General features: G+C 35.7%; 4 protein-coding genes across 16 annotated transcripts in view; 3 read left to right on the top strand and 1 right to left on the bottom strand.

Annotated features, from left to right (window-relative positions):
• The first annotated feature begins 2,669 nt into the window (after positions 1 to 2,669).
• Positions 2,670 to 10,411, top strand: ppp2cab (protein phosphatase 2 catalytic subunit alpha b). Its single transcript, XM_073871038.1, has 7 exons — positions 2,670 to 3,005; positions 7,589 to 7,798; positions 8,699 to 8,875; positions 9,003 to 9,089; positions 9,186 to 9,347; positions 9,517 to 9,635; positions 9,732 to 10,411. Exons 1-7 carry the CDS (start codon positions 2,904 to 2,906, stop codon positions 9,802 to 9,804), a joined length of 930 nt encoding a protein of 309 aa, XP_073727139.1. The 5' UTR covers positions 2,670 to 2,903; the 3' UTR covers positions 9,805 to 10,411.
• A 1,570-nt stretch (positions 10,412 to 11,981) lies between these two features.
• Positions 11,982 to 21,029, top strand: skp1 (S-phase kinase-associated protein 1). Its single transcript, XM_055180194.2, has 6 exons — positions 11,982 to 12,143; positions 12,590 to 12,686; positions 12,776 to 12,849; positions 19,645 to 19,788; positions 20,247 to 20,387; positions 20,473 to 21,029. The coding sequence occupies exons 2-6, from the start codon at positions 12,590 to 12,592 to the stop codon at positions 20,506 to 20,508; spliced, it is 492 nt and encodes a 163-aa protein (XP_055036169.2). The 5' UTR covers positions 11,982 to 12,143; the 3' UTR covers positions 20,509 to 21,029.
• Positions 21,030 to 34,689: 13,660 nt separating this feature from the next.
• On the bottom strand, positions 34,690 to 83,453 carry tcf7 (transcription factor 7). 13 transcript variants are annotated; one of them, XM_055180165.2, is made up of 13 exons: positions 83,050 to 83,453; positions 82,851 to 82,917; positions 82,060 to 82,163; positions 53,736 to 53,850; positions 46,231 to 46,309; positions 43,900 to 43,986; positions 42,888 to 43,004; positions 41,470 to 41,632; positions 41,216 to 41,323; positions 40,994 to 41,053; positions 39,256 to 39,301; positions 38,895 to 38,967; positions 34,690 to 35,828 (listed from the first exon to the last, which is right to left on the bottom strand). In XM_055180165.2, the coding sequence occupies exons 1-13, from the start codon at positions 83,224 to 83,226 to the stop codon at positions 35,564 to 35,566; spliced, it is 1,461 nt and encodes a 486-aa protein (XP_055036140.1). In that variant the 5' UTR covers positions 83,227 to 83,453; the 3' UTR covers positions 34,690 to 35,563. The 13 variants fall into 13 exon arrangements, with proteins under 13 accessions (XP_055036140.1, XP_055036142.1, XP_055036141.1 ...); XM_055180169.2 differs by having other exon boundaries at positions 35,712 to 35,851; positions 83,050 to 83,452; XM_055180167.2 differs by lacking the exon at positions 43,900 to 43,986 and having other exon boundaries at positions 83,050 to 83,452.
• Positions 83,454 to 99,913: 16,460 nt separating this feature from the next.
• Positions 99,914 to 106,990, top strand: part of vdac1 (voltage-dependent anion channel 1) — an 8,163-nt gene continuing 1,086 nt past the window's right edge. Inside the window, exons 1-8 of the mRNA XM_073871036.1 lie at positions 99,914 to 100,062; positions 100,939 to 101,008; positions 103,393 to 103,442; positions 103,577 to 103,729; positions 104,042 to 104,094; positions 104,662 to 104,894; positions 105,308 to 105,453; positions 106,308 to 106,365. Coding sequence (XP_073727137.1) covers positions 100,942 to 101,008; positions 103,393 to 103,442; positions 103,577 to 103,729; positions 104,042 to 104,094; positions 104,662 to 104,894; positions 105,308 to 105,453; positions 106,308 to 106,365 — 760 coding nt within the window. The 5' untranslated portion in view covers positions 99,914 to 100,062; positions 100,939 to 100,941. The remainder of the gene's footprint in view (positions 100,063 to 100,938; positions 101,009 to 103,392; positions 103,443 to 103,576; positions 103,730 to 104,041; positions 104,095 to 104,661; positions 104,895 to 105,307; positions 105,454 to 106,307; positions 106,366 to 106,990) is intronic.

The following is a 106,990-nucleotide window of genomic DNA, read 5'->3' as shown; positions in this document are numbered from 1 at the left end:
ACTTACGAAAATTAACCATGGTTTTACTACAGTTAAAACCATGGTTACTGTAGTAAAACCATGGTAACCACAAAATAATCATTTTCAAAAACCATAGTGACACCGTGTTGTAAAACCATGGTTTTGCTGATATTAATCAATACACCAAAAAACATACTACACTTTTACCACAATAAAACCATTGAGCTGCATAGATATTTAGTTTATGGTTTTCATAATTCACAAGTGTTTTAATATCCTGCTTGAACTTTAATAAACTTTTTTCTTCATTTGTTTTTTATTATCGATACATATAATGTATTTATATTTGCACAATTACCTGGGTAAAGTGGACAAAAAAAGTTTTCTTCAGCACATTCCCCAAATACTTTCAATGGTGTTCAGAACTCTCAGGTAAAAATAATCAATATCCTTATTCTGTGCTCGATGCAATCATTTACCCTTTTGAAGGCATTATGTAAAGGCAGATATTTAAAAAGTACGATCATTTGTATATATTAAGTTAAAACTCAAATGAAGCAGATTTTTATACTTTCTCAATACTAATCTCTTAAATCATTTTGCTTCTCAGAGAAATATTTCTCAATGTAAGAATTATTAGATATTTATAGTGAACAACAACAAAAATACTCCACAATATAGACAAAAGTGTGGCACATGACCTTTACAAAGCAGGGCCTTTAAGGACATTGCATTTAGACTCTCAACATTAAAGGGACCATGGCATGAAAATCTGACTTTTTCCATGTTTAAGTGCTATGATTGGCTCCCCGGTGCTTCTATCAACCTAAAAAATGTGAAAAAGATCAACCCAGTAACTTAGTTTTGGTAAACCATTCTCTGCAAGCACATGAAAAAATAGGTTGTTAAAATTTGGCTCTCCTTATGATGTCATAAGGAGCTCTTATTATAATAATACCACCCCTTAATCTGCATTATCCAACCACAGCACTGCTATTTAGTGCAGAGAAAAGCACAATTGAGTTTTAATTGCAACAAACCACTATTATTGTGATCAGTGTTTGAATTTCATCAGCTCATTTGCATTTAAAGGACACACCCAAAACGGCACATTTTTGAACACACCCACAAAGTGGCAATTTTAACATGCTTGTTGTTTATATGGTATTTTGAGCTAAAACTTCACATATGTGCTCTGGGGACACCAAAGATTTATTTGACTTCTTTAAAAAGTCTTTTGCCATGGCCCCTTTAATGAAATTAGATCTTAAAACTAACATGAAAAATGCTTAAAACTATCTTTAGCTAAGTGAAAGTATGAATAAATTTAGAATATTTGATCTTAAATCTAGACAGCAAAAATACTCTCAGTGTAAGGTCTTAAAAACTGATACAATTATATTAAAACACCATGATGAGAAGTAATTTTAGTGAAGATTGCAATAAAACATTTAATTAATTTCACTTAATTTCCTGATGAAAACTCTCAAAACGGCCAATAAATAAATGTGGGAGAAAGTTATGAGTGTATGCAACAAGCCTCAGTCTGCATCAGTTCAGTAAAAGGGAGCATGTGAAGTGACACAGATCAGTCCTAGTGTAATAGATTGACAGTTAGCAAGAAACAACTTTGCCCTGATAAGACTAAAAATAAGAAAATAAAAAGTTTAAAAAACAATATTGAATTGTTATGGAAAGTCTTAAAATTGTTAATGGAAAATTAAACAATCATTTTTCATTGTTCTTTATTAAATCTTTATTTTGCAGTGTGTTTTTTCAGGTAAATGTATATTCAGTCTAATGAATTATTAATGTTAGATGCTATTAGACGCTTTGCTTAGTGAAGTTGATGGACTAAATGAATTTATGCACACAAAATGTTATTAAGTCAGGATCATCACCATTGTCCCTATAATGTAAAATTATGTTGACTTTTAAGCACAGATTTGTGTTATGCTTGGAGGGGTAGCTAGTTTTATTAATAGGTCTACTGGTTTAGCAGCCAAAACTGTTTTTCAAGAAAAATGAGGTGAGCAATTATGAGCTACTGACTGTATGTAACTTACATAATGTAACACCCAAATGAAGAGTTTCGTTGCAAAATGAGATAAATCCATTTTTTTTACATTTTTGTCAAAACATGTTTATTATTATGTTTTCATGTTATTATTTTGTTTTATGGTGCTACTTAGCTGAATTTTTTAAGTTATGAAGGTTTAAATCAAAACAAACCAACTGCAGTTGAATTGAAATTAATTGGAACGCACAACCAAAAAACGAGATTTCTGAACAATTAAAAAAACGGTGGTTATCTCGTTTTGCAACGAAACTCTTCAAATGTTGTTTCCCACCGAAATATGATATAATTATGGAATTGCATTTGTAAAATAGGTCACTAATTTTTCTATGGTAAAAAAATAAAATAATTAGTTTTGTTGCATTTTTACCAATTGTAATTGTACGTTATCAACAATAATAAGTAACTAGTAATAGATTATTAATGATGTGCCCCTATAACTTTAAACAATAACCATTGACTTGGGCTCGTTTTGGACCGTACTGCAGTAGTCGCGCTCATCCTACAAAGAACTGGTCCATCGATGGATACAGAAGCCAATCAAAACAAAATAACCGATACTGATAACCAATCAGAGTGGAGTATCGAGATTGAACAACTGTAAACGTCCAATCACCGACGAGCCGGTTTTTCGTTCTTTTCTGTGAGGAAGGCTGAAGTGAAAACAACCGTGGCTCAGGGTGGGACTCTGCAGGCCAGCAGGTTTACATTTCCTCATAAGATTTCCCATTTAATTACTTAAAGATTCCTGGCCACATGTACGTCGCAGAGTAATTAGTCGACAAAGGGTGGATATTTGCGGAGAGCTGGGTGAGATTAGTACAGAAATCCGTGTGAACATCGAGTAAAAAGTGCGGACACAGCAATGGACGAAAAGCCGTTTACGAAGGAGCTGGATCAGTGGATTGAACAGCTGAATGAGTGCAAACAGCTGTCAGAAAGTCAAGTGAAAACCCTCTGTGAAAAGGTATTTATCTATATAAACCACAGTATAAATACAGTGTTTAACGACATAGCGCGCGTTTCATTTCTCCGTTAACTGTTAGCCGCGTTAGCTAAGTTACAAGATGGCGCAGTATTGAACCGACACCGCACTCAAAAACACCCACCGATGTCCTTCATTTCAACTGAAAACACAATTCTAAATATACTTTATTTGTTCGTAAATCACATTAAATCGCGTTTGAATGTTTATTTTATCTGCTGTGTCAATAGCGTTCGTACAGGAACTCCATAATAATTAAGGTTATGAACACAATATGGTTATGGGAGTAACTCGTGCTATTAAAATCCATATCATTGATTTTAGGTTTTTAACAAATCTGTTCGTAAATCAATAACGAATTGTTTCAATATATTTGGTGGTTCCTCATCGCACGTACAAAGTCTTAAAATGGCGCCGGTGTATCAGGCAGGCCATCATGTAATCACACAGCAGAGTACCGTATAATACAACAACACAACACAGAGTACAGAATATACAGCGACACAATACACACTACACTCTAATTACACACAAGGATGGTGCTAAATGGCACTGGGGGTGGTTCACTTGCTTGTAATCATAGGGGGACCACTTTAAATGCTACATAACCTATGTAGAGCCATAAGCACCATATGGCTCTGCATGGTTGCTAAGTAGCATTTAAAGTGGTTCCCTATGATTACAAGCCTGTGAACCACTTTTGGTGCTATTAGCACCATATTTGTTAAAAAGAGTACATGATGTGCTGTTCTGTCGTGCTGGTGAAAGATCTCAGTACAGACAGTGAGGAGCTTCCTGATCTCTGCTTCATTCCAGATTGCAGACATTTCTCATTGTGAATGCATTTAAAACCAGTCAAAGAGCTGAACCATAACTTATTGTTGCGATGGATGGCACTTTTAGGATTGTTTCTGCCTTTTGTTTAAACAGTACTCGTTCCGTAAATGTTATGACAATGTTACTAGATTCGCTTGATCAATTATCCATAATCAATTACAGGACGTGTTTACATCGACACAGAAAGCACACTGGCAATTTTATGGAAATGGTCTGGGATCAACGTGAAAGTGGTTTTAGATTGTGGTTCATTTTTATTTTTAACGAAAACATGACGATGTTTAAACCATAAGTGCTTTTTAAAACAATCCCACTCATATTAGTATGTCATTTTTGTTTATTTCTAATTCATAACGGTTTACCATCGCCCAGCACTAATTTTTTGTCTTTAGCAAAAAGGGGTGTAAATTAGTTCATTGCGATTCGATACAGTATCGATTATCTCTGCCAGCGATGCAATGCCTTCTGATACATCAAATATTTTCTTCAATGCAATTACGATTTGATCAGATCATTTTATCGATACTTTACAGGGCTCCAGATTAACTTTTTTCACTAAGAGCACAGTGGCCCCCAACTGAAAATTTTAGGGGCGCAACCAGAAAATTTAGGAGCACACACTGTAAATCAACATGCTAACCAAATATTCACATTTCTACTAATTTCCACTGTACTACTAATAAATACTTTCATGATAGATGCAGAAAGTACAATGTGCTGTTTCAAATTCAGTGTCACATCACAAAATAAAAGGTCAAATTTACTGGTCGCATATGTGCGACTGGATATAAAATTCAGTGGCGCACTCTCAAATTTTGGTGGCACAATGCCACCATTTGGGGGCAGTCTGGAGCCCTGCTTTAATATTACGAGCCTTGTTAAGCAGTTACATTTTTAATAACTCAAGAATGCAACCAAAATACATAACATGAACGTTTACCGGTAATTAAACTCTACAAAAAAGGCACAATCTCTGTCCCAATTGGGACATTTACAACAAACAACTAAAAAAACACTTTTTTTAAATAAAGAAAAATAAATAATGAGGGAAAAAATGTCAGCTTAATCAAGCTTGTGATGGCAACAATCAAATGTTTCAGCTGGTGCTGGCAAAGGTTTTCTGCCAATCTTTTTCTCCAAACTATTTTCTATATACAAAATATTTCCAAAACCTAAGGTTGTTTAACTCTTTCACTGTTTCGCTGCTACAATTACTTTGTTTTGTTTTTATTTATTTATAATGGGACCAAGCGCAATTTTTAAAACAAAAATTTCCATTTCATGTATTGTACCGGAATTAGCCAAATGCTAATTTTCATTCGTAGGCCCCCCCGGCAGGTCAACGCTAAAATCACATTACACAGACAATACCCATGTTCACATACAATAAATACATACATACATACATACACAAATACTGTCAGGGCCATAAAAACATAAATGAATAGATCAATTTAACTACAACAATTTCAATAGTTACATAATTGGTTCAATTAAAAAAAAGATTTTAACTTCAATCTCTGGTATGGCATTCCACTGTTTAGTGGCTTTCACTGCGAAAGGTGATAGTCCAAATGCGGAACGACGAAAGGGAACCAGACAATCACTCATAAGTGATAATCAGGTGGATCTCACAGAGGTTTCACAGCGAAGAAGAATAAAATCACGTAATACAGAAAGAGCCAGACTAGGATTGTTGCTGCATTGCTGAGACTAGCAACACAAAATATATAAAAAATGCACACTTTGGTGGAAATGCGTAGATAAACGTTACATCAAGGAATGAGAACGCAGAGATTTGCCAAGATAAAGGTACCGCATATCGTTTTTTTTTATGTGTGGCATCGTATCGTTAGAAATTTAATCGATGCGTCAATCCATATTAGTGTATGGTTACACCCCAATTAGCAACTTAATTTCAGGTGCAGCGATGGATCATATTGGGAAAGCAAAACTTGTTGGGAAATAGGAGCAGCTTTGCCCTGATAAGCCAAAAATAATAAGAAAATAGTTTAATGAACAATATTGAATTGTTATTGAAAATCTTAAAATTGTAAATGGAAAATTAAATAATCAAAAAAAACAATTCTTTTGGATCTAATTGGGAAAGCAAAACTTGTTGGGGAATGAGAGAATTTTCAGAGTTAACACGCTATTTTCAAGTGGAATTGATACCAGCCATGTACCAGCCATCTGATTTAGATCTAATATGAAAATGTTATTACAAAATAAACAATGATAATATTGATGTGTAATACATGTTTGTGTGTATATGCAGTAGTGTTTGTCTTCTCTTCTACTCATCAGTACTGTTTATAATGTTGTGTCTGTTTAACAGCGCTTTATCATACTATGTAGAATCTAAACAGGTCGGATACGCTTTATTTTCGGCACAGATTCGGGCTCTGTGCTCCTGTGCTGGACTGGAGCACACTGTGTACTTGTGCTGTAGCGGCTCGCATGACACTGACGCGATATCAGACTTCATTTACCTCAATGGAAAACACATTTACACTGTCTGAATCATTTTTTTATCCCCTATATAGTGCACAATATAATGCGAACTAGTAAATGTAATAACAAGTGTTCATTTCAGGCAGATGTTCTGTGTAATGTATGGTGTGGGACACTTCAGCATCTAAAGAGCCTTTGATTGGACAGGAGATTGGATGAGAAGCTGAAGTGTAGGATGATGTGATGTCATTGTACACTTTTAAAAGCGTCTAGTTTGTTAAAAAACATCATGTCCTTTCTTTTCTTTTACCCAATTAATAAGGACACTTAGGACTGTATTAGCAATAACACTTAGTTAACCACATTCTTGTTTGCATGATGAATTAGATCTGCAGCATTGCCGCTCATCTTGTTGTGTCTGTGAAAAGTTCCTACTTTTCAGACAGTAGACTGATATCAATCTTCTCTTATTTTAGTACTGGCATGATACTGAAGTACTGATTCTTTTGACATCACTGCTTTTTACTATCAACTGGTTATATGTTTGTAATATATTATAATAATTAACTTGCACAGTTGTTTCAATTTACATGCATTTGGCAGATGCTTTTTTTATCCAAAGCTATACAAATCCTTTGAATTGAATAAAGTACTGGTAGCTTTCTCCTAAAGATGCAGAGATCATTTTTATGTGTTTTACTCCTTCTTGAATTTTATAAATCCCCCCTTACAAAGTCACCAATGTGGGAATTATTTTCTTGTTTTCATTTGGTTGTGGCAGAGCACAACATACCTTATCTATTTCTTTTAGTATTTGGTCATTATGCATTTAAATATATATATATCTTTAAAAAAATGTTTTTGTTATAATTGAAATACTTAATTTTTTAAGGAAATCAACTTTTAGAAACTCATATATTTAAAAAATTTTACATTTCCCATATTCAAGCAGCAGTAATATACCTTGAATAGTTTTTGTCTAGAACAAATATTAAGAAGAGTCATTGACCATTTGTGTGTTAACATGTTAATGGATGTTTATCCAGGCTTTATAATGCGTTTCGTCTGCACACGTAAGATTGCTCTTACCAGTGCTGTTTGTGTCCCATGCATTGCCCCATATTACTGTTGTCATTCTCATAAATACAAACTTTTAGTTTGGGGTAATTGGATTAAGTCCATGATGCTACCATCTTTTTTTAGCATTGCTTTTTAAGGTGATGTTAATATACCTGTTGAAGGGACTTAACTTTGTATTTTGTTTTTCTTTTCAGGCTAAAGAAATCCTGACCAAGGAGTCAAATGTGCAGGAAGTGAGATGTCCGGTCACTGTCTGTGGAGATGTTCACGGCCAGTTTCATGACCTCATGGAGCTCTTCAGAATCGGAGGAAAGTCACCTGACACAAACTATTTGTTTATGGGAGATTATGTAGACCGAGGTTATTATTCTGTGGAGACGGTTACTCTGCTTGTTGCTCTTAAGGTATGTCTCAAATTCATAACACCTGATTTTAGGGCTGGGTGATGTAGTCATATCTCCACTCCTAAATATAACCTACTTTTAAAATCGGACGACCCCAAAAAACATTAATGCTCGAGTCACCAATGGCCAGTATTTGTTTTGTTTTACTTGCTAAATGTTTTACATGGAATGCAACTGAGAAGAAATGTATTAAACAAAATGTACTGTGTCTGAATTATTGTTTATGTAAAGTTGTAAATTTGAGATCATTTGAAACATTATGGAGGATGTTATGGAGGATCATAAATGCCATGAAATTGTTACTGATCGTTTCATTTACACCCGATCACATGTGTCTCCATCCATAAGCTTACTGATAACATAACATAAGTGCTGGTTAGCATTAGATGGAGATAGAGCTTTTAAAATGGCTGTCTTAGGGCAGACTCACATTATACTTTACCGACCAGAGAATTGCCCCCTCCCCATTCCTCGCTGGTCTGCACTAACACAAACACTTTATGGTAGAGTACAGAGCCATCACACTAGCCAAACAAACGTTCTTTTGGGGTCAAATGTACTCTGGTACGCTATGGTACGCATAGTCTGAGTACATTTTTAATGGAAACTCAAGAAGGAATCAATATTATCAAAATACATTTAAAATAGTATCCAGATATGCATAATTGTAGGATTAATATAACATTTTATGGGATTTTTATTTGTTAGATTTTGTTGACACACCGGATCTTTTAGGGCCAATCACTTTTCTCAAACAGTCATCAGTCATTTACATAATACTGATTGTGTCTCTTTGTCTTCTGCATTTTTAGATTTCATATCTAATTTCCAACTTTTTTTTAATAATGCACACATACACAAGATGGATTCTTCAGCATTGTTTTTGTGTTGGGATTATAGGTAAGGTACCGTGAGCGCATTACTATTCTTCGAGGGAACCACGAGAGCAGACAGATCACGCAAGTCTACGGCTTTTATGACGAGTGCCTACGAAAATACGGCAATGCAAATGTTTGGAAATACTTCACCGACCTCTTCGATTATCTTCCCTTAACTGCCTTGGTAGATGGTCAGATAGGTTCATGTTCCCTTTGCTAGTTTAAAGTTTTACATAACCATTAAATTAAAATATAGTATCGAGCCTAAAACGACCCCATGAATAAGAGCTGTATGTTTTAGTCTTGTGATGTTTCTACTGCAGATATTCTGTCTTCATGGTGGATTGTCACCGTCCATAGACACTCTTGATCACATCAGAGCACTGGACCGTTTACAGGAGGTTCCTCATGAGGTATTTTAACATCTCTTTCATCTTAAAAGTGGTGCCATCATCAGTCATTTGACACAAAATTGTAAATAAACACTGATGTGTCTCTGTTTTCTTCAGGGGCCCATGTGTGATTTATTGTGGTCAGATCCAGATGACCGTGGAGGTTGGGGTATTTCTCCTCGAGGTGCCGGCTACACCTTTGGACAGGACATATCTGAGACGTTTAACCATGCAAACGGACTTACTCTGGTCTCTAGAGCTCATCAGCTAGTGATGGAGGTGTGGTGTTCAGAAACACGTCTTTAACTTATGCTATGCTCAAACGTGTTAAATGGATTTAAGATGAATCGTTTCATTGGCTGTCATTATAAAGTGCATTATCTGTGCCACTAAGCATGTTGGTTGCGGTGTGAACAATAATCCCCATATTTTTTTTCTTTCTTTTCAGGGTTACAACTGGTGCCATGATCGCAATGTGGTAACAATTTTCAGCGCGCCCAATTACTGTTACCGCTGTGGTAATCAGGCCGCTATTATGGAGCTGGATGACACTCTGAAGTACTCATTGTAAGTTTGTTACATTCAGCTTAAGAGTTAAGGATGCTCACATGTTAATGTTCACAATAAATAAACGTGACTTGATGTGTGTTTGTGCGATTACAGCCTGCAGTTTGACCCCGCTCCTCGCAGAGGAGAACCGCACGTCACCCGCCGTACTCCCGACTACTTCCTGTGAACCTTTCTCCTCTGTGCAGTATTGTCATGAGATCATAATCTTCATTCAGTTTAAAATAAGATGAGAGGAATGGGCAACATATAAAAAGAAAACTGATCAAGTGAAAATTGTCTGTGGACCAAAGTTGTGTGCCATAAACAAACAGATTCAGAAGTCTTTATCTGAATGACAGCACGACTATAAGATATCCTGTCCCATCTCGATGCTTTCCTCCAGTCCTTATATGAATGCATTGAATAGGGCTGTTAAATCCTCTGTTCTTCAACAGCCCCATTTGTGTTCTTTCCTTTTTCTATACGTGTCTGTTTGCACTTTTTTCCAACAGAACAAATACTAATACAGTCAGATTTACACAATGTTTTTTTTCTGTTGTTTTATTTTCCATGTGGTATGGGAGGGAGAAGATTAGATGATGATTTTATAATAACCAGTATCTAAGAGGATAATCTTTCCTACAGTGAAATCATGTTTAAAACAAATGCCAACCGAGTCATGTGTGACAGACGGAAATGACGTGCCGTCATAGGAATGCTGGCATAACTTCTTATGATGGTTCAGTGTCTGTTTAAAGGGTACCAGTTTAAAAATAAAGATGAAAGTTGCTCAATTCTTGTTGTGATGTCTCTTGTGGTGTTTGGCAATACTTATAATATAGAGTCATATTTCTTTTAACTTTATGATTTGATTTGCTGCATGTTATAAAGCAAATCTAAACCGTGTTTCTTTTTTAATAACCGACTTTTTATTGTCTGTAAGTCTTTTACATAATAATAATACATATTAGAAAAATAGAAATGTGTTTCTGATAAATTGTAATTCAGAGATACGTGTAGATCTGATTAGAAAACGTGGATGGGGTCGGGCTGTGGTTTTAGAAGCAAAAGTCTGTGTGCCCCAAAAGAGACGGATGTAAGTTATGTGCGTGCATTTCACTTTCCGACTTCATGGCGGAAGGATACATAAGTGGTTCCCGTAAATTCTCTCAGTTTATCAGATTTAAGAACCAGAATAAATCTTGTAAAAAATGTAATATCTAATAACGATTATAATAATTATATTAAACATTATTACAACAATTAAATTATTTTAAATAATAAAAGCAATTACAAATTAAAAGCCTCGTGGTGAGTGACAACCACTGATCTATATAAATGACTGGATTGCGCATGACGTCACACTTGTGAAGCCACCGCGCCGCCATGTTGGTATACCCAAACGTTCTATTAAATCAATGGACGTTGTCAGATTTTAATGATAAAACATCACTTTACTCGTCTTCGTTTTTATATGTGAAGTTACCCTGTACATTATTACAACACAAACGTCCAAATCATGTAAATAGTTATTTACTGAAAGTTGTACATTTTGCGTTTTAAACAGTTATTATACATTCATCTTCATTACAGTATCAGATCAGCGGACAGACCGCAGCATATTAGGTATTAATGACAGTAAACGTGCTCATTCTGAAATCTAAATAAATAATCATGCTTTGTACCGTATGTGCATGCAATCATTTGCTAGTTTTGTAATTATGTTATCTAAACTTACAAGTTACCTCAACATATTTAGAGAAATAACACTGACCGTCACCGTGTAGCTGAATTTCAAAAAAAACTTTATTTATACCCGTGTCATTAACAGTATGCAGCAGACACACTCACCTAACGGTTTTTTGTAAATCCATTATCCTGCCCGATTAAAACATAAACATTGCAAATAACACCAGAATTAACAAATAATTAACGTACACATATCCTAAAAATTAACATTGTGTAACTGATACGCTGTAAAGGGGGTAAATTTTGATCATGATTTTGAATGGAAGTCAATGACGCTCTCTGCCGGTTGGGTATACCAAGATGGCGGCTCGAACTCTGCGCTGGCTTCACCTCACGCAGTTACGTCAAGCGTTCTATGCGCAATCCAGTCATTTATATAGATCAGTGGTGACAACCAGAACAACGCAAACATGTTCAGGCAGATCTAAATAAACTTAAAAATAAGTAGAAATAAACACGTAAAATAAATATCATTTTAAAATGATAAACACTCCAGTGTTGTTTTTTTTACCATTTCATCTACTACTAATGTTTTTTATGTTTATTGTTCTTTAATGAACCATGACTAGTACTGACTGTTAGAAAGTCCTAGTAGCTTTACAATATTTTACACTTTATGTTGTTTATACAATATAACGCGCTACTTACACCCTGTGTGCGTGCGCGCGCGTGCGTGTTTTTACTGACGCACGCGCACGCACTGATCACGGTCTAGTCTGGCGCAGGCCTGTTGACGTTCCGGTATATCACCGCGTTGGGTTTACGGTTAGAGTCACGGTAAGCCGGTGGTCAGAGGTGTGATATAAATGTGTGTGTTATATTGTTGTGTGTTTTATAATATATTTGATGTTTTGTAACTTAATTTACGTGAAGAGCTGAATATACAGCGGTTGCTATGAGAGGCCTTTAGCCGCGCTGCTAACATTAGCCTAGCATCACAAACCGTTTCAGTTTATTATGATCTTAGATCAGTTTATAAGTGTTTTAATTCAACTGTAAAATGATTAGGAATAGTACAGCAGATATTGCATCGGTCCTCGTGTTTGTTACGGGTTAATTTGATCCTGTTTTAGCGTGTTTGATATAGATTTCAGTTTAATAATACAGGGATGATATGTGATTGTGTTATTGAGCAGATGAACACGCAGTCTGTGATAAATATTATTGATGACTGTGAGGATTTGTATTTTTTTTATCTCTCTCTCTCTCTATGATTCCTGTAGATGCCCACCATTAAACTGCAGAGCTCGGATGGAGAGATGTTTGAGGTGGATGTTGAAATTGCTAAGCAGTCTGTCACTATAAAAACCATGCTTGAAGGTGAAATGACATGTTTGCTATATAAAGGTGTGCTTTTATGAAACTCTTTTATGTTTTTGGTGTGTTTAACACAAGTCTCTTCTCATTAGATTTGGGGATGGATGATGAAGGAGATGATGATCCAGTTCCTCTGCCCAATGTCAATGCAGCTATCCTCAAAAAGGTAAAACATCAACCTTCATCACATCAGAAATTACTGTGTTCGGTTTATTGTCATAGTGAAGAGAAGTGTTGATGTCTTTTTAAAGATAATAAAGGTGATTGTCAGCTTTGGCGAGTGGATTAGTAATTAGTAAGAGAAATGTGGACAAACATCCCAAAATCAAGAGTAAACAAAAATAATAATAACAAGAAATTTTTGATGCAATTTTATTTAAAACATTAGTACAAATGATTTTACTTTGTCTCAATAATATTTATAGCGGTGTTATTAATATTTAAACAATAAAGACACTCAATGTCTCTTACATGAGATTGAGTTCACCAGAACAAGACAAGATTTTTACATCTTTTAAAGAGCTGGTAAGATGCCAATTTTAAGCATCCTATCACTTTATAAGTCCCGGACAACAGGTTTAAATGGATGCAAGGTCAAAAAACACTGTAATTTTCTCAAAATATAAATATAAAATTACCCCATTTCAAAGAGATCCCCAAACGATTCGTGTGAAGCCGTTCAACGACTCAGTCTGCCCAAACCCCACCTTTCGGTAGCCTACTCTGCTCTGATTGGTCAACTGACAGAGTCTCTGCACAGACCACAGATCAGTTAGCCTGACGTTGTCATACTCAATTCTAGTCAGAATTTGAGTCTGATACCGCTTCATTGGGCTATAATTATGAGGCGTGTCTCAACCGAAAAATGCCTCTGCACTCAATTGGATAGACCTATGACCAATCAGAGCAACGGAGTGTGTGACGTATGTTGAAATGACGTCTTTGCAGCCTGACCGAACTGCTAGTTATTTCGCTACAATGACACTAACATTGTGATTATACTAAGTCTGAGTTAGCGAATGTACATCAACACCTATTATGTTTACAACATTTCGTTTATATCACAACATGAAGTATTTACTAAGTCATAGAGTAAGACTATCTCTTACCATTTGTACGTTAGGTAAACTTCAACCACGACGATACTCATTACATTGGCTTGAAAATATTGGAGCCTAGCATGTCCCTCCACTTATTCAGCAACCATGATTCCGGGCTTCCGAAAAGAAGCTGGCAACGACCGCTTATTATATCCATCTCGTCGTGCACGCCGAGTTGCATCGCCGTGATAACGTTAGCCATTTCAGTTGCGACCAACTTTTGGCGAATCCCGTGGGAAGGACAGCAAAAACATCAACAAATGCCCTGCTCGCGTTTCTCTGTTCCTCTTTTAAAATCAATGCTCTGTCGATATCTTTTAGAACAGACTCAATGTCAGAATCCACACATCTGAACTCTACAGGGCAGCCATTCAACACACGCGCTCTTTGGTGACGTGGTTCATTACGTTACTGTTGATTATCTGTCCATCATCGTATAAAGCCCGCCCTGACAATTTCATTGGTTCGACCAGCTCTAGTCCTAGCATAGCAGCTCCTCAACGGAAAAACGCCAGACCGATCTTCCCGTTTTCAAACTCTTGTGGGCGGGGCTAAGATCGGCTGGCACCCAGGCTACAGATCAGTAGCACAGACCAACAATAGTGCAACATGTATTGATCTAGTGCTAACATGATTTACTAAGAAGACATTATCGACATCAATACGCATCATTCATCATTAATCCACACAATAAAAACGACGATAGAAACATTTTACACTCATTTAAGCATTTATGTAAGCTAACCAGGTCATGCGTTAGCAGCTTGCTACCGTGACTCTCTGACAGTATATTAAGAGTTTAAACAACGTCATCATTCATCATTAATCGAAGCAATAAAAACGATGATAGAAACTAACATTTTACATTCATTTAAAGGTCACATATTTTTAAGCTTTCTAGAGTTTTATTTTAGGTTATGATATCCTTAAGAGCAGTGTTGGGGGTAACGCATTACAAGTAACTTGAGTTACGTAATAATATTACTTTTCTGAAGTAACGAGTAAAGTAACGCATTACTTTTTAAATGTACACATTAATATTTGAGTTACTTTTTCAAAAAAGTAACTCAAGTTACTTTTTTAGTTTAATTAATTTGATTAAAAAATATGTACTGAAATAAACTAAACGTATGCACTCTCTGCGTCTGTGTGGAAACGGCTTGAGTCAGAAACTGAGATGGCAGGCCAGAGCTAAACATTTTTGTGATGAAATATGCAATTTCTGAATGCAGAACTTTTCAGTCATAAAAACACCTGCTAGGCCTGAAAGAGATCAAGCTTTAGCCAAGAAAAAGTAACGCAAAAGTAACTAAAAGTAACGTAACCATTACTTTCCATGAAAAGTAACTAAGTAATGCAATTAGTTACTTTTTTGGGGAGTAACTTAATATTGTAATGCATTACTTTTAAAAGTAACTTTCCCCAACACTGCTTAAGAGTATATATTCTCTATATATTTTCTACAGCTCCTCTTTCAGGACCTCTGCTAAAAACAGGTCATTTTGGCCTGTAATATTCATGAGCCTATCTTCTGATAGGCCTGTTGTTTTATGAGTGAAATACGCAGTTGAAATAAAGTTACCCATGGAATTACACTAAGTGTTCGTTTCTGGACACTAAGAGCCCTATTTTAATGATCTAAGCGCATTGTCTAAAGCGCACAGCGCAACGTCTAAATGGGCGTGTCCGAATCCACTTTTGCTAATTTAACGACGGAAAATGGTTTGTGCGATTTTGGATCTGTGTGGCTATTTAAAATGAAAACTAATAGTCAACCATTATATAAAACCATTATTTTCCGTTACAAACTTTTACATGGCATCTTTAAGTTTTAATAACATTAAAAATTCAAATCCATAATTTGATTTTCAAAGATTTATTATAAAAACAGCAAAATGCAATAAAAAGACATGCTATAAATCTATTAAATCAATATCTAAATGTGCATTGATCTTTGCCATGTTATATTCAATTTAATTGAATAGTGGGGTATCCACTGATTAAAAAAATAAACATTAATGGCATTAATCAAAACACTTTGTCATATTAAGAACTCTCTTATTGCTGCTGTCATCCTCGGGACGTTGTCGCTGAACTTTTTTGACAGCGATCAGCTGTGAAATGTTTTGGTCCTGCTTGATTTTCGTTGAAAATTTATCATAATATCCACTGGGGGTCAATGTGTTAGCATGACAGAAGCTTGATGCTGTCAGGAGAACAAGAAACAGCCAGCATTTTTCCGTCTCCCGAGTACCTCTCACGTAAATTATTTAATTTTGATGGCTTACGTTTCTTCCCCGCCACAGGTTTCTCAATGCCATCAGAAGTATTATTTTGTTTTTGTTTGTTTGTTGATGATGAAGTACATAGTAGATGAGGGAAACTAAGATTCTGTGTGTACTCAACGCGCCGCCATTCTGAAGAGAAGGATGACTGGCATTTATCGCGTTTTGGGAAAAAAGGGAGAAAAGATGACAGAATAACACGGCGGATATTGGATTTTGTGTAAAATTAAGAATTTACTTTTTAATACTGACCTGATACAATACTGATTTGGTGGTAACAATTTTTTATGGTGTTTATCATGTTTTGGAACCAAACTCTTCATATATTCCCAAAAAAATTTTAATGTAAATCCAAAAAAGCACATGATGTGAAATATAATGCATTCACTGTAAAAGGTTTTTCAACAATCTGAGATCTCATTGCACCCCTAGTAATAATGCTGCACAATTAATTGCATCGCAATCGCGATGTCAGCCTGTGCGATTATATGACAGCAAAATGTTGCAATTATATTAAATAAATAAATGTGTGGACTTCTTAACACAAACTTTCTGATAACAGTTTGATGATTTTCCTTGCTGTTTAAAAAAGAAAGAGTAAATGAACAAAAAAGGCAGTGCACGTGTGGCATGCACGTGTGTTGTGTGCGCCGTCACTTGTAACAGAGCGAAGATGGATGCAGAGGAGGTTGACAGTGATCTGGGGCCTCATTTATAAAACTTTGCGTAGGATTTGCGTCAGAAGTGGCGTACGGATGAAACATAGGACGGGCGTACGCACAGAAATATTCGGATTTATAAAACCGTGCGCACGCACATCCTACGCATTTTTCCCTTAATAAATCACAATCAATTCTAAATGTAGCGCAGCTTTTGCGGCTTCATGACACGCCCATAGTTGCCCATAAATAGTCCGTGAAACGCCCACAAGTTAATATGCATTGATTGCGAAATCATGGCAAACACATAGAGGAAATAAAAAAACCGTAAATTCACTCAATGTGAAGTAGAAGTTATCGTTGGCGAGGGGGAAAAGAGGAGAAAAACGTTGTTTGGAGGGCACAGTGTGGGCATTACGCATTGTGATGGGGCATTTTATTTCCATTCATTTAATTGCATCTGACAAGCTACAGATGTCGGTAATAATCGACGTGGAAATGGGACATTGTTCAGCGCAAATGTAATTTCTTGTTGCTTCCTGAATGGTTGAGACATACGCTATACATTGTTTTATCAAAAATAAAACACACTAAAGGCATATGCATGAACACCATAATTCCGTAGATTATGAAGATATGGTTTACTATGAAAACAACTTTCCCCAGTGGACAATTAATACATCTATCTATTTATTTATCTATCTATCTAACTATATATCTCCTTAATTATCTATCTATCTATCTGTCTATGTAATTGCATCTATATATGCTCCGCCAGACGGACACATTGACGAGAATATCAGTTTTGTACATTATTTCGTTCTGTTAACTATATTCTTTATGAGGATGAATTGCACAACATGCCAATATTATTGCAGAACATATTTCACTTTTCTTTTAGCAAATATGTGTTCATTTGAATTTCTGTTGTAATTTTCGATTTCTTTATTATTTTGTTTCACTGCTGATCGATCAAACGGGTGTTCGTGTAGGCTGTTAATTGTAAGACTTGCTTTGTGAAGTGTTGTGTCGAACTCCGTTCCCCCTGTGTTTCCCTTTAGTGTGGTGCTTTTGTGGCGTTTTCATCACGTTACATTTAGAAAGATTAAAGATTTGAATTGGTTATACTAAAAAGGCATAATATCATGTATTTTATAATACAATTTATTAAATATTTCATACATTTGACAGTTTTCTATTAGGGTATTTCTTTTAAAATATAGCCTGTCTTTTTCTTTTTTTTTCCTTTACTGGTCGTTTTAAAAATGTAAAGTTTGCATAAAAAAGTAAATAAAAATTATAAAAAAAATATTATTCATAATGTAAAAATAATTTAATTAACATTAAGAACAATACAGATACATTACAGAAATGCACACATATACATCTCAGTAGCCATTAAAACTTTAAATATATAAATAATAAAACCTATAACGTGATAAAAACGCCATAAAAACACTACACTGAAGGGAAAAATAGGGGGAACATAGTGGCAACAGACTTCGACACAACAGAAGTCTTCATGTTATTTATGAGAGGTAGTGTTGTCATTTTTACTTTCACTTTCACGTGTTTCTTCCATCTGCCGTCGGTGTCGCCATTTCTCATTTCACCCGTTTTTGTGCGTACGCCTGGGTCAGAGCTTGCGTGACGGACAGCACATTTTCCCGTCAAGTTTGCTTTTTATAAATAACAACTATTGCGTAGAGAGTGGCGTACGCCTTCTTTTGTGCGTACGCAACGTTTATAAATGAGGCCCCTGGTAGCTAAAAAAAAACTACGTCTGTTGTATGGCGGTATTTTGGATTTAGGATTACTGACACTGAGCAGTTGCTACATCACGTGGCAATACGAAAACATTTATAGTTTTACAAATACACATTTTAGCATTATCACTAAACTGTGTGTGGATTTTCCTTAAAAACCATCAAGTTGACTCATGATACCATTTAGTATAATCGTAATCGCACATCGCAATATTAGGATCAATAACCGCAATGGGAAAAATTACCCAAATCGTGCAGCCCTACCTAGTAAACTATAGCCCTATTCACACACGATTAGTATTACCTTGTGAGCTGTAGTTAAGTTATTTGTAATAATTGCAGAGGTTGTGTGTGATCTTAATCCTGTGCGATTCAGCCATGTCTGTACTTTGTAAAGGTAAAATCCCCCGCAAATGACCTAACGTCCTGTGATAATATTAGTCCCGTGCGAATCAGCATTTTTGTGTCCCTTTTTAATTTTAACTTTTTTGTTTCTGCGCCTCTCGCACTGCAGCTGAGGAGCGCACATACAAAGACACATCCATCTGCTTCTTATAGCTTTCCTTGTGAAACTTGATGGATATGTTAGATATTTCTGTAATAGTCCACGCTTGATGATTAATTTTCAGAATGTGCAGAACTGTCATTATTAGAGATCTCTTGAGGTTCGGTGGAGCTGTCAGCCATGATATTGCTAAAATAATGCGATGGATGGTGCGCCGGCTTCGTGATGCGTCTGGTTAGGACATAAACTCTGATTAACATGGTAAAGGTACCTTTTTACTCACACAAGGTCCTAAGAAAATACTAATTTTACTAATAATACTTCTGTTCATCCATATGTTACACAAAGACTAATGAAAGTTTTCGTGTTTTGAAGTTGACATTTTAGCCTAACATTTATCATCAACATTTTTAGCTATAGCTGAGTGCACACACTGTATGATTTTGGCCGAGATCCTACGTATGACAGGGTTTATAACTGGGATCATACAGTCTGAGACACAACAACTGTATGGAATACTATCAAACATCATACAGCGCATGGATTACTAATGTCCATATAGCAGCATGTGTCAGTCAGGATTTTGTGTTAAGCTATAGATGAAATGTTTATACTGAGCTTAATGATGTGTTTGATATGTTGACAGGTAATTCAGTGGTGCACCCATCATAAAGATGACCCTCCTCCTCCTGAAGATGATGAAAATAAAGAGAAAAGAACAGATGACATCCCTGTGTGGGACCAGGAGTTCCTCAAAGTAGACCAGGGCACCCTCTTCGAACTTATTCTGGTCTGTCAATCTATAATGCTATCTAATGTGCTATAACACTTGTTAATCTAGATAATCGCTTGAATGTTATGGGTTAGTTAGATGTGGGTTACAAAAAATCATGTCTAGTAATCTGTTTGAGAAGTCTTTTGTCTCAGATTACAATCGAATATTTCTGTGAAACCACATGCGTGCATACAAAAATGGATTTGAAGTGGCAACGCTACACGCCTTAATTCATCGGTTATACGAGTTCATCTGCGTTATCGACCCTCTCCTCTAAACCCAAATGCATGATGTCGCCGTGTCCCTGATGTACGAATGTCCTCACCGCGGTCAGCTTTCGTGCATCAAAGCCAGAGAAGCAGCGATGCATTTACACGCCTCGCATTGGCCACCACTTCATTTGCAAAGTTTGTAATGGCCTCATCAATTGCACATCCGTGTCCTCACTTTCATCTCTTTTCCCTTTTGTTTAGGCTGCAAATTATTTGGACATCAAAGGTTTGCTAGATGTTACTTGCAAGACGGTTGCAAACATGATCAAAGGCAAAACCCCAGAGGAGATCAGAAAGACTTTCAATATCAAAAATGATTTCACAGAGGAAGAGGAAGCCCAGGTAAAGCAAGCGCTCGTGTGTCTCATCTCTCTCTTTAGGGATATATCTTCTAGCTAATAACAAAAATGTTGTTTGTTGGCTGCAGGTACGCAAGGAGAACCAGTGGTGTGAAGAGAAATGAACAACCTGACTTCTTAACACTACGGATTGTCCAAAAAAAAAAGATGAAAAATTGCACTGCGCTGTTCATATTTGTTAAGATTTAACAGAAATAAAGATAGAGTCAGATCCTTGTGTTGCTGGCATGACCATTTCCATGGCTCGTGTGGTGCATATGCTTTTATTTTGTATCATCATTTTCCTGTAGATATACACTCCCCTTCTGTCACCATCCTACATCATGCGTGTTTGTGCGGGTGTGTTTTTATTAACAGGACTTTATCCGCAGAGTAGATTCATTTGTCTTTTTTTGGACATATAGCTTGGGTAAATTTTATAAATATCGCCTTATTTGTCTTTGATTAAAGCTGAGGAAGCTTGAGAAGTTTGTTTAGTCAACTGGAAGTCCTTGTGTAATATTTCCTAATTTCCTCTGCCTTGTATAGGATCGGGCACCTTTCAAAGTTCTGCTCATAAAATGGCAATTCGGATTATTAACCTTTTCATTCCAAAAAGAATCAATAAAGTCGAATTATTGTGGAATTTGTCATTTTTCTAGTTTATGCATGTTATTTTTTCTGTTGTTGTGGTTTTAGGTTTTGGTCTCAGTTTGTGTTGAGTATCTGGTAAATGACAATATTATGTAAAGTTACCACAGTTATTTTACCCTGAAGGAAATGGTCATGAGTGGAGTATGAGAAAATTTCTCAGGTTAGGTCTATAAAGGAAAGCCATCTTACTAACTGAATACTGTAATAATAATAATAAAAAGAAATTGGTAACACTTTACAATAAGGTTCATTAGTTAATGTACTAAGTAACATGAACAAACTATGAGCAATACATTTGTTACAGTATTTATTAATCTTTAACGTTAGTTAATAGAAATAAAGCTTTTAATTGTTTGTTCATGTTAGTTCACAGTGCATTTACTAACGTTAACAAGATTTTCAAAAATTATTAGTAATTGTAATTAACAATAAGATGAATAAATGTTGTGTAAGTGCAGTTCATTTTTAGTTCATGTTAACTAATGTTGTTACCTTATGAACCTTATTGTAAATTGTTACTGGTAACACTTTACTTGAAGGGGTGTTCATAAGACTGGCATGACACGTTTCATGAACATGAAGGAGATTTTGTGCGTGTTTATGATGACTGTCAAGTCATTCGCTCAATTATGTCACTTTTAATGCAAAGGTGAAATTGCTTGAGATGTCTTTGTTATGACAACTTGACATTACCAAGACAACATAACTTGTCATAAATCTGACATAGAAGATAAATTATCAAAATTAAGAAACTACCTAGCTTTATGGGTTAACATCACATTAAACTGTCATGAGGCCATTATGACTCTTTCTAAACCACCTTTTACCGGTGATACAAATTGAACTTGTCATTACAATATCATTAAGTGTTAATACTCCGTCAAATAGTTTTATAAGAGAGTCAAATATTTTTCCTGAGCTCCACTACAGTGGTACAAATTAAATTTGTTGTTAAAGTTTCATTAAGTTTTAACACTCTGTCAAATAGTTTTATAACAGCTTTAAAAATATTCTTTATTTCATAAGTGTTTTAGTTTCCACCAGGTGTTAGAGAAATAAAATCAGTCATCCAATAATAATAATTAAAATTTAATTATATTTTAATGCATTTGGAGACAGATTCATTTAAAATTAAATGAAAACAGTACAATGGTGGGTTAAGCCATGCAGCGTTTGGTTCATATCGCTGCAAAAATTTTCATTTAATGTCAGAAAATTTGAGTAAGAACACTTTCTGTTTGTTGTCATTTTTTATGCATAAAGCTAACTAAATATATTTATATTTTTGCTGTGTCTGTTTATTAACAATAAGTATTTAGACTGAATGACTATATGCTAGATGTCCATACTCAGGCTAGATCACTGAGGTCGTCCAATCACAGGGTTCGTACAAGGTGCTTAAAGTGCTTGAAGTACTTGAATTTGACTTTTTTAAATTTAAGTCCTTGAAAACCCTTGAAAACAGCCATATTTATGAAGAAGTACTTGAAAAGTGCTGGGATTATTCAAAGACAATATATATAGATTTGTAAAATAATTTTAAAGTGTTTATTTTTCAATAAAACGCAAAACCATTTATTTTAATCGAAATTAGCGCTGCCCCTCCTCCCCTCCCACTTTACGTATCTCATTAACTGCTCGTTCTGACGTCACTCACGTGGAGCACAGTTACAGAATGGTAAGAGACAATGCCGGGGAAGTGCAAGTTTAATCCAGCATGGCTGGAAAAGGAGGTATATAAAAATTGGCCTAGTCGCATTCGGCATCCAAATCACGTTCCTGTTTTAATATCAAACAGATTTTCTCCACTCAGCAATACACCGGCTGAGACATCTGTTAAAGGTGCCCTGGTTATTGGAGATTCTATACTCAGGAACGTTGGCATTGAGGCACCAGCCACCATAGTCGATTGTATACCGGGAGCCAGAGCGTCTGACATTAGATCCAAACTTAAAGTGCTGGCTAATGCTAACCGTAAGTTTTCTAAGATTGTTATTCACGCCGGCACGAATGACACCAGACTCCGCCAGTCGGAGATCACCAAAGATACTATTAAAGAGGTGTGTGAAATTGCACAAACAATGTCAGACAATGTAATTTGCTCTGGTCCCCTCCCCGCCTACCGGGGGGATGAAACTTACAGTAGATTAGTGTCTCTTCATGGCTGGATGTCAAAGTGGTGCCCTCAGCATAACGTAGGGTTTATAGACAATTGGAAGCATTTCCGGGGAAGACCTGACCTGCTAAAGAGAGATGGCCTCCATCCGTCTCCGGAAGGAAGTGCTATACTCTCTAGAAATCTGACCAATAGTCTTACTTTTGATATTGTCTGACTATCCAGGGCCCAGGTCAGGAAACAGACAGATCGGCTTACCCATCAGTCTGTTAGCTGCCTTGACATGTCAAGATCACATATATCCCAGCACATAGAGCCTTTTTTAACAGAGTACCAACACATCTCGACTGTGTCTGTTCCTCGAACAAATAAATACAGAGCACCGTTTACCTCGTCTCGCACAAATCTTATTAACATAAAACTAGAACATAATACATTAACAGATGAAACTCAAATGTTAAAATTCGGCCTTCTTAACATTAGATCACTTACCAACAAAGAACCAATTATCAATGAAATAATTACTGACCAAAACTTAGATGCACTCTGTTTAACAGAAACCTGGCTTAAAGCAGACGATTACACCAGTTTAAACGAATCCACCCCACAAGACTATTATTATAAACATGTTCCTCGTCTAATAGGGAGAGGGGGTGGTGTAGCTACAATATACAATAAAATATTCAAAGTAAACCATAAATCCAACCTAAAATTTAATTCGTTTGAAATAATACTGTTAAATATGGAAATAACTGATCGCAACAACAAACGACTTTCGTTCATTTTAGCTACCATATATAGGCCTCCAGGCCACCACACAGATTTTCTTAAAGAAATAGCAGACTTCCTATCTGAGCTTACAGTCACTGTAGATAAAGCTCTTATCGTTGGTGATTTTAATATCCATGTGGATAATCCAAAAGATGCATTAGGACGTGCGTTTATGGATGTTCTAAATTCTCTCGGCATTAAACAAAACGTGTCAGGGCCCACGCATACTCGTAATCACACACTAGACTTAATTCTGTCACTCGGACTCAATATTAATGACATCGAAATATCACCCCAGAGCGATGCCGTTTCAGACCATTACCTTGTGTCATGCACAATACTTCTAGATAGGACCGCTCAGTCTACAACATGCTACAGATTAGCCAGAACAATAATTTCCACCACTAAAGATAGCTTTATTAGCACTCTTCCAGACCTGTCCCAAATGAAACATGTAGCAGATAATCGTGAAGATCTAGATTTTTTATTATAAATCTTGAACAACTTGTGATCTAGCACGTTGGATGCCGTTGGTCCCATTTGAAAAAATAGATTTAAAGAAAAACCGCCAGCTCCATGGTATGACCATCATACTGCAGCCCTTAAAAAAGTAGCTAGAAAAATGGAAAGAAACTACCGAAGCACAAAGTTAGAGGTATGGCGTTCAGCATGGAAAGAGAGTGTTCAACACTACAGACAGGCTATTAAAACTGCCAGATCTACCTATCTCAGTACGCTTATTAAAGAAAATCATAACAACCCTCGTTTTCTATTTAGCACAGTTGCGAAACTGACTAGAAACAAAGAACAAACAGAAAACAATAGTAAACTCCAACACAATAGTGACGACTTCATGAACTTCTTTACTAACAAAATTATGTTTATTAGGGAAAACATAGAAACTACGCAAGCAGCCACCACTCTACCCAATAGTACATTTTCCACTAGATTACCAAACGAACATCTTGAGTCATTTAATCCTACTACAATAGAAGAGCTCTCTAAACTAGTAACGTCATCCAAATCATCGTCCTGTATACTAGACCCCGTTCCCACAAAATTTACTAAAAGAGGTATTTCATGTAGTGGCAGACACTGTACTTAATATCTTTAACTCATCTCTAGAATTAGGATACGTTCCAACAGCTTTCAAACTAGCAGTTATAAGACCGCTCATTAAAAAGCAAAACCTTGACCAGGGAGATCTTAATAACTTTAGACCAATCTCAAATCTACCTTTTCTTTCTAAAATATTAGAAAAAGTAGTGGCAAGCCAGCTACGCACATTCGTAGAAAATAATAATACATATGAAAAGTTCCAATCAGGATTCAGGCCCCACCATAGCACAGAGACAGCGCTGCTTAGAGTTACAAATGACCTCCTATTAACATCCGATCGTGGTGAAATCTCAATCCTTATATTACTAGACCTTAGTGCAGCCTTTGACACAATAGATCACACAATCTTACTCAATAGACTAGAAAACTATGTTGGCATCAGTGGTCAGGCGTTAGCCTGGTTCAGATCGTATCTAACCAATCGATATCACTTTGTTTATGTAAATGAGGAAGAGTCATATCACTCCCCCGTTAAATACGGCATACCTCAGGGATCAGTTCTAGGCCCTATCCTATTCTCGTTATATATGTTACCTCTAGGAGACATTATCAGGAAACATAACATAAGTTTTCACTGCTATGCGGATGATACCCAGCTTTACATCTCGTCGCATCCTAGCGAAACCCACCAGTTTTCTAAGCTAACAGACTGCATTAGTGATATTAGGGACTGGATGGCACAAAACTTTCTTATGCTAAACTCCAATAAAACAGAGATACTTATTATTGAACCGAATCGCTACAAACATAATATGTCAGATTACAAGTTGCCCATAGATGGCTGCACGGTGGTGCCATCTTCCACGGTTAAGAATTTAGGCGTAATGTTCGACAGCAATCTATCTTTTGATAGTCATATCGCCAACATCTGCCGCACAGCATTCTTCCATCTTAGAAATATCTCAAAAATACGCCATATGCTGTCTGCATCAGACGCAGAAAAGCTTATACATGCTTTTATGACCTCTAGAATAGACTATTGTAACTCGTTACTCGGGGGATGCCATGCAAATCAGGTAAACAAGCTACAGCTGGTTCAAAACGCCGCCGCAAGAGTGCTTACTCGATCTAAAAAGTATGACCACATCAGTCCAATTCTGGCATCTTTACACTGGCTACCAGTTAAATATCGTATACAATTTAAAATATTACTAATCACCTACAAAGCCTTAAATGGCCTAGCGCCTTCGTATATTAAAGAACTACTATCAGAATACAATCCATCACGTAAACTGCGCTCACAAAATTCTGTTCACTTAATTATCCCTAGAATATCAAAAGTGTCTAAAGGTGGTAGATCCTTTTCCTACTTAGCCCCTAAGCTCTGGAATGATTTACCAAACAATGTTCGAGTATCAGACACAGTCGATCAATTTAAATCTAAACTTAAGACATTCTTCTTTAACAAAGCATTCACATAAAATGTCCAGTAAATGTACATTTCCCGCAGTAGTTAGTTTGTCCAGAACAAAGCACTCACATACCTCATATGGGTAATATACTTATGCCGCAATAGTTAGCCTGTCTGGAACCGAGCCGACTTGAACCACTATAATGTTTGACACTTGCATTGCATGCGAACGGCCCCTACGCTAATAGAATTCTGTTTTTCTCTCCCTGTCTCGTCCTCAACCACGAGGACCATGAGACAAACAGACCCAGTTCCGGTTGCTGTGAAGATCATTGCATCACTGATCCACTGGCTGTCCTTCAACGTGATGACCAGCCGATGCCCGACCAACGACCACCGGCTAAACCAGTTTAATTCGCTTACCCGCCTCCTATCCCTACCGTTTCTATATATATATATATATATATAAATATATATTAATTCCTCCCAAGGGTTTTTGTCCTTCTAGGACTTTTTCCCATTGGGTTTTTTTTCCTAGAGGGTTTTTAATCCCAGGGAGAGTCAGCCAACTTTGGCTTAACTTAGCACTTTACAGTATACGTTACTTTATTAATATGCTCGCTTGTACGGTTTAACCGCTTTCTCTACTTCTTATATTATCTATTGATTTTCTGTGTTCTCCTCTACATCTTCTCATGTAAAGTATAGTAGTTTTTGTTGGGTAAATTACTGATCCTATGCTGTATTAATATTATATTAGGCCTAAGGCCTGTTGTTTCTACACAAGGTCGACATAAGCGATAAAGAAGAGGACGCCATTTCAGATTAGTTATCTTTCGTTTTCTCAGTTTCCTAATTAAAAGAGACCAGGTGCTATCCTGCAACTATAGCCCGATTGTTCTCGCCACGATTAGTTTGAGAAACAAGGTCAAACAACCAATAAACAAGAGTACGTCATTTTAGATTAGAGAATTCGTCCGGCTGTACTTTGCTACATTAACAAAAAGTTGGTTATGTCAGGGAACGCCAAGGCCAATCGAAATAATAAACAGAGAACGTCACTTTAAGATTTAAGAAGTCCAGCTGTCATTTTAGATATGAAGAAGGATTCAGCTGCACATAAAACAAACAGATTAATTGTGGCAGACTGAGACCAATGAGAAGAACATACGTCATCTCAGATAAGAAGTGTTTGATCTTACTGTATAAAAATGGAGTCAGATGTTGGGAGGGCAGATGATCTTTTAGCGCCTCTATGAGGGGTATTGATTGTCTCACTTTGTTGGCTCGAGCGAATAAAGTAATTTTTGTTTGGCACCTGGAACCTTTGTCTCCTGAGTATTTTTTCTTATGAAGATTCAAGCTAAGACTTTTTGCCACAACAAAAGCTGCTTTGCAACAATTAACACTTGTGAAAAGCGCTATATAAATAAAATTGAATTGAATTGAATTGAGGATCCAAAAAGTGTTCATCGTGCACAGTGTAAAATATGCAGCAAATCTCTCGAAATTTCAAACATGGGCGAGTCGGCGCTGAAGAGTCACATGCAAGGTGAGCGTCATGTCAATGCAGTTGGCCGCACTGGATCAACATCCGTCCGAGAATATTTCACCCCCACTGTCTCAAAGCAGCAGGTAAGCATTTTGTTGTTGTTTGTGTGTGTGATCATTTTATTTGTATCCAAAATTATGTGAACGGAGCGCTGTAAATCTATATGGGGAGGCTGCAGACCTGGAGCCGGTAGATCTACGCCCCCGGCAGTTTTACGCCCCTGGCAGTTTTGCGCCCCTGTTGCTTCTCATGCGTTCAGTAGGGGGAGAGGGAAATACAACTACGATACTAGCCTATTTAAACAACCGTTTATGAGAACTATTGATTAATTTTACACATTTAAACGAAAATTGTATAAACTTACAGTGTATACTGCAGTCTGCACTACGGAAAAATCCATATAGTCCAGGTCTGGTCATCTTGGTTTTTATTATTGGAGATAAAAATAAGGATCATGGTTTAAATAATTTTGCATCATGATACGAGTGTATATTAGCGTGTTTTCCTGTGGCATTTGAAATCGATTGAACCCGGAAGCGGCGCATGATGACGTCACACTTAACTATTTATATTTATTTATAAACTGTTTTTATGTACAAGAGACTGGCTGATATGATGTTGTGATTTTATATTAAGTTACATTTAGATATTAACCATATTTAGGCCATTAGACATAAAGTACTGTAATCATATGGATCCTATGCTGTACAATTCACAATAGGTCGTCATACAGCTACAAAACATGTCCTACATAGCATTTTATGAAGACAAACACAATAACTTTTCTAAAATTCCAAGGGTCATTTAAAAGAAAGAGACAATATTGTGGTTCACAATTTTTTTTATTAACACCATGACTTGGTTATTTCTTAATGACTCCTGTAGATGACTCTCCTATGGTTTGCCACTCTTTGAATGTTTTTTTATCCTGCTATCAAAGTGCTCTCGCTCACTAATAAAAATAAATAAAGCAAAGGTTGAATAGTGTTAGAAACAATGGTTACTTATAATTAATGGCAGTATATCGCATCAATCGTTTATAAATAATAAATGTATCATTATAATACAATCAGCAACAATAACTTTAGCAGATTATTTAACATACCTCAATTCGTATCGATTCAAGAAGGTCTGCTGCTATCATACGGTCTGCTGTTTTGATATATGACTAGGCTCATATACTAATATACAGCCTCCCCCTACTGGACGCACGAGGAACAACAGGGGCGTAAAACTGTCAGGGGCGTAAAACTGTCAGGGGCGTAGATCTACCGGCTCCAGGTCTGCAGCCTCCCCCTACTCCTGTAAATGTGCACATGCAGTGTATGTTTCATTCATACTCGAAGCCAGAGGGCGCTCTCGCATAGAAATTCAAAAACGAATTCATAGAAGAAATTAACGTGAACCGCCAGAAAATCCTTAATATGGACAAGGACATCTAGTCATAGCTGTAACTAAGTTGAATTAAAAGCAGAAACATTTTGTCTTATAATTATATAATTGTTACTATATGGTTTGCATGTTTTTTAAGTCTTCAAGAAATAAAGTATATTAATGCTGAAAATATTTAAGTATGTTAATTCAATGCTAATATTAATTTATTATAGTACATAAAATATATATTTGCCCTAATCTGTGATAAAAATGAAATGGAGTCATCCAATATTCAAAAACCTATAGCTCTATGGAAAACTGATCAATGAAAGCATAATGACTAGGCTAGAGCACCTCCTAGTGGCCTAAAAAACAAACGTTTCTTTTGTACAAAACATTAATTTCACAAAGGTAATATCAATCTATCTCTCTATCAATCTGGTGGTATATTGCGTTTTGAAGGACTTGTAATTGTAGTTTGAATTAAATAAAAAATCCTTACAAAATATAAAAATAGTTTTAGTCCAAACTAGTCATTAGAATGCAATAAAATAATTACTTGAACTTCTACAACCAATACTGCATGCTTGCTAGATATCCATGATTGAATAAATTTGCCATAATTTCCTTTGTACATGTTCTTTTGCAGAACCCTCAACCTACTACATCATCAGGAGTCTTGGATCCTTGGGTACGAAACAATGATACTTGGAGGGCTGAAATTCTTTGGACTCTAAAGGGCGTTACATCGCACTACTCCAACAAAAGTGCTAAGAACAATTCTGCATTATTTCAGCTAATGTTTCCAGACAGTGTTATAGCAAAATCATTTGCTTGTGGTGAAAAGAAGACATCCTACATGGTTAATTATGGCATTGCTCCTTATGTGAAGCTGCAACTGCTGGAAAAAGTGAACACTGGTTCAGAATATGTCTTGCTGTTTGATGAATCTCTTAACAAGGAACTTCAGCTAAAGCAGATGGATGTGCACATTAGATTTTTGGATGCAGTTGCAAACAAGGTCTCCACACACTACTTGGATTCTGCCTTTATGGGGCATGGTAAGGCAGAGGACTGTCTGAAACATTTCAAGCACTTGACAGAAGAACTTAATTTGAGCAATCTTCTTCAGATTTCGATGGATGGGCCTAATGTTAACCACAAATTTTACAGGGATTTTCAAATCAGTGTGTTGGCTGAATGTACAGACAAACAACTGATTGATATTGGTACATGTTCCTTACATAGTGTGCACAATGCATTTAGAAATGCCTTCAGTGAAACAAATTGGCACATTGACCACCAGTTACTGGGATTTTATCGCCTGTTCCATGATACACCTGCACGACGGGATGATTATGTTACAATAACTGGTTGCTCATTGTTTCCAAAAAAGTTCTGCTCTCATAGGTGGGTGGAAAATGTTGAAGTAGCTTCTAGAGCACTAGAGGTGTTGCCTCATCTAAGAACATTTGTGAAAACCATTGAAGCCGACAAGAACTTTAACACTCCAAAGTGTAAAACATTCACAGTAGTGAAGGAAGCATGTGAGGATCCATTATTCCCTGCAAAGCTGCATTTCTTTGTCTATTTAGCAAAGCATGTGCAAGGCTACCTACAAAAGTATCAGACAGATAGGCCCATGATCCCATTTATGACCTCAGACTGGGCAGAGATGATCTCTGCTGTAATGAGTAGAGTACTTAAAACTAGTGTAACAGAGACAATGACAGACTCACTGAAGATGTCCAAGTATGAAATAAAAGATGAGGATGCATTAGGTCTCGCTAAAGTAGACATTGGATTTTCCACAGACAGAGCTCTCAAACAAATTGTGGGGAAAGTGAGTGAAAAAAGAATTTTGGAATTCAGAAGTGATGCAAGACGGTGCCTCCTTCTACTCTTAAGGAGACTTTTGGACAAAACCCCTATTCGCTTTAGCTTTGTGAGACAGACTTCATGCCTTAACCCCAATGCCATCGCCCAGGATCCTGATGGTTGTGAACGAAGGTTCAAAAGGCTTCTGAACCATTTAGTTGAGCTAAAAAGGTTTCCAGAAAGCAAGTGCGATGATGCTCAAATGCAGTACAAGACCTTCATTAAAGATGAAGTAGCTAGTAACATATCAAGGTACAGGGAATATGATATCCAGTCACACTCACTTGACCATTTCTTCTCAGAAACCTTACAGGGAAAAGATGATCTCAAATACCTATGGCAGGTAGTAAAAATGGTGCTGATTTTGTCACATGGTCAGGCTACTGTGGAGCGAGGATTTTCTGTCAACGCAGCCATGAGCACTGAAAATAAAAAGGAAATTAGCTATGCATCACAGAGACTTGTTTGTGATTATGTCTCAAGTGTTGGAGGAGTTAAGAAAGTTCAGATCACTCCCAGAATGATTGCCAGCTGTAAAGCAGCTCGACAAAGATATGAGGATTCTCTCATCAAGCAGAGAGAAATAAGAGCTGAGAAAACCAAATGCAGAGACCAAGAGGAGGAACGAAGAGCAAAAAAGAGGAGGCTTGAATCTGACATTGCCCACTTGGAACTAGAAATAGAAAAGGCAGCCAATGAAGCTGAGACCTCCTCCAAACCAAGAGAATGCATAATTAGATTTAATAGTTTTAGAAAGTCCCTGAAAGACAAAAAAGATGAACTTAAAAAGATTTGTTAAATTGGTTACATTCCTGCACCACTTTACCAGGGCTTTTACACAAAAGAAATACTAGTACAAAAAAATGATTGAAACTGAAACAAAACCCTGTTGAATTCTTGTAAAATTACTAGAGTTTTTCTTGCCTACTGTTATAGCTTATTTCATATATATCATTAAAATGAGAAGTTTATGAAGTCATTGTACGTGACATTTTATGCACAGAAGGTTCTATGAGTTTGTTAATATCCTCACATTTGAATTTGTCACAGTGATTGTGTACTTTGAGTTACTGTACTTAATTTGTACCATCTTGTTTTATTTTTTTATTCATGTATGCTCCTTTTCAGAGTTTAAGGAAAATAAATAATATGTTTATAAAAATACATCTCTGATTTGTAGTCCTTGAAAACCCAAAAAATGGTGCTTGATAAGTCCTTGAAAGTCCTGGAATTTCATTAGACAATATCTGTACGAACCCTGCAATCAAATGCTTCTCCATGTTTCACGGTCTAGGCGTAAAACTAGAATAGACCGAGCATTACTTTTTTTGTGGCAGCGCCTAAATTATGATGCGTAAAAAATGTATGACAATTTTGTTGTCTTGGTAATGTTGAGTTGTCATGACAAGTTCTGATGTATTGGTTTATGTCAAGTTGTCATAACAAAGACATCTCAAACAATGTCACCTTTGCATTAAAAATGACTTTCTTACTTACGTATATACTTACGTATTTTTGTCTTGTTTGCTATAGAAATGTCTAAAAATTCTTAAATGAAGATGCTTTTTCTTAATGAGCAAAATGACCCAAGAAAACAAGTCCAGTTCTTAGACAAAACACATACAACTTAACCCTTGTGCATTGTTCCAATTCACTACCCTTTCGTGTTGTTAGTGGCCACCAAATTACACGACTGCAAAAATGCATCAGATCAATTCCCCCCTTCAATTTCTTTTGCACAAATCCGCCAATCAACCTCAGTACTGATCAAAACCACCAAATGTTTACAAAAAAAAAATCATGATTTTAACTCTTTAATTGCCAAGTTCATAAGTGATGCCACTGATTTGAGGGAAAAAACACACAAAATGACTGACCCCCAATACAAAAAGTGATTGTGGACTGGATTTTTTCACCTTTGGGCATGCCAAAGATTAGTAAAAACATTGGCTTTGATGCTTTTTAGTTTTTGTGCAGCATCAGATTTTATTTTTTCATTTATGGTTTGTGGCTACAGTATTTTTGCCCCATTGACTTCCATTATAACAACATTTGTTGATTGAAGAGCCATGACACCTTATTATCATGCATTTTTGATTCTTTGTGGTTTTTCTTTTGCAACGAGATAAAATTTGTCATTTTTACTGTTGAAAAGGTAAAAGAAAATCCAGTCCACAATCACTTTTTATATTGAAAATCTGTCATTTTGTGTGTTCTTTTTCCCAAATCAGTGACACCACTTATGAACTTGGCAATTAAAGAGTTAAAATCATGAAATTGTTGTAAACATTTGGTAGTTTTGAGGTTGATTAACAGATTTATGCAAAAAAAGAAGAAAAAAATCATCTGATACATTTTAATACAGTTTAATTTAGTGGCCATTTTTGGCCACTGAGAACAGGAAAGGGTAGTCAATTTGCTCACGGTATATTGTTAAGGTTTTGAAAAGTTTCAAAAAATTTTCTTAAAATATGTGTAAATATAAGATTTGTCACCAAAAATCATTCAATTTGCGGAAACATAGAGAAAGTTGTGGCCAAGTTAAGACTAAAAAAATAACAAAAATGGCCCCAACAACTGGGTTAAGTAGATTTGTGCTTAAAACAAGCAAAAATAGATATTTTATTAAAAAATGATATTTATTGGCAGATATTTTTGCTCATTTTAAGCACAAATCTACTTAAATTGTATATTTGTTGTCTAAAACTAGACTTATTTTCTTAGGTAATTTTGCTCATCAAGAAAAAGCATCTTTATTTAAGAATTTTTAGATATTTCTACTGAAAACAAGACAAAAATACTAAGTAAGAAAGTCTTTTTGCATTGTGACATAATTGAACAAATGATACTTAATGAGTTGTCATATAAGTGCAAAAAAATTCTTCATGTTCATGAAACATGTCATGTCAGTCTTATGAACACCCCTTCAAGTAGTGTTACAAAAAATTTAAAGGAACAGTATGTAAGAAATGTATATCAATTAATCATAAAATGGCCCTGATATGTCACTAGACATTAAGAAATCATTTTCATTTCAAATACTTATATCACTCACAACAGTGGTGTGGCCAGGATTTGCAGCCCTCAACTGATCTTTATGTTGTCATGTTGTGTATTGGCCACCAGTGTGAGATTGCAGTACCAGTTTTGGCCACAATCCTACATACTGTTCCTTTAACAAATGTGTTGTGAGTGTACTACACTGTCTTATTGTGAGGCGTGTGTTCACTGTCCAGTTATCATACTGGATATAAGCTTTTTGCATTTCAAATCCAACTTTAGTGCCAAATAAAATATTTCAGTAGTCTAATATAGTTACTGGATCAAGAAACACATTTAAAATTACAGTTGCGTTGTTAAAATACTGTGAATAAGTGTGTATTGTATTGTCTTATACAGTATTGCTGAGATGTACGTCACACATTTTGACAAACAAACAAAGCTGCATAGCGTGCAGTACACATGAGAGTGATAAACAATCCTTAAAGAAACAGATTTTACAAAATATTTTAATAAAACTAAAGAATGATTATTGTTACAACAAAAGCAAAGACAAATGAAAATGAGCAGATGAAATATCTTGGCATGTATTTCTTGGGACAGTTGATGTTTGATACACACAACACGTACGCCCTCAGTCTCGGTACAAGAGTTTGAGAACAGACCTGAGAGATACAAAATGACCGCTAGACACAGAAACATGTGAAAAAAAACCATGATGCACATACTTCATTTCATGTATGACAGGCACAACACATTAACTCGGATCTACACAGCAAAAGCTATAAAATGGCACTTGAATAAAGCGAATGGCAAAGGAATGCTTTTTTTTCTTATTTTCTTTTTACATAAAAACAAAAGTTTACTGATGTTCATATTTATAAAAGATTACGTTTTACAACACTTATTTAATCATAAAAGAATGTTTATGAGAACTGACCAAGTTTACGCTGATGTAAAAATATTGTAATAAGACTTTTCCTCACAGTCCAATGATGTCATCCTAAACTTTACCACCAATCGGCAACACGGAGAGCTGACGGCTTATATTTAACCTCAAACCAATAGAAAAACAATGAGTGTTTCACCATAGAGTAATTATTTTAACCAATCAGATTGGATGATTAGGTTTAGGGTCAGTTGACCTATTATTTCCCTCTGATTTGAGGGGTTAGATAAAGTTATTTTCTCCATGCTGACAACAAACATAAAATGCATTGTTTTTCTTTTGATTTAACGGTAGATTGTGACCCATCATGATGACGTTCATCCATTAGAAGATCCAGTGCCACGAGTTCTTGAACGACGAGACTGCACCCCATCTGACCCATGTGTTTTTATTGAAATTCAGTGTCAGTCTGAACGTCATTGTGTCTGATGTCTCGTGCTCTCTGTTTTAACTCTGTTGAAGTCGAGCGAGTGTCTGGTTGGGTGGGAGGGCCGTTTGTCGTTCGGTGGGCGGGGACTGCTGACTGGGGAGGCGGGGCACGAGGAGGAGCGGTGGGGAGGAGAGGCGGGGTTTGGCAGGTGATAGACAGGTGAAGGAGGGGAGTCTATAGCACTTCCATCGGAAGAATGGGGGCTGGCGCAGCGTCCTCTCTGAAGGTAGCGAATGCACTTCTTTTTCCTCCTAGGAACAGTCAAGAGAGTTATCTGTGAATAAAGCGTGAATGCGAAACGTCACAAATGTGTTCACAACAATGACAGAAAATAACATAACAGAAGTAACAAAATAAACTCAGACGGGTGATCAAGCTTCTATCATCCTATAGGGTTTCATTAGCAACAATGATGGGCTGACTGTACATTATCTCAGAAATAAATACATCTGAGTTGATGAAATAGTCAACATGCAATTACAGATATCGAGTAACAGTTTTACTAGCAGAAATATAAGAATTAGGGCTGTCAAAAGATTAATCGTGATTAATCGCATCATATATGTGTGTAAACTGTATATAATAACCTTGTAAAGATAAATGCACACACATGCATGTATATATTTAAGAAATGTTTACATGTGTATATATATACATTTGTATATTTATGTATAATTTATGTTATATATAAATATAACTTTTTTTCTTAAAATTATGCATGTGTGCATATTATATATATATATATATATATATATATATATATATATATATATATATATATATATATATATATATATATATATATATATATATATATATATATATATATATATATATATATATATATATATATATATATATATATATATATATATATATATATATATATAATTATTATACACAGTTAACACACATATATGATGTAAGCAAAAACCATTATTCTGCTATAGATTAATCATGATTAATCGTTATGTATCCCATATGTGTGTGTACTGTGTGTAAATATTATGTATATATAAATACACACACATTCATGTATATATTTAAGAAATGTTTACATGTGTATATACATTTGTATATTTATGTATAATTTATATTATATATAACTACTTAATATATAATATGTATTTTTTATTAAAATTATACATGTGTGCATATTTATATATACATAATTATTATACACAGTTTACACACATATATGTAAACAAAGACTCTTATTCTGCTATAGATTAATCGCGATTAATCGTTATGCATCCCATATGTGTGTGTACTGTGTGTAAATATTATGTATATATAAATACACACACATTCATGTATATATTTAAGAAATATTTGCATTTATATACTGTATATAGATTAAATATAAAAATAATTATACACAGTACACACACATATGTTATGTAAACACAAACTTAGATGCGATTAATCGCGATTAATCTTTTGACAGCCCTAATAAAAATAGTTTGTGTGCTTTATTAGACATTTTCTGGTGCCGTTCAATAGTTTTGTGTAAGGAACAGACAGAAATCCACAGAAGGATAAAGTGTTTGACTCTTTTATGGGTGTGTGTGGATCTGTAAAAGGCTTGAATAACCTTCATTGTACAGAAAACATCTGCTTGAGGATCATTTGTGTTTTATGCAAAAAAATGTGAAAAGTTGTAAATTTGTTAGACGCTATCTTATACGCATTTTACGAGGTGACCAAATTCATACATTATTTCCTTTTGCCCCGTGACATTGGGAAAAGGGGCAGAGTTTCGTTATTGTTTTTATGCTAATCTTATGTTTCACTTCATATGAATCAATACTCATTAGCAAACTCGTAAAATACAGACAAATTTTTGTGAGATAATGACCGAATTGTTCATGTTTTGAAGCTTAAAGGGATAGTTCACCCCCAAAAAAATATTTTGTCATCATTTTCTCAACCTCATGTTGTTCGTAACCTGTATGAATAATTTTTTTCTGATGAACACGAATAAATATGTAAGGAATAATTGACGACGGGCCATTGAATTATAAGTAAATAATGCACACCCAAGGTGACGAGAAGCGGAGTGCCGTTACACCGCGGGTGTGCATTATTTTCATTATAGTCAATTATTCCTCTTATACCACAGTTACCACAAACATTGCTCTGGTGCCTATTTTTAAGACATTTGACAAGTTAGGTGTGCGGTTATCAGAAAATAATGCATACCCACATAACATTTCTCAACCAATCAGAATACAGCATTCAACAGACCCGTGGTATAAATTTGAATAATGGTTACCATAAGCTGTGTGCTTACCATCATTTATCAACATATCTTTTGTATTCATCAGAAAAAATAAATTCATACAGTTTTAAAACAACATGAGGATGAGAAAATGATGACAGAACTATCCATTTAATTCCAAACATTAACCTAAATATGATCAGGCACATCCTAGTCTCTCATAAACATTGCTTATATTGTTTCATCTGTGGTGTTTGTTATGTGGATTTATTTCTATGATGTTCGTGTTAGTGATAGCGTGAGTTCCTCACACGAATCTCTCTGAGATAAGCGTCAGTATCAGTAACTGAGACCTGTTTATAGTGCTGATCTTGAAACAGAGAGTCGTCCTGACCGCAGTGTGTTAGACAGACACTATAGGTGTGAATGGCATCAGTTATAACAGGGCAAAACCACACATGCTTTGTAGTTTGATCACCTCTGTCAAGTGAAAGTCATATGCGACCGGGATTCTTCCTCAATACGCCATTTAAAGTCCTACGCTAAACGTTATGAATGTTTTTAAGCTGATCCAGACTTTGAATGTCTACTGACAACAGATAAAAGACAAGACGCAATGAAAACGATACACCACACTTAATTTTCTTACTTTTAAAAGGGAAGAGACACAAAACAAAATCATCTCTCGCCTGAGATCATTTGTTCATGTACACCTGTCATCACAATAGTGCTTCTACAGTCACTTATTGCTGTAACATCATTTACATGTTTTTCATTTGACATTTTTGTTACTTTGGTGCAACACAACATTTTAGTTCATTGGTCATCACTGAATGGCCAAAAGATAAAAGAAACCCAGTTAAGAATCACTGTTAGTGAAGTGATTTAAATGAATTGTTGTTCTCTAAATATGCATCAATGTAAAGATTCAAGTCTATGAGTTTTGTCCACTGAAGGTCAAGAGTGTTAATAGTGCATCAGTATAGCATTGCTGTTAAGAGACTCATGCAGAGCACTGACAGACAGACAGACAAAGAGAGAGAGAGAGAGAGAGAGAGAGAGAGAGAGAGAGAGAGACAGGGACAGTGGTACACACCTGCACGGGCCGCACCAGTCCGTCTGTTGGTTGAGGCCAAAGCGAGCGCGACATTTCTTTGGTGAGCCGGGGTCTGAGCGAAAGGCAACATGCGTGCAGACGGAGAAATAAAGCAAGCAGCGGCGGTAGAGATCAAGCCAGGAGAGAGAAAGAGAATAAAGAGCAGTCATAGAGGTTAACCCTTCATAGATCAAGAGAAACTGACAATCAACATCAACTCTGATGTCTGTAAAAACAGAAGTTTAAAAACAATGTTTTCAATACAGAAGACTGATGTTAGTTGGGTCAGAGGTTTCTGCTAAACTGATTTGTTATGATGAGTGGATTATATTTGATATGTGAGTGGTGTGGTTTCATGTACCTGTACTGGAGTCCTGCTTATCTCGTTTTCTTCTCTTCTTTTTACCCTGTACTCATCAGATAAGAGACAGATGTTAATACAACTCAACTTGATCAATATATCAGCTCAAAGATTTGAGTTTTCATTAATCAAAAGAAACACAATTTCAACCAAACAGTCACCGTAGTGAGATTCGGAGTGTTTCATGTAAATGTATTTACAAATATGTCGTGTTTTTTAAATGATTAATAATGATATTTATTATTTTATTTAAATGCATTAATGGAGCAATAAAAATAATAATCATCTGCACTCTTACAGCGATGCCATACAAGAAACATTTCTTTCATGACTTTTTTAACCTTTTTGTTAAAAAGAACCTTATTTAAAACAAAGTTTTTTTTTCAGATGTTTAGGTTCTTTTATTGCATCATTGTATTATATACATGTATTGTGTATATATAGTAGTCAACATTTGAAGTGGATCAAAAACATTCATCAAATTTGTCCTATAACAAGAACGGGTATTGGATATTGGTTTTAAGAAAACTTTAGAAAAGGTTTTGATCCACTTAAAATGTTGGCTATGTATGTATGTATGTATGTATGTATGTATGTATATATATATATATATATGTGTATGTGTATATGTATATGTGTATATATGTATGTGTATATATGTATATGTATATGTGTATATATATATATATATATATATATATATATATATATATATATATATATATATATATATATATATATATATATATATATATATATATATATATATATATATATATATATATATATATATATATATATATATATATATATATATATATATATATATATATAGTACACAAATGCATAACACAAATGCCTAACCCTAACTTTGTAAATTATGTTGGTGACTAAAAGCATCCTAAATAAACCAAAACTCTGTTATATTTTATTATTTGAAGTGCAGTCACCCTTTGCCTAGAAATTGTTGAACCATATGCGTGTCATTTTTTTAAGAAGCTTCTTAAATTTTCAATTTAGGATACATTTTAAAGAGTATAGAAGGAGTTCATATTTAATCTGGGCTCTTATTGGCTGCTTTTTCTTCAATATTCAGTGTAAGTCATCTATTTCAAAAATAATATTTTAAAATAAAATTGTAGTTTTCTAATAACAAAAATTTATCTGTTTGGCACGGGTATATTATTGTCTACCAAAGTAATTTTAAGCATTTAACCATACACCTTCAGCTTAAATGATTTTTAAGATCACAGTTAACATTTTAGTCAAGTGTGTCCAAACTTTTGGCCTGTACTGTATGTTTATGTGTGTACATATATGAGGATGAGAGAATGACCACATAAACATCACATTCAGTATTCATAATGTCATAATATACCTGGAATAGTTCATATATCATCCAGGCCTAGTGTTAAATATAGAGTTTATTTATCAGTTCATATTATCTGTGTGGATTATAACTGTGTTTTCTATTAATAACAATAATGTAGATTATGATTATGAATGCAGGGGAAATTTACATTATTGACATCAATCTGTACAAGATACATTCATTTAATTCTAACCTCTGGTGAAGATCACTGTGATCAATACTCACACTACAAATAAATCTGGTTTATAGTGATAAATGATATCATTTTTATCTTCAACAGATAAAGGTGGGGTGCATGATTTTTGAAAAAATTTGGAAAAGGGAGTCAAGCAGAGTACCAAAACAGTAAGCGGTGTGTCTACTAACCGACATCGTTGTCTTGGTTGCGTGTGTGTGGGGCGGGTCTATCAAATGACGGTCCAGATTCTATTGGGGTAGAGGTGTGTTTGTTTAAGTGATTTCATGTAAACATTGGCTTTCAGAGATCATGCACCCCGCCTTTAAACATACAGCCCTGATTCTCATGTGTTTCGGGTATAAAATGAGAAGTAAGAGAGAAAAATGAGACGATAATGAGAAATCACTTACATAGTTGTCTCGAGCAGACCAGCTGGGATAAAGCTGCATGTGAAGCTGTCGCTCTTTACGGGCCAATTCATAGTATTTAGCCTGTTCCTCACGGGTCAAAGCGTGCCACTGTTTAAACACACACACACACGATCATCCGTTCTGTGTTCAAGCTTTATATCCTCAGTAACAACCATTAGCAGTTGAGCTGATATATACAGTGTATATAAAATATATATGTTCTGTAAGTGATGTAATGTAAAGTTGTGATTTACCCGTCTGCCCAGGATCTGATTGATAGCAGCACTTTCCTTCAGTGTGCATTCAGCGATGACTTTAGCTCTCATCTCTTTCATATATAACATGAAGGCATTCAGAGGTTTCTTTATTACCGGCTTCTTCGGCTCTTTCTCACGCTTTGACTCTCCGTGATGCTTTCTGAACAACAAACAATTCAAATCATATTATTTATAATCCTAATGCATTCATTTCTGCAGTTATTAATGGACACATGGTTTCCCTACGTTGATAAAACGCTCACAATAAAGATGAATTCTACTCAATTCTCCAGATCGAACTTAATTCTAAGCTACGTCTTATTATGGGATTTTTAAGATGCAAAATAAATTGTGGTGTCACCAGAGTGCGTAAGTGATGTTTTAGCTCAAAATACCATATAGATCATTTATGGTAGCACTTTATTTTACAGTACATGCACCTACCCTGTACATATCCGGCAAACAAGCTGTACTCACCGACAAATGTGTGATACGTACCTCTAATGCACTGTGAGGCAAACTCAACCATTGACTATCATACGCATTAACTACTGGGTACATTCACTAGTACACACTAATTGTGTATATATAATTGCAAGTACAGTAGTGTTAGATATTAGTTATCATATATGTACACTATAAATACTTGTAAGTACAGTAATGTTTCTCGTTAGATACAGTATGCCTACACTATAAGTATTATCCAGTACTTATCTAGAGTTACATAATAACTACTAAGTATGTACCACTGGTAAGTACAGTAATGATACCAATGAATTACCATGTAGATACCTAAAAGTAAGTACCATACACTTGTCGGCAAGTACAACCCACCCACCAGACATGTACAAGGTAAGCACAAGTACTGTAAAATAAAGCGCCACCTAATTTATTATAGCATTTTAAAATTGCCACTTTGTAGGTCGAACAAAAATGATGCGTTTTTGGGTGTGTCCTTTAAAATGCAATGAGTTGATGAAATGCAAACACTGATCACCATAATGGAGATTTGTTGAAATTGAAACTCAATTGTGCTGTCAATTATATATCTCTCTCTCTGCACTAAATTGCAGTGTCGTGTTTGGATAAGGGGTGGTATTATTATAATTTAACTAAGGTTTTTTTTTCACATTTTCTAGGTTGATAGAAGCACTGGGGACCCAAGTATAGCACTTAAACATGGAAAAATCTGATTTTCATGATATGACCCCTTTAAGTTTCTCCTAAAATATCTACAGTATACATAAGATAGTAGAAAGACATTTATATGAGTTGAGATCTGTTGTGAAGCTCTGGAGGAGACACACATGAAAGATTACTTATCATGAGAAACACGTGATCATCAAAACTCTCACTGCTATCATTAAGAGATTAAAGAAATCTCCTTTTAACCTTCCAGTATTTGATAAACTTACTGATACAGGTTCCTTTCGTAATGGTCGTGCTCCTGTTTGCCTGAAGAGGGCACAATAGCAGGATGAGGGATCCCTGTAGGGTGCATGCCAGGCTGAAGCATCAGGGAATGAGAAAACCTACAGACAGACACAGACAGAGTTATGTGTTATTACATTTATCTTCTTATGCTGCTATTAAAAGGGAACTCGTGACACGTTAACTAAATCAAATGGTCAAATCAGTTTCATTAAATAAAACTACAACTATCATGCTCTTGAAAACAGTGTTGAGTTCCCTTTTAATAGCAGTTAACGTGTGAGTGTGTGAGATGAACAGCAGGTGGCGCTCTATCTGCACTGCTAAAGCATCACAAACACAAAGCTGCTGCAATATTTAACACCGCACGCATTCAAGCAAACAAATACAGCATCATAGTCCAGCAAACATCCTTTGAGATCTTGAATGGAGGAAATCTTCTTAAATGCTCGTATGGTAAAGCTCGACACGCGCTCATCATATCCAGAAGAGATGAGGACGAGACTTTGATGAGGATTAGTGCTCCTCTATGGGATCTGATTCCAACAAAACCCAACCGACTGAAGATTTCTGCTCTTCACATGAAAACCAAACAAAAGATGTGCGTTGACATTCAAAATCATTTCCACAGATGGACTTATTACACCGTTACGGAGATTTGTTCATTTAATTCGGGTGTTGGGTTACAGAGGAAGGATTTGATGTTGACGGGCGTCTTCAGATCCCAGCCCTGGCCTTCAGCATACTAAAACATGTCCATGTGATTTACGATCAGCTTTAATGGGCAGGTAAAACTAAATATAAAACAATCCTCACTATATACACTCTATACATCACTGATATATGTTTTGTGTTGCATCATGTATAATGAAGAGCATTGACTGCAAAAAGCGAATGGTGTAACATTAAAGAGAAAGTGGCAGACATACGGCAGAAGCGCTGGGTCGAGAGGTTTAAAGCCATGTGCTCGGTCATTGATGATCTGATATACTGTACCTGGGATACGAGGAGCTGCTCTGAAGACTGGAGGAGAAAGACTGACGAAAGCCACAGGACGGCAGAGGATAAACAGGCTGATTGGGCCTGCGGATCAGTGTGAGAATAGAGACCCTAAAGACTCAAACCAAAGCCTTCATACGGGCCACGGCCTTTTCAATCAATCACCCAACAACAGGTCAAGTAAGGAAGGCAGATCGAATCTTATCCATGCTAACCTTTCAAGCCCATCAAGCTTTAATAACGTGTCAAGGTCTTTATTTCATCCTCGGACAGTTTAATGTACACAGACCTTCGTGAAGCTCCCTGATGAAAAACCTTCATGAGCAGCTCAACAGTGTGTGAATTAAATCAGATCTGAACATTTCTTCACATCATATGAAGACAATGACAGGACTTTCACACCACTTTCAGTAGTTTGGATGTGGCTAGATGATGTGATAACTGTAATGTAAGTCTATCTATAGAATTTATATCAACGTGTAACACCACTGCTTCACAGACATAAGACAGACTCATGCATGTACATTTTTTTTAAATAGATATAAATATACTACTCAGTCTCACAAGGTTTCGTGATATAGTCACTAGGGCTGGGTATCGATTCAGATGTTCCAGATCGATTCGATTTCGATTCACAAGCTATCAAATCGCTTCAATTCCGATTCTCGGTTAGATTTTTATACTCATTACTCGATTCAACTCAATGAATTTAGATTTAATACAAATACTATATTTATAAAAAAGAACAGTGAACTTACATTTACAAGTGGGTAATTAATAAAAATAAATCAATAGCCACAAACCTGTTTATTAAACTCTTTTATTCTAGGTACACTTGGGTACATTAAAACAGAACCCATCTCTAATTTTCAAATGCATACAATTATGTTAAATACAAAACAATTTTGATGCAAAAATTATGGTGAAAAAAGTCAGAACAGTCGCATTCCTTGATCAAACAGGATCAGGTTATTTCATAAAATAAAATAAAAATCGATTCATGGCCTTTGAGAATCGATTTTGAACCGACCACGTTAAAAAACAACGATTAATCGGAAAATTGATTTTTTTTTGCCCAGCCCTAAGTCACGTAATTTTTTGATTCTTTTTTCGTTTATTATCACAAATTTCCGTGTTTTTTCGTGATTCGCACAACGAATTACCGGTTTCGTGTGACCACCACGCACTGGCCACTCAACTGCTTTCTCCCACCCTCAAACAATTGACACTTCGGTTTAGGGTTAGATTTGGTGCTTGCATTAGAAAGTCACTTTTTACATTGGTTTATACAATTTTTTCTGATGTATTTTTTGTATTTGTCGCCTGGCGTTAGGGTTAGAGTTGGGTTTGGGTAGGGATGTCATTTTATGTAAATATAACCATAAACCGAAGCGACAATGGTAAGAAAATAGGACAAAACAGCTGAGCAACCAACACGTGATAATCACACGAAAACAGGAATTCGCCACACGATCACGAAAAAAATGGGAAATTCGTGATAATATCACGAAAAAAGAATAAAACATTTACGGGACTATATAACGAAATTTCGTGAGACTGGACTGAAATATATACAGTACTGTGCAAAAGTCTTAGGCCACCACCACCAGACTTGTTATTTTAGAAGTTTTAATGTCCATCCATATCTATTTTTCAATCTTTTTTATTAAGATACAAACAGAAAATACAAAAAAACACTTTTTTTTTAATTTTCAGAACTAAATGTCTTCTTTAGGCATCGTCGATGTTTAGTGTGACCTCTCTAAGCATCTTTTACAGCGTTTTTGAGCAGAATGAAGTAAAAAGACACATTTTTGTTAAAAATTAGAAATTAGGATTTAATTTTTTTAGGTTTAAGAGATCCTGCAGTTTCCTGCTATTGCTCAAGTGAGGGGTGAGTTTACCTTAAATACTTGACACATCAGTTTACATGTCTATACAGTTGTTAATACTTGATACACATTTCCTGTATTTTCTGGATGTATTTTAATAAAAAGACTGAGAAATAATTATACATGATCACCAAAACATTGCAAAAACAACAAATCTAATTCTGGCATGGTGGCCGAAGACTTTTGCACAGTACTGTATGTATGTGAATTCTCACAGGCTCAGATCAACACAATAACTACATACAGGTGACAATAACAACCAGACACAATACTTTTATTTTTCTTGATCTATTGTTTAATTATTTCAAATGTGTCTTAGCTTAAAAGTGCTGATATTTTCTTTGCTTTGATATTTTGTGATGCAATGACATTTAGATGACATCACGGTCGCTCAGTATGGTACTATAGTAAAGTATTGATGATCTGTGTCTCTTACCAGTTCATGGAGGGAGTGATCTGACCCTGAGGCAATGAGTAGAAACTAGAGATGTCCTGAGACTGAGCTCTGTGAACACCTGCAGGACAAACAACAGTCACAACACCATTATTAACATCTTCACAACCTCTTATTACACACTGACCTTCTGTTCCCACACACACACGCACACACACACGCACACATCATTTAGTTCACATGTAGACAACTGTTTAAAACCTTGACCGATCAGTTTAGGTCAGCACATAAACGTCTTCTGTTGTAAACACTGAACAACTACATCAACATTTATTCATATCATCTCTGTCACCTGTGATGAGATATATATCAGTATGAAGATGCTCAGATGTTCAAGATTCAAGATGGCTTTATTGGCATGGTAAAAAAGGATCATTACATTGCCAAAGCATAGAAACACTAAACACTTTACGAAAGAAATACATGTTAAAAAAAGAAGAAAAATAAAGGTATAGGTTATATCTGTACTCTAAGAAAAGATGTGTTCATTTTAACACATTGTTTTGTGTTATCCTATTTAACACATTATGTGTTATTTTAACAACACAAAGTGTGTTTTTCCAAAAATAACACAGAGATGTGTTAAGTTAAAAACAACACATTAGATGTGTTGTCCTTAACTTAACACATCTCTGTGTTATTTTATCACATTTGTTATAAGAGTGTACAGTGGGTACAGAAAGTATTCTGACCCCTCTAAATGTTTCACTTTTTGTTTCATTTGCTAAAATCAAAAAAGTTAATTTTATTTCTCATTGATGTACACTCGGCGCGCCATCTTGACAGAAAGAAGAGACATGTAGAAATTTTTGCAAATTTATTGGGGAGGATAAACTGGGATATCGCATGGTCGTGGGTATTCGGACCCTTTGCTGTGACACTCACATTCTGATCCTCCTTGAGACGCTTCTTCTCCTTCATTGGAGTCCAGCTGTGTTTGATTAAACTGATTGGACTTGGTTGGGAAGGGCACACGCCTGTCTATAGAGGGTGTGCACATGACGTCACCATCGGCGAGAGGGACTGCGGTTACGCCCACTGAGTGGCAAAAGACAGAGCGGCAGCATTTGAGTACAGCGTGACATCAACGAAAACACGGTGAAAACGCGTCGAAATGAGAAAAAGCTGTTGTGCGATATACTGTACTAACAGATTAACAAGAATTGGGAGCTATCGTTTTACAGACTGACAAAAACACAGAAAGTAGAAGTAAATTGATTGTCATTCCAACGTCCACAGACCACAGGTGGGTTGATAAGTTGCTAGGCTCAAGTATTTCAAGTATTTGTTCTTTATCAGTGTTTTTCTTTGGAAAACATACATTCCAAATTATATTATCATAATTTTTATTCTATTACATTTCATAAATAATACGTTTTTGTTTTACATTTAATATTTAAGTACATTAAAGTACTTTTACTCAAGTAAAAGTACACAATTTTAATGTAAATATGTATTAAATAAATTTTAATATGCAATATTAAAGAATACACAGTGTGATTATATGCTTTAAAATGTAGTGAAGTAACATTTTCTCCCAATACAAACATCCTAATAAAGCACAGATGCTTGGAAAATGTAACTAATGTCACTAAGTATTGTCCACCTCTGCTATCAAGTCCAACTAAATTCAATTTAAGCTGATAATAGTCAGTTTTACTGGCATCTTCGCAGCAGCCGCTATAAAAAACAGCCATTTTGTTGCACGTTTTGCCACTCAACCAGGCGAGCTCTTGCGTGGTCACGTGGAAAAGTGACGTCAATGCATACCCTTTATATAAGACCCCAGTTAAAAAATTTGTACACTTCTATAAGTGTACTGTACTACTTGTGCTTTGTTTTCGCACACTATTTTTGTACTAGATATACTAAAAATTCATCTTTAGTACTTCTTAAGACGTTCTTATGATCATCTAAGTGTACTAAGTGCTATTTTGAGACACCATAAATATGAACTAAAATGTGCTAAAAATGTATTTAGGTACCACTTGTGGTAGACTTGAACCCATCTTTGTATGAAGGTTGGGTTCAAGTTTGGTACAAGTGTTAACTAAATTCATTTTTTAATACAGAGATAGTATGTTAAAAGTGCATTTTGGTTCATATTCATGGTGTCTCAAAATAGCAGTGAAGTACACTTAGAAAATCTTAAGAACATCTTAAGAAGTACTAAAGATGAATTTTTAGTATATTAAGTACAAAATTAGTGTGCGAAAATAAAGCACTTTAAGTACACTATGGAAGTGTACTACTTTTTCACCTGGGGCCGGTTGCACCAGCTGTGCGTAAGTTACAACGTAGCTTAGTTACGACGTAAATGGGCACTAAGTTACAACTTGCGCACTACTAAATGTTTTTGCATTGCACCATTAAACTTAGTTTAAACGTAACAATACGTTGTAACTAAATATTTACGGAAGCCCCTGTCCATGAATAACGTTTGGAATAAGATGTCATCCAGATTATATAACATCGATGAGCTCGTATTAATTATGAAGAGCCGCAAATTCGTCAACGAGTTTTCAAGAACTGTTTAATTTTCTGTGTATCCATCAATTAAAATAAGATTAAAAATTTCTTCCTGTTTATTTTTTCTTCCATGTGTGGGATATATATTTTCAATTAAAAGTGTAATGTTTTGAGTTCGATAACATATGCTTAAACGTCTTTTTGTAACTTTCAGTTTAGGCGAGACAAGAATGAGTTTGAAATTGCGTACTGTTCAGACTATTTCCTGTTTGCCCATTATAAGGCTTGTGATTGGGTTAAGAAAAATAAACATCATTCTATGCGACAACGCATTACTTTATGGAGAGCTTACAACCTACTAGCTACGTTCTGCCTTAAGAACAAGTGGTGCAACCGAATTAAGTAAAGAGTTAGTTATAATCTAGCTAGTAGTTACTAAGCCTCTAGTTTGGACTTTACGTCCCAGTTTAAGTAAGAACTTACGAACGACTGGTGCAACCCTACCCTGGGACCTTACAGCTCACAGTGCGGCTGCGTCCGAAAACCTATGCAGCTGACTTGTTGCCTCATGAGGCAATGACATCAGAGGCATGAAGGCAGCTCAGAGAAACGCTTTCAGACACCCTTTAAGCAGCGTGTTTGAAATATAAACAGAGAGCGCTTTTTTGATAACTAATCACATATTTGAAAACTACAATACTAATTTCTCACTAGAAATGCAATTAAAAAGTGTAAAAAGTGAAAATATCCATTTATATACACTAATTTGTGCTCCAGCCGCTTTCTTGGGCGCCATTTTATTTTTTCGAACTCGACCATGCTCGACCAATCAGGAGTCAGGAAGTAAACCTAACATTGGATTCGAACATGCCTTAGTGCCTTCCTGCCTTGAAATGCCAATTTAGAGTTTTCAGATGCAGCCTGCATGTCAGAGCAAATGAGAATCATGAGGTGGAAGGAACTGCTCAAGGAGCTCAGAGTCAGAATTGTTGCAAGGCATATGAAAGCCCGCATAGATTTAACCAAAAAACACATGAAAATCTATGCAGGCTTTCGTATGTCTTGCATTGAGGAGAGGTCACTCTGCCGTATAGCCCCGACTGGTGGAGGGCTGCAGTGATCATTGACTTTCTGGAGCTTTCTCCCATCTGCATCTCTGGAGCTCAGCTACAGTGATCTTTGAGTTCTTCTTTACCTCTCCCACCAATGCTCAGTTTGGCTGGACGGCCAGGTCTAGAAAGAGTTCTGGTCTTCTCAAACTTCTTCCATTTAAGGATTATGGAGGCCACTGAGCTCTTTGGTACCTTGAGTGCTGCAGAAATTCTTGTGTTACTTTGGGCAGATCCGTGCCTTGCCACAATTCTGTCTCTGAACTCCTTGGGCAGTTCCTTCCACCTCATGATTCTCATTTTCTCTGAAATGCACTGTGAGCTGTATGGTCTTATATAGACAGGTGTGTGCTTTTTCCCAATCAAGTCCAATCAGTTTACTCAAACACTCAAATAAAGGAGTGAAAGCATCTCAAGGAGGATCAGAAGAAATGGACAGCATGTGAGTTTAATATGAGTGTCACAGCAAAGGATCTGAATACTTATGACCATGTGATATTTCAGTTTTTCTTTTTTAATACATTTGAAAACATTCCTACATTTTTTCTGTCAAGATGGAGTGCCGAGTTCACATCAATGAAAAAAACAACCTTTTGATTTTAGCAAATGGCTGAAACGAAACAGGGAGTGAAAAATGTATGGGGGTCTGAATACTTTCCGTACCCACTGTAAAATACTTAAAATGAGAACAGAGTCATGTCTTTTAGTGCAATGTCATTCAGTGTTTTGGTTATTTCCCAGTGGTGGTTCTGTTTCATTTGTTGTCCTTTTCTCATGACAGGACCTGACTGACGTACCTCACAGACAGGTTTGGGCTTATTGAGTTTTCTCCCAGTATGTATGGTGGTTTGTCCTTTTGATGAATCTGGTTAATGTCTTTGTGGTGGTTTGTAAATTGGGTAAAAAATGTTTCTCTGATTTGTGTATAATTTGTGCATGATGTTAAAAAGTGCAGTTGTGTTTCCACTTCATTTAGTGTGCAGTGTGGAAACAGTGGGTCTTGTTTTGGTAAGCAGGTTTGTCTGTGTCTGTCCGTCTCTATGGTGAGGTTATGATCACACGGAGTCTGTACATGCTCAGGACTTTAGTTAGTTCAGGATCTTTTACTGTCGTAAAGGTATTTTGCTCATTTATTTTCTCTGTTTAGAGAAAGATAGCATTTACTTTGAAACTAGAATGAGGCTTTTATAGCTTTTATAGGAGATCTGATTGAGCGACTACTTTGTATCGATTACTTATAAATTTTGATCATGAAAGAGAAATGTGATAATAGCTGAAATGCAGAGCTATAATATACACTTTTTTGAATTCTTTTGAGTTCATATTGCAAATTTACAAGGATTTTTTACACTGTAGATTTATCCAATCTGAGCTCAGTTTTTGATGTTGTCCAGACATCTTCTGATAAAAAACCACATATGACAAAAAGTTGAGCTATTAAAAGAGATCTCATGTGTGATCTCTAAACTCTGAATAAAACTGAAATATTAAATGAGTGATTCACAGAAACATCTGGACTTCTCCTGCTCTCTCTCTCTCTCTCTCTCTCTCTCTCTCTCTCTCTCTCTCTCTCTCTCTCACTCTCTCAGTCTCATTGAGAAGAACATGTGATCTTAAAGATTTGTGTTTTATTTAAAACTATTATTTGACAGCAGATATTTGCATATTAGTAAATGTAATCACAGTTTCTTGAAACATTACAGAGACCTCAGAAGAAACGATTGAGATGTCTGACTTTAGCAGATTCAAGTAAAAAATCTTAGTTCATTTTACTTAAAAATATTAAATCCATTAAACTAAAAAATCTAAGTAAAATTTACTTACACTTATTTGCACATGTTGTAAGGAATACCCACAATTCTTTGCGCCTGAATATTTTTATTTTTTAAGCTTTATCACAGAATAAGAACTTTAACTACTTAAATATTTGTTAGCAAAATGTCATAAAGGTTTAAGCTGTTATATTATAGATGTTGTTTTGTTGTAAATAATAATTTTGTGAAGTCACCGTTCAGGTGATCAGTGACCCTGTTCAGAACAGTGTATTGTAATTCTCTCCACAGTGCTGATAATGCATGTCAGAAACACAGTTTGTGTGCGTTTCTGTTCCGAATCAAGTTTATTCAATGACTGACTTGTTGTCAGTCATGAATTTTGTGTTATAATGTCATTAACACTAAAAATAACTAGGTCCATAGGAATAGGTTAAAGAAAATAACAAACAGAAAATACGATTTATTTAATATTATTAGGACAGCAATGCTTCAATTTTCAAAAAAAAACCTAATAAACTTTACCTAAACGATTAAAATAAATCTAACTTCTAAATAAAATAATTAAGTTACATTAAATTAATTATTTAACATATGTTTTATCATGCAATTTTAAGTAAATTTTATTTTAGTAGGTAAGTTTTACTTATAAAAAAGCAATAAATTTTACTTAAAAAAAGTTTGTGCAAATTGTTACGAGGATTTTTTTAAGTAAATTTTACAAGTTGTTTTTTTTCAGTGTACAAGCAGCTTGACATTTAAAAAGTTTTGATAAAGTTAATGTGCATGTTTGTGTGTGCTTGTGTGTTTGTGTGTGTTAACAGAGTTTTGAAGCTGAATGAAGATAGTCTGGTTGAATATGGAGGAAGTCATTTGTCAGCAGTGTTCAGGCCCTGAAGCCGTCTGTGTTTGTGTTAAAGAATGTAACTCAATGACTATCATTTACATTTGCTTAGGGCAGAGTCTTCAATAAATCCACTGGGTTGGAATGTGCTGGAGTTAAACCTGCTCCTCGATCTTCATCACCATCATCATCATCATCATTAACACCACCACATATCAAACTCTTTCATACTGTTCAACTGAAGCACACAACTTCTTTAATATAGTAATGAGTTTTATAAGTAAAAACAATGATTTTTTAATTCTTTACATTACACTTAAAAAATGATTCATTCAATTTACAATTTTTTTAAGGTAAGTGGTCACAATCAATTTATTTAAGCTACATTTAAACAAAAAAAAAGAAAAACAAAAAAAACCTTTGTTTAAATGTAGCTTAAATAAATTGATTGCGACCACTTACCTTAAAAAAATTAAGTACATTGAATGAATCATTTTTTTCAGTGTACATTAATGAGAAATGGTGTGCTTAATTGTTGAATGATCTGATAATAATAAAAAAAATCTTCCTACATTTGTCTTTTACATTGTGTGGTGAAATCTGACGTACAGTAGCAACAGGAAAGATCTTTTGTCCTCTGGAGTTTTTTAACCTTTTAAATGTGTACTGAAACCGCCTAATATCACTCACATCAATTTGATGGATTTATTCAAATATAAACTCCATAACTAATCAACGCTCAAAATAAAATCTCAAAAAATAATTTCATACATTTTTCAAATTGTGTTCAGCATATTTAATTATTATAAGATAACAAATCCAGGTAAAGAGTGTAATGATTAATGCTTATAAAACCATGTCTTTAACTTTCTTTCAATAGAAAACATTTAAGAGTACACTCACATAACCTCTGAAAGTGAAACTGTGATGCTGAGATGACTGGACCACAAACACACAGACACACTCACACACACACACAACATCCAGATATCAAACAAAGTACAGTAAAACACAAACCTTTACATACTGTAAGTGTCACAGCTTCAAGCTTTCATTGTTTTTATTAAAATCACGTACTTTACCTTAAAGTACAGTCTATAAAGTACTGACACATTTCTCACATCATCATGTGAGTGTGCTGGTGGGTCACGGTACATGAGTCTCATACACTTCAGTGATTCACACACAAACACAATACACAATACGCACACGCACCAGTGTTAACAGACTAACAGATGTGTGTCTCTCATCATATATGACTACAGGTAAAGTTATGATGTGAAATCGTCATACCTGTTTTTTGGCTGACGTCTGTAGAGATGTGAGTCGGGTTGGGACTGAAGTGATCATACGGCAGCAGTGGAGTTAATGGATGCATTCCCTGCTGAACCACAGACACCTTGTTGGACTGCAACAAACACACACAAACACACACAAAAGTGTCAGGTTTGACGACTGGATGATGCGAGAGAATCAATGGGAGCAGGACGACCCGATTCAATCGATACGTCTTTGATGATCAAGGCCAGCAGCACATGAGCTTGTTTGCTTTCATGTTTCTGTTTACAAATGGTTTTCAATAACTCATGTGAAATCCAGTTTTCTAATGCTAACAGCATGTTGTTTGACATGATACGTCACGGCGGTTCTGCGGTTCGGTGCAGCCACATTTCTTGGCCAAACTTCTGACTGTTGTCCTTTCATATGGGCTTCTTTTCATCTGAACAGTGTGCACATGTGTGTGTGTGTGTGTGTGAGTAAAAGAGAGAGAGAGAGAGAGAGAGACAGAGAGAGAGAGTTTGTTTATATTGGAAAGTTTAACAGAGGGAGATTTTTCCAATTGTGGACACATGAGAACAGTTGATTGTCTCATATCGGACAAAACATTCTGGACAAACCCGGATCAAATCTTTATCACACCCAGTTAATACACTATATATAGAAATTCAAATGAAAATTATTTAACATAAAAAATAACCTCTTTAAAACTTAAAAGTCCAGAAACAATTTTGTTAAACAAAAGGCTCAACCTTCCCTGTCCTTGCCTTTGTGTAACCATCGTGTTATTATGTTACTCGTTTTAAAGTTATTAATACTTGTACAATTGCAGCATGCAAAGACATTTCGCTGTTTTACTAGTCTGAAATACAGCCAAACAGCATACATACGGCTAGCGTGTTTTCAACCATAGACATTGTATACGTAGACGCCTCATAGACTGACGCTGCCTATTGGAGCTGATGTATTAGCGTGGCCGCCATCTTGGATGGGTCCCTACTGTATCCCCATCTACAATAATCATAACTCCCCAAATTTTTTTCGGATTTTCACACGGTTTGGTTACAGGTAACATTAGCTACGATGACATAATATTATAAATGGTAAAATAACCAAAATTATTGTTCAATCTTACTTGTGAAACGTAATTCCATGCGATTTGGTATCAATACTGCACCGGTTATTGCAACCGTAAGCTGCACAAAATTCGGTCATAGTTACTCGCTCTCCGTTAACTCTCGTGCTAGCGTAGAGTGAGAAGACCCAACCAGCACGTCATGAGGCATCTACGTATATAATGTCTATGGGCATAACTAGGTCTTTTAGAAAGTTTAAGAAAACTGTATCGTAGGGGTGCACCGATAAATCGTCCGATGATGCTTGCTATGCTTCTCAATGAATTACGGTGAAATACCGCTACATCCAAAAACCAGAGGGCGCTCTCGTGCAGAAACTCAATATGGGTTAAGCACATATTTATATTGCTGTTCGTCAAACCTTTTCACGTATTATCATGATAATAAAGAATATGTGAAGAGTTTCGTTGCAAAACGAGATAAATCAGTTTTTAACATTTTTGTCAAAACATGTTTATTATTATGTTATCATGTCATTATTTTGTTTTATGGTGCTACTTAGCTGTATTTTTTAAGTTATGAAGGTTTAAATTGAAACAAACCAACTGCAGTTGAATTGATATTAATTGGAATGCACAACCAAAAAACGAGATTTCTGAAAAATTTAAAAAACGGAGTTATCTCGCTTTTGCAACGAAACTCTTCATGTAAAATGATTATGTTTGACAAGTGTTGCTTTTTAAAAAATGCATGTTATAAATGATTCAAACTAACAGTGATTTCAGATCGATAAGGACTAACTGATCAAAAGTCGTAGTACATAAAATAGCTGTCCATAATACCGACTGTGCGAGTCAGAATATTGGTCAGGCACCATTAGCGAATATTGGCATTTATCATCCCATTCCTACAGTATCGGATCAGTACACGGGTTTAAGCAGATTCCGACGCCATATTTTTTGTAGTATCGGTGGAATTTCCGCTACTAGCATCGTAATCAGAACAACCTTAATAATGATTTATCGTGACTAATCATTTGCAGAATAAAAGTTTTTGTTTATGTCAAAATACAATGTGTGTGTGTGTGTGTGTGTGTGTGTGTGTGTGTGTTTTGTGTATAATAGTTATGTATATATAAATACACACATATTCATGTATAATTTTAAGATTTTTTTAAAATATGAAATATTTATATAATATTAATTTTATATAATATACAGTACTTAGGCCACCATGTCAGAATTAAATTGGTTGTTTTTGCAATGTTATAGTGATCATATATAATTGTTTCTCAGTCACTTTAATAGAATACATCCAGAAAATGTGTATATATTATTAAAAACTGTATACAATTTTTTAGGGTAAACTCCCCTTCCACTTGAGCAATAGCAGGAAACTGCAGGATCTCTTAAACCTAAATGAAATTAAATCATAATTTCTAATTTTAAAGAAATTTCTCTTTTTACTTCATTTTGCTAAAAAAAGATGTGTTTAGTGCCAAGAGAGGTCACACTAAATACTGATGATGCCTAAAGAAGAAAATTTTTTGTACATATTTCCTGTATTCTCTGTTTACACCTTAATAAAATAGATTGAAAAATAAATATGGATGGACATTAAAACTTCTAAAACAACTGGTGGTGGTGGCCTAAGACTTTTGCACAGTACTATACACGTATTTTCTTCAAATTAATTATACAAGAATGTGTATGTATTAACATAAGTATATATACACCTATGATGTAAACAAATGAAAAACAATAAAACTCTGTAATGTTCAGTTACTTTGTTAACAAGCATCACAACAAGTGCAGAGATTGAATGTGAGTGAAATGAAAAAATATATATTATATCTTTAATACAGACATTTGTTGTATTCAGTGTTTAGTTTGCAATTTCACAAGTGTGCACAGTGACCGGTGTTGTATAATATTGAGTGCAGTTTCATATATAACACAACACTTTAATATCTGAGCTCAAGCTCATGGTCTCCAATGGAAAGAAATATATTTGCATGCTGTCATTTCTTTTATTTGAAGAGGAATCCACTGGTGATGATTTGATGTGTTTGATGGAGAGGTGGAGACCTGTCTGTCTCTGACGGTCATAAACACTTTACTGTCTAATGTATTCTTTACATTTAAAACAAACACGAGTGCTTCTTTGAAGAGTAAATGAGAGGTCCTTCCTCCTGCAAGAGAGAGGCTTTGAGTGTTACGTCTTTAATCTGAGCTGAATACGTAAAACACGCTGCTCACATTCAATTGGATGAGCTTTTGTCTCTTTAGTGTTAATACTTACAGCAAGTACATTTATTACTGGTGTTTGCTAAAGACTTTTTAAGCTTCACATAGTGTGCTATTATTTTCTAAGCAGCTGGAATAATGCTTGCTTTATTCATTTAATCCACACGCACGAGTTGGGGAAGAACAATTTGGCATCTCCAATTGGAAGAGGAAGCCATATCTACAGACCGCTACATCACTGAGGGGTTTAGAATAAATACCATGCTTTCCAAAACCTTAGCAACCACCTGACAGCATCCCTAGCAACCCTTCAGAAAAACCTCAAATACTGATAACATCCACATCATCGCGACTGCTACGACACAGACCGACTAAGATTCGAGAAACAAAAGAGAGCATCAGAAGATGTCGGAAATGTTGGAAGAAGAACGAGGACACATGAAAGTGCAAAAATTGAAAGTGTTTAAGTTTCATATTCCCTTTGATCCAGACTTTGTCAGATCACTGTAAGCGATGTGTCCTGAGGTGTGTGTGTATATGTATGCGTGTGTGAAGATGAACTCTTGTTTGTGCTTTAGATTACTGTAACTGAGACAAAACACTACTTCCTGTCTGAGTGAAAGTGAGATAAGCAAAATTTCCACAGTGGTCTTAAAAGCCTGTGCATCTATTCCTGTTGTCTTGAGGGTAAACGTGCGTGGGTTTATTAGAATCGAGGTCAATTTCATTTATTTTCCTCCTAAAGCATCACTGCCAATGTGTCTAAAATTAGTCAAAAAAGCCAACGAAAAAGCAGAGTTGCTAAATGAAGGGTTGCCGTCAACCCCCCGCTCTTACTCGACACGACGTCTCGTCGTGGCACTCCGCCACAATCTGGAAATAATTCACCATCTGTAAGACGGGGAAAATGAGTGCCACTTAACTTGAGGTTTGAGGAACTTCAAAGGAAATGCAGACATAACAACAGAGGCATGTTTAAACCCAGTCGAAGCCCACCTGATGATGTCTTTACTGACACACACTCACACTGATCTTCACTGCTTACTGTAGAGACCGATATCAGATAAACATCACGTTACTGGAGCTCTACAATCAAGTCAAAAACATGCAAATGTGTTTTTCAGATGATTTACACCTCAGTACAAACATACTGTAACATTAACTGTAATTGTCAAGTCAAGAGTCTTTATTATATGAACACTATGACATCTCCAATCTAGATTCATATTTCGTACTGACCTAAAGCAAAAAATGAAGAGTTTCGTTGCAAAACAAGATAAATCCGTTTTTAACATTTTTTGTCAAAACATGTTTATTATTATGTTATCATGTTATTATTTTGTTTTATGGTGCTACTTAGCTGTATTTTTTTAGTTATGAATGTTTAAATCAAAACAAACCAACTGCAGTTGAATTGATATTAATTGGAAGGCACAACCAAAAAAACAAGATTTCCGAATAAATAAAAAATAAACAGAAAAATCTTGTTTTGCAACGAAACTCTTCAAATATAAACCACTTAAAAACTATTTTGTCGTAAAGCAATGCGACTTGTTCATCATCATCATCTATGCAAGTGTTTCTGGTATTATCTGGTCATTGATGGCTTTAATTATACTCATCAAAATATTTTTAATACAACTTGGATTGCTGAATAATAAGCAAAAACCAGAAGACCAATAAAGTCGCCAAGACACAAACAAAAGCTCATTCATGATGCAAGCTGTATTCTTGAACTCTTCTCTGAAACTATAAATCGGCTTGTTTACAATCACAGGAAAATATGAAGACAAATAACTTAAACACACACAGAGACCCACAAATGTTACAATGAAACTCTGTGGTTACAGAAAACATCTGAGACACGTACAACAACACAACACAACAAACGCTTGTCCTGTGGTTTGGATGAATTAAACTCCTTTGAATATAACATTATTATTATTATTATTATTAAAATGTCTTTTATATGCCGTCATCATCACAGGAACACACTTCTGTGAGTCAAGTTAAAAATCACAACTTTTAAACCAGACAAAACATCTATTTATTCATTGAGGCCAAAACTAAATAAACAAAAGGAACTCGTTCACATCAAACACGTCAAAAACCAACGAACGGCTGGACGGACAGAGCAGACAATAAAGAGCGAGTCAAAATGAAAGCGATGTTTATGACAGTGCCCGAGGGAAACACCTCAATGCCGAGCAGAAAAAAAACCCGCGCCTCTACTCAATATTACTTGGAAATGCAGAAAAAATACAGAATTGTCAGAATTTACGCACAGACAGGCGTTACTTATGTTTATGACAAAAGTGATGATTGAAATCGTCTGTCAGGGTATTTCTCAAGGTGTTTTTTTAGGAAGGTTTTCTACTAAGATTTGCTTAAAAAATCAAGCCAAACAGCTGAACTGGGGTCAGTTCAGAACAGACAATAAGATTAGATTTGAATCAACCATCACCAGTGAAGATATGTAATATGACTCTTTCTTCACTTTATTGTCTGCTCCGTCCGTCCAGCCGTTCGTTTGTTTTTGACGTGTTTGATGTGAACAAGTTTAAAGTGTTTTCCTCTTGTTTATTTAGTTTTGGGCTCAAAATGTTTCAAATGTTTTGTCTGGTTGAAAAGTTGTTGTTGTTTCAATACATTTGTGGGGGTGTATTGATGATAATTATGTTATAAAGGCATCCTGTTTAGCTTTAGTTTTAGCTTTTGTGTCATGTGGCTGCAAAGTCCACTGCAAAGGCAGATATTCTCCTTGCAAAAAAACAACATTTTATATGACTAAATACCGATGCTTGCCATGAATGAACTACAGCTAACAGATCGATGGGACTATACTTGGATCTTCTAGTGAATAAAAAGTGTATCTATTTAAAGCAATAATATATTTATATGCATTGTGACAGATTGTTGTGTCAGTGCAGAATGTTTTACGCAATATTTGCATCAAACTATGTAAACGGAAATTCACGTTTGGTTTGAGCATTTAAGCTATTGATAAAGCATCAGCTGATCCAACCCATTATCACAAAATTATGTACCTATAGTCACGTAATTTTGTGAGTGTTTTCCGTGACACTGACACGTTTTTCCGCCTTTTTGCGTGAACATGTCACATATTTCTGTGAACGCGTCACTGTCACGTATTTGTTACTCAACTGTTTTGTCCTATTTTCTTACATAATTTCGTGATAGAGGGTTGGCTGATCATATGTTTGTCACCAGTGTCCTGTCTTTTATTCTCTTAAAAAGCGGAGAAAGAAATCTCAGTGTTTGGGAAAACTGTGAACGTCCATCATGTTGTAGTTATTCCTGTATATACAAACATCAGAGAATGAGAAAGCTGCAGAAGTCTCATCACACTTATCTCACACAGCTGTCGGCCACAGCCCTACTGCCGGCAGTTATGATGATGATAATTACAGCATACACACACACACACGAAACAGCACATGTGTGTGTGTGTGTGTGTGTGTACTTCTAGGTAGGGAAGCGTCTCTGTCATTGAAACTATAGCTCTTTCCTAATGGCTACAACATCAAAGGCTTGAGACAGAAGAAGAATGGAGAAGTGTGACATTAACACTTAATAATACACACTACAGAGCTCAGGACAGTGATGATGGCAAGTGTTGAGACAAGCAAAGTTTACCATCAGTGAGTCTATATAACCTCATTCACACAGCAATTTGGTCACAGACCATTTAAAAAAAGTCTTCTGTTTGAACACAAACCCGTCCCGTAAATGTTCTGGGATCGTACCATTCACAGAAAGCATTCTGTTTGACCAAGACGCAGAAACAATGCTGTAATGGGCGTGCCGTATTATGGTTCAGCTCTTTGACACGGGGATTTAAATGCACATTAACATTCACGATGAGAAATGTCGGCAAACTGGACCGAAGCACTGAAGCTGAGATCATTCACCAGCATGACAGAACAGCTCATCACACGCTCCTTATAGACCAATTCACACTGGTCCAAACAAACATGTCTGTTTGGGTCAGTAAGAAATCTCTGTTGGCAGTTGTTGGATCAACTTAAATAAGACTAAAATGTTGGAATTTGTTGGTGTTTGTTGTAGTTCGTTGTTGTCGGACCAGTTTAAATTGGCTTTATGATCTTTATGAAGAAAATAAAATGCACATGCGTGGTTTCTCAAGAGAAAAATCACAGATAATAAGCAAACTTCAGACACTGTTGAGTGCAGGACATTAAATACGTAATGTATCTTTACGGGATCTTAACTGTATGTGTCTGAATGCACGCACCGATTCCGGAAAATCATTGGCAGTGTGAATGAACCACAAATCAAATGATCCCGGACAAATCCCAAACGCAGTTTTCGTGTATTTTTCGTAATTTCTGTGTGAAAAGAGCAAATCAGTTTACAAGCTCCCTAGGTCGTGAATCAGTATAGTGTACAGGAGCTCGGGCACTGGTTCATTATATATGGGGACACTTGATGACTTATTTTCTGGTGACGTGACTATTAAAATACATTGTATAAATCTGTATATAGGCTATCTAGGCTATTTTACAAAATGATATATACAAAATACCTTCAAACCAGAGTTTAGTAAAGTACCACAAAATAAAGCGATCAATTGTGACATAAATCTGAAGAGTGTTCAGGTTAATATGATCTGAATGTAAGGCATAATGTATAGGACTGTATCACACTGAAGGGGTTTATTTCACGATAACAACCTGCAGCCTATACATTACACATCTATTTGCCTCATCTGTAAGGTAAGAAGCATTAAATATTATTAATTATAATTTTTTTTTATTTGCTAATTTTTAACGAATGCAGACCGTTCACAAGGAAAACACGCTTTCTTTCGGTTTTAAGATAAGAGAAGATGTTCATATGTCATAAGCACATTATACCGCGTTCCAAATTATTATGCACATGCCATTTTTGTTTATTTTTCCAATACAGTCAGTAAGTTTAAATATTTTATTTTACCCTCAACACTTATATTACAGTGTTCAGGATATGCTATTTAAATGGAGTAAAAATGTCAGAAAAGATACTTTAATACTTTTAAATTATTCATATAAACACAAAATATGCCGTTCCAAATTATTAAGCAGAATGCACTTCATGCACTTCTGTCAAATGTGCTGCATGGACACAAAACAAACATCGTCCAAAAAACAAACACAATGCAAAATAAATAATGTATTTACACAAGTTACATAATACTATATGAGCATATCTTTGACATGACTTTAACTCTCCCATTCATTAAACTTGTAAGTATACAAGTATAGGTCTTGTCTTTATTTCACTTGAAGACGCTAGTATTGCATCCCTAAGTTGATGTTTTGAATTATAGTGCTGTGACTGTCCAAATCATGACTCTGCCACCTCTTTCTAATGTTACAGTCTTGTTGGTGAATAGCAAGTTTATTCAAACAATCCAGAACAACATTTATCAACATTATTTAGTGTATTATGGCATGTCAATGAATAAAACTGTTTGCTTCTTAATGGTGGCTTTTTATTGCTGCATTCTCCTAACATTTTCCTAAAAAACATTTTAAAAAGCCTTTATATAGTCAAATCTTTCTGTACTGTGAATCACTCATAGTTTGAACATTTCTCTTTAGGTCCACAAAATATATATTGTTAAAGGAAATAATTTGGCTTTTTAAGATAATGCACACATTTTGGTCTTTAGTAAAATCTTTTTTTATACCCATATTGTATGAGAACCACAAAAATAAACAAAAATGGCAGTGCATAGTAATTTGGAACACACTGTATTTGGTTTAATCATTTGTAAATATAATCTCATATATTTTATTAAAAGACATATTTATATTTATTTTTGTGGAATATTAAACTGTACCTGTCAAAATGATTTGCGATCATGTGTTATTAGTTTTGAGGGGTAGTTATCTGAAAAGAAGGAACATTGTAATGTTGTGTCTGACCAATCAGAATCAAGCGTGTAATAAGTATTTAATAATGCTGTGTTAAGCTGCTAGAGATACTCAGATGAACAACAGTGTTTACTGAAGATCACACTCGACTTTCATGTTAAACAGGGACAGGAGAAAATATTTCAGCATTTTAACAAGAAAGATGAGATGAAATTTCATGTTTGCTGTGAGAGACAGATCTGTTCAGTTTGATGTGGGAATGAATCTCTTTCATGTTGTAATTTATTCCCTCTGATTAATTCACTTTACTCCACTGGATCAAGTGAACGGAGTGAAGCTACGGTGGTTTTACAGGCCACCCGCTGGGTTCAGCCCTTACCGCCCCACAAAAACAGCTCTGATGTTCCCATGGTTACTACAGCATGTGGGGTCTGACCTCAAATCTGTGACTAATGACACGAGTCATCATCGGCACGCAAACCTCTGATCTGATCTCTGGTCAGTGCAGAGATTTCAATTCAATCATCAGGCTGAACAAATATCTTCACATATCCCCATTCAAGGTATCATGAAGACATCTTTTACAATAACATGGACTTAAAACAACTTAAAGGGTTAGTCCAATTTCTTTAAAAAAATCCAGATAATTTACTCACCACTATGTCATCCAAAATGTTGATGTCTTTCTTTGTTCGGTCGAGAAAAAATTATGTTTTTTAAGAAAAACATTCCAGGATTTTTCTAATTTTAATAGACTTTAATGGACCCCAACACTTAACAGTTTTTTAAACGGAGTTTCAAAGGACTCTAAGCGATCCCAACCGAGGCATAAGGGTCTTATCTAGCAAAACGATTGTCATTTTTGACAAGAAAAATAAAAAATATGCACTTTTAAACCACAACTTCTCGTCTATCTCCGGTCCTGTGAAGTGCCAGCGCGACCTCAAGTAATTGCGTAGTGACGTGGAAAGGTCACGTGTTACATATATAAAACGCATTTTTGCGGACCATTTTAAACAATAAACTGACACAAAGACATTAATTAGTATCATTCCACATACAACAACGTAGGAACGGTCCTCTTTCTCCACACTTGTAAACACTGGGGCGGAGTTTCAATACGTCATCCGTGACCTCTTGACGTGATGACGTACTACGTGAGGTCGCGCTGGCGCGTCACAGGACCGGAGATAGACGAGAAGTTGTGGTTTAAAAGTGCATATTTTTTATTTTTTCTTGTAAAAAATGACAATCGTTTTGCTAGATAAGACCCTTATGCCTCGTTTGGGATCGCTTAGAGTCCTCCGTTAAAAAAACTGTTAAGTGTTGAAGTGTTGGGGTCCATTAAAGTCCATTAAAATGAGAAAAATCCTGGAATGTTTATTCTCAAAAAACTTAATTTCTTCTTGACTTAACAAAGAAAGACATCAACATTTTGGATGACATGGTGGTGAGTAAATTATCTGGATTTTTTTAAGAAAATGGACTAATCCTTTAAATTCAGCTTACAGTAAAATCATGATTACAGTAATATTAGGTAAACACCTTCAAATATAGAGCGATAACCCTAACCAATAATAACAAGACCTAAATATTATAGACATGGTACAGAATTACTTACGAAAGTCACATGATTATAACAAGCATGTACATATGTATAAATATAGTACAAATAGGGCTGGGTGATATGGCCAAAAAATATATTTAAAGAAAATCACAACACCCCCATATAAGCCGATATCGACAATTATCACAATAATGAAAAATCTTTGTTTCTGTCAAATTTAAAGGAAGATTTTTGCTACTAATATTACATTTTAAACTGAATACCAATATGCTTAGATTACTGTTTGACATCATTAACATATTTACATTCTCATTTCTACAGACTTTAATGCAAAGCCACGGACATCATACAAGTTTTAAATGCTGAGAGCAGATAAATGTTTATTACTGAGTGAATGATCCTTTAAAAACACCTTCAGTAAAACATTCAGACAATTTAAGAAACATCTGTGCAACGTTTATCTAAACTAAGAGGAAACTATCAGCAATGAGACATCAACATTTGTTTAAGTGATAAATAAACGTACATATCATTAGCAGGTTTTAAAATAAAATAAGAGCCTTTGTTGTTTTTCTTTTTTTGTTACAGTCAGACACAGTGTTTAGTCTGATGTTGTTATGTTGTGTTGAGAAGACATCATTGATCAGTTCTTGTGATTTTAATGATCACGACTGAGCTGAAATATCACATCGCTGTCAGCTAAGATGTGGCTACAGATATCAATCACATTAAACCAGAGTAAAGTGACTCTGTCCTGTGGCTTCTCATGAAGAAAACCTTTCTAATGCTTTCTGTATCCTCTAACCCCAATGAAGAAGCAGCACATGTTTCTCAAACGCTGCTGTTAGGAGAAGAACAACAGAAGTTGTGATATTGTACAGCATCATACTGTACACTTACTGTAAACAACATCTTCAGAGATGACATTACTGATGTGTGTACAAAACAATACAAATGCAATATAGACCCGCTGATATATCAGACTCAAACCAGTAAACCATGCTTTTGATCAATCTAATCTAAGAAGAGGAAATGAAGTCATGGGAACTTTCATCTGTTACATCACTTCCTGTCACATCAAAAGGACCCGCAACAGGTTTTACATCCTGAAGCAGGTTATCAAAATCCTCATGGTCTCTATTCCTGACATTAAACATCTTCAGACAAGCTGTAATAAACAAACACGGGTACTAATATGAGAGTCGGACTGGGTTTATATTTAATCCAGAACTTTTAATGAAGACTAATAGTAACTTGACTTTTTCCAGTTCATCTGAGGGGTTTGTAGCGTGTTGTGTTAGTAAAGGAAAAGTTCAATCAAATATGAATATTCTCTCATCATTTCATTTATTCAGCCTTATGACATCCCAGACTTCATTTCTTCTGTTGTACATAAACTATTATTAGCTTATTATGCATTTTCACTTATTCAACTTTTTTCTTAACACAACTTTAGTAAACGCAAAGAAATCAGTTTTTAAAACTACAACAAACGGCTTTGATCTTTGTATAAACTCCGCCCACAGCAGTGGCGTGGTTAAGGGGGCGTGGCCTTGTTAAGCTGCTTTGGAGAAGATGATAAAGAAGAGCAGTTGGTTTAGTGTTGTGTTGTCATCATACGCTGTAGTTGTGTTGAAAAAGATTCAGCCGCTATATGATGAGATAATTAACATTGCGTTTCATTCTGTAGCGATCCCCATCGACGCCCTAATAATCTCTTCAAAGACTTTATCATCTGTTGTAAACACTATTCTGTGTAATATAAAGGTGTTGTGTGCATGTATGAATCTAATTTTAAATCTGACATCACGTCTGACATGTAAAAGATGATTACAACATAGGGGTGGGCGATATGGGGAAAATATCATATCACGATTGTTTTAGGGGGAAATTTTATCACATTTGTTTTTCATGTTAGTTTTTTAAAAACTATTTTGCCATTACCGAGCCTTAATACAGCCATACTGAAGCCCCCATTTAAAAATGCAGTCTTACAAGGTAACAAACTTAATAAGCGCAGACAGTACGCTTACAACAGCACATGCGTGAGAAAATATTGAGACAGGACAGTCCACTACAAAAATTACACAAAGGAAATAGAGAGCATTTGTACAAACACTATCGTTTTCTCTTCTTTTATTACCAATTCTTCCAAGAACAGAAAGCTGTGGAGCATTTCCTCACCATAATGTTTGATTCCTGTTCTGTGGATCGGCTACTTTTCTTCACTTATCCAATTTTTTTATGTACTGTAAATGTCGCAAATCAGTGCTGCCCTGATGGCCTGGTAAAGTAATAATTTGAATACGAATATGTCGCCTACTTGCACTTGTCGCGTACTTTATGTAGACACGATACAACGATATTTCCAAAAAAGTGGATCATGGAGACATTTTAATCATTCACGATCAAATAGCATCATATCGCACACCCCTATTACAACATAAAAAAGACCTCCGAAACATCTTGTCAAAGATAGCTATAAACAATAGTGCTGCAACTAACCATTATTTCATAATCGTTTAATCAGACATATGTGACAAGACACTTACTCCACGAGACGAGACGCAAGATTTTTACAATAGATTTTTAATAATAAAACATACGAATGGGAAAGTGAAATCACATCATTTTGAAATGTCTTAACTAATCCGTAACAATTATTTTGGTAATTGATAATGAAGTAATTTGATATTGTTTGGTAATAAAAATAGACCTAAGTGAGCAATAATCTTTAAACAGACATACTGTATAATAATGATGATGCAATAATAATTGGTTTAAATAAAGTATCAAAAACAAGTAAACACGGGGCACCGATGGACGATTGTCGTTTTTGCTTTCTTTTGCATTCTGTTTACATCTGAGAAGCTACGGTGCATCTCTCATGGTAGACTCAATATGGTTAACTCTTTCCCTGCCATTAATAAGTTATCTCGTCAATTAAGAGAAAACGCGTCCCTGTCAAAGCAATCCATATTTCCGCTATAATCCACTAGATGGCGCTCTTATCCAACTTTTAAAACACTTAAGCATCCACTGATCCAAAAACAGTAAAATCTCGGTGTATGTTTTGATCATCATTCTGAATCTGATCTCAAAGTCTTTGAAATGCAATTATCTCAGCTTTTCGCTCAAAAAAGAAACCTACCCATATTTGAGAGGTGATAAAAAGAAAACAAATGCAGATTTTTTAAAACAGAGGGTCTGGTCTTTTATTTAATATATTGTGTGTGTTTATATATTTAAAGAAACACATTTTCTGGAAGGCATTAAACTTTTAAAAATAATAAAAAATGCTGGCATGGAAAAAGTGTTAAGGGCGGGACATTTCTGACACACACTATAAGCAAGTGACAAATCATAACACACTAGGCCTGTTTGACCAATCAAAGGTTTTCAGAAGGAGGGGCTTTCATAGAGTCCAGAAGTATACACCCTAAAACCAAGACGTACATGTCTTCTGAAATAAAACATGTTGCTAGTGTGTTATTAGCAAGTAATTTTTCTGGAATGGCATGACTGGTATCAAACAGGTTTGTCAAAGACTCCCTTCACCTGCCACTCCCTCCCATCCAAACTCACCCTCGTGGGTTAAACAAGTGTCCGTATATATAAGGAAACAGATCAAACAAGCAAACAGCACCAAAGAGTCCCAATGTTGACATTTTTGGAGGTAATCGACCTGTGAACATTATAGATACAGGCGGACAGTAATGCAGGTGGAGAGAGAGAGGTTGTAAGGTAAGAGCTAATGTGTTTGAAGAGGATGAGTTTGATTAAAGGACCAGCGTGAGCTCTCTGAAGATCTACTCCTCACCATTATAACACCTTCACTTTCAAATTCATGCATATTACTTCCCCTTTTCCAACTCGCATCAATTAAAGCCTCATCCGATTGGCTCTCGTGTGATCTATTAGCACACTGATGCTCCTCTCTTTAATCTCTCTTCATGTTTTTATCGACTGAAGTATTGATTTGATGTCCAGGCTTTCATCTGGTAGAGCTCAGAATGCAACAGAAGGTTTTGTGTCCTGGAGTTTATTTAACCCTTTCATGTTGATGTGGAGATTTCCAAAACATGATTTAAGCTGCGCTCACAGCCGACAACAGATATACGTACAGTCCATATGCCAACATGTACCATTAAACCACGATGATACAGGACTGTTAATAGATAGAATAAAAATGAAAACCTTTGGATACAAAGACTTTGAAATAGTCATGCAGATAACTAATTTGGTATAAATTTTGCTTAGCATGCATGTAAAACCTCAGCAGCACTATACCAGTGTGTTTTAAAATCCTCTCAAGATTCAGCTCACAAGATAAGAGAGTGATCAGGACTGTAATAAAAGTAAAGAAGCTAACATTTAAATTAGTTTTGATTTGATCATTTTTAAATGCTGAACGAGTAGGTTGTGCTATCTGGATTTTATTCAGGATTCAGAAGATCACTGGCCCTTTAAAACTCTGAATATATTTCCACTTGTAACGATCGATCACCATTTGATGAATTGCCACTGCCACGATCAATATAAAATCTACAGAAACATTTTTAAGTTGCATTTATCTTCAGCTTTCTGTGGGCACAATGTGTCCTATAAACAGCATTCTGCTCAGAAAACAACGACAATGACTTCATTTAAATATGCGGGGTGCAGCACTGTCCCACATACGGCGCTCAAACCGTTTCTCTTGTCTATAGGGAGCGGGTTTCTTTATGAATGTACTCAGTCTGTCTCACTCACTCAGGGAGGTATCCAGCAAATCCATCATTGGGACAAATAACACAGCAAGCTACCTCACCATATAATTTTCATCTCCCCCCGCCCAAAAAGCCTTATGGCTCTTTTGCACCCATTGCCAGAACTTTAAATAGAGCCCCTATGGACTGAAACCTGTTGACCCTCCTCTCTTACTGGATTCCATCCAGCTCGAAACATCGCATCTTATTTGTCCTATGGTCAGGCGTATTGTTTGAAGACGATTTGTAATCTAAATATGTGGTTTTCTCTGAGGAGGACGCTGCCCTGGCTATGCCTGCCTCCGTATGCCATAATTGCCGGTGACTCCCACACTTCCACGAGCTGTATCCCAGAGCCGTCGAGCTAATGGAGAGTCCTGCCAGTAAATGCCTCTCTCTCACGTGTGACCGCAGCTCCACTGCGTTTTACTGAAGGCCAACAGCAACATGGTCAAAAGCAGCGTGCAGAACTGCGGCTGCTGCGATTCATTGCCGGTGCAGCAACTGATGCATGGATTCACTGAGGACAAAGCTTTATTCACACTGCATGCCATCATTTCATGCCTATATGATGGGCGACTTTCACCATAAAGAACTTATAGATGAACTGATGAAAAATAATAATGAATTTAGCATGGGTGCGCGCTGTGTTCGTGGCGAGACCGCCTTTATGTTCCTGGTTACATTCAACAGTCAAGTTAGATCACTAGGGGCGGGATCTATGCTAATAGAGTCTTTCATTAGGCTTGGGCCAGGCTTGTCCTAATGTGACATCACCAAGGGGCAACTTTTCGGTTTCTATCGTGAAGCCAACATAGAAGTGACTTAAACTCAAATTCATCGACTGGCCACTAGAGGCAGGCTCCAAATGGGAGTCAATCCCATTGACCCCCAATGTTAAAATGCCCAACTTTACAGCAGAAATAAATATGTTTACAGTCTGGTACAAAAAGTGTTTTTGGTCTGCATAGCTAGTTTTGACCTTCCTGACAACTGTAAGTAAAGTGATTTTTTTGTAACTCATCGTTTAAATTATATTGAGCCTTAAAGGGACAGTAAGTAGAATTTTAAGTGTTTTATAAATCAAAATCAATGTCTTTATTCATGAATATGTCCTCATTGGTGTCAAGTGATCTGACTTTTCTTTACTTACATTGAACGTGTAAGTCCAAGGAGGCTTCCATGTCGTATTGCTAATATATAATAGCAGAGAAGGACAAAAAGCACTAGCCTACCAACACGTTTCCACAACATTTTTTCATTCAGAACACGTGAAGCAGCTGAAACAAACAAGGAGATCAGCGATTACATAACAGCTACCGTAGTTGCAACACGCATTTGGAAAAGCGAGGCGCTAGAGAGCACTATTCGTTTGAATGCAAAATACAATTTCACCACTAGATGGGGTAAATCCTACTTATTGTCCCTTTAAGTTCTGCACAAATAAGGGGGCGTGGCCACTTGAGTGACGGGTGAACTGCCACTGCTGTCACTACCGTCGAGTTAGGTGGCCGTGGTTTCAGCAACCAGGCACCTCAGGTCCATCTAAGTCGCACCCCTTTGCCCATTTTTGGTTATCCCAGAGTGACGCGCTGCCAAGATGGCGATGGCAGGCCCCGCCTACTTTGGGCTTAAAAAATACTCTTTACCTTAAAGAACCAAAATCAAAAAAGCTGATCACAAAAATTGTATTTCTCTACTAGCAAATCACGGCCGGTGTGAATGGATGTAGCGTGTTATTATCATGTCTTACATTTGGTTCATCATACTCATAGTAGTATTTACTACATAAATATTATAGTTAGGAATTAAAATAAATAAATTATGAACAGTGGCGGCTCGTGATTGCTCTTCCGAGGGGTACTAATTCAAAATGTGTGTTCGGAGTGTCATGTGTGTCGCTTGTGTTTTTAAAATATGTGTTTGTTGCGTCATGTGAACCATGTGCGTCACATGTTTTGACAAAATAAGTGCCTGCTGCACACGCCGTTTATGATAAAAGAGACGCTCCCGTTCACAAAATACAGCAAGACACTACCTTAACAATAAACTCTGTTTATGCATGAGATTATGCTAGTATTTTTTATCATAAACCCTTTAGACGCGTCTGCAGCAGGCACCCACCTTGACAAGACACGTGATGCACATAGGACCACTTGTAATTACGAACCACACACATGACGGCTACATACATGTTGTGACCAACTTCGCATTGTGTGCCCTCAAAAAAAGAAGTCACCGGCCGCCACTGATTAGGAATAAAAAGGAATAAATTAAGGAATAAAAAAGTTTATTCACCGCTGAAAAATGTACTTCCAAATATATATCCATAAAAGTGCAGTAAGACATTGTAAAGAAAATTCTGTTAAGAAACGAGTGTATATCCAACATTTATTGTGTAAAAATGATACACTTTTATGTTTGTGTCGTGTAAACAAGAAAAAAATGTAACAAGAAATGATTGCATATAGAAATAAATAAAACTCAGCATAAATAGGAACTGCAGATCTTCATGTGTACTAGACTTCAAATTTAACATGAAGTGAAACAATATATTACAAGTCATTTTAAATTCAATAGCATTGCTTTAGTTGTTATTTTAAGACATTTTTAAGGTCAAATGTGCGTTTATGGAAAAATAATGAATACCCGTGGAACATTTTTTACACCAATCAGAATAGAGTATTCAACAGCTCGTGGTATAATAAAACAACAATAACTGCAGTTTAATTCAACCAAACTACATGAACATTTGTAAAGAAGATCTTTAAAAAGTTTCCACTGTGTATCTGCAACAGTATTTTGTTTTCAGGTAAGTAGAAAGGCTCAGGTCTGGTGTCATTTTCCATGGTAAACCACAAGATCTTACCACACACAACTGTACTCAAACAACCAAACATACACAAAGATCACACACAAACACACACACACACCCCCACAAACACCCTTTATATTCCTATAGACTCTCAGAGGATCTCGACCCTCACCGTGGACATGATCACATCACAGCATTTTCTCTCGAATTCATCACCAATGTTCAGCATTCACACAACCTTTAGTTGAAGTTTGTATAAAGTCATTAAAAGCAGAACTTGCCATAATAAATTAATATATGATCCTCTGGTTTAAATCTCAACGCTGTCATCTTTTTTTAACATCTGACACATTGGGTTGTTTTTTAAGAGCACATATGAAGTGCATGATGATACAGCGACAGGCCCTTCCACAGTCCCACCACACTAAAGCAGCGCGTCTACAATGATCTCATACTGTAGCTATAAATCTCATTCATATCTGCAGAGATGAAATCCATCGCTCATAAAACAACAAGGCGTCAACTCAACTCTTTAGGATGAAGAGCGTTCCACCAAAAGTTTCTCTAACAGTATCACACCAAATTCAAATGGCAACATGCTTAATAAGACTCCATGTCGTCGTCTTCTACACACGGTTTAACAGCATTGTATTTCACAACACATTTCGGTTAAAGCACTGTAATATGAAGCGGTTAAGAAATGCAGAGAAAGCTTCAGTGTTTGGTTTGTTGGTGAGCGCTATCAAGCGGGTTTCACATGCGCCGGCTGTGAAATAGTTAAAGAAGAAAAGGCTGCTGTGCCTCTGACTGTTTAAAGTTGCTCACAGCAAGGTGCAGCAGGTGCGCGCGTGGTTACCAGTCTGTGTGTGTTTACTGCTGACTCCCTTCCGCACCCCAGCACCCACACCTCCACCTCCTCCTCCCGGCCATCAGATAAGACACACACAGAAAAAGAGAGAAAGAGAGATGGGGGGAACACTTACCTTCTGCACACATATAAGCCTTTGCATTGTAGTAAAGGTGCAGTTGCAGAAATACACACATAACCACAGCTCACCTTCACTCTACTCTGAGAGAGAGAGAGAGAGAGAGAGAGAGAGAGAGAGAGAGAGAGAGAGAGAGAGAGAGAGAGAGAGAGAGAGAGAGAGAGAGAGCTAGCCCTGATATCACTGAAGACAGGATGTAAGATGTATGTCAGCTCAGACACACGTGTGTAAATGTGCGTGCTGATGAAAACACACACACACACACACACACACACAGTACGCTTGCAAACAAGTCTCAAAGTGACAAAGACAAACTATTATTCTGCTATACCCACAGAGGTGGCAAACAAACGCTCTGAATGCAAAAACGGGGGTTCCCCGGGAAAATCGGGGAAATGTACCCTGAAACTTTAATGTTTGTCATTAAAAAGTGATGTGTTTTCCCCTTTCTCTCAGATCCAGGAAGACCTTGTTCTCAATCCCATAGGCAAAGTGCTATTTTTAGCAGTAAAATGCTTTCCAGTTGGCTCCATGCGATCATAAGGGAAGAAAAACCACATCGAAAGCCACGTTCCCTAACATCTGAAACTGAGCTGGCAGATCTGGGATGTCCATACTTTAAAAGCGATCGTGATACTGACCCCACTGAAGTCATCTACAACGCTCTTCCTCAGTCAAACTTCACTTCAATAATATTACACAATCATTTATAAGCAACATTTTGTAATTAAAACTGAGAGCGTCCACAACTCACACATCACAACCATGTGATTGGTTAGCATTCGAGATATCACTCGTCCGAGTTTAATATCGAAGGATTGGAGTTTGCCTATGAGAGAAGCTAATTACTAATCCAGTAATGTTCATCAGATGGTATTTAAATTACAGGGGCACTGAAAAGCCAAACGATGTGGTCGATGACTCTGAGGAACCTTCATCTCATCTCATAAAACTTGTACAGTAATAAACTCCTAAAGTATTTCAGTATGTCATCATGAGTTAGTCTTCATCTATCATCTATCATACGAGTTATCGCTTAGAGATCTCTGATCGGTTTATCTGTCAACTACAGGACAAACTAAACGTCACTACATCTCTTAAACCTTTAACCCACAAGATACACACACACACACATTTCCTACTTCATGCTAATGGTTAAGGCTACTGATTCAGTCATCTTCTCATGTGCATTTTTAGATATGCATAGTTTCTTAATAGCACCACTTATATAACAATCAGTCCAACAGACATTCAGTAACAATAATATATCAAACATGCATATTAGCACTATTAAAGTGCACCTATTTCATTGATAAAAAACAACGTTATTTTGTGTATTTGGTCTAATACAATGTGATTGCGTGGTTTAAAAAAACACATTTTCCACATACCGTACATTTTTGTAGCTCCTGATATGTACAAAGTTCATCAATCTTAAAAGGTGTAGCGGAGGATTTTCTCGAATTTTAGAAAAGAACCGCCATCCCCACTTAAAAAAAAAATGCAATCGCGTAACACTCCTGATTGACAACTAGGTGGACCAATAGTCTTGATGATCCACCCAGAAAAAGAAAATCCTCCGCAATACCTTTAAAAGCCCTGTGTCCCTGATTGGCCAGCTAACCTGTACGTTGTGATTGGCCTGAATACCCCTGACGTCAGCTGGAAATGTGACGCTCCTTACCATGTTTGAAAGATTCGCTCACAATGTCCGAATCGGGATGAATTATGATAATGTTGGTCTTTACTACATCACCAATCCCAGAAAGTAAACTGTTGCCTACAACCCGTGTGTTTGTTGTAGTCCAAGAAAAGAGATTTAAGTTGGAGACGATAACTCGTGTCATCGTTTACTTTGTGGTTTGTACCTTTTGCATATCGTTAACATGTACTAATACACACTTACACACCAAAAGAAATCTAAAAATGTGAATCAGACCAAAGGTACCTTTCCTGTGATAAGCGCTTTATATAAATAAATCTGAATCGATTTGAAATGCCATTGAATTGTTTCTGATTTTTGAAGCTCAAAAAATGACTCACATCTGTGGTCTCCAACATGGTTGCCTGCATGGAGTCTGTGAGTTGCCCGCCAAAGCACATTCTACTAATAGCCTCAATTTTAATTTTTATTTATTTATTACATATTTTTTTATATTAGCTTGGCTTCTTTAATGTCAACATTTTAAATAATGCTAAAACATATCAATAAGTAAAATAAAATATTTTCTTTTAAGTGGACTATATCAAAAAAGTAGCCCTCAAGATTGTTTTATCCATTGTGGTAGCCATTGCTTACAAAAAGGTGGGAAACCCCTGACTTACATAATAAAAGCCTTTCCTTAGATGCGTATGCATATTGTAAAACTCATGCAAGCAAAATGCCTGTGACAAACTACAATACAAGTACTGTAAAACTTTGATATTTTGTAAACAATCCTAAGATTTCATGACATCAATTCTTACTTAAGCTTAAACTTCTGTCTGTAATCGCATCCGTTACCCAAGAAGCACGTGTTTATTGTTTAAAAAGTTTCAAATATGACTAGTTTTGTGCACAAACATTTGACTTCAGAAGTCATTTTTCAACTCGTTGTATGGATTATTTTTTATGAAGGATGGATACGCTTTCAGGAGGCATTACAAAAGGGGAGCTGGTATATATTTCGTATATATAGTGTTCAGCTGAAGAAAGACTTGTAAACCTAGGATGACATGAAGATGAGTAAATGATGAATTTTCATTTTTGTGTAAACCGTTCCTTAAAAGTTTTAAAACCTTAGCCTTTGAAAAGTCACATATGACACATATTATATAAGTTCTTCTTCTGATAGGACTCCTAAAAATAAAGCATACATAAAGAGCAAGAAGTAAACGCTGTGGTTTTGTGTAGAAGAGCTTCAGTATTCAGTATAATATCTCTTGACCCTCACAGTGTTTATATATGATTTCATCTATGAGCATCTTCTAGAAAGAGATTTACTGCCCAGAAAAACTCAACATTACCAAGTTAATGATTTCAAATAATACAACACTGTCATGATCAACAAACACTAAGGGGCCAGATTTACTAATAGCTTGCGTCAGCGCAAACACCTACTATTAGGATTTACTTAAGATATGCAGTCAACATTTAGCACTGAAAAGGGCATTGTTTTTTAACTGACCTTAATGCATGTGCATTTGTAGGAGTTTCCCCTTCAGACGAAAAATTTATGGGAGGAGAGTATTTAAATGAATCACACAATGTGATTTATGCTCGTCAGTTCACTGTTATTTGCATCATTTTTTTAACGTCTAAAAAACCATATCTTATACAATACTCTCATTTGTGCTGCTCTTGGTAGATGACATTGGTCATTATGGAAATGAGGTTTTGGCACCTGTGTTCTTTAACCTGCGTCTTGTCAGTAACTCACACACAGAAATTTCCACTCCCATCAGCGCTTTATTGAAAATGACCTCTCACACTAATTTAATGTGTTTAGTAAACCTGACCCTAAATGTTTACAACCCATGTTCATCATGTTATAAAATCTTGCACACACGTATAAACTGATCCACAATCAAAGCAATACAACAGAAACTATGAATTCTGAGAGACACATGTTGAGTTTGTCCCACAAGAGCCTGTGTTACACTTCCCACTGATGGGGTCAGCCAACGCCCCCAGCACCCCGAATTAGTGCCGGTCCAGACCTACTGGAGCCTCAGCAGCCACATGGGGCGGCACACATGGGTGTGATCACAGCAGCCCTAATCCTGATCCCATCTGATACCCATCTACCAACAGTATGACTACCACAGCTGGGTACAACCCAACCATACACACACAAACACATGCACAGAGACACACACATACAGACACGCACACAGACACACAGACAGGCACACAGACAGGCACACAGACACACAGAGACACACACATGTACGCGAAAACACACAGACACGCACCGAGACATGCACAGAGACACAGACACACACAGACACACAAGCACGCACAAACACGCATGCACACACAAACACACAGACATGCACAGACACACGCACAAAGACATGCACAGAGACACACAGACACGCACACACACAGACACACACAGACATGCACACAGACACGCATAGACACGCGCACACACAAACACACACGCACAGACATGCATACAGACACGCATAGACACGCTCACAGACAGTCACACAGACACACACACGCACAAACATGCACAAACACACGCACAGAGACACAGACACGCACAGACATGCACAAACAGACACGCGCACAAACGCACAAACATGCACACACGAAAACACACAGACACGCACAGAGACATGCACAGAGACACAGACACATACAGACACACAAGCACGTACAAACACACATGCCCACACAAACAGACACACGCACGCATGCACAAACACACAGACACAGACAGAGACACACACATGTACGCACAAACACACAGACATGCACAGAGACATGCACAGAGACACACACAGACACGCATAGACCCGCACACAGACACACACACACACACATAAATGCACAGACATGCACAGACATGCTCACAGACAGTCACACAGACACGCGCACACAAACACACACACGCACAGACACACACATACACGCACAAACACGCACAGACACACGCACAGAGACACAGACACTCACAGACATGCACAAACAGACACATGCATGCACAAACACACAGACATGCACACACACGCACAGACACACACACATGCACGCGAAAACACACAGACACGCACAGAGACACAGACACAAGCACGCACAAACACACATGCACACAGACACACACAAACAGACAGACACATGCACGCACAGAGACACAGACACGCAAAGACACACACAAACAGATACATGCACATGCACGCACAAACACACATGCACGCACAGACACACACGCACACACGCACAGACACACACACACACACACACACACACACACACACACACACACACACACACACACACAGAGACACAGACACAGTATGTTTTCTGTGGTGAAAAATTTATCAAAAATCTACTTTTCTATTTTTTAAATAAATGAAAACACTATTTGGTGTGAGATTTGATCGTAGCTACTGCTCACATCCATATTGATAAATGCCAAGTCTTGCTTTGTTTTCTGTCATACGCTTGTTTCATAAATGAGGCCCATAGTGTGTTCATTCATGATGACACAAACACCGAAACAAAGTGCTTAAGTACTCGAATAAATGTTTTTAAACACTAATAAAAACATATAGCCAGTTTTGACGCAACACTGCGTCATTTTAAAAGTGAAAACTGATTCTATTCTGCATTTGCAAAAGAAGTTTTGCCTTGAATACTGCAACCAACTACTGCCACAGATTATAAACGCTATACCAACTTGTTTTTAACACGTTTCATCCTGATGGAGACATAGTGTTATAAGCACTCTGTCCACATCCATCACGTGCAGTATAAACGCACACCAGGGGCTCAGATATGAATTACAATACAAGCGGCTGAAATGATTATAACGGTTATAACACTGTAACTGAATACATGTGCAAGAGACAAGCTATTATTAAAGCAATAAACTCTTTTATACTCGTACACCCATGACCAGTGTGAGCATCATTTCTGAGACGCCAGCATACATGCAAATTCTTTTCATTTTAAAACGAAAACACAGAAATGTAAATGTAGTATTAGACTTTGATTTAAGTGACTTTGTTCAAAACACGCATAAGACATCCTGATTATCAGATTTACTAAAACTTTTAAGTGAAAACAATTAACAAATTTAAATTGTAAAAATGTTGCCATTTAAAATATAAAAAACAGAAATACAAATGAATAACACACATAAAAGGTTTATCCATTACAATATAAACTAAGGATTAGTAGTATAAGGAAAGATGATTTTTAAGTTAGTTGACCTGGTTAAGCAAACTATGCTGAAGTGTTGTAGGTGTTTACCAGAGTGTTGCTATGCTGTTGCTATGACTTTGAAATATTTCAATGTCTGTTAGCAAATGCAACAAATTATTTTTAATAATAATAATAATAAACTAATTTGCTGACACGGATCTGAAGTGACAGTGATTTGTACATGTCATCATGACATCACATGATGACATCAGAATACAAGAGTGAGCATCATCATCATTAAAGAACACACTTCCTCTGTCCCGCCCCTCCACTGTCTTTCAATGGTCAGACTCCGTTGTGATGTAACAGATGTCTCTTCTCACCCAGGCGCCTGTCAAATGTCTGGGGTAAGGTGACAAAAGCACACCTGAGTGAGAACAATCCATCAGTAAATGATGTCAGAGGCTCGAGCCGGGACCCTCCAAACTCCTCAAAGCCACCTCTCTTATAACCAATGCATCTCATGCTATTTAAAGATTTGTGTTATAGATCAGAAGACAAAACACCAGCTCAAATCCTAAATGCGTCACAGACTTTGTCTCGAAAGACATCAATGACTGTCAGAAAGTTATGGTTGACTTGAGGTGGGGGATTTTCTTTCACTTTGACTCACTTTTGTGAAGATGAGTGGCGAACTGATTCATTAGGAGAAAGACAAAAAAGACATACAGTAGGACGCAAACAGATATGAACTAAAAAGAAAGGAATATGTGCGGGACAGTTATTAAAAAAAATGATAAAGAAGAGATAGTCTTTAAACTATGACTATTCAAGGAGTCTACAGATGAAGACATCACCCAATACATCTGACTAGAAATGAGAAGTTTTGATTTTAACATTAAGCTTTTAGATGTGTGTGATGATTGTTAGCATTATATTAAAATAAGATCACCTCATACCCCCCATAAAAGCTGCAAGTATTTTTTTATTTTTTCATAGAAAACAAATGAGAATTTTTTTTAAATATATATATATATATATATCTTTTTTTTTCATGTTTACTTGTGGACACTTAGAGCAGTTTGACTATTTTTCAGAATATGGAAAATGTAATTTTTTTGGGTGAACTATTTCTATAAAAGCTCCAGCACACACACATACGTAAACAAGGCCAATTCAGTAGCCGTTATGGGCCTTGGATTTCCACGACTCACCTGGGTGACACATCACACACATCTACCTGTTTAAACTCCACAGACAAACAGGACTTATACGAGAGATAAAGTTTCACGAAGTCCTCACGAGAAGAATTTGTTGCTGACTTGAGAAGCGTGCAGTGACATGTTCAAACACTTCAAACACCTGTCTTACATTCACAGCGGAAGAGAGACGGACACACACCGATAATTAAACGACTATAAACACCTGAGGGCATCCGAGGGGTTTCCATCATTTTGCAAATGCATCCACCTTCATAGCCGTGCAAGTTCGTCTGCAGGCGTTCACTTCAAAGAGCAGTAAAAAGTCCAATATTCAATATTTGTATTTTAATCTGGCAGCGATGGGCCGTTATCCCACTGTGCTCTGTGCATCGGATCATTTACTTTGATGGAGGCTTACAGATGTTTTACTGGCGCTACCACCACTCAAAGCTCTTCAACGTCTAGCCAATTTTCTATCCAACAACTTAATCTACATTGTGTTACGAATGATAAGTTAAAGAGCTTATTTTTTTAAAGAGGATGCAATCCGGCGTCTGTTACTTATCTTTGTTAGTCCGAGGGCTGAGAGCTGCTCTGGATGCCTTATGACACAAAGCCAAAAGTCTTTTGTTGTTAACTCAAAGACTAAAGGGTGCTTAAACAACATAAGCTCATGCTATAGCACTGTCCTGGGAGGACTAAGAGCTTTCTCTGAAATCTTTAGTTTGGAGTACAACACATATAAACTGTAAAATTAGTCGGATTATGAACATTTTAAGCTTAGCAGTGCATTGTGGGTAAAACGCAACCCTCGAGTGGATTTAAATTGAGTTGGGATGACAAACACAGTGCACAATCCATAAATACAGAAGTTAACAAGTTTCTTTCTAGATGTTTCTTTACCCTGTGAAAAAATAATATTTATTTTAGGACTAAGCAACATGACGACTGATCACAATAACACATATGTAACTCTTGAGATCTCGGCCATGTTCAGGTGATGCTTTACACTGAGAATAAACTACCCAACATTGGCCTGATGTCTTTTTTAGACCACATCATACCATTACTAAAACTATGTATTCATCACAGCTTTACGATATATTTATAGATCCATCATTTGACATCTAAACAACACATTGTACATTATATATTAACTCCGCTTTGTTGTGACTTTATATAGGACTTCAATTTACAGTTGACGTTGTTCTCCACCAGGAGAGGAAAACATCATTTTAAGGGAAGATAGGAAGTTCAAAGAACAAGAACACACGTAGACTTTCCGGGCCGGAAATGGGACGACCGGAGACTCAGAGAGTGAATATCAATTGATGATGGAGTTTAAAATGTAGAAGACATTCTTGCAAATGTCATAAGCAAAAACATTTGACAGATATGAAATAAACAATTGTGAGTTTTAAGGAACGATATCATTAAGATATTACTCTTGGTTTCAGCAGCTAAATATACAGTCATATATAAGATCTTTAGTCAAATGATAACACTTAATAAAAATCCAATAACGATGTGTTCATTATTAAAAAAAAGATTTTTGATCATCGAATCTGACTGTGATATTGACGGCTTTTTAATTCTGACTGAAACTATACACACGTGTGTGAACGTGAGTCCATGCAACTAAACTAAACAACTTTAAACCACAGTCACTGATTTATAATGAAAGACATCAGTACGGAGGTACACACACAAACACGTGTACACAAACACAGACAACTGCAAATTTGTGTCAATCATATTGCGTAAACAACAACCTCAGGGCCTCATATGATGTACTTTGACAGAGAGCACAAACATGTGACATCAAAATATCCCAAAAAAGTGACTTCTCAGCTTAATAATGCGTCTTACATTCAGAAGTGCCTCTTCTGTAATCAAACTTAACCCAATCGACCGAGTTGTGAATAATAATACGACAACTTACCGATGGTGAGACGGATCCATTGGGCAGGTACGGCTCCGGTAACATCAGAAATGGATATCCAGAGTACGGCGACTTATACATCCCACCATCTTGATGTTTTGGCACTTGAGATAAAAAGAAAGAAAGACAAAACATTCTTAATTTTTTTACTTAATCATATAAAACAGTGCACACAATTACGGAGAAACCTTGTACTTTTGATTTTGTAAACACGTGAACTAAACAACACTGGGTTTTTTGGGGGTTTATTTAAAAACTCTCTTGTAAATAACGATGATCAATCACAGATCTTCTTAAAAACAAGTTTCGATTCTGGAGAAAACATGGCGGAAACTGATCAATAGATCATAACTGAGATACGTCTAATCGACGGAGTATTTAATGATGAATGATTTTAGGTTTTCCCCAAGAAAAGTCCATCAGTCACACATCAAACCTAAACATGATTTTTTTCAAAAAACATTTATCAGCAAGTACATTTATACACAAATGTTTATCTATATCAGAACATAAAAAAGTCATCAAAGAAAACTTTAAATAACATTAATCGCTCGGCAATATTTTTTCACACTTGTGAGAGGCCCACAAATAGCTGTTTCAGATCCAGCATAAATCAATCTCAGTACAATGCACAACTAAGTGAGCCAAACTAAAACTTTTCACAGTATATTTTGCATTTAATGAATAGTTTTGTCTCATTTAGTGAACTTATAATGACAGTTTTCTTTTACAAATATACACAAACTATTTATATATATTCTTCGTAATAAACACTGGACACACACACTGACCTTCATCTAGATGATCTCGCTTTTCACTGTAAACCCTCTGATCTTCAGTGTGTCCTCTTCTGATCACCTGTTTAACACAAACATATGAGTGATTTTTGCTATAAACACGCGCGCGCGCACACACACACATAAACACACACACAGAGAGTGAGAGAGAGCGCGAGCATGATGTTGTGTGATAGTGTTGCTAAAGTCTTACTGCAGTGCTGGAGTTGATTTCGGACTCGTGCACCAGAGATGATTTGAGATCAGCCAGGTCGCTCTCCGTAAACGCGCTCTCGCGGATCTTCTCCTCGTGATCTCCTTCATCTTTAAACGCGATCATCTCATCATTCGCCCCGAGATCATCTCCCCCGCCACCGTTCAGCTGCGGCATCTTCCTCCCGGTCACCAAACCAACTTCTTCAGCAGTGATGTTCTTCACTAAAGCTCTTCAGATGTTCTGCTGATCTTCTTCTGAAGAGTTGAGACACACACGCGCGCGAGAGAGAGGAAACTTCTTTATGCTGTGACGCGCTCGCGCGACCTTAAAGTAACAAACAGTCGCGCTTCAGAAGAGCAAAGATCAAAGAAACCGCCGGGTGATTGACAGCTGCGATGAGCGAAGGGGGGCGCGCTCTTAAAGCGACAGGACAGTGTTTTTATTAGGACACGTAACATGTCTGACAACCACAGAATACATGCTATGTATATTAATAGTCTTTATTTCAGTTTAAACAAGTCTTATTTATTACCAGTGTGTGCTGCAATAAGAATTTCAAGTGAAACGTAAAGCATCATCATCAGTTAAGCTGTTAGTATAAGTGAACAGATGTGGATTGATGTCTGGAGATAATCAACAACTAGAGAAAAACAAACATATTTCAACAAAGACAAGAATTTAAAGAAAAAAACTGAATAGTGGAAAAAGACACAATATATAGATTATTAATATTGTAAATGTAAAATAATAACGCTGGACACAAGTTTATTAATAAAATCAAACAAGTTCTGTATGTGTTGTTGTAATAAGAAGGGTACCTTATTTTATTGTCAAAACTTCAAATATGTGGTAATGTTAATAATATGTATAAAAGGATCACACAGATTATCCATTATGACTTTAAATCAGACTATATTTTACTGTGTTATACTTACTTTAGTAAAAACAGTAAATGATGCATGATTAAAAGCAACCAACCTTGAAATCAAACCATAACCTTAGTAAGTGTATGTTCATTAATATCACTTAAATTACATTGTAAATCACACTTTACACTACTGTACTAACATTCATTAGCCTACTTTAGTAATACAAGTATTAAAGTACAAACAAAATGTGATTATAGGCAACAAACAAGGACATGAACTCAGTATCTCTACATAGTGTCATCATTTAATATAATGTAATCTATGCAAAAAAGTAGTAAGTAATAGTTTGTAAGTCTAGGAACGAATGACACGTAACCACCTTCTTGTGTATGACTTTTTTTAGTTTTTTTTATGTTTCAGAGTTTTAATTGAGAAATAATTATGCCTTGCCATGCTGTGCCATAATGTTTGAGTAAATTTACTTTTGCGAGCTACAGCTGGGAATAAGAATTAAATACAAACATAAAAGTGTCTAGTATTTGCATAAGGTTGCATATTTATACAATATCATCCATGCATATTAATAAATGGATTAAAATGAGCTGTTTAATACATGCAAATCTAAATTATAAATGAGACTTTGTTTATTTGACTTGATTAAATATAGACAGCTGCTTTTCTACATCGTTCTCTTAATGATTTCTCAATCTTATTTTTTACATTTGAATGCACATTTGCATGCTTTCAGCGTAATATTTTCAATGCTCTAGTTTTTATTTTTCATTAGAAAAGTACATTTGGTTGGTTTCTTTGCTGTCGTATTTAGTTGCTGTCTTTCTGCTAAGCCTTTCCATTGACTGTATTCTTTATCTCTTGCATTTGTGAGTTGCACAGGAATTTGTATGACTTATACGACTTATCTATGACTATAACGTCAGAGCGTATATAATTGAGCAAGCCACAGAGGCAGGAAATACAGGCGTATAACATTCAAATAAAACCAACAGATTTTCTGTCTGTCTCATATAAAAAAAATGAAGGTTTGATGCAGGAGGGTACATAGAAAGTTTGCTCACATTCAGAAATATAAATAACTATAATGGGTTACTGAGACAATAAAATGATTTCAAATGTTAAAAACATATTTTAATATTCTGAAAATACCTCGACAATCTTTAGTTTAGATTAAAGGGGATGATTTTTTAATGGAAAACTTAAACACCAAATCACTAAGAGATTTTTTTCCTTGTTCAAATCCTGTGAATGTAATAGGAAGAGCAATTATTAAATGGTAAATATAAGCATCAAACACTTTGTTTCTGTTTAACTCCATTAACAGATTCAGATATAGGGTTGAATAAAACTAAAAACAGAATCAAGTTGGATTTCTCTGAGACGCTCAAATCCCATTTCAATATAAAATCTCTGTTCTTCTACACCAGCTTTGATGGTTTCCAGGATAAATTGCAGTTCTTAAAAATTATATACTGTGTTTCCTAAATAATCTCCAGGCACATTTAAGTAGCAAACTAATTAAATCACTGAGGTCAAAGCCACATCCAAAGAAACACTGCTTAACTCAAGCCACTTGTGTGTGTGCGTTTTGTGTGTGTGTGTGTGTGACCGCACCCTTAAATCTTCTCTGCCCTATATGTTCTCTCAGTGTTTGTGTGTACACACAACATTAAACTTTGTGTAGTTAAATCTGAATCATATTGCTGTTGTGTGGGTTTAGATTGAAGAGCAAACATTTGGCACAGCTTCAGTTCGAGCATTTACAAATAGTTTGGCATTTAATTCATTACTGATTCCCTTTAAAGTCTCCGCACAATGTATCTTAAATGAAAGAAATAAGTTTTAGAGATCTAGTTATATAAATATTTGCAAAGTTTTTAATACACTCATATGAGCAGAAAGAAAGATTGCTTAATTTGATTAAAAAAGCATCTCTTCTAAATTTACAGATATGTAATGGCTCATCATATTCTACTCAAAATGAAAAGGTTTCTCATTTAAGAAATGTCATATAAAAATCATTATAGTTTGAATAAATGAGTACATTCTTGACCTGAAGGGTATTAGGGAGTAGTTTTCTTATATATTCACCCTTATGCCATCACAGATGTATTTATACTTCATTTCTTCAGTTGAACCCAAATAATGTCATTATGTTATCTTTTCATGTTGGGGTCAATGTGTTAAAGCTTGATAAAGTACATCCATCCATCCATCATTACCCAGGTGAAAAAGTAGTACACTTCTATAAGTGTACTTAAAGTGCTTTATTTTCGCACACTATTTTTGTACCTAACAGACCAAAAATTCATCTTTATTACTTCTTAAGATCATTTAGGGTGTACTTCACTGTGCTTTTTTGAGACACCATAAATATGAACTAAAATGTGCTAAAAATGTATTTAAAAATGTATTTGGGTACCACTTGTAGTAAACTTAAACCAATCTTGTTATGAAAGTTGAGTTCAAGTTTAATACAAGTGTTAACTAAATACATTTTTTATACAGAGATAGTATGTTAAAAGTGCATTTTAGTTCATATTCACGGCGTCTCAAAATAGCACAATAAAGTACACTTAGACATCTCAAGTTTTTAGTATATTAGTATAGTAGAATTTTTAGTATATTAAGTACAAAGTTAGTGTGCGAAAATAAAACACTTAAAGTATACTATTGAAGTGTACTACTTTTTCACCTGGGTAAAGTAATCCAGTGGGTTATTATTTATGCAAACCGGTACATGTTTGAGAAACTGAAATGTAAACAAACACATCCGAGGCATACGTTTAATATGAGACATTAATGACTTTAATATAAAATTAATTGAAGAAAGGAAGTCAGAAGCATCTTTAATTGGCACGAGATTGAGTAACAAGTGAACATTTCATGTTTTGGTAAACTGTTGTTGAAGGGGTCTGTATGTGATGTTAGTCTGCCCTCCGGAGATCACAGGAGGTGAGAGCTGTTATTGTAATTCTCTCTCTCTCTCTCTCTCTCTCTCTCTCTCTCTCTCTCTCTCTCTCTCTCTCTCTCTCTGACAGGAAACAAAGAGTCTGAGCCTTTGATCTACAGCACAGCCATTCACACACACACACACACACACACACACACACACACACACACACACACACACACACACACACACACACACGCACACACACACACACACACACACACACACACAGCACTTGGAGACCTGCACTAAGACACAAACCAATAAACGTGCATCTACACACATGAACGCATGCACGAATGCACACACACACACACACACACACACACAAAGTCACATTTACTCTTGTGCATAAACATTAATGAAAAAGCGCAATCTCTCTCTCTTTCTCTCGCTCTCCCCCTCTCTCTCTCTCTCTCTGCCTTCTGCCTGTAAACCAATGCGTAGCTGCTATTTTAAGACACGAAAGATTCAATCAACACGCTTGTGCAAAAATGTGCTGCACTGCTGCAGGTTACCTCAGTGGAAACTTCAGTTTATAAATGTTTGTTTGACAAAGACTATCTATATCCACTGTTTTCTTTTCATTTTTTAACATCTTAATATTCTGTTGGTCTAACAGCAACAATTAGAGTAAAAAAAGAAAGAAATTACGATTTTCTGTGCAGTCCATTAGGTGATATCAAAAATAAACTATGCCATTTTTACAGTAAAGATCATAAATAATAATACAGTACGTTACAATGCAACAGAATGTTTTCTTTATGATATAAAGTTCAGATGGTACACTCAAAAAAAAAAGATTCATTCAATTTACTAAATTTTTTAAGGTAAGTGTTTGCAATTTATTTAAGCTACATAAAAAAAACAAGAAAAATAAAATAAAAAACTTTTATTTAAATGTAGCTTAAATAAACTGATTGCAACAACTTACCTTAAAAAATTGAGTAAAATGAATGAATAATTTTTTTTCCAGTGTACATTATTAGCATTTCCAACCAGCTTCCTACAAGTCATTTTGAAACCTTTAATGCAATAAAATCCTTAACTTTAAAGTTACTTTCAAATGATTTTCAAATCTGAGGTGCTTGGGAAGCTGTGTTTTTTTGAAATTGTAAAACAGAAAACTTGTTTCTGATTTTTTTTTTTTTAGCTTTTTATGACTTTAAAGAATGCACTGAACCTGTAAACAACATCATAGAAGTGAAGCAGAGCTTTTTTATTCCGAGTTCAATTCTCCTGATGCTTTTCTTTCATTGCTTTTTTAAGAGGACAATTATAATTATTATATAATTATTCAATTATCCGTGTGGAATATTTTTTAACAACATATTCATTATATTTTTAGTTTGCATATCACATCAAATTATACAATGAATGACATGTCATATAACATACATACAAAAAGAAAAACTAGTAAAAGAAAAAAAATCTAATTTAAAGGATACAGGTCTGTGTAAAGGATCATAATGTTACCCTATTTCCTCAAAGCTTGTTCTTGTTGTAACCGGTTAGCAATGTTAACATTGTGCTTTAAAAATTACTAAAGGGTTTCCAAACATTTTCAAAAACCTTTGACAATGTGTTATTTTTTCCATTGACATTCTTGATGCCATTTCATTAATCCACTTTCCAATTCTTGGCTCATTATTAATTTTCCAAATCAGAGGAATTCTGTGTGCCATCTTAAAGTTTTTTTTAATTGTTCTGAGATTAAACACAAAACTCTTTTCTTATCAGGAGAGTCTTATGTAAATTACTGTGTGCTTCTTTAACATCCTAAAACATTTTTGTTGTTGTTTGCACCATAAAACTTAATTCTGTAACTGGAACCTGTTGTACACAATAATGGCCAATTACACTGATTCATCTTCAATGAAAAATCTGAAAAAAGGCAAACCAAAGCTTGGGTCTTAGGAGGTTAAAGATGAAGTTTGTTTGTGTCAGTGTTTTAAGATGAGTGCTTTGGTTTATGGGTTTGTTAAAACATGACTGGGTAAACTAGTTCTCATAAAGAAAATCAATAAACCCTTGTGCTAGCCCACTAGTTAGTGTCCACACAACAGATGTAAACTCTTGGTTCTTACAGTAATGTATACCTCTATAATCTCATGAAATGCTTAATAAAGTAAATAAAGTAATGATGACTCTACAGAACGTCTCTTAAATTTGCTTTTGTGTATGCAATTCATTCTCCAAACTCGCTTGTTTTATTCATTATCAAGAGGGTTAATGTCTCTATCCAAACATCTCAGGCTGTGACATGAACATCATGAGAAGATATCTAAGGATAATTTTCAATTTAAGGGTGCTTTACTGGCATGACAAAAACTCTATATTTGTATTGCCAAAACATTTAGGCTCTGTAGAAATAGTGCTAATAAAAGTAAAAATAAAACAAAGCATATAGTGCAAAATCAAAGGTTCAAGTTATAGAACAAAATAGGAAAGAATAAAAACAAAAGCTAAACACAAAGATAAATAAGAGAATAAGGTATATACATTAAGTATGGAGACATTATTATTATTACTGACACTACATAAACACTTGAGCTTACATTTACAGTATAAAGTTTTTAGATATCATTTAAAACAGCTTTTGGAAATGATGGATGATGATTTAATTCAGTGATTCTGTCTCTGTTCCCAGGTGACAAAAGTTCACTAAAATACATTTTAATTAAGTAGTAAATGTATTTTCATGCACAAAATATACAAAAAATAGTACATCTAGTTGTACTCAACTGTGTTGTTTTAAGACACTATTTATTTCAGTACACTAAAAATCAATTGAAGTATAATTGGTGTTTAGTATACTTTTTCAAGTCTACTGAAGTTGAACTATACATGTAATTAATACATTATAACGTTTACACTATTATTTAGCACAACAATAACAATGCTAAGCATGTACATGTACTTGCTGGTATTTCGGTTTTAGTGCATTCAAGTATACTTTTTTTACCTGGGTTTTTTAATTATTTATATAATCCTCTGTGCTTCAGAAATTCATTTCAGGAACATCAGCAGGATTTATTACTGTTGAGATCATTTTATTTTCTAATGTTATGACCGTGAGTGCAGTTTTTTTGGAGAAAATATTTTTTGTTATCTTTATGATTTTTAAATGTTCAGCTTAACAGAACATGATTGTATCTAAAGGCATGACCAGTGTTAAAGTAAGTCTGTAATGATTCTCACTGGACACAATCATCTTTCAGTGTTTTATGGGATGTTGAAGATCCAGTATATTTCGAGTATATGTAGTGTATATGATGATGATGATGATGATGAAGTACATTAGTCTTTCCCTCTGGTTTTCTCGAGTGGCTGTAGTTGTGGTGTGTTTGTAGTGGTAAGAGAGCTCAGATGATGTTTAACAGTGGCTTTGAGGCTGATGTTTCCACAGTACAGGGACACTGATGTGGCATTGGACAGGATGTTGATTCTTATGATGGATTACTGTTTAGATCTTTGACTGAACACATACGATCTCTCTCTCTCTCTCTCTCTCTGTATATTAACTCTCGGTGTTAGATGTTTAGAAAGCTTTAATGGTTCTTCTGTGACATCAATGTGAAGAAGGTTTAGTAGCACTTTTATTACTAAAAGATTTTATCTCAGGATTATTTATGTTATAATATTGAACAGGTATTCATTGGCTAGTTATGTCTTTCTCATCTTATTTGTGGAGGTTGAATCAGCTTTGAAAACTGAGAAACATTGAGAGATGTTTCTCATGAAACCATGAACCAATCAATTCATGATTAGGATAAAATATAGTGTCTGAGAAAACAAACAAGAAAACACTGGTCTTCAATAGACTTTATTGATGGAAGGTGCACTGTAAAAAGGATTTTGTGGTGCTGCTGTTTCAACTTAATTTTTCTTAACTTGACACAACTTGCAATTTCTGAACTTTTTCATTTTAACTTAAAAGCTTAAGGTTTTCATCTACACAAAAATAGTTTTTACATTCGCTATTTTTTTTCCTTCATCCAAATAAAAAATTTAATTTTTCAAAATAAAATAAAATAAAAATTAGGGTAAAAGTTCACATCTTATATAACTTGAGCCAATAAAAAAATAAACAACTTTCTGTAAACAATATTTTCTACGTCCATAAAAACCTGGCATAAAGTATATTTTGAAGAAAGTCCATTAATTGTAATTCTTTTACAAATAAGTAAAAAAATATGTTTTTTAATTTTTTAAGAATGTTTGTTGGTTATGTGAATGTTAGAGGAATGTTCAATTTTATTATTTTCAAGCTGTTATAAAACGTTATTTCTAAAAGTTCTGTAAAATATTGCTGTAAAAAACATTAGATGTTGGTTTTGTTTCATTTAAGTCACCGTTATGGTGATCAGTGTTTGTTTTAGATGGACTTGCCAGCTTATACTCTGGCTGCTACAACTTATTGTTTAACCTCCTAAGACCTGGATGTCACATATGTGGACATCATTTTTTTTGTTGTTTGCAAATACTTAATTCTGTGTAACTGGAACCTGTTGTACACAAACGTGGACAAAAATGCACTGCTTCATGTTCTAAGAAAAATATTTGGTTATTATATCTATGGGTTCTTCCTAATCCCCAAATAGCTGATAGAAATATGAAAAAGCCCAAAGCTTGGGTCTTGTGAGGTTAAAACACGTTTGTTGTAGTAAAAAGCAGCAAGTAATGTAATAATCACAGTGGTTTGATTACTGTTTAATCAACCAAAAGTAACTTGTTCTGTTAATGATGTGATACTACAGTAGAAGATCGAGCGCTCTCATAGCAGTTTATAATTCTGACAGATTTTAAGACAATTTGCACATACAAAAAAATAAACCATTGTAAACTAGTGAATATATAAATCAACTCACTAGATAATGATCTTCAGCATCAGATACTAACCACCACTGTGATTATTACACTATTGGCTTCTTTTTACCGCAACAAACATGTTTGAAACAGTAAGATGTAGCAGCCAGAGGTAGCAAACTCAGAGTCAAGAGTCAAACTAAAACAAACACTGATCGCCATAATTGTGACTTTATATGGAACAAAACCAACATCTAAACCTAATAAGTGAGAATAGTGTTTTCTACAACAATAATTTACAGAACAATCAGAAATAATGTTTTATAACATTTTCAAAATAATAAAATGTAACATTCAAACCAACAAACATTCTTTAAACATTAACAAAACTGGACTAGAATTACAATTATTGGACTTTCTTCAACAAGAAAAATATACTTTCTGCCAGGTTTGCCAAAGTTTTTTTTTTTTGGGGGGGGGGGTCACTGTCTCCTGAAGTGGTTCTCAACATCAGTGATGGTTTTGCACCCATCTTCATCATCTTCTTCTTACACAACTTCTGTTCATTTCATTCACACAAGTGTTCCAACGAACTCTCTTCCCATGACAGCAAATCAAACTCAGAGAAAAGTAAATGTACACGAGTGTGGGAAAACAAATCAACACATTCATTCTCACCATCAATCTTCAGGCGTAGATCAATGCTGGGAAGAAACGCTCATCTCCATTTCCACATCATTTACAGTCATCACACCCTCTAAATGCCCGACACCGCCGGGTCTCCTTGGCACTGATTATAGAGACAACATAAAGATGGCGACACATGGCTCACCGCAGAGACATTAGACCTTCACAGTAATCTTTTCATTTGTATAACACAACTCTGGAATGGAAGCAATCCATTAGGAGTGAAAAAGTCTTTCTTCATTCGGAAGCGATCAGCCTCTCATTTGTCCAAGGATCAAATAAGGCGAAGATGAAGTGATTTCTAAAGCCTGCCGAGAACCCAACTTCTTTATTCGTTTTTTTGTCCTGCATGTTTGTGGCGTTTGCAAAGACAATCATCATTACTGTTCATAAACTCAACAAACCTCAAACCCTCATGTTGTGTTATGAACATGAACAATGTCTCAAATCCTCTTATGCGTCATCACGTTTATTTAAAATCTCATAAAGTTATGCTTTTATTTATATCCCATAGATTTACATGAAAGGCTTTCTTGAGTCCCATCTAGACTCTAGAACAGTGGTTCTCACCTTTTTTTGGCACACGGCCTCCCTATGGTGCACCCAGTTGTGGCCCCCCAAGGAAAATGTATGTATACATATAAAACAGCCTACAACTTTACATTTTAATTAAACAAAACATATTAAATTATACAATGTAGTGCTGTTGGTTAGTAGCCTTATTTGTCTGAAGAATCTATGATTCATTTATATATTTTGTAAAACTGGGGCCCCCTTGGCATCATCTCAGTTTAAAAAACCACTTGTCTTCATTGAATGAAGTAGAAATCATCTTCTCATCAATCCCTCAGAGCACCTTTACTAATACAGATAAAAGAAAGTAAAATATTTCTCCTAAAAGAGAGAACTTTGAGAAAAGCCAGTCAAGTGTAAGTGATTTAATGCTGTCAGGACTGTGTTTCATCGATAGCTAAAACTACACGCAACTACATCAAGTTGTGGAAAATATCAAGTATTTTCTGACCAGCACGTATAACCTAGATTTGTCTTCAAGTTGCATGTGAATGATGTGGAAAATGTGGATGTTATAGTGTCGGGTGAGAGTTGAGTGGGTGTTAAAGAGACCTCCACACACGTGTTTGTTATGACAGTTACCTGCCATTAAAACATTTCCTGCACGTTTGAGACGATGTGTGTGCATCTCTTGAGCAATCTCTTCTCGCTGCTCTCATGCTGCAAAGGTATTTTGTGTATTTCTTCATATGCCTGAAAGGGATCCAAACAATAAAACCATGCATTTAAAGCATTTAAGTTATTTGTATACTGCTTATTAAAAATTATAGGACTGAGTTTCATAAAAACACAAGCGCTTCACTTTTTCTACAAAGCATAAACCATCAAGAGTCCCCTGATTCCTTTTGAAGTCCAGGTTAGCTGTGTTTGGTTTATGTGGATGTCAATGGATGTGTCAATACTTTCATTGTAGTTTTCATGATGTACTAACCATCTAGTGTGTGATTTTTAGAAGGGAACACTACCACACATTAAGCATTCATGGCAGTTTCTGTTAAGAACAACAATTTAAATGCATGTGATGTATTACCGCTCACATTGATCTATAGCCCTGGTCCCTTTACTGCTTGAGTCCATAGCCATTTCTCAATGTCAAAAAAGGATCCTCGGAAGCCAGAATTTCGAGGATGATCCGTCATCGACGTCCGTTGAAGGACTGTTTCAATGTTGAGGATCCTCGACATTTTCAGCCAAAGACTGAGTCCTTCGTTGGAGAGATATCCCATATACAGGAAAGGATGCATATGTGTATTTTCTTCGCACGCTGAAATCACCCACAATCCTGTGTGCGCAGCGCCAAAAGCAAACCTTTCATTGACGCAATGATATGCACTTGCTAGCCTGTTCCATTTAACGTGTTCTACAAATGGTTAAGATGAGCCTCGCCTAGCCTCTGAAGGAAGTGACTTGTAAGGACTAGTCCTGCGGTCCTGCCAAGGAACTATCCTTGACATTGAGAAACGGCCCATAAGGCACCACACTTAGGGGCCGACAACAAATTCAACTGTTAATGATAAAGTTCTTATGCAGTTTGTTTACACAACAACAACATTTCGGGGAAATTTGGCATGTGTTAATTCAGTCAGTAGGCATGCACGAGTACAACTAAAACAACAATTGTGCTGCTCAAGATACTGAATTTATTAACGCTTCTCCAACAAGTTTACAAAATGTTGGCCTATTATAGTTCAGGGTCACTACCTCATTGTGCATCTAAACAAATCTGCTTGATGCTTTCGCCAATTTAATTGTTTGTATTTAATAGATGGAAATCAGTCATGTGACCTTTTACGTCATGCCGCCATCTTGAGGACCTACCGAGTACCACCAAACCACTGACGTGCATTGGCTAGCTTGCTACGATTTACGGATTTCTTATCTTTTACTGTCTATGATTCTTACGGATACAGTAAAGGGCTACGAAAGACAGCATGTCGCACCTCGACTGTCATAAAAAGAAACTTTAAAAAATATCTTGGTAAGGGTGTGATGCCTACTCGATCCCTGATGCATTCTTCCAGCCGCTGTCCGCTGCTACCGAACTACCACTATTTTACAACATAAGAAGGCGCGACACAACATGAAACTTTGCTCGAAGTATCAACTGGATCTCTACACATGAACGCGAGCATTGAGAACATTGTTTGTGTACACGGAGTTTAATAAAAAGAAAGGTTTTGTACAACTGACTTTGGCTTTTATGGTGTCTGCCAGACGTAAATAATCAATTTCCGAATGCGAATGAATGAATCTCATATGAGGCTCCTTTTTCAACTAGAAGGTCAATACTGTTTTTTACTTGCGACAAAACAACGGATTATCCGTGCATTTTTATGGAACTATGCTTTAGGAGCTATCCATTTTTACTCTCATCCCTCCTTACGTCGCAATTGGGGATCGATACATCTTGACTGGGAAGAAGGCGGCGAGCGGACGCCAAATCATCCAAAGTCAGTTGTTCAAAACCTTCTTTTTAGTAAACTCTGTGTTCACAAACAATGTTCTCAATGCTCGAGTGCACGTGTAGAGACACAGGTGATACTTCGAGCAAAATATCATGTTGTGTTGAGCCTTATTAGTGTTGTAAAAATAGCGCTTATGATTCTCACAGTATATTGAAGGCATAGCTTCTAGTTCTTTTGCGACCATTTCAGGTCCTCAAAATGGCGGAAGACAAGTGAGTGACGTCAGCTGATATTCATGTATAGCGTGATCTCATTAGAATATGGGTGTATATTTACGTAAAGTGTGGTTGCACCACATGTATATATTTACTTACGTTTACACTCTGATATATCATCGACGTGTTTATAGGACTGATATGTTAATTATTTATGCATTAACAGCTTTACAGTTGTACAGATTTGTATGTATTCCTATTCATAAATATTAATATCACGGGCATTGGCATTTCTTACTCATATTAATGACATGTTTTCAGTCATATTTTCTGACTTATTTATTTAAGACAGTTTACTGATTGACTAATGAAATGTTCATGACTTTCAGAGAATTATTAAACAAGACTACACTTTAAAACCTTAAAACAAATAACATTTCTGTAATCATTTAAACATTTTGTAATGTATAGTTTGATTGCCATGGCACACAAAAGGCGTTTTCTCCTATGCAACAATAGTTACACCAAAACACAACGTTAATGTTCATTTTATTTATTCGTTGTAATCCACATCTTTAAAATTCATACGATTGTGAGGAACAGATGAAATTCAGCTTTTTATCCAGCGATCTTGATCCCAGTTCTCATCGGCGACCGTAAACGTCAAATCTCCCATTTATTATGAATTTAAATTAAAATATTGCACCTCAAGAAGCTTTACAACACATTGCCTTATGGCAGTGATATCAAACACTCATTTGCTCTTGTGTGCTACATCACATATTTGCGACATTGGCGTCTTTTAGTCAATGTACGTTTAAAATTTGAAATGCGCGCCTTGACAGAGAAAAGCTGGATTAACGTTTTTGTGAATGAATGCATTTAATATTTCTCTGTACTTCATAAACTCCAGAGAGGACCACGACTGCAGCACATTGGCATTTAACTACTTTTAGTACTGCTTTTGAAATTTCACAATAAATAAATTATTGTCTGAAAAAAACGTGTCTGTCTGTTATGCTTTTTATTTCTAACAGTACATGATTTTAATAAACTCTTTTGGGTAGGACTGTGTTTGGGGCTAAAAATATCTTATAATATAAATATCTTAAATATAATATTTTAAATGCTATAATGTTACTAATATTTTTCTACATATTTCTGTCCGTTACGTTGCATAATATAAAAAGAATGCATTACGTATTTTAACATTTTTGTATAAAAAGGGTTTGGGTTTAGGGTAAGGTTTGGGGTAGGCTTAAGTTAGTAACATTATTGATAAAATGGTTAAGGGAAATTATAGAGCAGTCTTTATGATATAGAAGATTTGTAAATGTTTTATGTTTTGTAGCTGTAAAAACGTAATAACGCTATGATTAAATGTTGCAAATGCGTCTACATCTATTCATGTAAAGCTGCTTTGAAACAATTAACAATTGTGAAATTGAAATTGAATTTAATTTAATTGTATGCTTCAGCATCTATTTAAATATACAAAAATAAGTTTTGTGTTTTTAAAAGTTACATATTAATACTAACAGTGAGAACAGGCTGGTATATATCATCGTGTATAAGAATGTGTATGTGTACACACATGTAGTGTTTCTTTACAAGGTAACATCGCCATCTAATTAGAATTATAATTTTTATGAGTTTGTATGTCCCAGATCATGCATGATATGCCGAAATGATTACCTGTTTAGTCTACTTTAGGAATCTCTGGGGATTTTCTGTCCTGCAGAGTTGAACCAGTCCTACCCCAATCAAACACAACTAAACAAACTAACTAATCAAGCTGTTCAGGGTTACCTGATAATAATGACAGTCAGGTGTGTTGGAGCAGGGTTGGAGTATGTATGCAGAAAGGAAGCTGAAATGTAAAGAGGAGATGTATTTTGAGGTTTGTGATAACTATCACAACATGCATCAACCATGTTTACGTTCTTTATACTATGTTAGCATGTCTTTTTATTTGCATTCTCTTTTGCTACACACTCAAATTAATGTAGTTTCTTATCACAAAAAACCCAGAGGATCAGACAGACTTATAAATAGTATATAGGAAAAGTATATAAGAGTATACTTTATAGTATATAAGAAAAGTATGGATCAGATGGACACTGAGTAATTATTTGTGAACATCATTATTTAACTAACATGAGAAATAATCTGGCATTCTAAATAACTTAGATTTAGGATATTTCCCACTTCAACCCAGAAATAATGGAGCTCCTTATATGTTACTTTAAATGTCTCAATGTTACTAAATAATTTAATGTTGCTTAATTCAGGCGCTATTTCTGATTTTGAGGTGGGAAATATCCTAAATCTGAATTTTCTAGTACACATACTATACAGAGAGAGCAGTGTTTTAAAAATGAAGCAGCAGGTACTTATATGTAATTCAGTACATTTTGTCCCACTATATGAGTTTTGACCCAGTGATGATGTCTTTAAATTATATTAAAATATGTTTAAAACCTGAAATTGAAATGAAAAACTATGAAATGAAAATGGTGGATCACCCTAAAAAATTACCTTAAAGGGATAGTTCTCCCAAAAATGAAAGTTCTGTCATAATTTTCTCACTTTCATGTTGTTACAAAACTGTATACATTTCTTTATCATGATAAACACGAAGGAAGATATTTTTAGAGAAATGTTTGTAATCAAACCGATCATGAGCCCCATTCACTTCCATAGTAGGAAAAAAGAATACTGTGGAAGTGAATAGTGCTCATGAACGAACTGGAATTTTCATTTTTGGGTAAACTATCCCTTTAACTGGTAACACCTTAAAATACTTAATACCAGTTGAAGTATTTTTTTTTAAGTTGATCTTACTTTTTACGGTGTACATGTTTCCTTTTTTTTTTTTTTTAAGAAAAGAAAGCATCAGTGTCTGTGCTACAACCTAAAACTTTGGTTATCTATATCTTTTTAAAGTATTACAATTATATAGGTTTTGCAAGTCTTTGCGATAAGCAAATCATAGACTTGAGTTATTGGGTAAGTGTTACACTGACATGTCAGAAAGCGTCACTATCAGGACATACATCTCTGTGTTCACAGTTAGATTTGTTCATCATTCTTGCTAGAAACAAAAGAAAGACAACAAAGTGTGCGGTGATTCACATTCAATGCTACGTTTGTTTAAGGGGAAAAAGCGCTGACCACAAACGCTTGACATTTCTGATACTTTTCTGTATTTACTGAAGACAGGAAACAAGCAGTTGTTTTTCCTTTAATGTCAACAGCTCGAGTGATGCGTCTGTGATAAACTGTGGATGTAGTGGAAAACCACTATCTGTCTATCTGTCTGTCTGTCTATGTCTTCTTTTGACACGAAAACTTGTCAAAATTTGTTTCTAGGGTTATTTACATCAGATCTGTTTCTTACAAAACACCAAACTATTGCATAAATACCTTGACTTCGTCTTTAAATGTAAATGTTTCAAATGTTTATCTTTCTCAAATAAAGTGCAAAGCTTGCATTAAACATTTAAATATTACAAGAGTAAACAGTAGGTTATGTTAAAAGGTATTATCGGTTTAGTGGCAAACTTTGGAGCTTTCATTTAGTATAATATAAAACGACTAAACTATTAACATCAGTGATTGTAGCTTTTATATTTTTACTACTCAAACAAAAATAATAATTACTACATTTAGGATTTGATTAAACAAGATAAATCAATGTATTATTTCTGAACTATTTAATGCTTACAAAACGGTTCAAACCTAAAGCATTAGCAAAAACATCATTAGTAGCCTATTGCTTTCATTTAGATTTCTATAAAATACCTTTAGATGTGACAAAACAGAAAAAATACTACACTATTTAAACCTCAATGACCAAATGTTTTGTTACTGGAAAATTAAAATAGCACACTTTACACAAATCTGTACCTTTTACGAGGATATAATTTCCCTGTGAACAAATCATATTGATGTGAAAGGGAAGCAGCAGCAGTGTTGTAATGTTATATTGAAGACACTGCCATCATCTGGTTAACATGCTGTACTGCATGATGCTGGATTACTCGTTTCTGTTTTAATTTCTAAATAATTATCAATATAATAACAAGCACAGAATAAACAATGAGTACATTTTTTGTTTATTTTTGTTTATTAATAAGTTGATTTAATTCTGTCGGTCTGTGTAGCCATAATACCCTTCACGCTCACACCACGCTCAAAGTGGGCATGAAATAAACTCATATGTTTATCTTGAATTTAATGCATAAAAGCTATGGATGAAAACACATGTAAAAATGTTTACGGGTTAATCTGTGGAATCTGCTGTGATGATGTTCAAGATTACGGTGCATGCGCGGTGTTTACGCTTTTTACGTACGCTGTTCGCATTTACGGTATTTGTTGCGCTGTTGGCGTACCCGTGTGTCCGTCGGTCGGTGTGCTACTCGTCTCTTCTTTTCGGCTGAGCTGTGACCGGGCGCTGTCCGCACTCCCTCCTGACAGAGGTACGTTAAGATTTTCTGCTTTTATCACACAGTACAGATAAACCATTTGACTCCCGTGCTCTCTGATGAGGTCATGTAAGTGTGTGTAGTTGATTTGAGGTCATGCAAGTGTGTGTAGTGATATTATTGAGGTGTATGTGCGCGCACGTCGCGATCAGGCCCTAAAAATATTAAAGCTGCTGTTGAATGGATTGAACGCTAACGTCTTGAGGACTACAATCGCTGTTTGTACATCGAGATCGTGACACTGTCGACATATATGCGCATATAATGTATTGATGGCGTGCTCGTGTACGAGTGCACGTATCATTGTCCCGTGCACAAGCAGAAGATAACGGCCTCAAATAATAGGCTACAATATAGATAAGCGCTTCACTGATTCAAGGACAGTGTGTGTGACTGATGATGAAGGAGAGCGATGATGATGATGATGATGATGATGATGATGATGAGACCTTACTCTGGTCTGATCAAGGCCTACACATGCACAATTCACTGGAAAATGATTGTCTTTGTTCAGTTATAAATGCTTATATGATATGTCTTGTACATCATTTAGCTGTGACGTTATAAAAGTGAAGATTGCTGACGTCAGATCTTCATGTGTTGTATCCTCTCTACTGTTTATTGAGAGAAATCAACTTTAGAATAGACTTCATTGCAAGTAAATGTTGAGGAAGGTTTATATAGTAATATTTATAAAATAATGTTAATTTTGATGTACTGTTTATGAATAAGATTGGAGTGAAATTAACCCATTCATGTGTGAGCCACACCTCGTGTCCTCCACCTGACCTCTGCTGTCTCTTCTGTCACACATCACCATCACCTGAAACTATCTGTGATCTTAATTCTCTCTCTCTCTCTCCCCCGCAGATAATGGCCATTCCTCCGACATATGTAGATCTGGGCAAATCCGCCAGGGACATTTTCACCAAAGGATATGGTATGATTTAACCAAACATGTTATTTTCCCTTAAGGTTTTCCTTAAACAATGTCTAAATTAAATTCAATAACAAATGTAAATATTTGTATGCTATTATGTGAGTTTCATCTGGTAATAAAATAAAGTGATATAAACACAAGACGAGAATAAAACTGTTTTAAAGCAGTGATGGCAGCAGAAGGGAGAAAGTCAAGCATATACGGCTGAAAATGAATATTTTTTGAGAATACATGGCTACGTTTGGCTGTTAAAGAAGACATATCCTGAAAATCTGACTTTTTTCATGTTTAAGTTCTATAATTGGGTCCCCAGTGCTTCTATCAACCTAGAAAATGTTATAAAGATCAACCCAGAAACTTAGTTTTGGTCAACTGTTCTCTGCAAGCATGTGAAAAAAAATTGAAATTTGACTGCGTGTGATGTCAGAAGGGGATCTTATTATAATAGTACCACCACTTAATCTGCACTATCCAACCACAGCACTGCCATTAGTACAGATTTCAGCTCATTTGCATTTTAAAGGACACACGCAAAACGGCACATTTTTGCTCACACCTACAAAGTGGCAATTTTAACATATTAAAATAAATTATCTATATGATATTTTGAGTTAAAACTTCACAAATACGTACTCTGGGGGACCAAAGATTTATTTGACATTTTAAAAAAATTCTTGTGAAATGTCCCCTTTAATAGGTGTTTACTATCAGCAGAAGTAACCGGCAAAGTAGGGCAGACAAAACTTTTAAAACTACTGATATTCTTTCTTCCACACCAGACAGCATCGACTAGGCCCAGTCAACACGGGTATTTTTATAAACTGAGTTTAGGGCTGTTACGATTATGAAATTTTGCCTGGCAGTAAATATTAATACACATAAACACACATTTAAAAAAGTAATTATTTAATGAATATATATTTACAAAAAATCTGAAAATTCTTCATAAGAAATGCATAAGAAATTACAAACTGCTTATCAAAGTTTTGCAGCATTTCTTTAAATGGTGTTTTTCCACTGTATTGAATGGCTATGGCTGTCAGTTAAGGAGCGCCATCTGATACTGTCTTGTTTATACAGGCGCTGCAGCTCCCCCTTGTGTTTTTAAAGAGATGTGCAATCATTGCGGTGATCTGAAATCATCGCAATGATTTCAAACTATTGCGATGAGATGATTATTTAATAATTGTTACAGCCCTAACTGAGTTGTTTCATATTTCGTTAAAAAAATCTCTGCGTCCACACGAACATGCAAAAACCATGTATGAAGCCCTGTCAAATAGCATGCCAAACCAACAAATGGTGAGATCTCCCTAACAGTAAAGCCATGTTGGCCAATCTGAAGCCATTGCAGAGTTTCCCCTCAGCAAGTCACAGACCAAAAACTCACTGGCTATACAACAACGCTGTAACTGGAGTTTCTAAAAATCTTCACCCTGGCAGGAGTTTCTATAAAAGTTACCTGATCCTGCATTTGTGTGTGGACAACCAGCCAAACTGCATTAAAAAAGCTACACTTTTGAAAATACCTGTGTACGTGTGGACAGGGCCGATTTTTTTATTTCATGTTTGCGATTTGATGAAAGCAGATCCTTGATTTCTTTGTCCTGTAGGGGTCACGTTTACACAGTGATTTCAAACACAAACGGAAAAGTTTTTATGACAGTCTTGCTGTTCATTTACACAATGGTGGCGTTTTGAAGTCTTGAAAACACAAACTTTTGAAGACTGGTTTCAAAGTGCAAGTTTTTAAAAACGACATCTAACCGTCTCAGTGTAAACATGAATCTGTGATAACATTGACATCATGCGCATGTGTTAATTCAGTCTATAGGCATGCATGAGTTTAACTAAAACAACGTCGGTCTACAGGTCTGTGTTTGTGCTCCCCGAGATATTTAACTTTATTAACGTGTGTCACTTTTATGAATAAACCTGCCTCATTGTCCGTCTAATCAAAACTTGATGCTTTAGTCAACTTGATGGTTTGTATTTATGGCTTTGTAAAAGAACGTGCAAATGCACAGATGTGTAGTGTTTCTTTACAAGGCCTGGCATAAGTAATACAGCAGATGTTGTTGTCTTCGTGGATCTGTGTAAACATGAATCTTTTTGACAGCATTATCGCGTTTATGTAAAATTTGAGGGCATAAGCGCTTTTTTGTTTTTCACTACATCATTGTTGTGTAGCCTCAGCATAAACCCAACAGCTCTTAAATCAATTTGGATGAGATTCAGATTAAACTGACTGACTTCTATCATTTATCAGCACTGATCAGTTTTATTATGACAAACTGTAAGCCCACAGTCATATCACACATTGATCATCTCACATATGTTGTTTTGTGTGTCAGTAATTCATTTTTCTTTTTGGTGATGTTCAGGATTTGGTCTTATCAAGTTGGACTTAAAAACAAAGTCAGAAAATGGATTGGTAAGTGGCGTCCACAAATATTCATAGTGTATATAATATTACACATGATTTATTCAGACTGAACATTAATAACATCTGTTTGTCAAATGTTGCATTATTAATGTTGATGGTTGTGCTCTGTGATGTTATTGTAGGAATTTAAAAGCTCTGGTTCAGCGAATACAGAGACCAGTAAGGTGGCGGGAGCGCTGGAGACCAAGTACAAGTGGGCAGAACACGGCCTGACGTTCATTGAGAAGTGGAACACTGATAACACTCTGGGTACAGAGATAACCTTCGAGGACCAGGTAAGTCGATCTAAAAACATCAACACAAACCGATGTCCGCTCAAACACTAATCTATTAGTGCTGTGCGCTACTTTAAATCAATGTCTGTTTAAATCAATGGCCAAATATTAAACATGTCTGCGCTGTTTCTGCTGCCGATGCAAATGATGGCTTAAATCGAGTGGCATGTTAAGATTAGTTATAAATGACTGTTTAAACATTGGTCAAGAATAAGATGGCTGTGTAAGCCAGCCCAACACTTAACATTAACAGCACTTTATATATTTATTACATTTTTGTCATTTAACCAAGATTGTGAATTTTTCCCTCAGCTTGCCAAGGGGCTGAAGCTGACATTTGATTCCTCGTTCTCTCCAAACACTGGGTACGTCTAACCTCTGGATTAAGCCTACTTCAAAACAAGTCTTAATGCGTTTTAACTACATTAACCAAGATATTGTAACACAGAGTTTTAATGCTTCCTCATTACTGTTTGATCTCATATATAAAGAGCAGAGTCACCTCTGAGTATTGTTTTGAAAATACAGCCCTGTTGGTGTCTCTAGTTCATGCCTAACCGGTTTTTGCTGGTGAACAGCACTGCTATGCTGATCAACAAGCACCAAACAAGTCCTTATCATCATGAACTAGCCTGAACTAGTCTTTTAATCAGGACAAACAAGAATATTTCATCAAGCTTATATGTATGACATAAAACATTGTAAAACATAAAATTTTGATCAAACAAAACTTATTAAATGATACAATGTATTGCTGTTGGTTAGCTTTATTTATCTGAGGTTTAATTACACAGAATTTATGATAAATTAATGTATTTTTAAAAATGTCATAAAACTGGGGCCCCCCTGGCACAATCTCGAGGGCCCCCAGTTTGAGAACCACTGATCTAGACAAGTGATGAGAGAAAGTTTTTCCCTATGGCTTTTCTTAGCAAAAAGAGTGGAAAGATCAAGAGCAGCTTCCAGCGCGAGCACATTAACCTGGGCTGTGACGTAGACTATGACATCAACGGTACGGCGGTGCACGGAGCCGTGGTGGTGGGCTTTGAAGGTTGGCTCGCCGGATACCAGACGACGTTTGAAGCTGGGAGAAACCGCGTCACTCAGAGCAACTTTGCCGTTGGTTACAAGACGGATGAATTTCAGCTCCACACAAACGTGAATGTACTAAACAAACATCACTTAAGTGTCTTATCTCTGCATGTGTTGTGTTTTGCCAGTTTTAAGGCTTGAAGGGAGGGTGGGTTATTTTAATACATGTTTATTACCTGGACTGGATTGGATTTGTTAAGGGCTTTGTGTCAGGAGGCAGTGCACTTTAACACCCTGCCTGTCAGATGGTCACTAACAGTGTGAGGTCAAATGTCATTAAAGCTTTTAAAGAGGTAGTTTAGTAAACAACTAGTTGATAAGATTACTAGTAAAACATTTTGACAATCAGTGATGTCAATAGTAAAGTATGTGAAATATATTTAGGAGTTTGTATTGCCATTTAAAGTTTCCAGTCATTGGAAAAAGATTAAGACACTAAATATTTATCTCATCAATAATATGAAGTCTTTTCAATTCACAGGAATGATGGAACAGAATTTGGTGGTTCTATCTACCAAAAGGTGAATGATAACCTGGAGACAGCTGTCAACTTGGCCTGGACCGCCGGCAACAGCAACACCCGCTTTGGCATCGCTGCCAAATATCAGATTGATGCCGACGCCGCCTTTTCGGTACGTGTTGTGGCTGTTCTTGACATTCAGTTGTCTTGCACAGCATTTTACATCTTTGTAGTGGTATATAAAAAATATTTTTTAATAATGTCTGAGACATTCTCTGAAACACATTCTCACACAACATAAGTCTACATATTTCTCTGAATATGGTGACATTGTTTAAATTAATGTTTTATATTCGGACACGCTCTGTTGCTTTGATTTGCTGTGGAAATTAACATACATTTTCTCCTGTAATATATTTTAAAGTATATAGTCATTTCTCAGCAACAGGGTGGGTTAAAGGGGACATATCATGAAAATCTGACTTTTTCCATGTTTAAGTGCTATAATTGGGTCCCCAGTGCTTCTATTAACCTAGAAAATGTAAAAAAGATCAACCTAGTAACTTAGTGAAAAAATAGGTCATTGAAATTTGGCTTTCCCTGTGATGTCAAAAAGGGATCTTATTATAATAATACCGCCCCTTAGTCTGCACTATTCAACCACAGCACTGCCATTTAGTGCAGAGATCAGCTCATTTGCATTTAAAGGGACACCCAAAATGGCACATTTTGCTCACACCTAGAAAGTGGCAATTTTAACATTTTATAATAAATTATCTATATGATATTTTGATCTAAAACTTCACATAGATACTCTGGGGACACCAAAGATTTATTTGATATCTTGTGAAATGTCCCCTTTAAAGTTTCACCATTATAGAAAACTGTTAGTGAGAGGTATTTGTGACATCTACATTACATTTAACAGGATTATGCATTAAAAAATAAACACAGTCATTTTTATTTTATAGTATTGTTATTTTTGTCACCTGTGATCTTTTAGTCTATGTACTGTCTGTCTTACAGGCTAAAGTAAACAACTCTAGTCTTGTTGGTCTGGGATATACTCAAACTTTAAAGCCTGGTAAGTATTTATAAATATAAATATGGGTGATTCTCACGAAATCCAGACTTAGAAGGTGTCGAGCATCAGATTTGCTGCACATATAAGATTAAGGTCTGAACTTACTATAACCAGGATTTAAAACATATTTAATATAGAATTATTTATTTTTTGTAGATTATCATTATCAAAAATTATCATTACCGCAACATTACAACATATTACAACAAAGTCAATTATGTCACTTACAACAATTTTTTTTTTGAAAATGTTAGTTCATTTAGGGCTTTTAAACAATGATTGAAAATTGTTGTGGAGGATGAGAAAATTGGTCTTAGACTCATTTATATTCCTTATTATTGTCTCTACATTTACCAATGATCACCAAATACCACATGTTTCTTTACTGTAAATGTTTATAGTATAACATGCACTGAAGCTTTTTATTTTGTAGATTTTTTAATTAATAAATATTTCCATGTCAAAGAACCCAAATTCAGTCATGGACACATTGCGGTAATAAGTTTTCCACTTAAATGTGGAAAAAACAACTAAATTTGTTTGTATGATGTCATTTAAAATCATGTGCAAAATATTACATGAAGAGATGTAACTGTATGCTTCTTATTTGGATACTCTTACTTTG

The sequence above is a fragment of the Misgurnus anguillicaudatus genome, chromosome 9 (genome assembly GCF_027580225.2).
Source record: "Misgurnus anguillicaudatus chromosome 9, ASM2758022v2, whole genome shotgun sequence".
Classification (NCBI taxonomy): domain Eukaryota; kingdom Metazoa; phylum Chordata; class Actinopteri; order Cypriniformes; family Cobitidae; genus Misgurnus; species Misgurnus anguillicaudatus.
This window is presented reverse-complemented; position numbering and strand designations above follow the sequence as displayed.

What these genes read in the sequence shown, in the direction of transcription:
- tcf7 (XM_055180165.2), bottom strand. Translation starts at nt 83,226, where the DNA reads ATGCCGCAGCTGAACGGTGGCGGGGGAGATGATCTCGGGGCGAATGAT. An exon ending in ATCAGATCCTGGGCAGACGG is followed by an intron (nt 41,324 to 41,469) that starts GTAAATCACAAC and finishes GTGTTTAAACAG; the next exon opens with TGGCACGCTTTGACCCGTGA. An exon ending in CAACCAAGACAACGATGTCG is followed by an intron (nt 39,302 to 40,993) that starts GTTAGTAGACAC and finishes TGATGAGTACAG; the next exon opens with GGTAAAAAGAAGAGAAGAAA.
- ppp2cab (XM_073871038.1), top strand. Translation starts at nt 2,904, where the DNA reads ATGGACGAAAAGCCGTTTACGAAGGAGCTGGATCAGTGGATTGAACAG. An exon ending in TACAGGAGGTTCCTCATGAG is followed by an intron (nt 9,090 to 9,185) that starts GTATTTTAACAT and finishes TGTTTTCTTCAG; the next exon opens with GGGCCCATGTGTGATTTATT. An exon ending in GACACTCTGAAGTACTCATT is followed by an intron (nt 9,636 to 9,731) that starts GTAAGTTTGTTA and finishes GTGCGATTACAG; the next exon opens with CCTGCAGTTTGACCCCGCTC.
- skp1 (XM_055180194.2), top strand. Translation starts at nt 12,590, where the DNA reads ATGCCCACCATTAAACTGCAGAGCTCGGATGGAGAGATGTTTGAGGTG. An exon ending in ATGCAGCTATCCTCAAAAAG is followed by an intron (nt 12,850 to 19,644) that starts GTAAAACATCAA and finishes ATATGTTGACAG; the next exon opens with GTAATTCAGTGGTGCACCCA. An exon ending in CAGAGGAAGAGGAAGCCCAG is followed by an intron (nt 20,388 to 20,472) that starts GTAAAGCAAGCG and finishes TGTTGGCTGCAG; the next exon opens with GTACGCAAGGAGAACCAGTG.